This window comes from Drosophila montana, unplaced genomic scaffold (genome assembly GCF_035044405.1).
Source record: "Drosophila montana isolate Dmon_TW-CO22-7 unplaced genomic scaffold, ASM3504440v1 contig_1866_1, whole genome shotgun sequence".
NCBI lineage: Eukaryota > Metazoa > Arthropoda > Insecta > Diptera > Drosophilidae > Drosophila > Drosophila montana.
This window is the reverse complement of record NW_026996785.1, coordinates 147,265-291,443: the sequence shown is the minus strand read 5'-3', so window position 1 is coordinate 291,443 and position 144,179 is coordinate 147,265. Positions and strand designations below refer to the sequence as shown.

At 39.0% G+C, this 144,179-nt stretch overlaps 2 protein-coding genes and 2 long non-coding RNA genes across 16 annotated transcripts; 2 read left to right on the top strand and 2 right to left on the bottom strand.

The window, feature by feature from the left end:
• Positions 1–27,092: 27,092 nt before the first annotated feature.
• Positions 27,093–28,746, bottom strand: LOC135441209 (uncharacterized). Of its 5 annotated transcripts, none has more exons than XR_010438433.1 (8): positions 28,516–28,746; positions 28,293–28,458; positions 28,176–28,219; positions 28,050–28,088; positions 27,788–27,973; positions 27,683–27,732; positions 27,554–27,625; positions 27,093–27,481 (listed from the first exon to the last, which is right to left on the bottom strand). It is a non-coding gene; the product is annotated as an uncharacterized LOC135441209 (long non-coding RNA). The 5 variants fall into 5 exon arrangements; XR_010438432.1 differs by having other exon boundaries at positions 27,094–27,481; positions 27,817–27,973; positions 28,516–28,736; XR_010438431.1 differs by having other exon boundaries at positions 27,094–27,481; positions 27,683–27,973; positions 28,050–28,100; positions 28,516–28,741.
• A 5,232-nt stretch (positions 28,747–33,978) lies between these two features.
• LOC135441206 (uncharacterized) lies at positions 33,979–35,436 on the bottom strand. Of its 9 annotated transcripts, XR_010438425.1 has the most exons (8): positions 35,387–35,436; positions 35,164–35,329; positions 35,047–35,090; positions 34,926–34,964; positions 34,665–34,850; positions 34,561–34,609; positions 34,432–34,503; positions 33,980–34,359 (listed from the first exon to the last, which is right to left on the bottom strand). It is a non-coding gene; the product is annotated as an uncharacterized LOC135441206 (long non-coding RNA). The 9 variants fall into 9 exon arrangements; XR_010438422.1 differs by having other exon boundaries at positions 33,979–34,359; positions 34,557–34,850; XR_010438420.1 differs by having other exon boundaries at positions 33,979–34,359; positions 34,561–34,850.
• Positions 35,437–43,678: 8,242 nt separating this feature from the next.
• On the top strand, positions 43,679–114,425 carry Rat1 (5'-3' exoribonuclease 2 Rat1). Its single transcript, XM_064700726.1, has 9 exons — positions 43,679–43,840; positions 43,893–44,247; positions 62,508–63,787; positions 65,125–65,214; positions 69,641–69,797; positions 84,923–85,097; positions 106,795–106,973; positions 110,872–111,027; positions 114,062–114,425. Exons 1-9 carry the CDS (start codon positions 43,766–43,768, stop codon positions 114,211–114,213), a joined length of 2,619 nt encoding a protein of 872 aa, XP_064556796.1. The 5' UTR covers positions 43,679–43,765; the 3' UTR covers positions 114,214–114,425.
• An 18,863-nt stretch (positions 114,426–133,288) lies between these two features.
• Positions 133,289–133,985, top strand: LOC135441213 (uncharacterized). Its single transcript, XM_064700729.1, has 2 exons — positions 133,289–133,357; positions 133,575–133,985. The coding sequence occupies exons 1-2, from the start codon at positions 133,289–133,291 to the stop codon at positions 133,983–133,985; spliced, it is 480 nt and encodes a 159-aa protein (XP_064556799.1).
• The last annotated feature ends 10,194 nt before the right edge of the window (positions 133,986–144,179 follow it).

Below are 144,179 nucleotides of genomic sequence, written 5' to 3'. Positions count from 1 at the left end.
GAAAACGCCCACTACCAATTATGACTCTCACATTGATTGGGCTTTTTCAAATCTCTCCAGTGAGGAAGTTAGCGCTAGGACACTCGAGACAGTGTATAGTTACCACAGTGGTATCTCTCTAAGTGTTCAGGATAGGGTAAAGTAAGTTTCTATATATATGTCTAAATAATTCAAATATGTTTAATATTAACTTTGGAATTATTTTATGAATATAAATAAGTAAATATATACCCTATATTTATATTTAAAAGTATTTATAGGTTCAGGGTATTTTCTAATCGGGCACCCCCGACTAGAGCACTCATACTTGTTTTTGCTTATGTTTTTTAAATGCCTCTATGACCTCCTTGAATGGGTTCATCATGGAATGTAGACAATTTTGGTTCTTTTTCTTTATCTGTATTTATTTGGGTCCCCGGCCTGACTAGCGCTACTCTTAAGTTCTTTAAATATATACTGCTCATATTTTTGAAAGTATCTATTGAAGTGTTTTCAAAGATATTTTCGTTCGGTGCCACTTTAAGCAGTCTAATCTTATTTATACCAGCTTTTGTTTTAAGCCTTTGGCAGAATTGACTTTGGCCGAGAATTCCATTCTTCTTGCTATAATATTTTTTTTAAATGTTTTAGTAAACTGTGAGGTGGCTACTTGGATCAGCCACCCCACAGTTTAGATCCACGGCAAGGAGCTGTTATGTTTATGACCCAAGTCACGACAGGGAGCCGTTGGTGTTATAATTTAATAGTTTTGTTGGTTTGTAAGCATTAACTGTAGTAGAATAAGAGCTTATTTAAGTAAGAGGCAAGGAGCCGTTAATGTAATAGTTCATTTTGTTAGTTGTAAGCAGTATCAGATTAAGAGCATTACTAATTAAAGGCAAGGAGCAGTTAAGCGAATAGTTTACTTCGTTCGTTAGAATGAGCATATTGTTAAGGGCAAGGAACCCCGCATAATTTAAGTTAGAATTTAACCGCCGGCCACCGCAGCAACCCTGCGTTGCCGATCGGTTGCTCAACCCCGTCTTCGAGAGCAAAACTTCAATTCGGCGGTGAAGAGCGAAAGCTCCGAGGCAAAGTTGCGAAAGCTCGTGGCCGAGGCAAGCGCACGGCTCGCCTGCGAGCGTGCCGGCACTTTGTGATCGAGCGTCAGGGTGAGTACACGCGTATCAAGGTAGAGAAAGAAAAACGAGACTTAGAGTGTGCTGTGTGTCTGACTCGAGGCTTAGGCCGCCGACCGCGTGAGCAATCCCGGCCGTGTATGTATGAATCGAGGCTTAGCCCGCCGTCCGCGTGAGTAATCTCGGCCGTGTATGTGTGGTTCGGGACCTAGGAGGCGATTAGGGGCGCGGCATAGTTGTGGATTAAAGCCCCGCAAGTATGTCCAAATAAGTGTTTTCGAAAAATAAGGGACATATGAGATGATGAGGTGTATAAAGGGTTTTTTAGTCGGGCATACCCTAAAGTTTATGTACCCTAGCAGAGGAAAAGGGAAAAAAATAGTACATCATAAGGGCAAGATATAAATCTAGGGTATTAGGTAGTCGGACACACCCTAACAAAGGTATTTTCATAGCCTGTGTTAGGCAATAAAATGAACACCTGTATGATTTAGGCAACCAGAAATGTGTGCAAAATCGAGCACACAAAGCCGAGAACAGAAAGATAACGGTCGTTCGAAAAGTACAGCGCGCGCGCGCCAGACGGGCGACGTCGAGACCACGCTTGCACACATGTGCACAAACGCGCGCGCAGTCGACATCAGCGTCGAAGAGCCGTTAAGGCGACAGCGGCTGTACAGTGGGACGTATTCAACTCACGCGCGTTAAAAAGTTGAATTCGTAAGTACAGTTGGCGAAAGCAATGAGAACGGGTGCGTTTAATAATAAATAAAACGAACTGAACAATAAGAACAGACAATCACAAAACAAGTTAAATGGACGAAGATTAAATGTTAAAAGAACATCATGTGAATTATTTTGTTATGTTATTTTTTGTGGAGTGACCGTAAAAAACAAAAATAAAAATAATAATAGGAAAAGAAATATAATAAGAAACAAAGGCAAAGACAAAAGTGAAGGATGGTTACAATTTAAAAGAACATTAAGTGCGTTTCGTTTATTATTATTTTTTTGGGTTTCTTTTTTAAGTTTTGTTAAATAGACGGAAAAGAAAATAAAAAAAAAAACTACGACAAAGAAATAATAAAATAAATAAATTTAAAGAAGAATATGCCTATATATATGGTAATAAATAAATAATCATGCGGAAAGACTAAGATAAAAGTATGATAAATAAACCTACGGAACGAGAATTGCCCACCCACCAACACGAAATCGAGCTAGAGTCCACAAAAGAGAGAAGTCGAAGCGGGCACCTAGATTGAGTGATAAGAAATCAAAATGGATTCGGGTGAGTTCCAAAATCCGGGGGTAGGCGTGCGCTGGATCCACCAGCGGCGCAAGGTGGAACTGGTAGCGATCGCCCATGAGTTCGGGCTGGAAAAGGAAGGGGAGGCTCATGACTTCAGGAGAGATGAAGCCCGCCGAACAGCACTGATCGACGTAGAGGTCAGGCGGACCCCTGCCGAGCCGGGTAGTGTTCCCTACAATCCCAGGCCATATTCCCAGTCAAAGGTTAGGTCCTTCGCGAACGTGCCGGAAAAAGTCCGGAAGTCGGGTATGAGATACGCTGGCCACTCCGACGTCCTTGGGTTCCTAGGGACCTAGAGGAACGCGCCATTACGTATGGTATGGATCGGGCAATGAGTGAGGTGTTCTGCGACAGGGCCGCTCGTTTGTTCTTGAGTAGTGGACTAAGTGTTTAGAAGGGGTTTCTTGGAGTTCTTCCTGCCGCCGCGTTATTTCGAAAAGCTTGAGGACGAAATCCGGTCCCGCAGGCAACGCGTGGGGGGAGGAGTACTTAATAGAGTTGAGTGCTTTGATGCGTCATGCCAGATATGAGCCGGCTCAAGAGTTCCACCGGATATACGAGAACGCAAGACGGGGGGACACCTTAACCCATTCCGGTATACTCCCATCGGACCCAGAGCGACCGGTGTGGATAAACGGGTCTCCGCCCCGCCAGCAACGGCCCCTAAATAAGTATGTCGTAGGTGCGCACAGGAGGGGCACTTTGCCAGGGAATGTCCCAACGCACCCGACTTGTTCTGTGGGGTATGTGGGAACCAGGGCAGGAGTAGCCAAGATTGTTTTCGCCGCACGGAGGCGGGAAACGGGCAACGGCGTCGCCCAGGACAGGATCGGCGCCGATACAAACGGACACGACACCCACTGAACGTGGAAGGTGGCCGGATCGTCGCTACGGTGGAGATCGGCGGGCGAACGATGCCTGCTACCATCGATACCGGAGCCAATAGCAGCTTCATGAGTGAAGATTGCGCACACAAGTGGGTGATTCGGGGAAGAGCAGAGGACGTGCAGGCGCTCATTCGTCTGGTATTGAGGTCAGAGGTCGGACTAGCGGCGAAGGTTATCAGTATGTAGATGCTCATCATGCCCTCGATGCTAGACCACGTCAGCCAAGGGATGAATTTCTTGGGTGCAATGGGCACTACAATACGCTGCGACAAGGCAGAGCTGGTCCTTGAAACGGTGACGGCGCCGGTCGCGGGGCCTGAGGCAAGAGAAGAGCCAAACGAAGGTCTCACGCCTCGGGAAGCAGGAGTGCCTGCTTGACAACCAACGGAAAAGGATACGAGCGAGGAGCCGAATGAAGGCCGCCTAGGTCATGAAAAGGGAGCACCTATTCGGCAGCAGAGTAAAGAAAAGCCGAAAGAAGGCCTCACGCGTCAGGGACCGAAGGAAAATGTAAAGAAGAAGGAAGTGAGGGAGGGGCCTCACTGGGGATTGGACCGAGAGCTTGACGAGCCCAACAGGTGGCGCGTAGAGCTGCAGAGGCTGGTCATGGAGGCGGTACGGTGGAAAAGTGCCAGCGGACGGAGGGATTAGGAACAACGGCTAAGATCCACATGGACGCAGGGGATCAGGAGCAGTCGCCAGAGCGGAGCAATCATGGAGCTCCATCTGGAGTCGGAACGCTGCATGGAAGAGGCGAGACACAGGGTGAACCCAGTGCAGAGGGGGCAGAGTGGCCGGCAGATCTGGATCCAGAACTAAGGGAGTTCCTGGAGTTGGAACTGGCACTGCAAGGGTCTGCAAGGGGTCTCACACATCGCGAAGCACAGGATCCTACTGAAGGATGACAAGCCGCTGAAGCAAAGGTATTATCCGAAGAATCCAGCCATGCAGAGGGTGATTGACGAACAGGTGGATGAACTGATCCAAGCAGGTGCCATCGAGCCGTCGCGTAGTCAGCACAGTGCCCCAATCGCCTTAGTCAGGAAGAAGACTGGCGAGTGGCGCATGTACATCGACTACCGGCAACTCAATGCTCATTTCCATTCCGGATGATTTGCCTGTTCCCCGGACTAATTACATCCTTGAGCGGTTGCGCCACGCCCGATGCATATCAACTCTAGATTTGAAGCACAGGTACTGGCAGATACCGATGGCAGCCGATAGTAGGGAATGCACGGCATTCACAGTCCCAGAAAGAGGTCTTTTCCAATGGCGGGTGATGCCACTTGGTTTACATTCAGCGTGTTCGACCTTTCAGTACGTCTTGGACACGGTAATTGGGCCGGAAATGGAGCTTCATGCGTTCGGCTACCTTTACGATATCGTGGTAATAGGGGCAACGCAAGATCAGCATGTAGAGAATTTGAGGGAGGTATTCCGCCGGTTAACAGCGGCCAATCTCAGGCTGAATAGAAAGAAATGCTGATTCTTCCGGGAGAGGTTTGTCCACCTGGGGCATATTATATGTAGAGAAGAGATACGTACCGATCCGGAGAAGGTGTAAGGAGTTGCGACAGTGTCAGGAACAGGCATTTCGTTCCCAACTTCGCGACTCAGGTACAGCCGCTAACGGCGCTCTTAAAGAAGGTGCGGAAATGGGCTTGGGATGAAGCATCCTATCAAGGCATCCTGTAAAGAGCTGGCAGCAAGCAGTGGTGGCCGAGGCCCCCTGCAATTGGGTCGCGAGTATGCATGCCAGGATCGCCGAAGAGCCAGCCAAGACCCGGACTACACAGAAGAAAATAGACAGTTATATAGGCATTTGGGCCACCGGACGGACGACGAGGACTTCATCCCCTGGAAGCTATGCGTGGCCAGTGGTCACCGGCAGAGGGTATTGCGGGAATAGCACGATGCTCCCACGGCCGGGCATCAAGGCGTGAGGAAAACGGTATCATGGTTCCGCGATGCCGCCAAGTACGTGAAGTGCTGCCAAATTTGCCAGAAGTTCAAAAGCGAGAAATTAAAACCGGCTGGTCGCATGCTGACGAAACAGGTAGCAGAGCCAATAGCGGTACTCTGCGCGGATCTCGTCGGGCCCCTTCCACGATCGAGACATGGCAACACAATACTTCTGGTTTTCCATGATGCTTTCTCGACGTGGGTGGAACTGGTCACTCTCAGGAGGGCCACGGCGGCGCACTTGCAGACAGCGTTCTGAGGGAGGATTTTGAGTAAGTAAGGGGTGCCTAAGAAGTTCATGTGCGACAACGGGGTGTAGTTTACAAGCCGTAGTTTCAAGGCTTTTCTGGAGTCCCTGGGTGTAGAGGTCTAGCATACCGCCCCGAACTGCTCTCAAGAGATTCCCACCAAGAGGACTAATAGGACCGTGAAGACCACGATAGCGCAGTTTATCGAGGGCCGGAGATATCGCTGGCGGTAATGACCCAAGTCACGGCAGGGAGCTATTGGTACTATAATTTAATAGTTTTTTATAGTTTGTAAGCATAGTAGAGGCAAGGAGCCGTTAATGCAATAGTTGATTTTGTTAGTTGTAAGCAGTTTCAAAATAAGAGCATAGTTAAGTAAGAGGCAAGGAGCCGTTAATGTAATAGTTGATTTTGTTAGTTGTAAGCAGTATTAGAATAAGAGCTTTACTAATTAAAGGCAAGGAGCCGTTAAGCTAATAGCACTAGCTATACAATGCATAGATATGTCAAACACCAGAATAATCGGATCACGATGAATCGCAACGACAGAGCTCCATGGGTGCCCGCGACCATTTCATTGTGCCCAGATAAAATAAGACTGCTAAGAGTGGCAGCCGAACGCCGGCTTCGAAAGCCGAACGTTCAGTATGAAGCCGCATCTCGATCAGCGCACAACGTCGCTGCGGCTAATGCCTTTTCATAATATATGAACATATGTTAGTTTCAAATCCTTACAGCCCAAATACATATGTGTGTATGCATGTGCAGAGTATGCCTCGCTCCCACTCAATGCTTTGCGCAGTTGTGTGCATCTCTTTCTCACTGCATAGCTTCTCAAAAAACCCCGAGATCTACAAACATACATATATTTGTGTTGTGTGGATGTGCGAAGAAATAGATCACGGCGTTTGTCCTCGAGCCAGAGATATTTTCTTCAATTATGTGCCTTTTGTGCCTGTGGTAGCAGAAGGCACACACATTCAATAAAACATTTTTAAAGCAAAAATTGAACATTTTCAATATTTGGTCTTTTCTTAGCATTTTTCGACAAGCCAACGAAGAATTACCCTTGCAGAAATGTGACTTAGTATTTTTTTTGATTTTAAGCAAAACAGTAAACAAAAATATTAGAATATATAATACTAGCGGGTATAACCCGGCCTTGCCCGTGGAACGTATGTTAAAAATCAACGTTCCCAAAAAGCTTTGAAAATGATTTTGAAACTTATCGGACCGTAAAATTTACCAATGTTGCGAGTGGAATTTCCCAAATCGCTGCAACACGTAATCATTATATTCTTATGTAGAGCTTTGAAAATAAGTTTGAAGCAAATCGGACACAACTTGAAACTTCGCACAAAAAATCTTTGAGTCGCATTCCACCCGAAAAAGTTTGGATTCTGCGAAAAGTGTGAAACACGTCTCAAATGATTTTTCTTATAGATCTTTGGAAACGAATTTGAGCGCGAAACGTCACCCACCAAATCTTTGACCTCCATTTCCACCAAGGAGGAATGGATTTTCCTAAAAGTGTGATACACCCCTCAAATGAATTTGAACAAAGATCTTTGAAAATAAGTTTGAGGCCGATCCGATGGTAAACAAAAAAGTTACTTACAAACGTTTTTCGCAATTTTTCCACACTTGCGGGTGGAATTTCCCGAAACCCCGTCTTACCGTGCGTCTACATCACATAAGGTAGCTACAGTGAAAATTTCAGCTTCCTAGCTCTTACGGTTTGGGCTGTGCGTTGATCACCAATCAGTCAGGACAAACAGTTTTATATATAGAGATCAATATTTCATTTGGGTCATTTAAGTTTTTATTAAATATAAATAAATCAGATTTTTCTCATTATGCCGGACTGGACGAAGAAATATATGATAGAGCATTTGAAAGTGTGTACCACAGACACAAAGGGCACACAATTGAAGAAAAAATCTCCGGCTCGCGACAAACCCCGCGATCTACTTGTGCGCAAATCCACACAACACATACATATGTATGTTTGTAGATCTCGGGGTTTTTGAGAAGCTATGCAGGGAGAAGGAGATGAACACAAGGGCGCAAATCAATAAGTGAGAGCGAGGCACCCATGGAGCTCAGTCGTTGCGATTTATCGTGATCCAATTATTCTGGTGACATATCTATGCATTGTATAGTTAGTTCTAATAGATTAGAATTAGTTCGTTAGAATGAGCGTATAGTGAGGGAAAGGGAAAGTTTGAATTTAACCGCTAGCCGCCGCAGCAACCCTGCGTTGCCGATCGGTTGCTCAACCCCGTCTTCGAGAGCGCAAATTCAATTCGGCGGTGAAGAGGGAAAGCCCCGAGGCAAAGCTGCGAAAGCTCGCGGCGAAATTGAGCGGCCGATGCAAGCGATATTTGGACCGTTATTGGCAGCGATATTTGCAGAGATATTTGCAGCGATATTTGCAGTGATATTTACAGCGGCCGCCAAATGGTCTTCTACGGAAGCTAGTTTTGTCCGGTCCATTGATCGGTTGTTGGTCCTGCAATCCTCGGATTGTATGTCACGGTCGTCAAGTAGAAATGCCCTATACAACTGGTTCGCTTATCGCCAGTTTTATTATTGATTTTGATTGAAATGAAATGAGCTTATAGAAAATTCGACTTAGCACAATTATGTTTAAGCTCACATAGTCTGAGAGTTAGAGCGTACTCATGCATATAAAGTTGCATTGAAGTATTAGTGCGCGTGCAGTTATATACTTCTAGTACAAACTTAATAAATACCGAGAAGGGTTAAGATCTTAATAAACAAAAAAAAACAGGAAAGCGGATGAACGGACAGGCGGACATGGTTATGTGAACTCGCCCAATAGCCTGGAATATATAGGGTCCGCCATTTACCTTTTTTTTTTTCAACTAGTGCTTATTTCGTGAATGGTAACACTTAGCTTATGTCTGATTTGACAGATAATTAGTTTTATCCTTCCGCTGAACGAATATCGTTGTGTATACGCTTGAACAACGCTGGGAAATATTGCGACATTACTTTGAAAATCATGGTAATGTTGTAGAATGTGTGCGAAAATTGCCTACGGATTTTGGAAGAAGAGAAGCACCTTCAGTATGTTCGTTATCTTGTGAAAAAAGTGAAAGAAACTGGCATCCTCATCGATAAACCAAAGCGTAAAAAGCCAAAAACAGTGCGTATACCCGAGAATATTGCTGCTGTGGCAGAAAGTGTGCGTGAAGCGCCATCAACATCAATCAGCAGCAGAGCTGATGTCGTTTGGCCACCCCGGAGTTGCGATTTGACACCGTTGGACTATTATTTGTGGGGTGCCCTCAAAGATAAGTGTTACGCCGACAAGCCAGAGACAATTGACGCTTTAAAGGACAATATTCGTGAAACCATTGGTGAAATACAGCTGCACACAATCGATAATGTGCTTAAAAATTGGACCGATCGTGTAGGCTACTGCATGGCCAGCCTAGGCAGCCATTTGAATGAAATTATTTTCCACTATTAACCGGAAGGATTGTACTTTCAAATAAAAAAAGAAATTTGAGAAAATATTCAGTCGTTTTTTTTTTATAGCATTTTCAAAAAAAAAGTTATTTGGCGGACCTTATATACACTTTATAGGGTCGAAAATGTCTCCTTCATTGCGATATTATATTAGCATACACAGCAATTGTTATTTTTTCGAGTTCAAAAAAGCCCTGCCTATGTCCATATCGTGCCATAGACACAGTATAATATGCAATACAATTAAATTTTTTTATTCTATTTTCGATAAGAGCGATCATTTTTATTGAATTTGGGTCCGTTTAAACTAAAATGGATTGTGTAAACGTTATGATTGGCTAGATTATAATAAAAAAAAAAAAAAAAAACACATATAAAACTTGAAATTTGCTGCTGGAGTTGAACCGCTTGAACTCCTCAACCCTGTTTTAGTACCCATATTCCATACAAAAGAAAGCTTCAAAAAATGTCAGGCTCGTAGCTCTTATGGTTTGTGTTGTGGGTCAGTCAGTCAGGACAAGCAGTTTTATACATATATAGATATATATGTATATATATTGTGCCAAATCCACCGCTGCACCCAGGCGGTTGCACATAAGCATATAGACGATAAAATACAAAATAAATCAAATGTCATAAAGAAACTTGTAAGCAAAACTCAAAACTCACAGCCTGGGGACAACATAGAATTTGGCTAAGATCAAACAATACCCTCATGCAGAAATAACCATTGAGCCCCAGAGGGGCTTTGCATGATTAATTTTTTATTACCAAATTATTTTGTGCGACCATCTCACTCATTAATTTCTGAAACTGGGAAGCCAATCATACCATGTTCCCGGAAAAGTCTCGCTATAAAGCATTAGGCAGTTGATAATGTAATCTAAGTTCCTTAGCGAAAATAATTAATATTTTATAACAGTTACTAAGTTCACATTTTTAAATTGACACAGATGCTAGGATGGGTTGATGTACAATTTGGGACGAAATAAAAAAAACATTTTCTGAACATTTAAATTCTAAAATAAAACATATTAAAAATCAATCAAAATAAATTAAACTAAAAGCAAATCAACCAATGGTGCATGCTTAAAAACTTATTTTACCACACAACTGGCTTTCACAAAAAAAAACTACGCGACCGATCTTTCCGATGGTAGCTTTATAATGCTAATAAGTTTTGGTAAATATATGAAGAGCACAGTGAAACTTATAAATGCCGAGTTTGATTAAAATATCTTGATAAGCAAAACAGATCTTTCCTATTGCAGCTATTTGATATAGTGTTCCGAACCGGCTGGCCCTATGCAAAGATTAAAAAATAACAGACTAGTTCGGATAGAAACAGATAGACGGGCGGACGGACATGACTATATAAACTCGGCTGTTTATGCTGATATAGAATATATATACTTTATGTGGTCGGATGTCCTTCTATGCGTTACACATTTCATGATAAAATTAAAATGCCCTCTACAAGAGTATAACAAGTAAGAGTGCAAGGGTAAGAGTGACATGCCTTAGATTTGCTCCTATTTTATCTATTTATTTAAAAAAAAAATTGGTTTATTTATTTGATTTATAGCTAAGTGGTGGTAGCGGAGAGGTGGCGATAGCTATAAAATGGAAGATACTTGACGTATATTTATATATAATACTATTCAAGAAGATACATGTCAAGTTTGGTAACTCTAGCCGTTAAAAAACGGGATTTCGATATCGATTTTATCGATTACTTGAAAACCGGTAACGTCATCGATTATCGGCAACAAACTCGTACTGCGCAGGCAATTCTCAAAAAGATAATTCCACTAAAAATGTGGTTTAGGTTGGTGGGTAGTTCAAAATGGTTTATTTATTTGATTTGTAGCTATAGTGTGTGGCTATAAAATGAAGGATTATATATATATATATATATATATATATATATACTAGCGGGTATAACCCGGCCTTGCCCGTGGCACGTATGTTATAAAATCAATGTTTTCAAACAAATTTGAAATGATTTTGAAACTAATCGGACGGTAAACAAATAACTTTCATACAAATGTTTTCCGCCAATTTACCACTGTTGCGAGTGGAATTTCCCAAATCGCTGAAATACGTATTTATTAAGTTCTTATGTAGAGCTTTGAAAATAAGTTTGAAGCAAATCGGACACAACTTAAAACTTCGCCCAAAAAATCTTTAAATCGCATTCCCCCCGAAGAAGTTTGAATTCTGCGAAAAGTGTGAAACACGTATCAAATGATTTTTCTTATAGATCTCTGGAAATTAATTTGAGCGCGAAACGTCACCCACCAAATCTTTGACCTCCATTTCCACCAAGGAGGAACGTATTTTTCGAAAAGTGTGAAACACCCCTCAAATGAATTTGAGCAAAGATCTTTGAAAATAAGTTTGGGGCCGATCGGATGGTAAACAAAAAACTTTCATACAACCGTTTTCCGCCAATTTACCACTGTTGCGGGTGGAATTTCCCAAATCGCTGAAATACGTATTTATTAAGTTCTTATGTAGAGCTTTGAAAATAAGTTTGAAGCAAATCGGACACGACTTAAAACTTCGCCCAAAAAATGTTTAAATTGCATTCCCCCCGAAGAAGTTTGAATTCTGCGAAAAGTGTGAAACACGTATCAAATGATTTTTCTTATAGATCTCTGGAAATGAATTTGAGCGCGAAACGTCACCCACCAAATCTTTGACCTCCATTTCCACCAAGGAGGAACGGATTTTTCGAAAAGTGTGAAACACCCCTCAAATGAATTTGAACAAAGATCTTTGAAAATAAGTTTGAGGCTGATCGGATGGTAAACAAAAAAGTTACATACAAGCGTTTTTCGCGATTTTTCCACACTTGCGGGTGGAATTTCCCGAAACCCCGACTTAACGTGCACCTACATTACATAAGGTAACTACAGTGAAAATTTCAGCTTCCTAGCTCTTACGGTTTGGGCTGTGCGTTGATCACCAATCAGTCAGTCAGTCAGTCAGTCAGTCAGTCAGTCAGTCAGTCAGTCAGTCAGTCAGTCAGTCAGGACAAACAGTTTTATATATAGAGATATATATATATATATATATATATATATATATATATATATAAGTTATAAGAGGTAGAGCCACCAAATTTAACAGAGCATAACATATATATATAGCTCTCATAACTTACAAACTTGCTCAAAAAACAAGATTTCGATATCGATTTTTGCCAATTACTTGAAAACGGGGTAGGTTATCGAATATCGGAAATAAACTCGTACTGCGCGGGCAGTAGGAGGACCTACGTTCAAAATTGTAAGTCTCTAGCTCTTATAATTTCTTAGCTTCTTGCGTTCATATATACGGACGGACAGATGGATGGACGGACAGACGGACATGGCCTGATCGACTCAGCTGTTGGTGCTGATCATGAATATGTATACTTTATGGGGTAGGAAATGCTTTCACACAGATACACAGATACCCTTTTTGCCCATTTTTAATGAGTTCAGGGTATAAAAAGAGCACCGCTATTACTCTGGTGATGTGAGAATACCATCTCAACTAAGCCCCCAGCATGCATAGAAAACCTTAATGCGTCTATAAAGAGAATTGATTTCATACTAAAACTTTACCCAACTATAGACTTCAATCAACACAGCGTGTTGTAGAGGAATTCAAGACACAAAAACCTTTCCGAGACCTGTAAAGAAGACTATATAACACAAATTACCATAGAAATTTATAAGTGAGTTCATAGAGGAACTCGAAAGCAAATCATTTATAATTTCAAATAATAATAATAATTAACATTGAAAACAATACGAACCTTATTAATAATTCAATGTAAATCACAATCAAAGCTGTTATAACAAGTAAATTATAGAATAAGTTATTTATGATGTTGGCTACGTATGATATTACACCAGTACAAAAGTTAAAACATGTAGCACACAAAGAAGGCTTGTATGTGAATAGTTCGCCTGACAAACCAAGACCCAATAGTAAAAGTCAAAATAAACAAACAATTGTAATTGCAGAAATAAATGAAAGCCAGCGAACACATTTTGAGTTCAAAAAATACATAAATTATGGTAGAAACAAAAATCTAATGCACTACCTACAAGTATTCCACGCATTTTCGAATTTATGCACAGCCCATCGATTATACGTTAAATAAGCAGCGCAAGCAGAGGAAATTGGACTCGTTCGAAAATGTTCTCCAAGAAGTCTTAGATAAGAGAAGCAAGCAAAATCCCATTTATCAATTTAAACTTGAATGATAAGGTTTTAATGAATGTCATTGACACAAGATCTTCCATCAATCTGATGGAATTTAAACATTTAGATATTATTAAAGTGCGCACGACAAAGGGAATAATTGTATTAAAAGAAGGTATATCCCTAGGACCAGTAAAATCTGCCCATCCAATTAAAAATTGTACCAAAAGATCTCACGTGTTAATAGGACTGACTATGCAGGAGAAACGGTGATTAATGTGTGCCTTAATCCGCCCCCAACAGAGCACTGACCTTTAAGCTTCGCCCTAAATAACGAGTTAATGGAAAATAATGAGTTCAACTTAGTGTGTTTGGTGTAGTTCCCGGTTATCTCACGTCTCATGTATAAGAACGGAAAAGACCACACGTCTTATTTCCTTTAAAGGCATTTATTGAATTGTCTCTTCAATGGTTCTTAAATGTGAACTTAGCCTAAGGCTGCGTCGCAGCAGAGAAGTCGGCGACAGAGCAGCCTTATGTATGTATGCTATATATATAACATATAAAATTAATATGTATTAGAGAGAGAGAGAGAGTCATGCACATATATATCATGAGCGGTCAAGGCATGGGAATGCTGAATTTGATTGCTACATTCAAGTGCGATCAAATTACATTGCTTGTTCTTGAGATATGTTTACGTAACGACAAAGTGTCGTTGTTTGGGTTATGTTTATGTAGCAACAAAGTGTTGCTGTCCAATATATTTGACAGACACCTTGAGTTAGGTACCTTTATTTTTTACAACTGTTTCGGGTACACCAACCAAAGGCATTTGATGTAGATTAAAGAATGGCGCGAAACTTTAAGTACTTCGAAAAGTGCCTCAAAAGACCCAAAGCCCGATTGCGAACCGTAAAGACAATCTTTGCCGTGTTTATCCCCTAACGTTTTCAGGTCGTTATTGCAGAAAACCCGTTAGTACCATTACGCAGGGTCGCGCGCACCGGTGTCTCATAGGATCCCAAGTCACCCGCCGTCGCTACGCCGCTTTGCCGCTACACCGTAGGACAAAAAGGAAAAAATCCAAAGGACCAGCGTGGAAGATTCGCTGAATTTAGCTTATCGTGTAAGATAAGCTGTAGTAGTAATAAATCTCTACGCAACAGCCACACCAGCCAAAAAAAATAAAAAATAGTTTCCTCGGCAGGGTTCGAACTCGTAACTGACGTGCTACTTTCCGCCACCTCTATTCAATAGCCACACCAATAATTAAGTATTAATGAAAAAAAAACTAATTAATATAACAGCACAGAAAACAATACAATCGCAATTGCAATGATGTTGATAGAATTCATAGAAGACGCGCATAAATGTGCGTGTGTACATGTATACAGAAATTCTTGGAATTTGCGCTTGCTGCTGCACGTGTTTGCAGGCCAAAACACATTTTCTCTCGTGTTTCTTAACCGATCTTGATGAAATTTTCATATATGTATATATATATCTTATTGTACTATAAAATATTCGTGTATTCTCAAAAGGACTATTGCATTTAAATTGTGTCTTAATTAGATAGGCAATACAAGTTAGCTTACTAACATGATTTATAGCTTTTAGGTGGTAGCAGGGAGGTGGCGATAGCTATAAAATGAAAGATACTTGATATATATAGACTACTCTAGAAGCTACATGTCAAGTTTGGTGACTCTAGCTCTTATAATTTACCAAAATTAATAAAAAAAAAAAACAGTATTTCGATATCGATTTTTTCGATTACATGGAAACGGGGCAAAGCCTTGGACGACTGCTGGCTATTAAGAAGCCATGAGATCTGAGTCACGCCTTGCATCTGTGCAGCATAGTAGACAACCAAGAACACAGAAATTCTTTTATACCCAAAATTAGACAACAACCGCCACATTTACCACCTAGATATTTTTCAGTTAACCCTAATCCTAAATACCAACCACCAAAAATTATACAAAGTAATAGTTCTGGACGGTGGAGGAACTTTGATCCGAAACCGACCAATCGCGAATTATCAGATTACACAACCAACAATAGCCCAACCAGTCAAACAAAACAATACGCAATACAGCAACAGGTATGCCTTACCGCCACACCAACATTTGTATTCATACGGAAAAAAACTAAATAAAAGAGAAGCACACACAGCACAGCATAAAAAACAATCGCAATTGCAAAAAAAAACGTACGTGCACAAGTAGGGGTGAACAAAGAGTAGATTTGGTTTGGTTTTGTAGCTTGGTCGTATTGTTTATATTTCGCAAGTGGTCATAGCTTCGGACTATGGCTATTCGTTTTTATTATTTTTGTTTGCGCAAGCAACTTGCTGCATCCTACCTCCCGCACAACAGTTTAGTAGAAACACACAAGTACAGATTCAATTCTGCCTTGGTGCAGAATGCAATCTAGCTACATTTAAAAATAACCTCTCTGTTAAATACTTATACTTAAATACTTGTCGCTTCAAAGAGAAAATTGACCGTGACCAGCATTGACCTCGACCCGGACAATATCAATTTAGTATAAAACAATGTTACATTATTTAAATCAAATTATAAAAATGTTACATTATTTTATTCAAATTATTTTTATATTACATTATTCCTTAATTATTTAATATTTACATAAGCTTTCGCTACAACAGCCCAAAGTTGCCCGGGAAAAAAAATTTTTAAAAATTCATCCACGATATCAGTTTCAGATCAAATAATGACAAACACACATATACACAAATTTAATTAGCAATATGCTTACTAGAACTAAGCCCCTACTGCGAGTTTAGAATCACCGACACAATCGAATGAGGTGACCACATCCCAATGAGAAAAGATAACTTTAACCTTAATGGAAAACGGAACGTTATATACACCAAAAATTATTTTAAACAACACTATCGGGTGTCTCACAGAAATCTCTAGACACAACTTGGATAATTTTTAAAATCATATGAGAATTCATCCAAGCAACTTGCATCTCGCTCATTATAGTTGGCCACTAATTTTAAACTTTTAGGAGACTAAGCTTTTCGAAGAGCAATTGATATGAAGGAAATCCAAGAATAACTTTTAAAATAAATTTCAGTTATTTTATAGATGGCAGCCACATTAAAACAAGTAAAAGTACTCTAGCTGGGAGTGCTGATTGCCTAAGCTATGTGCGAGCTGCATTCACAAACATTCTAGCTCTCTTCTATACATACATACATACAATCTGTGACGTGAAATTTGTAGAACGATTTCAAAGTTGTAGAGGACTTTATTTTCCTAAAACCAGTCATAACAAATGACAAAAACATCATTCTGAAAACCCGAAACAGAGCAATGCAAACCCGTGTTACTTAATGAAAATTGGACATTGACAAAGAATTCCGGTGGTACATGAACACCGTACTGTATGAGCTTTATAAGAACACAAAGCAATTGTACAACACTGTACTGATTCCGTTGGCTAGGCCATATTTCCTAAATGGATACAGAAACTACAGGAAAAGAGGTTCAATAGAAAGCCGGACTTTTGGGTAAAATTACGGGGAGGTGACGGAATGACATTGACAAGCTTGGTGTAAAGAATTAGAAACACAGTGACTTGGACGCAGTCTTAGCACAAACCGGGACCGATAACCGGTTGTTAAAAAAGTTTAATTATCAAATAAATATGAACCAAGCCCTAAGTCAAAAAAATGGTTTATCTAATAAATCTAATAAAAGAAAAATTATTTTAAAAAATAGATTGGCTTAAATAAAAAATTATTAAGGGGACGCAGCCTCAAAGAAGAGCAAATTTGGGGCTCAACCCTTTGTCTAAATATACATAGATACATAGAATAATCTTGGATTCAACCTAAGCCTGTATTCAAGGATGAAAACCTGCTTGGAACAAATGTGGCAAGGTTAAAAGTTGCAAAGTTTGCGTATGTTGCTGAAGGAGTGCCAACTTAAGGGTAACAGAGAGTATCTAGAAGTTGGTGGCTCAAGGAAGATGAGAAGATCAGGTCTATAGATATTATTTGATAGAGTGGCAGACACTAAAGACGAATCATAAGTGTTATAGCTATGGCGAGACGAAGCTAAAAACGACAGACAGCCGAAAATTGTATTTTTGCAATAAAGGCCGAAAGTTGTGATTCAGGGCGTTCACTCACATATCACCCCTGACGAGTTCATGGGTGACTTGTATGAGATGAATCTAAAGGACAAAATGTCTCCTGAGGCCTTTAAGAAAGATGTCCGGCTGATAAGTAAGCCATGGACGGTGGGAGGAATCGCAGCAATTATTGTCGTCCTCGAGGGTGCTGGCGTGGCCATGCAAACCCTTTTATAAATCGGGCGCTGCTACGTCAAGTGGTTCTCATTTAGAGAGAGGAGTTTTGACCCGGTACCGCGATGGTTAGAGCGGTTAGAGCGGTTAGAGCGGTCACCTCGTGGCTCAGAGCTCCTTTTGATCCATTGCTCCTTTAAGGGCAAGCCGTCGGGACATCCGATGATGTCTCTAGCCTGCCCCATATATGGGGCGATTGTTGCGCGGGCGAATGCTAGACATTAAAATGTCTAGCTAATTTCTTCAGCTGAATTGTCAGAGGTCGTAAGCAGCTATGTGTCATGTGGAGCTATGATGTGTGCAAGGGGCAGCGTCGTTGACCTGCTGCAGAAACCCTACGCCACCTGAGGTTGTGTAAGGGGATTGCCCGCATGTATGCGGGTACTTCCTGACAGCAGGGCCAACTCCACTATCATTGTGAATGATGCCAGTATTGAATGCACTTTAGTGAGTTCAACTGACTGTGGTGTGTGTGAGCCTTATCCCCTTGAACTGTATATTGCTTATTTGGATGAGGTGCTACTACTGGATAGTAGCGTATCAGTCATCATTGATATTGATGCATCGCCCCCATGTGGCTTAATAGGTATCCAGACATTGGTCTGGGTATTCGAACCACACATGGGGTGAGATGCTAACCGAGTAGGCCGCTTCCCAGGATGTTCGGGTCGGTAACGAACCCAGTAAGTGGTGCACGTTTGGTATCACTCTTGTGAATGCGATAGCAATGAATGTGTATGCTTTCCATTGGTGTGAGTCAACACAATCCGATTGAGATTGTTGTCACATTAGGAATGAAAGTTTTGGGGATTATCGTTGGCGCGCTTGTAGCGTGAATTGGTCCCTTCGTGGACTCATTGTGCAGGGGGCAAGTTTCGCTTAATGCATTTAATGAATTGAATGTGGATGAGCAAGTCGTATGTGTGAATAGGTGGATACCCGGTGCGAATGATTGCATGTTTGAGAGGTGAAGTGGTGAACGAATAAGTTAAGCACTAAGTGGCGGATGATCCAATCTCTTCGGATGCGATTTCAAAGGGCCAGAGCTAGCAATGTGGATGGTAAAGCCTAACTCAGGATTGAATATAGTCGGTGTATTAATGAGTACAAGCAAATGCTTGTAAAGGTGATAGAGGATTAGTGGCGCTCTTTTCTGGAGCGCAATAAGCATGATCAATTGGGGCGTGCTTATAAAAAAAATTCGAGGTAGAGGCAGGGAAACGGATGTGAGTATGTGAGTACGTGTTGGTTACGTCTAGTTAACGAATGTGGATGTTCTGTTGAATGAGTTCTTCACCAGGGCGACTCACCAGTTAGTGTGGTTAATCCTGTTGACCCGCTTCTGGAAAGTAAGTTGGAGGTGGCTTTTTCGAATTTAAAGTCGAGGAAGTCGCCTGGTATGGATGGATTCACTGGGGAAATGTGTAAATTGTCTTAAAGACAATTCCAGAATATATGAAAGCGATGTATGCAAAGTGTCTGAATGAGGGTTATTTCCCCAATGAATGGAAGTATGCGAAAGTGATAGTGCTCCTGAAGTCGCCCGACAGAATTAGGAGCAACCCTAGATCTTTACGGTTCATAAGTCTTCTTCCGGTTCTTGGAAAAGTTCTGGAAAGGATTATGGTAGGAAGGATTCAGGAGAGAATGAGTGACCAAATGTCTGTCAACTTGGTTTTGGGAAGAGCAGATGTGTTGGGGATACGTAGAAGATAATGACTCTGTTGAGGCTAGCAACTCCACGTATGTCCTAGCCATCTTTTTTGATTTTAAAGGTGCATTCGACTACCTGAGTTGGGCGAGTGTATTGAGAAGCTTGGATGGATATGGGGGCAGACGTGCGTGTGTTGTAGGGCAGTGTGTCCTACCCTATTGCCCGTTGGGGTCTATTCATTTGGAACCTCATGATTGACCACTTGCTGGGCAGCTCGCGCAGATGTGTAAGATGTGTTGTCCGTATGCAGACGACCTGCTCGTCTTGTTTGAGGGTCAGTCGCGTGTTGAGATTGCGACGAAAGCGGGTATGTCCTTCGCACTGTATATGAGTGGGGTGAAAGAGTTAGGGTCAGCCTGGCAATGGACAAGACAGTGTCAATGCTGCTCAAGGGCAGATTGGCACCTAGTCGACCTCCCATTGTCAGACTGAATGGAGTGAATATGAGGTATGCGGCTGAGGTGAAATACCTCGGCATAATTTTCGGCGAGAGGATGTGTCTCACTCCTCATATCGCTAGGCTCAAGGCTAGGCTACTTGGTTTGGTGGAGCAACTGCGTCGTATTTTGAGGAGTGATTGCTTGTGCAGCCTATGGATTGTCTGTGTGGTGTAGGGCGATCACGACTGTGGTTGGCAGAAAGAAATTGCTGGCTTGCCTCTAAGGAGGCAATGCAGGTACTGTTGGGAGTAGCCTCTCTTGACTTGAACATCCGGCGTCGAGCCTTGATGTACAGAATCAAGAGGCGGCTGCCATTTCTGCAGAATGAGTGGGTAGCGGATAGGGATGTGGAGAGTGTAGAGCTTAGTGAGTGCAAGAGATTGGTGAAAGAGTGTGTTCTGTCTGACTGGCTAGTCAGGTGGGACATAAGTGAGAATGAGCGTCCAGAATGCCTTTGTGGCTCGGTTGCAGAGAAATGGAAGCATGTTCTCTGTGAGCGTTCAAGGTATGCAGTTTATCGAGATCTTCGGGGGATGGGCGTCTTTGAGGTTAGTGGCGGCCTTGACGTAAGTCAATCACTCTCCAATAGCGATAGGATTAGCAGAATGAGTGAGTTTGCTAAAGCTGCATTTGCTAGGCATGGGATGGCGCAGGAAGGAATTGTATGAATGATGATGGATGGTCGATGAACAAAGGTGGGGGTAAGAGTGAGGGGTACGAACGTGGGGGGTGTGTACGAATGGGCGCCTCGTTGAGCATTGTGCTTGTCCGGGGCTACCAGTCCCCAGCTTCATAGAGTTAAAACTCGAAGTAACCTTTTAGGGTACGAGTTCTGACCAGAGGACTGATTTGGTATCATGGGCCTCGTGCCAAACCAAGATAAAAGACACAGCCAAACAGCCATGACTTTAATTGGTACCTGCGGAATTGATGTTCCAAGGGGGCGCCGATTGACGCTTAAATTAATCCTATAATTGGTGATATGAAACCATCGTGGCAGGTGCTCACGTTAACCCCACTGACTTTAATGTCCTTCTGTCCATTCGTATGTATGAACGCAAAGTTCTCAGAGCCTATAAGACCAAGAGACTTGAATTTTTGAACGTATGTCCTCCGAGTGCCCGTGCTTAACGAGTTTGTTTCCGATTATAGATAGTTTGCCCTCATTCCATAAAATCGATAAAAGTCAGAAAAATTGCATAGAATAGAATCAAGGTGACTCACATTTTGGACAACTCAAATTTCTAAATCATTTCCTATTTATTTGGATGCTATATATATATGCAGTAATTTCATCAAGATCGGACAATAGGCACCGATATAAATAACGACAACGTTTCCCATAGAAGCATAAATATTTAAGATATGCAAGTATGCGTGAATGGCAAGTCCAAAAACTTTTAAATGCACACATGCCAACGCTTAGGTACCCTCTCCAATAATAACGAGCTAAAATGCAAGAATTTCGCATCGACGTGGCAAACCATTTCATATTTCATATTACTCGTCCCTTCAAAAGAGAAGAAATGCCTCCGACATTTGAGAAAAATTGAAATTGTGGGCATTTTTTATATAGACATGTATATCTTACTCTTTTTTTGGACCAGATGTCACCGATTTTTTAGTGCCCACATTTCTTCTGTCCCATCTATATGCTCTTTGGTTAGTGCTAGTATATATTCTCCTATACCTATCGATATCGAGTTCTATTTCCAAAACATCGATAAAAGCGACTGTTTTTTATCAACTCAAATAAGAAAAGAGCTGGATACGTCAAATTTGGTATTTAGGCTCTAGGAGTGTTCTATAACACCCCCATTCCATCTAATATTAAACAAAAAAACGCATTTCAAGGCTAGAACCTCTTTTTAGTTATAATTCGGAAGAGGCAGCGCTGCCGCTGCGAAAATGGCGAAGTTTTTCGCCGATAAATTTATGTGCTATACATAAATCCATCTATTAGAACCATGTACAGGCATTCTAGAATTAATTTCGGACTATGGGATACATTTTTTCTCACTTTTTTACGTGAATGCAACAATTTCCCTTTCTTATTAGATACTATTTTATTTTATAAGGAGGTTTGAGACTGTGTACAGTTACCATAATAGAATTTTAGTTTGTGTCAATAATAACAATGTATAAGATTAAATTTATTATAGAATCATAGGTAGGTTTAATAAATTTTAATTGTAATATTTTGAATAGATATACATTCAGACTAGCGGGTGTTACTCGGCCTTTCCCATGTCAAATATTAAGTTTCAAATTGTAGATAAAAAATTCACTCTAGCTATCTTCAACTGCACGTCTTAAGTTGTATTTTATTAATATGTTTACTAAAAAGTTAGAATCAACAACAAAATTAAATTTCTTAAATTCACCCTTTGCCCCGCATTTTACAAAAGCTCTTTGAAAAACATTTCCCGCCAAATGTCCAAAGTTGCGGATGGAATTTCTTAAATTGCTGATATATGTATTCGTTAAGTTTTAGACCTTTGAAAATAACTTTGAAGCTGATCGGAAGAATTTTTAAACTTCGCCCTTACAACATTTGACCCGCGTTTATCATCCAAGAAAGTCCGATTTTGCGAAAAGTGTAAAACACGTTTAAGTGAATTGGAGTGTTTGTTCGGGTCCGAGACTTGCTCACTTGTTCAGAGATAGAACGGCATCGCTGCTTTTAATTTCGCTTCCACAAAAGGAAACTGCTTTGGGTTACTCTCAGTGCCATTACTGCTCTCTAATTGTGTTTAGGGATCGTTTAAATGTATGTGTCCGCACAAGCAACATTGCGCACAAATTGAATTTTTCTCAAATTACGGACGCAAAGGGAAGAACTTTTCATGGAACGGGTAATATAAAAAAATTAAAGGGTTTGCCACGTCGATGCGAAATTGTTGCATTTAAGCTCGTTATTGTTGGAAAGGGTACCTAAGCGTTGGCATGTGTGCATGGAAACTTTTTGGGCCGCCCATTACACAATTTTGTAAATGGACAGAAGAATTTATGCGTTTGTTGCCTGCCTGTCCGATGCATATTTGACAAGATTTGAAGTTGTTAGAATTTTTGATTTTTAACTGATCATGAGCTTTAAAGAAATTTTATTTTTGGCACGCGTCTCACGCGCGCAACAAGTAAGAGTGCACTAGACCGGAGTGCCCTGAACCCCTAAGTAAACAACATATAGATTGGACAGTTAAAAGAAAAATTTGTAGCCATTCATTTTGTAGAGTTCTGGTCCAAAGTCGACTTCATTTTTGTTTGGGTCCGAGACTCGCTCACTTGCTCAGAGAGTAAAATTTCCATATGATTTGTGTGATAGAACGGCATCGCTCTTTTCATTTCGATCCCACTACAGGAAACTGCTCTGGCTTACTCCGAGTGCTCTCAATGCTCATTTATTATGTCAACTTGGCTGCCATGACTTGGAAGACATGACTTTGTGACTTTGCGAATTATAAGCATAGCAGTGCTAGAAACAACAACAATGAGTTAAAAGAGTGCAGAAGCTAAAATCATAGGGTGTAGCGTCAAACCAAAAAGGGATAGCAAGGACAGAAGCCGTGGTGTGCTTTTTTTATTGTCGAGTCGTTTGTTTTGATTATGATTGTTGTTGATTCTTATGGAAAATGTCCTGAAGTTGTCTTTGATTTTTTGGACAACGACAGTTTGTGCAATTTGTGTTTGCAACCTCGGTATCGCTCATGAAGTATTTTGCTTTTGCTAAGCAACTGAAGAAAAAGTCGAATTCGAGTTTGGACCAGAACTCTAAAATATGAATGGCAACAAATATTTCTTTTAGCTGTCCAACATATAGATTTGTTGAATGGTTAGTGGTTCAGGGCACTACGGACTAGAGCACTGTTTCTTGTTAAAGTAGGACTTTGCTCATATAACTCATTTAAATAATAACACACAATACATTCAAGTAGTTTTAAGTTCATAAAATAAATTATTTATTACATAAGATTTCTTAAGCTTCCCAATCGATATTTTGTATTAAACTTTTGACAATTAAGCAAGTCATCTGTCAAGTTGTTTTTATAAATGATCCATGTTTCATCGAAATTAAAAATTATTAATGTATGTATGTTGCTACTTAAAACTTACGTTAAATTGTGTGGCCATATTTATAAAAGAAATTAGCACTTGATATATTAAACAAAATATATAATAAACTAAGTTTAATATTGCTAAAACTATTGTTTCTGCATTCTCTATTTTAATTCCTATTATATTTTCTATTTGTTTGTTATTCAATGGTCAATACATGAAAAATATCTGACTTTAGAAACGAAGGTTTCATGAATTTACTCTTGACTATTCGGCTCGCACTTACTAAGCTGATATTAAGGCGCAACAAACTGGTTTCATGTATGGCATTTATTTACTTTTCATGAAGGTAATAATAATTTAAACTCCGATAACATTAAGTTTTGCATAAAAAATTGTATAACTGAAAATATCGTCTTTGAGAAGTACATATGTATGTATGTACATACATGTAGCAAGGTTTTATGAGGTCGTTTACGTTCCTATAAGTCTACATATTAATATATATACCTACGTATGTATATTTATATGTATATATATATGTATGTATGTACATAGGTATGTACATAGATAAACATGCTAATAAATTGTGACATACCCAATTTAATATTTATTAGAGTCACTAATATTCCAGTATTTTTAATTGCTTCTATAACATCATGAAGTTCGCCATCAGGATATGGTATTTCCACTGCTCGAAAGCCATGCTGATGCGCTAAATGTATTCTTTCTGATATAGTTAATGCGGTTTCAGTAAAAAGAAAGTTTAGGTTCGCAGAAAATTTCAATGCCATGTCGCTCACTTGACCTTTATTTAGAAACTGATTCTGAATAGCTGTGTAATATACCCTTATATAAAGTCAAAAGTAATTTAGTCTATGTGTATGTTTACATACATATGCATGTATGTGCATATGTATGGATATTTATGTATGTACACAAATGCAACTTCACACTTGTGTCATGTGCTCAGTTATCTGTGGATTGCCCAATAGAACTTGGTAGCTACGAAAAAGTACTTCTCACAGCTTGAAAATTTCCAACTTAGTTTCAAAGACATTCTCTTAAATTCGACCGACCCAATAAAGTTTATACATATGTGCATATGTATATGTGTGTATTACTTTATTGCATTATTAAAAGCAATATTTTTAGTTTAACGGAGGGAAGGTATTTATAACTATTTAGCATTATTTAACCGAAGTACATTATTTTATTGTAACAAATGTTGTTTTAATAAGAACAGTCACGACAAATGTATGTATAGAAAGAAACAGATTTTATACACGCGATAAAGATAAAAATTCTAAAAGTAGTTCTTGTAATGTTTACAATTGGTGCTAAAAAAGAAACCTTCGTAAAAGGATCCACATGGAAAGGGGCGGTCTCGCGGTAAAGTTGTAGGGCGAATGGTCTTAATATGTTTGGTTGCGAGAAAACAAACACCAGGGGGCCCATACATATCCACCCCAATCTTAAGTAATGTCTTTCCTGTAGACCTTAGGTGCACAGCGGAGGTCGGGACCCTTTGATACCCTAGCGCTTCTGGGTTTGGGGTGGGGTTGCTGTGTCCGAGACCGTCGTTGCATAAAACTAATTTTTATAGAGGGAAGCTAAACTTCCATTTAAACATATCAAAAGTGGACAAAAAGAATCCAAAAACTAACTTGCAGCGAATTAACTGTATGCATCAACATATTGGTGAGGCTCCTTACAACTAAACAACTGTTTGATTGTTTCAGGAGCTCAGATGTGTGATTTTGGCTTTCTTTTACACCCCCCACCATGAATATCTCATGCCAGGATTTAGAGAGACTCCCTAATGCAAACTAATCTATAACATTGGATCACTATGCCTCCCCCCATTAACGAAAACTTAAACTTTCATTTTGACTTACAACAATATATAAGCTTCATTTATTCTGCTTTCTTTTTTTTGTTAATTCTTTAAATTTTAACTTTCTTTGTAATTTTGAACATTCGTTATATACTAGCACTAACCAAATAACATATGTTATTTAATAACAATAAAATGTTATTAATAACATATGTTATTTGGTTAGTGATACTAGCTAGAATGTTATTAATAACATATGTTATTTGGTTAGTGATACTAGCTAGACGCGATTAGCGACCGAATTATTTTTTAAATAATTATTTATTTATCAACGAAAGGTATATACTTGATTTCCTTGTTTGTTTGTAAAACAACTACCATCTTTCCGTATAGTTCCTTAATTAAAGTTATTATTAATATTATTTTTTCATTTGTCGTGCCAGTTGTATAAATTCTTAAAAAAAATGTTAATCGGGCTCCGTATTTATATATTGACCAATCATCGTTATTAAAGTCCTAACATAATCAGTCAAAATAAACAAACTAGTGAGCGCATACTTTTAGTAAGAACGGTCACAAAGCAAATCAGCAGTTTTACTACGTTCCTCCGCGTTAAGCTTTCGAGCATAGAGTATTAATTATACTGAGGAGGCTTGTGGATCAAAAGCTCTTTTTCAAAAAATGTGAAGCAAGATTGCGAGGTTGGAAACACAAATTGCAAACACAACACCCGGCTGTCTGCAGCTATTTCTGCCGATGACCAAGATTCAATGACAGCTTCAAAACATTTTTAACATTTCCAACAACAAAAAGAATCAAAACAAACGACTCGACAATAAAAATAGCAAACCACAAATTCTGTCCCTGCTATCCCATTTTGGTGCGAGGCTACAGCTGTTGCATTTGACGTTATCGGCAGCACCGAGGGTTACTTAGTTGGTTGCGTGCGATATTATCGGCCACGCCGATATCTTTTTGTCATATGGTCAGAGTATGCGGGGTGAAGCTGGGCCCACGGCGGAGCCCAAATTTTTGAAGGGTGGCAACGCCAGACATGCGATCCACGGCGCCAAAAGCGACGATTGCTATTGGCCGCCCGGTTCGCTCTTAAAGAGACTATGAGGAGAGTGGATCGCATGCCCTTGGATATGCCCTTGGCCTTCATTTGGGCCATTGACCCAAAAAAATGCAGCTGTGCAGATGGGCAGCAACGGTGCCCGCCTCGCAAATGTATGCGTGTGCCGAAATTCGGCACCGATGGTGTGGCTGCCCAAATGTACGAGGAGTTCGATTTGATCAGCGGTTAACGGCGGGCGTGCCAGCTCGAAGTGAGCATAAAATTTTTATATTGCATATCTGCTCCAAAGTTTCGAATTTTTTCCCATCTGGCAAGTTAAGCCGGCGCGTACTATCAAAAATAACTTAACAGACAAATAAAATTTTTGGTTTTGTTTTTTTTTGCAATTTAATAAATATATATAAATTAAACCGCTCGAGTCACAAAATATAAAAAAATTAAAAGAGACTTAAAACTTAAGTGCGACGAGAGACGAACCAAATAAAAACAAAAATTAACGGCTCCGGCAACAAGGAGACCAGCTCGCGCACCAGAGAGGCCCACGAAACATACCAAAGGCCAGGATTCGGCTCAGCGGCGCACACCAGCCATATCCGCGACGCCGCCAGCCAAGCGTCGGCGCAACCCTGAAGGCGACGAGACGAGCCACCAACGACCGGGCTCCAACAACGAAGAAGCGGCCACAGGCAGACCACGCCCACATCCTCCGAGTGAGTCCGTTCCATTTTGCCCATCCTCGTTCGAGCCCTTGGCAGAGTCAGATGAAGACTCCTGATTGTACTCCCTGAAAAAGAGCAGATTTTTTTTTGTCGTTAAATTTAGTTTTTTTGTATTTATAAATTATAACTATACATACTTAGGCACTTACGCCGAGCTTCACTTTAGAGTGCGAACGGTGAGGGAAACTCCAAAGGTGATGCATCTGCGCCTGTAAAATATAAAAATTTAAAATTAACACTTGCGCGAACTATGCTCACATACTTACCTAATTGGAATTTACCCATTTATATCGCCCCTTACCACCCCCAGAGAGCTCTTTAGGTAGGGTAAGGTAGAATTAAGCGATTTAATACCGATCTATATCACCTACCTGTTGCACGACTGATTATCGTGACATACCCAGTTTTAAGTATTTGTGTGGGCCATTGTTCCTAAATCGGCGCAACGATTGCCTCTAAATTGCCTCCTTGCGTGTTTCTTTTGCGGCGACTAGCAATATCTTTGTAGTATTTCGTCGCCTGTTCCATTCAGTGCTGTTAAAATAAAAAAATGAATTCTATAAGATAAGAGAAAAATTTAGGAATTAATACACTTTGTCCATAAGTATAAATATATGCAACATTAATACGCACCCGGAGAAGAAATGTTCACGTGCATGAATACTAATTTATCTGAATGGAGACCTCGTGCAAATTAGAAAGAAATAAAAGAAATATTAATGCCAATAATTATAAGAATACACAAACCATTATACGCACCTGTGAAGTTAACGAAATATCCACTTGCATGAGATTCTAAATAGCTGCAAGATAAATGCCATAAGCGATGATTATAATTGTTATAAATTTTAAGAAAACGCAACCAATTATACGCACATATTGAAAGAAAGCATGTCCGGCTAAAGTAATATTGTTGGGGAGAGTGGGCATGATGGCCGACACGGGCTAATATAGGCCATTTAGTGGCCAAAATGAGGGAGACGAGTGTAGGTGATCGTCTCATGGTAGGGCGGGTACGCTGGGTCCGGAACCGGGGCCCGATCTGGAAGAGTAAGGTGGATAAATAGTGTTTTTTGTTAATTTATATTGAGTGTCTCACCTTTGTTGTTTACATTTTCATAGTTGTTACAGCTGTTTATTTTGTTCATGAGTTAGCAGTTCCGAATATTTGTTATCGATTATGTGGTTCATTTTGAGTAGTGTTGTGTGAGTCTGTTTTGCTACAGACGTGTAGCTTTGTTGTTATCGATTGTGCGGACTGCGGGCCAGGGATGGGACTGCACCCAGAGAATCCGATGAGCCAGCCGGCGCGGCCCACTGAGAAACAAGCAGTTCCGTAACAATATGGCGCCCAATTTGAAGAAGCACTCGGCTTCTTTGAAGTCGGTGTGTAATCAAAGAAAAATAAATACGATAAAAATGAAGGTACAGAGAAAAGGACTCCCTTGGCTTCAGGACCCACACCGCTGAAGTCTTATGTGGCACGAGTAGGTAGCTCATAATCGCGCAGCGTGTAGTGGAATCCGAGAAGCACGACGGAAGTAGAGGTTATCTGAATATCCATCCATAAGCATGAGGGGTTTTTCTTGTAGTGGTTGATGGCCGTTCGCATGTTGGCGAAACGTTTGCGACTGTCCATCATTCGCCTGGTGGTAGCCGCAACGACAAAGGCATCTCATGATTAAAAAAATGTGATATTAGGGTAGTTTAGTCAGATGTTATTTATTCAATTAGTAGTTTTTGTCTCATTTTGTGTCAATGTTGGATGTATGCTGGACGTAGTTATACGAGCTTCGGAGACAGGTGACCCAGGACGATATAGAATCGAGCCTGCGCCGCATCTGTCACACAGCATATCCCAAGAATGGCCAGAAGAGCGACGGAGACGGATCTTGCCATGGTGTCCATTGACATGGGGAGTTTTCTTGTCGCGGTTGATGACGGTAAGTCACGTTTGCTAGTTGGCGAACGTTCGCGACCGTCCATCGTAGCCTGGTGGTAGCCGCCATGACAAAATAACCTGTGATAAAATGTGATATTAGGGTAGGTCTGACTAGAGTTTGTTTAATGTTTTCTATTTGTTTTGTCCCACTCTGTGTTAACGTTTGGTGTGTGCTGGCCGTAGTTAAATGAGCTTCGGAGACAGGTGACCCAGGACGATATAGAGCCGATCCTGCGCCGCACCTGTCACACAGCATACCCTAAGGGTGCACAGAAGTGCGACAGAGTCAGTCAAACTGACGAACTGAGCATTTGACGAATGCTTAAGTGTTGTCCACTGTCCAGATTATGCGTAGATTATTTAGCCTGTGTTAGGATTTGTCTTCTCTCCCCCAAGTATTTGAAATTAATTAGAAAGAAAAAAATTTATTTTTGTGAGTGTTTTTGTGGTCGATGTGTATTAATTTATTATTCTTTATTAGTAAGATTTGTTAGTGGGTGTTTATTTATTTATTAATTTATTAGGAAAATTGGTAAACTTTTTATAAGGGTTGTAAGCCTTGTAGAAGAGAGGGGTACTGTTCTCAGAAGGGATAAGTATGGCTGAGGAACAGGTGTCTGATTGGGCTTCTGACGCTGATGGGGCGTCGGCTCTGCCACCGCCGCGCCCAGCTGGAGGGCTGGTGCGAACGCCAATGAATTTCCGGGGATTTCCAGAGAGACAGATCCCGGAAGAGGGTCACCTGGTAGACTTGGAGAAAGAATTGGCGCAACAGGATAAACCTCCACGGAACCTGGAGTTCCCAAAAGCCCCGAAAGACTCAGTGCTCAAATCGGCGGCAAACGCGGCGATCGCTCAGGCCCACCAAACATATCTGCATGCTCTGCCATCTGGCATCAGCGAGTCCATCCGCGAGGAGATGCGAGCTGGCTTCATGGAAATGATGAAGGGCATCATTGATGTGCTTAGGCCGCCAGGGAGCCAAACCGCCGAGACTAACACTGCGCCGAAGCCGCCGAGACATGTCGAGCCGGGACCACGAACAGGCGCCATCCCGAAAGAACGGGAAGTGTTCCAGCGCGAGGCATTTCCACCACCGGTGCCACCGAAGCCACATAGACAAGGCGCACGAGGGGCGGAGTATTCGTCCAGCAGCCCAGTTTACGTTGCAGATGCTCAGTCGAGGAACTGGCGTAACCCGAATAACCGCCATTTCCGAGTAGAGGACCGGAGAGCGGATGATTTTCAACCGGAGGAGGCGTACGCCAACGTACGAGAAACTGCGTACATGAAGCTCGAGCGGTGGAACGTCAAGTTTGACGGCGAGGACGCGATGAATTCGGTCGAGGACTTCGTGTTCCGCCTAGAGTTCCTGCAGAGGCAGTATCAATGCCCGTGGAAGGAGGTCCTGCGCGGTTTCCACCTGCTCCTGACCGGCCGCGCCCGCGAGTGGTATTGGATGCACGTGCGGCATTCTAGGGTCGACAGCTGGATGCAACTGCGGCATGCCCTCTTGGACAGGTTCCGGGGCTACCAGACGGAACACGATGTGATGCAGGAGCTACTACAACGAGAGCAACAGGCCAGCGAAGGGGTGGATGATTATATCCACCACATGCGTCAACTCGCCGCGCGATTCCAGAAGCCGCTGAGAGACCGCGAGCTGGTGAAGATTATAAAGCGTGGTTTAAAAGAAAGTCTGGCGAAATATATCTATGCCATGGACGTACTCACCGTGGATGAGCTGCGCCAAGAGTGCCTAGAAGTGGAGAGGCACATGGGTCGCAGAAGCCGGACTGGGTACCTTCAGCCGTCGCGTTGTCCACAAGGAACGAGGCCCGTAGTCCACGAGGTTGAAGTACCACCGCATCGTACAGAAACGCCACCGGGAGAGCTGGAGGAAGCATTCGTGCGAAGCAGAAACTCATCCCGAATTGTATGCTGGAACTGCAGACAGTTCGATCACGTCTTTAGAGACTGCCTGTCCAAGGAGCGGAAAATATTCTGCTATAGGTGTGGAAAGCCGGACACTTTCTGCTCGCAGTGTGAAAACTGTCCGGGAAACCCCAGAGGGAGCGCGGTGATGGCGGGACGGACGCGTTCCGGGACGGCGACCGCGGGGAAGCAGGAGAGGGGTACCTACCAGAGCCAATAATCATTGGAAAGGAGACGGAGATTTGGAATAAGGATCAGGATAAGGCTAATTATAATAATAGTATAAGCAAAGGAGGAACACTTAGGGGCTTACCATATGAAGAACGTGTTCGGGCATACATGTCGGCACGAAATAGGATTTTTGGTGAGCGACAGCTGGAGGGGATGACACTAGCCACCCGGAGAGTGGTGAAGGCATGTGCGCGCTTCCGCAGACGCAGGATTACCAGGCGCCAGGTCGTCGAAGCGGTGAGACGGGAGGATAGTATAGACCCACGAGTATTCGCCGAAGTGGAGGTCGCTGGGGCCAAGATGAAAGGGTTGCTGGACACGGGGGCCTCAGTCAGTCTGTTGGGACAAGCATGCCGGGAGTTAGTGGAGAAACTGGGATGGGAAGCGCGGCCATACGAATCGATGGTGAGGACAGCGGCGGGTGCCAATCGCCCAATTTTAGGTCGCATTGTTCTGCCTGTGAAATACGGGAATAGAAAGGAAGATATCGTATTTTACATGTGCCCGGACCTGCGACAAGAACTATACCTGGGAATCGACTTCTGGCGAGCCTTCGAGATTGCACCAGAGCTGCTCGGTCCGGCCAGAAAGTCCGAAACATCACCAGAGGCATCCGAGGTAGCGGTAGCGAACCCAGAGGTGGCTTATTACCGGGACGACGACGACTGCGTGACGGATCCGGAAATGTGGGACCTGGACAATGATCAGAGGAGTCAGTTGGAAAGCGTGAAGCGCAGATTTCTCCAATTTGAGAAGGATGGCCTAGGGAAAACCCACCTGCTGCAGCACCGAATTCAGCTGATCGAGGGAGCAGAACCCGTGAAGGACAGACATTATCCGCTGTCCCCGGCCAAACAGGAGATCGTGTGGGCCGAGGTGGATGAAATGCTAAAGATAGGCATCATCGAGGAGAGTGATAGCCCCTGGAGCAACCGGACGACGGTGGTGATGAGGCCTGGGAAGAACAGGTTTTGCTTAGACGCCAGGAAATTAAACAGTGTGACGGTAAAAGACGCTTACCCGCTTCCATGCATCGAGGGCATCCTATCGCAAATCGACGAGACTCATTTTATCTCTAGCGTCGACCTTAAGCGTTTACTGTACCAGGGAGGCCGCTGTACCAGTTCCGCCACATGCCATTCGGGCTCTGCAACGCCGCTCAACAACTTTGCAGGCTCATGGACAAGGTAATCCCGGCGAATCTGAGGTCCAACGTATTCGTATACCTAGACGATTTGCTGATAATATCGGCAGATTTTCCAACGCACCTAAAATACTTGGAATTGGTGGCCGAGTGTCTGAGGAACGCGAACCTCACCATAGGCATGGCGAAGTCAAAATTCTGCTTCCGCAACCTAAACTACCTGGGTTTCATCATAGGCGGCGGGACGCTGCGCATGGATCCGGGAAGAGTAGAAGCGATCCGGAACATCCCGAATCCGAGGACGGTCAAAGAACTACGAAGCTTCTTAGGTACGGCGGGGTGGTATCGCCGATTCATAAAATACTTCGCCGAGATCTCAGTACCGTTGACTGATGCCCTTAAGAAGAGAACGGGTAGATTTGTGTTGAGTGACGAGGCCATTGATGCATTACTCACCTGCGCACACCAGTGCATTCGCCTCAGAACAACGCCGCCGAACGCGTAAACCGCACAGTGCTGTCTGCAATCAGAACCTACCTGGGTCAGGATCATCGGGAATGGGACGCGTACCTACCAGAGGTGGAAGTGGCGATCCGGAATGCGGTCCACAGCGCTACGGGAGTGACTCCGTTCTTCGCGGTCTTTGGACAGCAGATGTACCTGAATGGTTCCAGTTACAAACTGGCCAGGAAGCTGAGATCATTGGCCGATCACAGTATTTCTGACCTTGACCACCTGCACACCGCATACGAGCGAAGTCGCCAACGATACGACCACCGCGCGCGCCAGCTCCATCTGGAACCGGGACAGGAAGTGTGGAGGCGCAACTTCGCACTAAGCAGCTTCGGCAAAGCCTTCAATGCCAAGTTCGCCCGGAAATTCTTGAAGAGCCGCGTCGTCCGAGCCGTGGGAACCAACGCCTACGAGTTGGAAGATCTCCAGGGACGCGTACTAGGCGTCTTCCACGCAAAAGATATACGAACATAATCGTAATTTGCTCAACTCCAAAAAAATGCAGCTGTGCAGATGGGCAGCAACGGTGCCCGCCTCGCAAATGTATGCGTGTGCCGAAATTCGGCACCGATGGTGTTGCTGCCCAAATGTACGAGGAGTTCGATTTGATCAGCGGTTAACGGCGGGCGTGCCAGCTCGAAGTGAGCATAAAATTTTTATATTGCATATCTGCGCCAAAGTTTCGAATTTTTTCCCATCTGGCAAGTTAAGCCGGCGCGTACTATCAAAAATAACTTAACAGACAAATAAAAATTTTGGTTTTGTTTTTTTTTGCAATTTAATAAATATATATAAATCAAACCGCTCGAGTCACAAAATATAAAAAAAAAATTAAAAGAGACTTAAAACTTAAGTGCGACGAGAGACGAACCAAATAAAAAGAAAATTAACGGCTCCGGCAACAAGGAGACCAGCTCGCGCACCAGAGAGGCCCACGAAACATACCAAAGGCCAGGATTCGGCTCAGTGGCGCACACCAGCCATATCCGCGACGCCGCCAGCCAAGCGTCGGCGCAACCCTGAAGGCGACGAGACGAGCCACCAACGACCGGGCTCCAACAACGAAGAAGCGGCCACAGGCGAGACCACGCCCACATCCTCCGAGTGAGTCCGTTCCATTTTGCCCATCCTCGTGCGAGCCCTTGGCAGAGTCAGATGAAGACTCCTGATTGTACTCCCTGAAAAAGAGCAGATTTTTTTTTGTCGTTAAATTTAGTTTTTTTGTATTTATAAATTATAACTATACATACTTAGGCACTTACGCCGAGCTTCACTTTAGTGTGCGAACGGTGAGGGAAACTCCAAAGGTGATGCATCTGCGCCTGTAAAATATAAAAATTTAAAATTAACACTTGCGTGAACTATGCTCACATACCTACCTAATTGGAATTTACCCATTTATATCGCCCCTTACCACCCCAGAGCGCTCTTTAGGTAGGGTAAGGTAGAATTAAGCGATTTAATACCGATCTATATCACCTACCTGTTGCACGACTGATTATCGTGACATACCCAGTTTTAAGTATTTGTGTGGGCCATTGTTCCTAATTCGGCGCAACGATTGCCTCTAAATTGCCTCCTTGCGTGTTCCTTTTGCGGCGACTAGCAATATCTTTGTAGTATTTCGTCGCCTGTTCCATTCAGTGCTGTTAAAATAAAAAAATGAATTCTATAAGATAAGAGAAAAATTTAGGAATTAATACACTTGTGAATAAGTATAAATATATTCAACATTAATACGCACCCGGAGAAGAAATGTTCACGTGCATGAATACTAATTTATCTGAGACCTCGTGCAAATTAGAAAGAAATAAAAGAAATATTAATACCAATAATTATAAGAATACACAAACCATTATACGCACCTGTGAAGTTAACGAAATATCCACTTGCTTGAGATTCTAAACAGCTGCAAGATAAATGCCATAAGCAATGATTATAATTGTTATAAATTTTAAGAAAACGCAACCAATTATACGCACATATTGAAAGAAAGCATGTCCGGCTAAAGTAATATTGTTGGGGAGAGTGGGCATAATGGCCGACACGGGCTAATATAGGCCATTTAGTGGCCAAAATGAGGGAGACGAGTGTAGGTGATCGTCTCATGGTAGGGCGGGTACGCTGGGTCCGGAACCGGGGCCCGATCTGGAAGAGTAAGGTGGATAAATAGTGTTTTTTGTTAATGTATATTGAGTGTCTCACCTTTGTTGTTTACATTTTTATAGTAGTTACAGCTGTTTATTTTGTTCATGTGGTTCATTTTGAGTAGTGTTGTGTGAGTCTGTTTTGCTACAGACGTGTAGCTTTGTTGTTATCGATTGTGCGGACTGCGGGCCAGGGATGGGACTGCACCCAGAGAATCCGATGAGCCAGCCGGCGCGGCCCACTGAGAAACAAGCAGTTCCGTAACACAGCCTATGATCTAAGCTTCTACACTCTTCTAACTCATTGTTGTGGTTTCTAAGCACTGCTATGCCTATAATTCGCAAAGTCCCAAATTCATGTTTTCTTCTTCTCCACTCGCTTTCAACTTTTCATTTGTCGGCCAGCAAAGCACCCTTGCTCTACATAGGGTATTTTGACTATTGATCATTGCTATAGCTAAATACCACAAACCTTCTCATATACAATTTTTGATGCAATGTCTGATTAATATATAATTTCGTATTGACTGTGGAATTATTGGTACAATCAATAATAATTATTTTCTTGAACCATTATACACTATACGCGCCTAATTGTTGTTGGCGTATGTGTCTCACCACACATATTTTGGTGCAAGTGTACATGTATGTGTGTCCGCCAAGCCATGGGAAGTATATGAATTTAAGAAGGTTGCAACATTCTGTTGCGCACGTGACGTCACTCGCTAGGGCATTTTGTGTGCGATCGTGGCATACCAAAAATTATATATGTATACCTGAATGCACAATTAAATCACAAACAGAAAACGTGGTCGAATGCCCTCTCGCTTGTAAGCATTGTCCAAGCTCAATCGGCACCTGCACACTCACGTAGCTGAAAGCTCTATTTATGTATGTAGGTATGTATCAGATACGACGACGCAACGAGAAAGCTTTCGCAACGCTGACACGCTCAAATACGTAAGAGAGGAAGAAGGAAGTGTGGTGATTTACATGCAACTGCGGTAAAAGGCCTTCCAACGCTGGGGACGGTGTTGTTCCCTTTAGTTTATAAGTTGTGGGTTGGTATGGTATAGATCTTCTTGCTATTATTTTTTTTTATTTAATCACTTAAGCACTAAAAGTTTGTTAATTAACTATGCATATTTTTTTTATAATTTTTCTTTGTAATAATTATATATACAAAAATTTTTTTTTATATTATTTTTGCTTTTATTTTGTTGCTGCGAGCTTTTCTTTCTCTGCGTTTTTGTGCAAATGTATGTAACAGGCAGAAGGAACCATCTCCGACCCCATAAAAAAAATATATTCTTGATCAGCATCAACAGCCGAGTCGATCTAGCCATGTCCATATGTCTGTCCGTCCGTCCGTCCGTATGTATGAGACTTGAAATTTTAGCTGTAGGTTTTCCTAGTGCTCGCGCAGACCGAGTTTGTTTCCGATATTCGATAACTTGCCCCGTTTCCAAGTAATCGATAAAAATCGATATAGAAATTATGTTTTTTTAGCAAATTGGGTATATAATAAGAGCTAGACTCACCAAACTTGATATGTTGCTTCTAGCATAGTATATATATATATATCAGTATCTTTCATTTTATCCCATCACCGCCTCCCCGCTACCACAAAGCTATAAATCAAGTAAATATACCAATGTACATATGCTGCTCAATAAGCCACAAATGAAATGCAATTGTGAGAATACACGAATATTTTAAAATACAATAAGATCTACTGATGAAAATTACATCAAGATCGGGTAAGAAACACAAAAGAAAATGTGTTTCGGCTGCCCACGTGTTTGCGGCAGCTAGCGCAAATTGCAAGCATTTTGGTATGCACACATTCAGGCGCGTCTTTTTTGAATTCTATCAACAGCATTTCAGTTGCGAGTGTATTGGTTTCTGTGCTGCTATTTTAATTTGTTTTTTTCTCATTAAGATTTAATAATTGGCGTGGTTGTTGGGTAGAGGCGGCGGAGGTAGTGCGGTCTGCTGCAAGTTCGAGACCTACCGAGGGCAATTTTTTTATTTTTTTGGCTGGTGTAGCTGTTGAATAGAGGCGGCGGCAAGTAGTGCGGTTAGTTGCTAGTTCGAACCCTGAAGAGAAAACTTTTTTATACCCTTGCAGAGAGTATTATAGTTTTGTCGTGAAATGTGTAACGCATAGAAGGAGACATCTCCGACCCCATAAAGTATATATATCCATGATCAGTATCAACAGCCGAGTCTTTACAGCCATGTCCATCTGTTTGTTTCTATGCGAACTTGTCTCTCAGTCCTAAAGCTATCTGTATGAAACTTTGCAACTGTGCCTCTTTCTGTTGCACGTAGAACATATGTCAAAACCAGCTGGTTCGGACCACTATATCATATAGCTGCCATAGAAACGATCGGTCGAAAATTAAGTTGTTGTATGGAAAACATTTTTGTTTATCAAGACATTGTGACCAACCTCGGCATTTATTAGTTTTACTATGCTCCATTTACTATGCTAAATCTTATTTACATCGGACAGTAGTCCGATAGTAGTAGTAGTCAGCTATCATATAGCTGCCATAGGAACGATCTGTCGAAAAATATGTTGTTGTATAGAAAACTTTTTTGTTTTTCAAGATATCTTAACCATACGCGGCATTAACTATTTTCCCTGTGCTTCTTAGATACGGGCAAATCACTATGAGCATTATGAAAAGTTTAGGTCTGCAAGGGTATAAAATCTTCGGCGTGCCTAAGATAGCCCTTTTTTCTCGTTGTTTTTATTTTATCTTTATTACTACAGCAAACGAGCGCGTAGCGCGAGCTGCAATTGGTGTTGGAAGAAAAGGGTTCAGGGTATCAGGGAACCTCTTACTTATTTTCTATTTTGCACTAGGTTTGCGATGGGGATCCAGATAGGGTTGGTGAGACCGCAGTCGATCCTCTAATGACACATCATTGCAGACTTGCGTGCGGTTCGATGATTCATTTTGCCTGTGGATGATAAAGAGTTGTTCGTAAATGGTTAATGCCGAGAAAGCGGGACAGCTCGTTGAAAAATTTTTAATTCAAATTGCTTGCCTTGTTCTGTGGAAATGCGTGCTGGAACTCCAAAACGAGAAATCTATGCTCCCTTAATATCCTCAATAGTAACTGCACCTGGCCATCTGGTATAGCGGACAATGATCGTGAGACAATATCTTAATTGACCAGAATGAAGTAATGGTCCAATGAGGTCTGAACTGATGTGTTGGAATCTATGTACAGACTGAGTGTATTGTTGAAGTGGTGAATGAACGTAGCCTTTGAATTTAGATTTTTGGTAAGGTATGTAGTGCTTGACGAACTCTGCTATATAGTTGTGCAAACATGGCCACGAAGCGCTATTTGATGAGCTTAATTGTTAAACCAACTCCTCCACCTTTCAAGGTAGTAATTTATTTGCGATATGGTTGTGGCAAAGACAATATAAACACTAATTTCACTCCACTTTGAGAAAAAACAAGTTAGAGACTGTAGTCGGTAGTTCTCGATCAGGGGATACCGTAAACCCTCGTCGACAAACACCAAATCACTAACCAAACAGCATATAGACTGGACAACCAATACTAATGCTGGGGACAAGCGTTTTTAGTCTGGTCCAAAGTCGCTTTCGTTTTTGTATGGGTTCGAGACATGCCCGCATGCTCTCACAGCAAGAGAGCAAGAAATATATAGCGAATAAAAATTCGCTCATTCTACAGAAAACTGCTTTGGCTTACTCTCACCCATATGATTTGTGCGATAGAACGGCACCCCTGTTTTTTATCTCGCTCCCACTACAGGAAACTGCTTTGGCTTACTCTCAGTGCTCTTTCAATTTGTCTATGTACCGTTTAAATGTTTGTTTGTGTATGTGTCCGCACAAGCAAAAATGTCCACAAATTCCATTTATATCAAATGTCGGAGGCATTTCTTCCCTTTTGAACGGACGAGTAATATGAAATAGTGAAAGGGTTTGCTATGTCGATGCGAACATCTTGCATTTTAGCACTTTATTGTTGGAAAGGGTACCTAAGCGTTGACATGTGTGCATTTAAAAGATTTTGGACTTGCTATTCACGCATACTTGCATATTTTGTATATGAATAGAAGCATTTATGCGTTTGTGTGCCGGTTCCCTGGCTGCCTGTCCGATGCAAATTTGACAATATTTTGGGATTTCTGAATTTCGAGCTCTACACACGCACATATGTGAGAATGGGCAGATCATGGTCGCAAAAGAAAATTTTTATTGTTGGCAGGCGTCTGACGCGCACTCTTGCTGTAAGAGCATGCGGGCATGTCTCGAACCCGAACAAAAACGAAGGCGACTTTGGACCAGCCGCAGTGAAAACGCTTGTCCCCAGTATTAGTACTAGTTGTCCAGTCTATATGCTGTTTGGTTAGTGACCAAACTCATTTGTTAGGAGTAATATAAAAAAAAAACTTCTTCAATTGGAGTCGAACCCCATAACCAACCACCTCTTCTATTCAACAGGCATAACCCATTGGTTTAAAAAACCCAATTGAAATAGCAAAACATACACACATCACAGAATAAAAAACAATCGGAATTCCAATGATGTTTATAGATTTCGATAAAGACGCGCATGTGTGTGTGCTTGTGTAGAAAGAAATTCTTGCGATTTGCGCTACAAGCACATGCTTTCTTTGATAACTCCTGTGTTTCTTAACCGATTTTGATGAAAATTTCAACAGCAGATCTTATTTTGCTATAGAATATTCGCTCATTCTCAAAATTGCAATGATGAGTAGTTCTAACTGTTTTGTTTATTTGATTTATATGGTGAGCTATGGTGTGGCTGCGGCGGGTGGCGATAGCTATAAAATTAAGATACTTGGCCTATATGTACTATTCTAGAAGCTGTATGACAATTTTGGTGGCTCTAGCCCTTTAAACCTTAGATAAAGAAAGAGAAAAAAACAGGATTACGAGATCGAGTTTGTTTCCGATACTCTATAGCTTTCCCCGTTTCCAAGTAATCGATACAAATCGACATCGAATTACTGTAATAATAATAACAAAAGCTAGATTCACCAAACTTGACATGTAGCTTCTAGAATAGTAAATATATATATCAAGTATATTAATTTTAAGCCTTTCACCACGCTTCTTTACCACCACAAAGCTATAAATCATGTTAGTAAACCAACTTTTATTGCTTTTAACAGGATATTTCATTGCAGTCATTAAAAAAATTGGTAAAATCAATTCCTGGATGCTTACAAAAGGTCATTGATGTCAAAGGAGGGTTTACTTTTTATTAATATTATTGTTACTATCACCAATATTAACTTTTTCGCTCATATTGTTAAACAACACCAAATTATCAAAATACTTTTGTCCACCGACAATTATGAAAAGTTGATTTTTTTTGAAAACTGTTATATTACAAATCATAATTATTTGAATTTAAGAAGCTTATTTATAAAATTAATAGTCGTTAAAATTTATAAACTCAATAAATCATATGTAATCGCTGCAACAAGCTTATTTTACTAATGTCAAAATACTTTAGCTCCAGAAGCCGAAAATGATCATATGTTGTAAGATGTGAAGGTAGATGCAAGTATGTTATAGCCGTTTTTGAAAATGTGGCATTTTTGAAAATTGTGTAAAATCACTAACCATACAATGCATAGACTTGTCAAATGTCGGAATAATCGGATACCGATAAATCGTCAACGACTGAGCCCCATGGGTGACCGCGACCATTTTAGTGTGCCCAGACAAAGTAAGACTGCTGAGAGTGGCAGCCGAACGCCGGCCTCGAAAGCCGAACGTTCAGTATGAAGCCGCATCCCGCTCAGCGCACAACGTTGCTGCGGCTGATGCTGTTTCGTAATATATGTATGTTAGTATTAAATCTTTTTAGCCCAAATACATACATATGTGTATATGCGTGTGCAGAGTGTGCCTCGCTTACACTTATTGCTTTACGCACTTGTCTGCATCTCCTTCTCCCTGCATAGCTTCTCAAAAACCCCGAGATCTACAAACACACGTATGTATGTGTTGTGTGGATGTGCGCACAAGTAGATCGCGGCGTTTGTCGCGAGCCAGAGATTTTTTCTTCAATTGTCTGCCCTTTGTGCCTGTGGCACACACATTCAAATGCTCTATCATGTATTTCTTCGTCCAGTCAGGCATAATGAGAAGAATCTGATATATTTATATTTATTAAAAACTTAAATGACCTAAATGATATATTTATATATTATATTTTATTTATTATGGATGCAGACGTATGCTAGACATTCTGATCGTTTAACCCCTTGTTGTTGCATTTTTTCCATATCAAAGTGCAAACGAGCGGCAAGTGCGGTTCACCTGTTTTCGTTGCCTGTTCACACATGTGTGCCTTACGCGGCCGCAAGCCCACCGTCGCCCAAATTTACGCACCCATTGATAAAAATATCTCTGTCTCACGACAAACCCTTGATCGGCTCATTCGCACACATATTTGTGTGTGTGTGTGTGTGTCTGTGTGTAGAGCTCGAAATTCAGAAATGCCAAAAACTTCAAATTTGGTCAAATTTGCATCGGGCAGGCAGGCAGGCAACCAACACGCACACAAGCGCATAAATGCTTTCATCCATATAGAAAAGTGTGTAAGTATGTGTGCTTGGCAGGCCCAAAAAGTTATTATGCACACATGCCAACGTTCAGGTACCCTTACCCTTACACCATGCATGGAAAATAGGAGTTTTCACATGAACAGGCAAAACCCTCTAATAATGTCACCCAACTGCTTACTCGAAAGTGTGCGTGTGCACAAGTAGCAAGTCGAAAAAATTGAACATTTTCAATGTTTGGTCTTTTCTTAAATAATTCGACAAGCCGACGAAAAATTACCCTTGCAGGAATACGACTTAGTTTTTTTTAATTTTAAGCAAAATTGGTCCCCACAGTAAACAACAAAATTAAAATATAATATATAAATATATCATTTAGGTCATTTAAGTTTTTAATAAATATAAATATATCAGATTCTTCTCATTATGCCTGACTGGACGAAGAAATACATGATAGAGCATTTGAATGTGTGTGCCTTTGGCCACCACAGGCACAAAGGGCACACAATTGAAGAAAAAATCTCTGGCTCGCGACAAACGCCGCGATCTACTTGTGCGCACATCCACACAACACAAACATATGTATGTTTGTAGATCTCGGGGTTTTTGAGAAGCTATGCAGGGAGAAGGAGATGCACACAAGTGCGCAAAGCAATTAGTGTGAGCGAGGCACACTCTGCACACGCATATACACATGTGTATGTATTTGGGCTGAAAAGATTTAATACTAACATACATATATTACGAAACAGCATCAGCCGCAGCAACGTTGTGCGCTGAGCGGGATACGGCTTCATACTGAACGTTCGGCTGACGAGGCCGGCGTTTGGGTGCCACTCTCAGCAGTCTTACTTTGTCTGGGCACTCTAAAATGGTCGCGGACACTCATGGGGCTCAGTCGTTGACGATTTATCGGTATCCGATTATTCCGACGTTTGACAAGTTTATGCATTGTATGGTTAGTGATCATATGTAATCGCTGCAGCAAGCTTATTTTACTAATGTCAAAATACTTTAGCTCCAGAAGCCGAAAATGATCATATGTTGTAAGATGTGAAGGTAGATGCAAGTATGTTATAGCCATTTTTGAAAATGTGGCATTTTTGAAAATTGTGTAAAATGCGACCCTACACAGTTTTCAAAAATATCACATTTTCCCATAAGACAGCACATTTTACACATTTTTCAATATCATCACATTTTTGAGAATTGTGTAAATTTACCCCGAGCAGTTCGTGTTTTTTGCGCTGATTTATTGAGTTTTCTATCGATGTTGTGAAAAATGTGAATGTATCATTACCATAAACAGCTGATATAGCAACGAAGGCAAGCGGTAACTTTAAACTATAATTTTAAATTTTAATAGTCCCACAGTTTTTAATATTTTAAGACGGCCAAATCCCGCAAAGAATGCATAAAATAGAACCCTACTTCGAGGTCGTATGTTTTTCCTTTTACACGGAAAACTTTGCGCTTATGTAAATCAAAGCAACTCGATCGGCTGTTTAGCGGTACTTTTCCCACTCACATGTTGCCAACAACCGACACTTGCCAATGGAACACAAATATATGAAATTTGAAAATGTGACATTTTTTAAGCATAATGGAAAAAGGTTATTAAACATCTCTTCCGAAATCGATACAAAATTGATGCGATATAAAAAGCTTTGCCGTGGAAACGAGTTTCATCGATACTATCGTAAAGAACATTATTTGACTCAAATATTTTCTGTGCATTTTTTATCCGACTTTTTCGCAGTTTATGGGCAATTTAACTTGGTTATTCTGAGTTTAATCGTCTGTAAACGGGATATAAAGTGCTACACTACTTTAAGTTAAAATGGGAGTGCCTGCTTTTTTTCGATGGCTAAGCAAAAAATATCCTTGCGTTATTATAGAATGTAATGAAAATAAGGTATAGTTGAAACAGAGCTTTATTATGATTTTTAATAACGAAAGAAATACAGAGAGTAGATGCGGAAACAGGCAAGACCATCTTCGAAGATTTAACTTTACCAAATCCTAATGGAGTGGAGTTTGATAACTTATATCTTGATATGAACGGCATAATACACCCTTGCACCCATCCTGAAGACAAACCAGCTCCTAAAAATGAAGAAGAAATGATGGTTGCTATATTTGACTGCATTGACAGACTTTTTGGTATTGTACGCCCAAGAAAATTATTATATATGGCCATCGATGGAGTTGCCCCCAGAGCAAAAATGAATCAACAGAGATCTCGAAGGTTCCGAGCTGCAAAAGAAACAATTGAAAAGAGATTGGAAATAGAACGTATTCGAAATGAACTGTTAACACGCGGTAAGCATTAAGTCGTACTATATCCATTTATTTTTTCGCATGGGGATATAACGGATTTATTAATATTAATGAAGACTCAGTCCAACGAGAAAACGTCGCTGTCGGCGTCGCCGTCTTGGTGTTGTGGCGTCTGTGAAACCAACGAACTTTATTGGTTCCGCTGATTCCATAATTATTAACATGTGCAATAATTATGCCGAATTTGCGATTCCACGGTTGGCTGCCCAACGAGCGCGTTGAGCTCGTATGCATATAAAGTTGAATACTCAACACCTTTGTGTCAGATTTGCCCAGCACGTTGACTGGCCACGTGCGGGAACCAAATGTAAGAATGCTGGTTAACCAAATGTTGGTAATTTGGGAAACTCCTCCTTTTGGAGGAGTTAACTCCTCCCTTTCGGATCTCGAACGTCCCGGTCGATTTAAAAGCCAGGTATATCTTGGATGGTTCTATGTTTTCTTAAATTTTTTTTTCGGGTGAGCTTCTGTTTCGTCAACCTTGTCTGAGAGCTGTTCGTTCTAGTTGGTGTGGCTGTTACCGCAGTAATAGTGCACAGCTTGAGTTTTATTGCATAGGCAACTAAGACCAAAAGTATTACGGAATTTACTCCAAGATTAGTGATAGTGTTTGCTTTAAATTGGCTCGTAACGCGCCTATCTTCTCAGTGTTCTTGGTATGGAGATCTCTCATTAGCTGCAGTGATAACACCTCTTCTATCGCCGTTATTGGTCTCTCCAGTTGGATCATGGCTGGTAGTGGTTTTAAGTTGGAGTTTTCATATGAAGAAAAAAATGCATTTTCTTTACCTAATGTACAGAAGAATTATGCCTGTGTCTATTGGCTCTATTGTTTGTACCCTGAACCCATTTAAAATGGGTAAAAAGGGTATAATGTATTTGTGCAAATGTATGTAACAGGGAGAAGGAAGCATATCCGACCCCATAAAGTACATACAGTAGGGAGCAAAAGTGTTTCCATAGTTGACACTTTGAACTTTGTGAGTCAATAATATCCAAACGAATGAAGCAAATCAAAAAACTTGTTTTTTAATTCTTAACAAATTGGCGTATATAACAAAAACACAAATAAATCAGCAAAATATTCAAACAAAAAAAACTAAAACAAAACGCATGTGTACAATTTTGCACCCTCCGTTATTTTTACTTTGGTTTGATTTCTTAATTCTCTTATCGGCAATAGACATGCAGTTTCCCCTTTATATGTTTTATTTTTTTTACTTTATTAAAGGCTTCTATTTGTTTGCATCTAAGTTAATAAGAATTCTTTTTGAAATTGTTTTATAGACTCTACCCGCCTCTCCTCTAAGTAGCGTAGTTAATGGTTTTATCATTTCTGCGTAATCTTTGATGAACCTGCGATAATATCCAGACATGCCAAAAAAGGAGCGAATGTCATGGATTGTTTTTGGTTTAGGAAAGTTGACTATTGCTTTTACCTTTTTTGGGTTGGTTTTTAAACCGTCTTTGCTGATTACGAATCCCAAAAATTCTAAATTATCTTTCATAAATTCGGATTTGTCTAATTGGGTTTTAAGATTAGCTCGTTCGAGCGTCACGAAAAATTAATCGTAAGTTGTTAAAATTTATATTTTTGAACACCGGATAACTATATGGGGAACGCGATGGTCGAATAATGCCGTCGGCAAATAGTTCTTTTATCTGGCTATTTATTTTCTATTTTAATGACATAGGGTAGGTGTACGCTTTGGAATAGACAGGGATTATCGCTTTAAGTTTTTATTTCCCCCCAACTTGACTGACGAAAGTCTTCTGTCCGGTTCGTCGAAGAGACCTGGGCATTTTTTAACTATTGAATTTATTATTTGGATAGTTTGGTCATCTAAGTGACAAAGTCTAAGTTCTACATTAGCTATAAGTCAAATTGAAAGTTCCTTTGTTTTGTATTTCAAATAGTTTTCATATGTATTTATTATAACCTTTAAATTTTTCATGTGTCGTGACCTATGATACCTTCAAAGGTACATAGTTCCGACAAAAGGAAAAATTGAATTTTGCCTATCCCGTTACCCAAAATACTTATAGACTTTTCTGCGAAGCATACTTCATTCGGTATGGGTGCCCGAATGAGTGAAGGCTGGAGCCGGTGTCTATTAAGAATATTATTTTTTCTCGTTCCTTATTTCAACCTCTAAGAAAGGTAATGAGGATGAACCTCGTCTAAAAAATTTACATCATCGACGATTTCATATTCGTACTCTTCTTGATTTTCGATTATAGCATACTCTTGCTCTTTATAATCTATTTCTTTTTCATAACCCGTTCGTCTTCATTGATGGCTTCTGTATTAAAAACTCTGTTGCTTGTTAGGTTGCTGTGTTACCTGAGAAAGAGTTCGTCTCATTTGCTGAGCGGCCTGATTACTCTTTCTAGTTGTGTGGTATTGGGACACTGACTTGCTATTTGAGGTCTATTTTGGTAGTTAACTTGACGCGTTTGTACGGAACTATCTACCTCAATCGGAGTGGGTGGAAGTTGACGCCTTGGCGTTAATGAGGGTGGGAATTGTTGTTGCTGTTGTACAAATCTAGGCTGACCCTGTCCAAAATATGCTAATGTTAGGAAAAAGTTTGGGTTACGTACTGGTCTTTGAGGTATTTCTCTGCCTCCATTGTTGTAATATGTTGGCTGCGGACCACGTCTAACGTTATGCGACAAGGTGTTATGCATAGTGTTAGCTTGATTCGCCCTATAATTTGGGTTGTCCATCTTAAACGATGTTCAAGGCTTCTGGCAAGCTTGTCGGTCTTCTAACTCTTAACAGACTTCGCAAGTTGCCGTTTAATCCTCTTATGAATATGTCTAATGTCTTGCGTCTATAAGAATTGGTCATTGCAAGCAATGCTTCCTCCTTATAATCTAGACAGTCGATCTTGTCCAGGATTACTGAGAGAATCTCGTAAATTTTTTTATAGCAAGTGTTTATATTATCTCTGCTTTGAATTAGCGTGTTTAACTGGTATTCTAAGGTACCAATATCTCGTTTGTCTGCGTATTGTTGCAGAAGGCAAAGTCTGATTTTGGTCCAGTTGAGAGGCGTACGATACGACTCTAGTGCGGCTTTATGTCTGTTTATCTGTTCTCCGTTTATCTTATGTCTGATAGTATGCAAAATGGCAAAGTATTTTGGTGAACATTTTTTGACTTTCGTACATTTTTAATATTTTGTCAACTGATTTTCTCCATGAGTTAAACTCACTTGCTTTTCCTGAAAATTCTCTGAGACATTTTACAATGTCTGGTACCTTCTCTAAATTCGACAGATTTCTGATAAAGTCTATTTGTGGCTCATAATCTTCTTTTATGACCGGATTCCTAACTACCTGTTTAATCGAATTGTTAGTATTTATTTTTTGGGATGTGGAAAAATGAGTTAGTGGAGAGGGACCTGAGGGGTTAGTAGTATTGGACAAATAACTTAGTGACATTGTTGATAAGTATTCTATTATTAGATCTTCCGCATTCATATAAATTGTATTCGTTAGGGTTTTGTCTTTCTTTGCTCTTATAAATAGTGTAGCTTATGTCTTTGAAGATTTTACGGTTTTACAACTCAAATGATAACGATGACTTACATAAATGTTATACCGATCCATGTGGGTGTTTTCGGATGTCTTCTTAGGGGGAATTATTTATGGAGTTGATCTTCTTGTAGTTTAGTTAATGTTTATATGTTGTTATTTGTTTGCCTTTCCTTTTTCTTGGTTTCGTATTATTATTTTTTTTTTTTTTACTTCTTTTGGTTTGTATTGTTTTTATTTTTGTTGCTCCTCTCAGGTTGTAAGAACTTTTTTTTTCCGTGAATTGAGTTTCTTTACTATGTGGATTTTATTTGTGATCCCTCTTGATCAGGAGATGATTTTATTTACTATGTGAATTTCCTTTTATTATTTTTAATCACAATTTTGATTAGATGCATTTTTTCACTATGTGAATTTTTTTTATTATTTGCGGTCACTCTTGGATAGATGATGATTTTATTCACTATGTGAACTTCTTTATTATTTGTAATCACTATGTGATTAGTTGTATTTTTCTTCATTATGTGAAATTTATTGTGTACTTTACACGAACGAATTTCTTATGGTCCTTTTTTTTAGTAGTTTCGCGTATCCCTGCTCGGGCGCCAATTAACCAATTCGGTTGATGTAAGTTATAAAAAAAACATTTATTTATTTATGTGCTTACAATGAGTCGATATTACAAACTACATTTTGTGTCTTAATAAATACCTAATGAAAACTCATTCCAACGAGAAAACGTCAATGTCGGCGTCGCCAGCTTGGTGTTGTTGCGTCTGTGAAATGCACCAACTCTGCATTTCGCAGGGGTTCGCATTTCATGATTCCATAATTATTGACATGTGTATCAGTTTGGATAAGCTAATTGACAAATTGACAAATATATGACTTACTAGTTAGCCCTACGCTACGTCGTATGTAATCCAAAATAATGCTGCGCTTGCACCTAGTGCAAGATTCAAATCAGCATTCGGCGACGATTGCAGAGACCAAAGACAGCAGCAAAGGTCAGCACTAATATATTGTGTTATAGTGAGCAGTGCCCAATTTAGTGGCTTATTATTTATTAATGATAACTACCCCCCTTTCAAAACAGGTCCGTCCTCAGCCATGTCCGCTCCTTGTTTGTAGATTACTAGGAAGATTATATCGGCCAACTACAACGGCCAAATACAAAGTCGACGGCGCCACTGTTCTCATGTTTAATTTTGATTGCAACTTCACGATGTGACGTAGATTTCTCCGCTTACCTTGCTTATAACTGGCCGGCTCAAAAGTGTCTGCGACTGGGAAAACTACTTTCTTCTTACATATATACTTAAGGTTTCGAAATTTTTATGATAAAGTGGATTATGTCATTGGTTGCTAAAACCCTATCGCTATTTAGATTAATTAACAGGGTAACATTAATACCTGTGAATTTCTTATCCAGTGTTCCTTTTAAATCACCGTCGGCAAATTATTTATATTGTATTGGCCTACGTGTTCACTACTATCGGATTCTCTGTGTCCAGTGGAATTATTATATTTCTTGCCAAAAATCTTATTGGTTGGAGCGTAGATCTGTTTTTTCATTTTTATTTTTAAACCTATTTGACTACTATTTTCCCTTAGCAGATCAACTTCTGTCAGGAGATGTAATCTGAGGGGGTGTATTTTTTTAATTTTGTATTAGATAGTGCAGCTCAAAAAAAAGGGATTAAAAGTATTTGAACGTGCCAATAAAAAGTAACACTACTAATTTATAAGAATATAAAAAAAAATATATGAAAAATCTTGTACTGGCCGTTTTTTATACTCTGAACCTTGGCTTGCTGCAAATATATGTAACATTCAGAAGTAATCATCCCCGTAACCATATATATATTGATCAGCATCAATAGTCGAGTCGATTAAGCCATGTCCGCATGTATGAACGATCTTAGAACCTATAAGAGCCAGAGACTTGGAATTTTGAAGGTAGGTCCTCCTAGTAGCGTGCAGTACGAGTTTATTTCCGATAATCCACGTGTGACCAATGACCACGTGTTTGAGGCAGCCAACACAAATTGCAAGAATTACAGTATGCACCTTATTCTCCTTTTACACGGTAGATACGTTCTCAATAAAATCGTGTAAGAAAGATTGTGGCTAAATGGGAAAAAAGTAGATTGGTTCCAGACCTAAAAAATAAACGTACAAGTACAATAAACCATTGCAGAAATTTCTTGTTAGAGTTCACTTGAGAATTTATTTTCCGTGCTATTACATTTGAATACACTAAATATTTTATAAAAAAAATTATGAATTGGATAAATGAAAATAATATCACAAATTTATTTAAATAACAAAAACTAAAACTAATAAATTCATAAAATTTTAATAATCGGTTTCTTGAGAATTTATTTTCCGTGCTTTTACATTTGAATGCATTAAATATATTAAAAAAAATTATGAACTGGATAAAGGAAAATAATATCAGAAATTGTTTTAAATAAAAAAAACAAAAACTAATAAATACATCAAATTTTAACCATCTGACAACAAATGCATACGTTTGCGTAGGACTGCAATATCACTGCTATCACTAGAATTATTCATCATTGAGGGAAATGATATCTCTAGTATCATTTCTATTTACCATTGTTGTTAATTCAGCAGTTCTTAGAACAAAAACACTTAGAATTGGTGTTGTACAAGATATTTCAAGATATCCCCTAGTACGGAACTTCCTGATATAGCCTCTCACCTATAGACTACATTCCTTCTTATGAGAAGAGTTTTCCCAAAACAGCTTCTATTTTTTCATTCAGGGTGAAGTTATTTCAAGTCTTTTATTGGCCTTTTCCACTACTCTTCCCCGACTTAGCCAATTGCAATTGTTGCGCTTTGTGGCGCTTTCTTATGTCTTCCACTATCTCGCATGGTGTGGTGAGTGTAGTCAATAGGCATTCTGCTCCCGACCGAGTGGTTCGAACGGATATATTCTATGGTGGCCTGTAGAATGATATCGACGGTATCTGATCCCTTTTTGCGTCTCAAAAGAAACACGTATTTCGCGGCCTTGTTAGCGCGATTGTGTTCTGTTTTCACAAATTCCCTTTGCTCATCATTTCTAAAAATATCGGTCATTCTTGTTTTGCAGTACCAAAACTTTGCCGAAGGGAACATCTTGGCAAGACCAATGTCAATGATAGAATCCCAATTTTCAAATCCCAAATTTCATCATTAGAACGAAAGTTTCCTTTAACGGCAAACGTGTCTCTTCCAGTACCATATGGCTTCTGAAGCCCTTCAATGGTTTCTCAGTAGCCTCGATCGCGTAACTCGAGGAAAGTTCACTGACCGCGCGTTTGGTTTTTTGATTGAGCTTCCGGAAATCTATGACTATGCACTTCTTACTGGGACCTGAGTCATCAAATCCTTTGTTACTCACTACCCAGATCAAATTGTACGGTGACCTGGTTGGGCGAATGATACCATTATTCAACATATCCTTTACCTCTTTGTTGACAAACCGGCCGCACCCATGGGAAACAGATATAATTTTGAATATACCGGTTCATCGTCCTCGGTTAGAATTGTTCCGACGACCAATGTAGTAAACGGCAGCAGCTCATTAGAGTCTGCGAATGTCCCTCACAACCGGAGGAACTTCTATTTCGTAAATTTTTGTAAGATTAACGTTTTGGCACTTGGGGTACTGGATTCGATCTGCCAATGAAGTGTATTTCTCAGCTTTTCAAAGGGATAGTGGCACCTGCCTTCGTTAGAAGGTCATGTCCAATTATACCATTGATGGTAGATTTCACGTCGAATGGATTTTCGACGGGGCCTGTGTTTTTCATTTCAAATATGGGTCGAATGTAGTTCTTTGATGCCCCAGTGTCTATTAAACATTTTAAAGTCGTCCCTCCTACTTCTCGTTCATTGAACGGGAGCAGGGAGACTCCACTAAAAAGTGAACTGAGTCACTGCTATAACCAGTCTCATTTTCATCTTCGATCTCTGTGACTGCTGCGGAGGCTGTGCGGTCATAGTCACAATCTTCCTGACGAGGATCCTTTTAAGCTACATGATTAACTATCTGATACCTCTGATCATTTAGCCCATCCGAACTGTTTGATCTCTTTAAATTACTTTGATAATTACTGGTTCGTGCAGTAGGCGCAGCTGAGACCCCTGATTGTAGCCTTGTTGGCGAAGTTTTGAAGATGTTGGATCTACATCAATTTTTTCTACCGGGTCGTGACCGCGGAAGCACCACTGCGACTGGCCCCCTTGGTTCTTTTTGAAGTGTGGGCTCTTGCCTAGCTCAATGTTGTACCCTTTGTTATTTGGGTCGCCTTGTTTCTGATGCTGGTAGCTTTGAGGTGACTTTTCATCTCTCTCCTCCAAGCTCTTTGCATAGTTTTCCGCAAAGGTGTATCTATCATGATTGGACTCGATTTCTTGTGCCGTTGCCAAGGCAGACGGCAAGTCTTTTGGCTGAGGTGAGAACAGAACATCGGTAAGGTTCCTTTTAAGTCCAGATATGAACACGCAAGGTGCGTCTGATCTGTGCTTATCATTCATGTGCTGTGCCAGAGAGACATCATACTCCATTATAGTTTTGTTTGTTAACAAGATGAGCCTTTTCCCAAACTCGTCGTAGAATGTGCCAAGCTCCTGCTCGCTTTTCGGCATACGTAAAGTCTAATCTAGCTATAATGGCATCAATGTTTAATGTTATGCCGAAAGATGCTAGCGGATTGTCAGCTGTGCCCCTTTTTTTATTTCTTATATTAGAGCCGCCTGATAATGGAGCTATAATGCTATAAAGTCTATATGCAGCCTTTGCCGCTTGACGCCAAACACATAGTGTTCTTGAGCTCCATTAAATGCTGAGAGAGACTTTATAGCGTCGAGAGTTTCGTCGCAAGGTACACCCGCTTCCAATGTCACATCTTCATACACTTCTATCTCAGGTTCCGCTACCGACACCTTTAGTATTCGGTTTGTGAGTTCCTGCATGTTACTATTAAACTCTTTCATATGGACCTTGAACGCAGTGCCCACTGCTGTTGCTATAACTGCCTGCAACTGCGCCGCGTCCATAACTTGTTTATTGTCAGAATTAATAGACTGGGAACTTTATGCCACCTTTAATTTTTGTAGGCTACAAAGCAAGTCGTTAATATCGTCCGTTACGCTGTCAGACCTGCTCATAGAGTCCTCACAGTTAATTTTCTTTCTGTTTTCAAAAAATATTTAATTAAACGAACGGCTTGAACTAGTCTGTTTTGTTGGTTGCCGGCACAGGCAAATAAATAAATTCAGACACAAAAAGCTGCAACGGATAAAATTTTGTTGTGCGCGTCGTTTTCTATAAATTCTTTAATGTTTGCATAATGGTGTTTTAAATTTTCAAATTTTTATTTTTAATCGCGGCGTAAGTATACTCTTTTTATTATGGATTTGTTTAGAATATTGATCCAGAACAGGCACAATATTATAAAATCGAATAGTTGACAGCGACACAAAACTATTCTTTTATATATTACTTTTTTCTTTTATCTTTATTTTTATTCATTTTTATTTTTTGACGGCACCTTGACCTCGTCGCTGATGGCCTAAGCCGTCCGCTTGGTGATAATGGAATTTTTAAGCCTGTATTTTGGCTCGTGGCTGCAAGGCTGGCTCGTCGACTTGTTTTAAGGATTTTTTTTTAACTTGCTTCTGCGCGATTTCCGCTTTTCTTTGTTTTTTTTTTTTTTGTTATACGCACAATATTCGCCTGCGTTTTAGTTTAGTTTTTCGAGTTGGGCGCTAGTTATCTCCAAACCTCTTGGCGAGTATTTGATTGGTTGGTTAATGGATTTAATAATTGATTAATTGTAGTCAGCTTGACTCGCCAAAATAATAATGCGCTGGTTATTTTACTGAGTTAACATTATTTGTTATTCTCGGCTGCACCTACTGTGCCAGCTCGAGGTATGTTAAAGAATAATTTTACAAATATATGAATATAACTAACTAGCCCTACTCTATGTCGCACTACCGGTTGGCGTCCAACATAATGCTGAGCTTGTTCCTCGTGCAAGTCTCATATTACGCCTCCTCGGCCCCGGAGTCAGTGGCCAAAGGCACCCTGGTCAGCACTATTACATTGCATTATAGTGCCCAGTGCCCAATTTGGTTATTTGTTGTTTACTTATGTTAACTACTCCCCCTTTCAAAACAGGGCCGTACTCGACCATGCCTAGATCCTTGAGCACAGTACGGAAAATTTACAAGGAAAATGATACCAGTCACCAGAGCACAGCGCCGCCACTGCCCTCGATGTAACATAGGTTTTCTCCGCTTAAGTTTAGTAGAAAGAGCAGGCTCAAAAGTGTGCAGCTGAAACGGGACATTTTTTAGGGGCACATGTTATTGGATCCGTTGCATGAGCTGACCGTGACAATTTTATAATCGCACTTCGCCACGATGCTTTCTGGTATTTGTAAAATTTCGCCGGCGTGTGCGACTGGGAAAACTACTATTCTTCATACAAACATACTAATGGCTACGGAAATTGGATCATTTTGTGAATTATGCTACATTCACCGTCGTAGTACATCGTTTGAGAGAAAGTCAGCTTGGGGATGAATTGACAAGGATAGTGGGCACCGTTATTGAGGAAAAGGGATATACAAATTTCTACATTCTAAACAGTCTTGTATATAGATCCGCATCGTGAGTCAAATAGAAATTGATATCATTTGTATGCAGCACAGGTTTTGATGAGGTACTAAATTGGTTAGGAAGACAATCTGTTGTAAAGAGGATTTAATTTGAAAATAAAAGTAGTATTCGAAGGTGCTACGAAAACGCTAACAGTGTCGGAGTATATGAAGATGTGGAGCTCCTTCGGGAGCGGATGTGGAGCTCCTTCGTTGATGAAGGAAATCGTTGCCATCAAAAAGAGTTTTGAAAGTTTTTTTAGTTGTAAGTTCAATCCCATAATACTTAAAAAAAAATGTTAATGAAACAATGTTATAACATTTTAGAAGTCAGAAAGTTATATGAAGTCTGAAAATTTTGTTAATTTAACGAATGAAATAGATTTTGAGCACTTGCAATTAAAGGTGTTATATTAAAATGAATTGTGCGAAATGAATATGCATGGTGCAAGTATCGCTGTATATGAGGAAAATAACTCACGCCTTTGGCATTTCCACGGCGATGGCTAGCCAAATACACCTCTCGAAGCTCAATTTTTTCTTCTCCCAATGTCAAAGAAGGATTAGACTGTTTTGAACAAAGTACTCTTTGACTGCACATTAAGATGCAGTAACCAGTTGAATTTTTTTTTACGCGCTATAAGATGGAGTGCAATAAAGTCCCCGTTCATTTCAAACCACAACGTCCTAACAGTCCATGCTGTTTTGAACCCAACTGATTAACATAAGTATCTGAGGTAATGGATTGTAGCACCACACCAACTTTATGTTGGTTTAAGAACGATTCCCCAAAATAAATACAAATTAAAAGAAAGATACTTGGATGTATGTACTATTTTAGAAATTAAATATAAAATTTGGTAAATGCTGTCTAAAAACCTTGGCCCTTGGAAACTGGGCCAGTTATCGACTATTAGAAACAAACTCGTACTGCGCGGGCAACAGGAGCTATGTTCAATTTCTTCTAGCTTTTATAGGTTCTGAGATTGACGCGTGCATACATACGGACAGATGGACATGGCTAGGTCGAACCGGCTGTTGATACTGACCAACAATGATATAGGGGTCGGATATTTCAAAGATTTGGCTTATATATAAGGAGCAGACGTTGCAATTAAAAATCAGGACAGAAAAAAATAAATAAAAAACCGATGGTGATTGGGCTTCGCTCTTCGTCGAACCCTTTATTTCTTTGCGTTTTTGTATTTTTTTTCGTGCTTCTGGTTGAAAATGTGTGAGGACAACGAAAGAAGCTGAAGCGAAGAGTGTCCTTTCATGTTGTTGTTGTGTGACGACATAAGCAATAACCCATTAATTAATTTAAATGTTTTGCACTTAATTTGTGACTTTAAACTTATTTTTATTATACCCTGAACCCATTAAAAATTGGGAAAAGAGGTATAAAGTATTTGTGCAAATGTATGTAACAGGCAGAAGGAAGCATCTCCGACCCCATAAAGTATATACATTCTTGATCAGCATCAATAGCCGAGTCGATCTAGCCATGTCCGTCTATTTGTCCGTCCGTCTGTCCGTCCGTATGTATGAACGCAAGGATCTCAAAACCTATAAGAGCTAGAGAAATTTTAGCTGTAGGTCCTCCTAGTGCCCGCGCAAATCGAGTTAGTTTCCGAAATTCGAAAACTTCCCCCGTTTCCAAGTAATCGATAAAAATTTATATCGAAATCCTGTTTTTTTTTTTTTTTTAGCAATTTTGGTGTATAATAAGTGCTAGTCACCAAACTTGATATGTAGCTTCTAGAATAGTATATATATCAAGTATCTATCATTTTATAACTGTCACCACCTCCCCGCTACTACCTCATAGCTATAAATCAAATAAAAACACCAATTTATGCTGCCCACCAATATAAGCCACAATTTAAATGAAATTGACTTTTTGAGAATACACAAATATTCTATATCACAATAAGATGTACTGTAGAAAAGTTCATCAAGATCGGTTATGAAACACAGTTATTAAAGAAAACGTGTTTTGACTTTCCTTGTATCAGGGGCAGCAAGCGCAAATTTCAAGCATTTCTGTATAAATGCACACACACATATTCATGCACATCTGCTTTGAACTCTATCAACAACATTGCAATTGCGATTGTATTGTTTTCTGTGCTACTATTTTAATTCATTTTTTTCTCGTTAAGAATCAATTACTAGTGTGGCGGTTGAGTAGAGGCGGCGGCAATTAGTGAGGTCTGTTGCGAGTTTGAACCCACTCTACCGTGGAAACTATTTTATTTTTTTGGCTGGTTTGACTGTTGCATAAAGGCTGCGAGTTGGAACCCTGCCAAGGAAACTTTTTTTTATTTATTTATCTTTATTAATACTAAAGTAAACCAGCACATAGTGCGAGATGCATTTGGTGTTGGAAGAAGAGGGTTCATGGTATCCCCTAGTCGGGAGCTTCTGACTAGAACCTTTTACTTGTTTTTTTTTTAAATTTGTTTGCCAACATTTTCTGTTGCTCGTTTAAGATTAAGTTAATCAGTGGGTCCATATAAATCGAAGATAACGACTTCGTTTAAAGTTACTTAATTTCCCGATTTAGAATTTGTGCTTATATTTTCATTGTACTTATAACATTAAAAGAAGAAGACCATTACAACTGTTGTGTTAGAGGCAATAAATTTATCTCTATATATAAAACTGTTTGTCCTGACTGACTGATTGGTAATCAACGCACAGCCCAAACCGTAAGAGCTAGGAAGCTGAAGATTTCACTGTAGTTACCTTATGTGATGTAGACGCACGGTAAGACGGGGTTTCGGGAAATTCCACCCGCAAGTGTGGAAAAATCGCGAAAAACGTTTGTAACTTTTTTTGTTTTACCATCCGATCGGCCTCAAACTTATTTTCAAAGATCTTTGTTCAAATTCATTTGAGGGGTGTTTCACACTTTTAGGAAAATTCCGTTCCTCCGTGGTGGAAATAGAGATCAAAAATTTGGTGGGTGACGTTTCGCGCTCAAATTCATTTCCAGAGATCTATATAATAAAAATCATTTGATACGTGTTTCGCACTTTTCGCAGAATTCAAACTTCTTCGGGGGGAATGCGATTTAAAGATTTTTTGGGCGAAGTTTTAAGTTGTGTCCGATCTGCTCTAAACTTATTTTCAAAACTCTACATAAGAATATAATGAATACGCGTTTCAGCGATTTGGGAAATTCCACTCGCAACATTGGTAAATTGGCGGAAAACGTTTCTATGAAAATTGTTTGTTTACCGTCCGATAAGTTTCATAATCATTTTCGAAGCTTTTTGAGAACGTTGATTTTTAGCATACGTTCCACGGGCAAGGCCGGGTTATACCCGCTAGTTCTTATATATTTAAAAAAAGAAGGCGTTCAACCCTCACCTTAAAATTTAAATATGGTCTTTGTAATCATTTATTTGATGTAGAACCCAGTGTGCGATTGAAACAGCTGTGTCATAACGAAGCCAAAGGATATTTAATAGGCCTTTTTGTGCATTATTTATGGTCCCACATCAATGAGTGAGGATACTTTTTAAGGGAAAGTGAGATTGTCTAAGGCTCCATAGACTCCTGGTGGATTTTGTAAGTTGTGCTAAATGCGACGGTATATCGCTTTCAATGTCGAAATACCAACGCATGTTATGCTCCGCAAAGACCTGGTAAGCTTTTAAAATGGCCCGCTTAAAGTGACCGCTGGTCCTGTTAACTTTCTTCCACGTAAGCCGTCTGTCAAGTGTCACATCAAGGTAGGCGATGCTGTCGGTATGCCTGATCGTCTGCCCGCCAGAAATGCAGTTTCGTATGCTAATGCCGTTGTCTGGGGCTATCTTGCCTTTCACAGCGACCACCCTGCCTACCAGAAACGACGCTAGCACCCTCCACAATCTAAGCCAGACCTAGATATTGTGGAACCCACTATCTGGCAAATGATGAAATCAAATGGCATAACTAATGTCTCAGTCAATATTATGCAGATTTGGCAACTTGCAGAAGTCTTCTGTGCTCTGCTATGGCAGTCTTCCATTCCCACCATAGAGAGCGTCCACGTCTTGCTGGAGCAGTCACCACTCAGAGCAGAACCAAGGTGGTAACTGGTCACGTTTTTGGCGAAAATGTCGCTTTCGTCAGGCTACTGTCCTTGAAGCTCTTGCCATCTAAACCACCGGGGAGGATTGTCGGCTTGCTTAAAATCTTGTAGGCTACTGGCTGGTGTCATTCGAAAAGTGTGTGGGCCCAACAGTGACCAGCACTTAAAGGCTACACACATATATAATAGACATCAGAGTCTCCCCTATAGCAAGACCGCCTGCAACCCCAAAGCGTGCGAATTGCCACATACTATAAAATAGGAACCCTCAGCACTAACGCTTAGAGTAGTCGCCAGCTGTCCATCAGAGTCGTTGACCGGGTGGGTAAAGGCGACAATAAATGCTGGTTGCGACGGACTTAGCAGTTACGGTAGCAGAGTATATATATATATATGTCCATGCGCGCAGCGGTTGACCTGCTATGTACATTAATTCATAAGGCTTCCCACTCAAACCGCCAAAGCTGGCTAGTGGACGAATTGTATGCGCTGCATATTTGAGTGACCTACGTTCTCTTGAACGCTGGTTGATAGTTTTTCAAGTGCACATTTTTATGTATATATTATACTACACTAAGCTTAATATAATCAACATTATCTTGTCAAAACGCGATAGCCCCTTTTCACTCATAGTTGCTTAAGTTGATGCGCTGGATTCCCGCTGTCTCCACAGCTCGTCGATATAACTAAGAGTCATGTCCTGGCCAAGCTGGCTATCCGGGAGTGAGGTCAAGAATCTAGGGGCGCCGGTTGTAAAGGCAACATCCACTAATATACTGGCTCCAAGAGCAACCTGACTTTTCTGCCATGCATTACGACTTCTCAAGGCATTATATCGTGGAAAGGGGCACAATTTTCACGACATGATAGACCAGATTTGCTGTAGTACATATTTGCATTGTTTACTTCTGGTTCAAATTCACCGTTTTCACCGGGAAGCTTATTAACAATGTGCAGATTGGCTCAAAAGTCACAAGCTCAGCCTTGATATCGAAAATTTCAGTTGCTACATGCAAGCCCTTGTCAACCAACCTGGAGAAACAGTTCTCCTTTAGCTGGAGATGTAGCCGGTCCCGGAGCCCAGGAAACCGACCCAGACCAATGCGAGTCAGCTATGTCAGTAGGCAAAGCTATGTCAGTAGCCGCCAGATTGACACAGTTGAAGCGTTCCAAGACAGAGCTAAGATGCGAGGAATTTTTTGAGGTGTCCTTGACAGATATCATGGCTCATCCAAATTCTTCGAGTTCCTAACAGAGGAGGAGTATCTGGAGACCAGGTAGATAGGTAGGGACAGGAAAGAATTCAAAGGCGAGCCCAAGTGCCCAATAGTCTAAAGATGTATCCAAAAGATGCATGCTCAACAGAAAAGATAATTGATCCTTTGGAAAGAAGAACACGTTCGGGATTGCGATCCATCCACCACATACAGTCTGGGCAATGCTTGCAACATTTTTTTTTTTGAGAAAATCGTCATATAATATATGATTGCTAGGGATATCATATAGAAAGTCCCTTGAATTCAAAGTTTACTTTCCCAGCAGAAAACCGGCTAGCTTGAGGAATTTCAATAGCTTGCGCATTGCTTCATCATCAGTAAGCTGCTGTAAGATCCGAATTGTCAAAAATGTTCGTACTTTCAGCATTGAAGACATATCTCGAAAGAAATGCATCGTCAAGACGTACTAATGAACGAGGCCTGTAAAAATAATTCATTTAGGGAGGCTTGTTTCATGTCATTTAAGTAAGGTGTGATCAGGAGAGTTAATGCATCGCTGGTACTGGAGCGAACCAAATTGTTTTCGCAAACGGAGTCGGACTCTTATATGCCTACAGGTTTATTTAAATTGTCTAATTGGGCATCTTGATTGATGAACACTTGGGTAAAAAAGAAAGAAAGGAAGGCCAGTGCATCCGATCAGTGGATCAGTGGATCACGGATATTGATAGTAGCCCAGAAAGTTGAGCTTCCCCTCTTACTTGGAAGGACAACTTGATCATATTGAATAATCGATCTGTTATCAAGTTACCTTCCGACCCATGAACGCACACGAACTCGATAATTGAAGCAAAACTTCTTGAAAGCTTGACGCAAAATATTGTATGCTGGGTGTCTTCATCGGCTCTAGGGTGGGATAGCGTTCTTCCAGGAAAAATATATCAAGCCAGTTCGGAATCTCAGCCTTGGTCAAGCGGGATTGCTCCCACATCGAAAGTGTAGGCTTAGGCACCTTTAACGAACATAAATAGCCGAGAAAGTAGTTCCACTTCTCAAAATTAACCTTGGATAATTGTACTTTAGATAACCTTTAGAACGGCCCCAGATTCTCCGGAGGCGGCCTGCAGTCTGAAGAGGATTTTAAATTGGCTATAGACTAACAACATTTTATTCATTGGTAAGACTCTGCAATGCGGACTCGGATACAATACAGTGTTGCCTTTACCTTCAATTGGCATGAAACGTAGCCTACGTAAGTAGTGATGACTCACAGACAGATAGACACTAGCTTTAAAAATGAAGAAAATAGCAGCAAGAAGAGATATGCCAAATGAAATTATGTGAAAGGCAGCATGTTGAATAATTTATACACAGTAATTGGTGAAAGCCACAAACAAAAAATTGACAGCGGAGCAAATAGAACAGAACTCTTGAAACCAAATCAGTAAGAGTGCTCTAGTCGGGAGTGTGCGACTATGGAAACCCCTGAACCTTCTTCTACCCACAGCAAATGCCGCGCGCTCTCCATAACATGATTGGCATGATTGAAAATAATTTTAAGTTCCCCCTTCGGGGGAACATAAGCCATAACATAAGCCTCCACAGCCATATGAATGATGCACTCGTATACAGAAAATCTTGCAATTTGCGCTAGCTGTCGCAACTATTTGGCTAGCCAATATGACAACACGTTTTGAAGTTTGGTGATTAGCTATTAAAGCCGAAGGGATTTGCTCAAAAACAGGATTTCGATATACCATAAGAGCTAGTGACTTAAAATTTTGAATGAAGGTCCTTGTGCCCACGCAGTACAAGTTTGTTTCCGATAATCGATAACTTCCCCCGAGAAATTAATACTGAAAACCTTTTAGTTAAGCAAATCTTTTATCTTTTAAGAGAATATCAAGTAACTTTCATTTTATAGCTGACGCCTTCCCCCCGCCTCCACCTAATTGCTATAAATAAAAAATAAACCAATAAAAAATAATCCACTATTTAAATGCAATTGGCCTTTTAAGAATATACGAATAATCTGCAACACAACAAAATCTACTGTGAAAAGTTTCGTCAAGATCGGTAAAGAAACAGAAGTTATAATAATGCTTATATTGACTATATACATGTACACACACATATACCTGCGCGTCTTTATTGAATTCTATCAACAGCATTGTAATTGCGATTGAATTGGTTTATGTGCTGCGTGTATGTGCTGATATTTTAATTCGTTTATTTCTCAACAAAACTGAATTGTACGGGTCGAGTTCGATTGGGATGCATTTTTTTTTATTACAAACAAGTTCGTAGAGCGAGCTGCATTTGGTGTTGGTAGAAGAGGGTGCAGGGTACTCCCGAATAGAGCGTCTTCCTTGTTTCTCGTTTAATTTGTCCCGGCAAATTTCATTTGTGAGATTTTTCTTACAATTTTAAGGGTTTGCTTATAGCGTCTTCTGACCGTTTGACAATGGTCGGTAGTCTCTTACTCAGACACCCGACGAGTAGACTGAAGCCAATTTGGTTAAAGTTAGTATTAGCAATCAGTGTGTCTTTGTTGGGCGGCTCAATATATTTCTTTCAAAAGAGAATAACGTGCATCTTATCGCCGTTCAAAGTATGTTCGTGGTCTGATACTCTTACAATGTTAGTATGTATGTAGTTTATTCATTTTATTGACTTTACTTTGATGTATTTTTAATGCTTAAATCATTGTTATTCTTAGGCTGCAAACTTCCTCCGGAAAAAGAAAAAGGAGAACATTTTGACTCAAACTGCATAACTCCAGGAACACCTTTTATGGATAGACTAAGTAAATGCTTACACTATTATATACATGATCGCCTTAATAACAATCCGGCATGGAAAGGAATACAAGTTATTTTATCCGATGCAAATGTACCTGGAGAAGGAGAACACAAAATCATGGACTATATACGAAAGCAACGTGCGCAGCCTGACCATAATCCTAATACACATCATGTTCTTTGCGGGGCTGATGCAGATCTGATAATGCTTGGACTCGCTACTCACGAGCCTAACTTTACTATAATTCGTGAAGAATTCCTGCCAAATAAGCCACGACCATGTGACATCTGTAATCAATTTGGTCACGAAATGGACAAATGTATGGGTCTAAGTGCAGCTGGCACAAGTAATAATCATTTTTCGCCAGATGTTCCAATTGGAGCAGAAGTGAAATTTATATTTGTCCGATTAAGTGTGTTGAGAGAATATCTTAAAAAAACTCTGCAAATGCCCAATTTACCTTTCATATATGATTTTGAGAGAGTCTTAGATGACTGGGTATTCATGTGTTTTTTTGTCGGAAATGATTTTTTACCTCATCTACCCAGTTTAGAAATCAGAGAAGGTGCAGTTGATCGTTTGGTTGAGTTGTACAAAAAATGTGTTTACAAGACCAAAGGATATTTAACGGATTCAGGTGACGTTAATTTAGATAGGGTTCAACTAATAATGACAGACTTAGGAAATGTTGAGGATCAAATATTCAAGGATAGGCAAAGGAGGGAGCAGCAATATAAGGCGAGACAACAAAGAGATAATAATAACTTTAAAGCCTTGGAAGAATCTATCTTCGGTCCGACGGCAGTTGGCCCAGGTAAAGATAAAAGTCAAACCATAACGAATTATAAACAGGCAGCATCTTCTGTAAGAACGGCGTCAAATGGGGCTACCAAACGTTCTAGTACAACAGCAAATTTAGATGATGCTGATGACGAGAACAATGATGAAGTCAGACTATGGGAAGACGGATTTAAAAACAGATATTACGAGTCTAAATTTGATGTACCCCCTGAAAATCTCCAATTTCGTTATGCTGTTGCACTTCAATATGTAAGGGGTCTATGCTGGGTTCTAAAATATTACTATCAAGGCTGTGCTTCTTGGAACTGGTATTTTCCCTACCATTATGCACCGTTTGCTTCGGACTTTGTAAATATACAAGGGCTTTCCACTATTTTCGAAAAAGGAACAAAACCGGTAAGATTATGGATTAAGCTTACATAAAATAAAGAATTGTACTCTTAAAGCGACATTTGAAAACTCTTACAAAATATAGTAAAAAAACTTATAGATGGTCCGTTTTCCGAGCTGATGACAAGAGTCTCCAAAAAATGCTAATGGAATAAATATGAGCTCCCAAAATCAAAAAATTATTGACTTTCCCCTTTCATACACATGCCACATACAAATGTTACATGCTTTTCACCATGAATTTATAATAAAATGTACCTTTGACCCTGGTATATTATTTAAGCACTGTTCCTCACTATCATTCTTATAACCCGAACCCACTGTAAACGGGTAAGAGTGTATAATATATTTGTGCAAATTTATGTAGCAGGCAGAAGGAAGCATCTGTTAGGTTTAAAAAGCTTAGTCACCAAATTTGACAAGTAGCTGCATGATTCAGATCAAGTATCTTCATTTTATAGCTGCCTCCACTATTTAGATATAAATCAATTAGAACTACCCACCAATTTTAATGCAATTGTCTTTTTTGAGAGTATACAAATATTCATTATATTAGCACAATAATATCTACTTGAAAATTGCATCAAGTTCGGTTAAGTAATACAAAAGTTTTTTAAGAAAACGTGTTTGCGCAAATTGCAAGAATTTTGTATATTTTGTTTTCTGTGCTGTGTTTATGTGTTGCTATTTTGATTCATTGATCATCTCCGACCCCATAAAGTATGTATATTCTTGATCAGCATCAAGTATCAAGTCTCTTTCATTTTATAAATCAAACAAATAAATTAATTTAAGCTACCCATCTGTTTAAACCACAATTTTCTTTTTGAGAATATACAAACCATATAAAAAAAGGTCTACTGCTAAAAATGTTATATAGATCGGTTAAGAAACACAGAAGTTGTTAAAAATAACGTGTGCCTTTATTGTCCACGTGTTTGCTGCAGCTAGCGCAAATTGCAAGAATTACTGTAAACATGTCCACACACACATACCTGCTCGTCTTAATTGCAGTCTATAAACAGCATTACAATTTCGATTGTAATCTGTGCTATGTGTATAGGCTGCTATTTGAATTCGTTTTTTCTTTGTCATTGATAATGAATTGGTGGCATGGCAGTCAAATAGAAAAGGTGACAAGAAGCTCTGTTGGGTTATGTGTTCCAGTCCAATTGAGGAAATTTTTATTTTTTTTAATTACTATTTATTTACATTTGGTGTTGGTAGAAGACGATTTGGGGTATCCCCTAGTCTGGAACTTCCGACTAGTGAACTTTACTTTTTTCTATGCAACCCCGCTTTATATACTAATAAACAAATTTCTATTATTTTCTGTATTTTAGTTTAATCCCTTAGAGCAACTGATGGGTGTTTTTCCAGCAGCTAGCAGTTCCCATGTTCCAGAGCCTTGGGCACAACTAATGTCCAGACCTGTAAGTAATAAACTTCGTTGTAAAATTATATATTTGTATATGTACTTTGCAAGTAAGAGTTTTCGAGTGGGCAATGTCCGATCAGGACATTTTACTTGCCCTTGATACGTGCATAAACAAATAAGATGTGTTAAGGAGGAGGTATCCAACGAGTGAATTATTACCTGAACCCATTGGAAATTGGTAAAGACGGTATAATGGTATTGTGCAAATAAGACAAAACAAGCATATTCGACCCCATAAAAGATATACATATGTTTTTGATCAGCATCAATAGAGTATATTAATATTGTGCACTGAAAGTAGGGATTTGAAAATTGAAAAATGAATGCTCGCTTATCGGATAACATCGATATTCCTTACAGATTCACTAATAATCTTCCATTTGGGATTAAACCATAATGAATCTCATTGCGTCCCATTCCTGTATTTCAGAACCATTGTTGCCATTATAGAGAAGGAACTTTTAACTTATTTTTAGCCATTTCGTTAATGTCTTATCTTGAAACCTGACGCCATAAGTATTGGATCTTTATGAAAAAATAAATAAACTAAAATATAAGCACAGATACACAGGTCAGCATACAATGCATTCTACTTCTAAAATTCAAAAAATACTCTCACTTAAATGTACGTGTGTCGAAGTTCTTGCGCTTTGCGGTTGCTACCAAGTGGCTGTTCAATGTTTTCTTTAATGACTTCTGTGTTTCTAAAATGATCTTAATGAAATTTTCGGGAGTATATCATAGTATTTTCGTATATTCGCTAACAGTATTTCAGCATTAAATTGATATCTGATTCCGATTCAGGCTTTTATTTATTTTATTTTGCGGTATAGGGACGGTATCCAAAAATCAAAATATATATATATGATGATACACAGAAGCTATGTCAAACTTTATGACTCTTACTCTTAAAACCGCTTAAAAAAATGATTCTGATACCGATTTTCAACGATTGCTTAGAAGCGGTGCAAGTTATCGGTGGCAGGAAACAAAATCTAACTGCACGGCCACTAGGACTCTTTACTCAATTCTCTAGCTCTCATAGGTTCTGGCATACATACGGACAGACAGACATCTAGAATGACTCCACTATTGTTGCTGACCAAGAATATATATGCTTAATGCCGACGGAGATGCTTTGTTTTGATTGTTACCATTCAACATGTATGGCGGGTACACCTGGGTCCGGATCCAGGGTCCTATCCGATTTTGTACGGGTCCAAAAATCTCTCACTTGCCCAAAGAGTTAGAGAGCCACAAGTTTTGTGGGATTGAACGGAATTGCTAACTTACTTCGCTCCCACTACGGGAAACTACTTTAGTTTTATCTCAGTGCTCTCAATGCTCTTTCATTATTATCTTTAAGGGGAGCAGTAATATGAAATAATGAAGAATTTGCCACGTCGATGTGAAAGAGTACGAGTAGAGAAAGAAAGAGTAAAAGTAAATGTTGAAATGAGGGGAAACTCTTTGGACCGGCCGTGCACGCACAATAACACAAATTTGTATATGTATATAAGCATTTTTGCGCTTGTGTGGCTATGGTTGCCTACCTATCCGATGCAAATTTGAAAAGATTTGAAGTTATTGGACCTCTAAATGCCCAAGCTTTACACACACATACTACATATGTGTTTGAATAAGTATATCAGGGCCAAATGGCTTTAATGGTTTACTGACCAGCAGAAATTTGTGGAAAAACTAGAATGTTAATAATATTCAATGCCCTAATCAAATTTAGTGGTCATATGGCAATAAAATAAAAAAGAAAAAAAAAGAAACCCCCGCTTGCCCGAATTTCAAGCAATCGCTGAAAATCGATATCGAAATCCTGCTGCTTTGAGCAAATCTGTTAGGTTTAAAAAGCTTAGTCACCAAATTTGACAAGTAGCTGCATGATTCAGATCAAGTATCTTTCATTTTATAGCTGTCGCCCCGCCTTCACTATTTAGCTATAAATCAATTAGAACTACCCACCAATTTTAATGCAATTGTCTTTTTTGAGAGTATACAAATATTCATTATATTAGCACAATAATATCTACTTGAAAATTGCATCGGTTGCAAGTTCGGTTAAGTAATACAAGAGTTTTTTAAGAAAACATGTTTGCGGTAGCTTGCGCAAATTGCAAGAATTTTGTACACAGGTACACACACACATTCAACAGCGTTACAATTGCGATTGTATTGTTTTCTGTGCTGTGTTTATGTGTTGCTATTTTGATTCGATTTTCTCTCGTGGAAAATGAATTATTGGTATGGCTGTCGAGTAGAGGCGGTGGCAAGTAGTGCGGTTGCTACGGATTCGAGTCCGGTTGGAGAAGCACTTAGCAAACGAGCTCGTAACAAGAGCTGCATTTGGTGTTGGTAGAAGAGGGTTTAGGGTACTAGGAACTCCCGATCAGAGTCTCTTGTTAATTGATCCTTATTTCTACCTCAAGTTGGGGGAAAGAGGATGGGCCAAGTTTAAAAAATTCACATCATCGGCTAACTTAAATTCCATTCCTTGTTAGCTTTATGAGTAGAATATATAATGGATATGGTATAGAGCCTGAGCATCATATATACTTGTTTATAATTCTGTTTAGTCATATATACTAGTGTATAATTCTGTTGAGTCATATTTCGATTCTAACCTATAACTTAAGTCCTATTTTGATAATTAGCTTGGCCAGTTAGCATAGAAGTATCTAACTCTATTGTGGAACTAATTCTGGGAAATAATTTTGTATGCGGACTGTTCTTTTTGAAGTATTTTATTCATTGTTTAATTTGCGCCTCCCTGCTCCGGCGCACATAAACCAATTGATTGGTTATTATTTATAGTAAACTGATTTCTTTATTTAAAAGGCAGGACTATGTGCTAGCAGTGATTTGGTTTTTCAAACTAATATAATAAGGGCTCGCCTTTCGTGGGAACCATTGGTGGCTATTGGTTCCTCTGATTTCACAATTATGCTCTATTACAACCGTTTTGCCAAATTTGCAAAACCATGTTAGCTTGCCAGCTAGCGCGATGACCCCTCTGCACCTGAATTAACTATCCGGGGTGCCCGACTAGGGGATAACCTAAAAATGCTTCCACCAAAAACAGCACGCATACCGGAAGAAAGCTATCTAGAAACAACTTTATAATATAATTTTTATAATTAAGATAGAAACTATATATTTTAGCCTAATGCATTGCATTTGGTTTGCTAGAGTTCCGATTTTTCCAACGTTTGACGGTGGATGCACTTCAGCTAGAGACATAATTTGCGATTATCTGGATACATAGTGCCTGTGACCTAAGACTTACGAATGATTGGACCTATTCAGCATTATATTAAAGTTTTAAAGAGTAACTTCCGATTTGTTGTGAAGCAACTTCTTTTTTAACTTCAAGATGCTATATGGACAAAGTTTACTTATCATGAGGATAATTATGCTTCCAACGTTAACCACAAAAATTTTAATCACTACAATTTTGTTATTTCTTGCGTCCCGCGAAAAGAGAGATGGTATTCGCTAGACTCCAATCCACAAACTCTTTCACTTATAGTCCTGGGTTCTTAGATGAGTTAATAACCAATTTCCACCTCGTCCATTTAGCGAAGCAGTTCCGCAAAGGGTTATCTAGACTGGGTGAAGCAGATAAATCTTCATCACCCTAAGCTTGAGCTGTGCGCCTGACATCATTACTATACATAAGCTTGACCTAGCCCAGCTTCTTTAGGAGCTGACAGATCTGTTCCAAAGAACCTTACCGTTTCCTTTATCTCGCCCTTCGCAGGATCCTCCAGTCCCCAGTTTCACATCTAGGTAATAACTAGGTAATAACTAGGTAATAACCTAGATGTGAAACTGGGGACTGGAGGATCCTGCGAAGGGCGAGATAAAGGAAACGGTAAGGTTCTTTGGAACAGATCTGTCAGCTCCTAAAGAAGCTGGGCTAGGTCAAGCTTATGTATACGTAATAACGTATATTTAGTATGATCCAGTCCTCTATACTTTTATGGAGCGGGCTCAGGGGCCTGGTCACTTTTGACCATATAGATTTTATATTTTATAGATTTGGAATGCACCTTGGACTCTATAATAGCCTTGAATGAGGAACTGGTTGCATTTTTGGCCAGTCCAGTCTCCGAAAGAGATTGACTGACGCCTTGTAGCCTGTCTACTGTTTTTGACGCGAATTAGCTCTATCGTCTGCATTATTGTTCATCACCGAGTAAGAACACGCGCGAGATTTGTCGGTTTTGGGATTTACTGTAAGTGCTGTTCAACTTGAATTCAAGATAATACTGAGTTCATTGCCATACCAGTATACTCTTGGAGGGCCAAGGTTGAAAATTCCTTGGTCGGCCTATGCTATTCTTAATGGAAATTTTTGTCATATGGAGGATTGTCACCTAATATTGAATTTTTCATTTCTTTTCTAGGACTCAACCATAATTGACTTTTATCCCGACGATTTTAAAATTGATCTAAATGGAAAAAAGTTCGCATGGCAAGGAGTTGCCTTGCTACCATTTGTTGATGAAAACAGGCTATTTAAGGCACTTATACCTCTTCATAGCCATTTAACGGACGAAGAAGGTAAGAATTTTTCTTGAATCTGATTTGAAAGTGTTTTACTAGAAAGCTAACACTTGATTTAAAAAGAAACGGCATCATTAAAAATGGCAAATTGGCATGGCCAACCCTACAAAGTATATATGTTCTTGACCAAGATGACGAACTGAGTCGATCTAGGCATGTCAGTAAACTTTAACTCATAGCTTAGCTCTCCGCCTATCTGTCCATTTGTATGAACGAGTCGATCTTTTAAATTACAAAAGGTATACAAATTCTCGTTTTCCATATGCAGAGCACATTTATCATTTTGGTGATACTTTATTTTGCCCTGATCCCATTAAAGTATAATGGTTTTGTGCAAATGTATGTAACTTGAGCGCCATGTGGTCGGAGATAACACAGAGCCGGTATTCTTCCAGGTAGCACCTCAAATATCGAATTGGCCAGATTGCTAGACACTATTTTTACGTGGCCGAATAGTTGATCTCTGCCTTCAAGAGTTTTCAACTTGCATATGCAATCTTCCGCCTCCTCCGCCTTAGCTCTGCGTCAGGACAGCGCCAACACGAATTTCCTGCTGAAGTCTGAGCCCGCGAGGATCGCAGCTGTTGGCAGCCGCTCCATTAGTTGCTCCCTACGACCGCTTCATCCCTTTCTAAAATAGAGCGGTCATTGACTGCACGACCGATGCAAAATTTGGCACGAACTGCCGGTACCATGATGCCAATCCCAGATCAGGTTACCCTCTCTTAGCCGTCGGAACACTTCCCTCAAATTGGCCACGTGCTGCTCCTTCGTTACGCCCATGACGATAATGTCGTCCAAGTAGGCAAATGCGTGAGGTTCCATTTCTGGCCCATTTACGGAGTCCAAGGCCCTCTGGAAAGTAGCGCACGCGGAGTGTAGACTGAAGAGCATCACTTTCCACTGGTATAGCCCCCTGGGACCGTAAACGCCATACAGCATGCTTGCTACTCTCCTCCATGGATATTTACCAGTATCCTTGCTTCAAATCCAGCGTCGAGATATAACGAACGTGTTATAGACGTTCCAATATGTAGTTTATCCGGGGTACTGCGTATGCATCTTGTACTGAACGCGCGTTGAGCTGCCTGTCCTCATTGCAAATCCGCCATTCCCCCGTCTTCTTCTTCACAAGCACGATCGGCGCGCTGTGCGGGCTTCTTGATGGCCCTCCGTTCGGAGTAGTTCTTCCACCTGTTCGTTGATGACTCGTTCGATCGCGGGGTTGCTCGGGTAGTACCTCTGTTTCATGGGTTATATGGGACACGCCCTCCAGCCCTTTGAATCGCACCAACTCTTCCGTCAGAAGTACCAGGTCTGCTGTGCCTATCGCACAGAGGAAGTCCATAGAATCACCTGACCTTGGAGCCAATACATTATCAGCTGGGGCATGCTAATCGTCCAAACTGCTAGACTGATCTTTGTTCGTTCCATTCGTGCGACATCTGACTCCGAGCCAACACCCGCATCTCCACCACGTACTGCACATTTCCACCACGTATCCTTCATCATCTCGTTGACGGCGGTCGCGAATTTCGTCCTCTACCCACCTGACCTCGAACTCGGCTAGCCGAGTCCATATTTTAGTTGAGTGCAGACCCCCGAAACGAAGTTTGCCAAACGACGGCACAGGTCTTCAATCCGCCCTCGCTCGTTTATCCCAGCGAGCGAGCTTTTCCAACTCTTCTTTCAGATGTTGGTAGATCCAACGCCCACCCCAGGATTTTTACACTCGCCCGTATCCATCCTTTATTATTTTTGCTTCCAAGGTACCTGGGCTCCGGCGCTCGTCTTACTCCTTGAATTTATTTCCTCGCTTTGTTTATTCTTTTTTCACCCCCTATCGTTTCAACCCTTTTTGTTCACTGTCTTTCACTTTTTTTATACCCTTGCAGAGGGTATTATAATTTTGTCGTGAAATGTGTAACGCATAGAAGGAGACATCTCCGACCCCATAAAGTATATATATTCTTGATCAGTATCAACAGCCGAGTTGATATAGCCATGTCCGCCTGTCCGTCTGTCTGTTTCTATGCGAACTAGTTTCTCAGTTTTAAAGCTATCTTTATGAAACTTTGCAGAATTCCCTCTTTCTGTTGCACGCAGTTCATATGTTAAAACCAGCTGGATCGGACCACTATATCATATAGCTGCCATAGGAACGATCGGTCGAAAAGTAGGTTCTTGTATGAAAAACATTTTTGTTTATAAAGTTCTCTTTACTAAACTTGGTATTTATTAGTTTTACTACGTTCCCCATATATATGCAAAATCCTATTAAGATCGGACAACTATATCATATAGCTGCCATAGGAACGATCGGTCGAAAATTAAGTTTTTGTATGGAAAATTTTGATGTTTTTTAAGATATCTTGACCAAACTCGGTGCTTATTAGTTTTACTAAGCTCCCCATATATATGCCAAATTCTATTAAGATCGGGCAACTATATCATATAGCTGCCATAGGAACGATCGGTCGAAAATTAAGTTTTTGTATGGCAAATTTTTATGTGTTTCAAGATATCTTGACCAAACTCGGTATTTTTTAGTTTTACTACGCTCCCCATATATATGCAAAATCCTATTAAGATCGGACAACTATATCATATAGCTGCCATAGGAAAGATCGGTCGAAAATTAAGTTTTTGTATGGAAAATTTTTATGTGTTTCAAGATATCTTGACCAAACTCGGTGTTTATTAGTTTTACTACGCTGCCCATATATATGCAAAATCCTATTAAGATCGGACAACTATATCATATAGCTGCCTTAGGAACGATCGGTCGAAAATTATGCTGTTGTATGGAATTTTTTTGTTTTTCAAGATATCTTGACCAAGCTCGGCATTTATTAGTTTTACTATGCTCCCTCCACTTATGCAAAATCTTATTCACATCGGGCTACTATATCATATAGCTGCCATAGGAACGATCGGTCGAAAATTAAGTTGTTGTATGGAAACCTGTTTTGTTTTTCATGATATCTTAACCATACTCGCCATTAACTATTTTCCCTGTGCTTCTTAGATACGGGCAAAGCACTATGAGCATTTTGAAAAGGTTGGGTCTGCAAGGGTATTAAATCTTCGGTGTGCCGAACATAGCACTTCTTTCTCGTTTTATATATATTTAAGTTATTTATTTTCTATTATCAAACCATTTACACCTTTCGTTTATTTTCATTTTATTAAATTATCTGCTATTATTATTTATTTCATATTATTAAACCATCTACGCTTATTGTTAATTCTCATGTTATGATAATTATTTTTTTTTTGTATTTTTAAAATTATCTTCTCTTTATTATTATTTCTTTTTTATATTATTTAATCATATACTTTCATCATTATTTTTTGTTATGAAATTGTTTTCTCTCTATTAGTCAAAATCGTTCCCAGTAACCATGCGCACGGAGTTTGTAGTTCTCTCAACCGAGCACAAAAAAAAATAAAGAAAATTGCGTATATTTTGTTCTTAATGGGTTATTAGAATTATTTGGTTCTGTTTTATTTTCCTTTTCTCTCCACTCGTACTTAACGACGATTCACTTTCTTTTTCCGTTCCATTTAATTGCTTCATTTAAATTTATTTCCAAATAAAATTATTTGTTTTTTACCATAATATTATTTAAAGGTTTATTACCCTTCTTTTATACCCTGAACCCATTTAAAATGGGTTAAAGAGGTATATTGTATTTGTGCAAATGTATGTAATAGGCAGAAGGAAGCATCTCCGACCCCATAAAGTTTATATATTCGTGATCAGCATCAATAGCCGCGTCGATTTAGCCATATCCGTCTGTCTGTCCGTCCGACTGTCCGTGTGTATGAACGTATGAAATTTCAGCTGTAGGTCCTCCTAGTGCCTGCGCAGATAGAGTTTATTTCTGATATTCGATAACTTGTCCCGTTTCCAAGTAGTCGATACAAATCGATATCGAAATCCTGTTTTTGAGCAAGTTTGGTGAATAAAAGGAGCTAGAGTCACCAAACTTTACATGTAGCTTCTAGAATAGAATATATGTATATGTGAAGTATCTTTCATTTATAGCTACCACCACCTCCCCGCTACTATCTCATAGCTATAAATTAAGTAAAAACACCAATTTATGCTGCACACCAATATAAGCCGCTATTAAATGCAATGGACTCTGATAATACACAAATATTCCATAACACAGTAAGATGTACTGTAAAAAATTTCATTAAGATCGGTTAAGAAACACAATTATTAAAGAAAACGTGTTTTGACTTTCCTTGTATCATTGTCTGCTTTGAATTCTATCAGCAGCATAGAAATTGCGATTGTATTGTTTTCTGTGCTGCTATATTAATTTGTTTTTTACTCATTAAGACTCAATGATTGGTGTGGCTGTTGGGTAGAGGGGGCGGCAAGTATAGCGGTCTGTTGCGAGTTTAAACCCTACCGAGGAAACAACTTTTATACCCTTGCAGAGGGTATTATAATTTTGTCGTATATTGTATTTGTGCAAATGTATGTAATAGGCAGAAGGGAGCATCTCCGACCCCATAAGGTATATATATTCGTGATCAGCATCAATAGCCGAGTCAATTTAGCCATATCCGTCTGTCTGTCCGTCCGACTGTCCGTGTGTATGAACGTATGAAATTTCAGCTGTAGGTCCTCCTAGTGCCTGCGCAGATAGAGTTTATTTCTGATATTCGATAACTTGTCCCGTTTCCAAGTAGTCGATAAAAATCGATATCGAAATCCTGTTTTTGAGCAAGTTTGGTGAATAATAAGAGCTAGAGTCACCAAACTTTACATGTAGCTTCTAGAATAGAATATATGTATATGTGAAGTATCTTTCATTTATAGCTACCACCACCTCCCCGCTACTACCTCATAGCTATAAATTAAGTAAAAACACCGATTTATGCTGCACACCAATATAAGCCGCTATTAAATGCAATGGACTCTTTGATAATACACAAATATTTTATAACACAATAAGATGTACTGTAAAAAATTTCATTAAGATCGGTTAAGAAACACAATTATTAATGAAAACGTGTTTTGTCTTTCCTTGTATCATTGTCTGCTTTGAATTCTATCAGCAGCATAGAAATTGCGATTGTATTGTTTTCTGTGCTGCTATATTAATTTGTTTTTTACTCATTAAGACTCAATGATTGGTGTGGCTGTTGGGTAGAGGGGCGGCAAGTATAGCGGTCTGTTGCGAGTTTACACCCTACTGAGGAAACAACTTTTATACCCTTGGAGAGGGTATTATAATTTTGTCGTGAAATGTGTAACGCATAGAAGGAGACATCTCCGACCCCATAAAGTATATATATTCTTGATCAGTATAAACAGCCGAGTTGATATAGTCTGTCCCTCTGTCTGTTTCTATATGAACTAGTCTCTTAGTTTTAAAGCTATCTTTATGAAACTTTGCAGAACTCCCTCTTTCTGTTGCACGAAGTTCATATGTCAAAACTAGCTGGATCGGACCACTATATCATATAGCTGCCATAGGAACGATTGGTCGAAAAGTAGGTTCTTGTATGAAAAACATTTTTGTTTATAAAGATATCTTGATCAAACTCTGCATTTATTAGCTGTACCATGCTCCTCATATATATGCAAATCCTATTAAGATCAGACCACTATATCATATAGCTGTCATAGGATCGATAGGTCGAAAATTAAGTTGTTGTTTGAACAAACTCGGCATTTATTAGTTTTACTATGCTCCCTATATATATGCAAAATCCTATTAAGATAGGACAACTATATCATATAGCTGCCATAGGAACGATCGATCGAAAATTAGGTTGTTGTATGGACAATTTTTTTGTTTTTCACGATATCTTGACCAAACTCGGCATTTATTAGTTTTACTATGCTCCCATATATATGCAAAATCCTATTAAGATCGGACCACTATATCATACAACTGCCATAAGAAAGATCGGTCGAAAATTAAGTTGTTGTATGGAAAACGTTTTTGTTTTTCAAGACATCTTAACCATAGTCGGTTAATTAACTGTCATTCACTATTTACCCTGGGCTTTTTAGATACGGGCAAAGCACTATGAGAATTATGAAAAGGTTGGGTCTGCAAGGGTATTAAATCTTCGGCGTGCCGAAGATAGCTCTTCCTTTTTTTTTTTATTTTGGCTGGAGTGCCTGTTGACTAAAGACGGCGGCAAGTAGTGCGGTTAGTTGAGAGTTCGAATCCAGTCAAGGAATTTTTTTTTATAAATTTATCTCTATTACTACTAAAGCAAACGAGCGCGTAGCGATCTGCATTTGGTGTTGGAATAAGAGGTTTCAGGGTATCCCCTAGTCGGGAGCCGACTAGAACCTCCTACATTTACTCACGATTTCATTTCGCCACAACCAAAAACGATTTGCCCCACGGTGAGCTTCGATATATGCATTCGCCGATATGCATGATTTTCGATTTTCGGCCAGTAGGACACTATCACTTCCCTTTTTGTATGCTGCGGCAGCTAGTTTTCAGCTACTGCTACCTTCTAACACTATTCCTACTATGGTGGTACTCCCTTGAGGGGTTGTAGAACTCAGTCTACCCGGATCCGATTTCCAAGAAATTTGTAATTACTGAGACGCGATGCGCCGCCACGAAAGTGGTTAAGTTACTGGACCAGAATTTTAAGATTAATAAACACTTTTCGGTTTCGCTTGCCGAACGATAAAACAAAGACAGTGATTGTTTAAATTATATTCAATCTGCATTTTTGTCGCAAATACCCTCGATGGACCCGCTGCACCGCCACTTCTTCAGCAAAAATCTTTACCTAATCTTGCGAACACCTAATTCTCGCTGTCTCCGTTGGCACGTCCGCTACCCTTGTTCCAAAGTGAAGCTGCTGTGCAGCTTCGCTATCTAACGAACCTCTCGCGTTCTTCACCGTGTGGTGAGAACTCTTTTCTTAAGCCTACTTACTCTACCGCTCCTCCTGTTAACATTCTGAAACTCAGAGTTGCTCTTAGTTAAACTTCAATTTTAATCGATCTCCTATATTCAAATTTATATTCATTTCCTCATTCATAGCTTTATACTTATTCTTAATATTAATGTATCATTGAAGTTCATAGTAATTTCTGTTTTATTGATCCGTTTGAATTGGTTTTGCTCTTAATGTTAATGTATCGTCCTATTTATCTCTATTTATTTTTATCTCTATTGCAACCACGCGACATTAGTTCTTGCGAATCTTTGAAGCGAAGAGACGTGTTTTTTTTTGTAAATATATAATTCCAAATAAATATTCACTTAATCACTTAACGGTAAACGACCTTAGCGTTTTTATTTATTTGAAATTAAATCTCAGAGTATTTGAGTAACAGAGCCTAAAAGGATATTTTTCGAAATTCATTTTCCAAATGTAATTGACTTCTTGACCCTGGCCCCTATTCTACTCTTTTCATAGTGACCTTCCCTCAATATAGTCTCACTCACGAGAACTAATGTATGATGATGATGTAAAATTGCTCCTGCATATAACGATATGGCCTCATGTAATCTATTACAAGTCGACATTGATAATTTTCAGCCTTGGTGTCAAGTTATCTTTCTAAATTTAAACTATTCTAATTGCAAGGTAATGCCCCCTATAGGAAGTATCTTTCCGCTCGAACGTGTTAACAGTGTGTCATTCTTGATCATAAACTTAACTTCGCTTCTTACGCTACGCCTGTGGTCAATAAGGCAGCAGGCCATGGGTGACGTCAACCTTTCGAAGGAAGGTCTTTAATTTGACCGACAGACAAGTCCAAAGAGGTTTTTGCTCTTTGTAAACTTCTAATTTGGTAGGAATATAAAGCTTTGGTTCTTTTAAATCGATGTATGATGTGTCCAGACATACAGGTTGATATAAAATGTAATACCCAGAAATTGGTTGAAAAGTTCTACGAATTTAATCGAGATTGAATTGATGCAGAGACTGTTTGATGGGCATGATGGCTTTGCCTAAAGTGATAATATTGTAGGAAGGGCCTGACGCAAATAAAATGCATCCGTTTCTTGTGCGCGACACTTTAAGAATGTCGTCGCCGATCTTTTTATTTCACCATCGCTCTCTGAGCGAAGCCTTCGATGTGATTACAGTTTTACCACAATTCGGTAGTCCTAACGTTACAATTTTACTTTGAAAGTTTTCTTTTCTTAACTTATTTTCGGTATTGTTTTGCTTGGATTCATTATTTACTCCTGCCATTTGCATTTATTACATTTATTACTTACATTTTTTACTTTAATATTTTCTTAATTTAGTTTTCCAGTATCAGTATCTGGACTGTTTTCTTATTGTGTGTCAACATAATCTCCTCTGGGAATATGCTGGATATGTGTTTGCATCTGTGTAACTTTTATTGTAATCTTGTATCTTTTGTTGGTTGACTTCTGCTTTCTTTCTAATTTCTCTTATGTCTCTTATTACTGTTTCTTGATTTTCTTTTATAACATTTTCGCTTAAGCTATCCAAATAACATAACGTGCGGTATTCATTGATAATTCGATTCTTCGTGTTATTCATCGAGTGTTCTACTTTGTTCTACCTTATGCCATAGTTTACTATTCTCTACACTTATTAGTTTTGCGATCATTGGGTCTAGATCTCTGTTCACTCTTTCCACTTGTTCATTGGCTTGTGGTTAGGCTGTGGCTACTTTTGTGTGGCAATGTTCCTCGATGAATTCATCAAATTCTGTGGACGTAAAACAACTTCCTCTATCAGATATAATATTTTTTGGCCTACTATATGCTTTGAAATAATCTTTTTATGCTTTAATTGCTTCCTTCAAACTAGTTGTTTGTTTAGCATATAACCTAACGAATTTATGGCATGCATCTATTATTACTAGTATTAGTTTTTTTTTCGTGTCTTGCTATTGACTGGGCCATAGTGATCTATGTGAATTACTTCAAAATGGTTGGTTCCCTTTGGTATGGAATGTAGGAAACCTTCAGTTTTACCGGACTTGTTAGAAAAGACTATACACTTACGACAGTTTTTTACATGAACTTCTACCTTTTTTCTTATATTATGAAACCAATAGCTTTTATTAATCAGATCAGTTACTTTGTTAACTCCTACATGACCCATTCCGTCATAGTATTTATATAAAACATTTTCTTTCATGGATTCGAGAACACAAAATACTAGTCTATCACTCTTCTTTTTATATATATCACCATTACGCAATTGATAGTATTCACTATCTTTGGGCTTTTTAATTTTTTCATCAATTCCTTGGCATACTATAAGATTTTCATTGAACGTATTAGTTTTAATTATGAGGATATTGTTGGTGCGACTTAATGCATCTGCATTCTCTTCCTTGATCTATGCTCGAGATCATAATCGTAGTTCTGCATCTTAAGAGCCCATTTGGCAATACGTGGATTCAATTTTTTTTTATTTAGTGTTAGTGTTAATGAATTGCAGTCGGTTAATATCTTAAATTTAATACCTTGTACATAAACTGGAAATCTTTTGAGTGCCTTTATGATCGCTGGGTCTCTTATTCGAAGCTATGGTATCTTGACTCTACTTCTGTTGTTCGTTTTGAAAAGTAGAAAATAGGATGAACCTTTTCATCCTTCTTCCCTTGTAATAGAATCGCCCCATAGCCTAGAGAACTTGCATCGCAGTGTAATTGCGTTTAATCTCTAGGGTCATATATTGCTAATATCGGTGCTTCTATTAACTTATATTTTGGTGCATTGAAAGCATCTAAATCTTCTTCTTTAAACTTAAGCTTTTTATATTTCCTTGTTAGCTCATACAATGGCTTTGCAATTAGTGAAAAATCTTGAATAAACTTCCCAAAGTATGAGCATAGGCCGATAAAACTTTGAACTTCATGGACTTTTGTAGGTATGGGAAAAGATCGAATTGCTTCTAACCCAGCGTCATTAGCTTTTACGCCATTTCAAGTGACAGTGTAACCGAAATAATCAATTGAAGACTGCAAAAATTCACACTTATCGAGTCAAAGTTCTAGTTTGTTGTCGACGACACGCTTAAAAACATCTGAAAATTTATAAATGCTCATTTAAATCTTTTGTAGCAATCATAATGTCATCGAGGTATATCACAACTTTCCTGTCCTCACCATTTGTGCAAATATTTTGTTAGTATATCTTTGAAACTTTGACGGTGCATTCGTTAATCAAAATGGCATTATAAGATATTCAAATTGTCCTAGCGGGGTAGTAAATAATGTGTACTTTACCGATTCTTTTTCCATAAAAACATGGTGAAAACAATTTTTTAAGTCTAACTTTGAAAACAATTTTTTATTCGCTAATCTTCCTAGTACATCATCTATCAGTGGAATTGGGTAGTTTTCAACCATAGTCTACACACATTCTGAGCTCTCCTGTTTTCTTTTTTACAGGGACAATTGGTGATACATACTCTGACTCACTTGGTCGTGTGTATCCTCGAGCTAAGTCTTCGTCTAGTATTTTCTGCACTTCTATCTTTTCTGCTTGTGATAACCTTCGTGGAGAACAGCGAAACTGTTTTTCGTTTTCAATAGTAATTTTCATTGGTTTTTTTTATTTTAGGCCCCGCAGGTTTGTCACGTTCTACATAATGTTTTTCGAATAACTTTTCAAACTATTTTGACATATTTCCTTTTTTACTTTGTACCTTTCTTTGTCTGCGCCTATTACGTTTATTGCCAACAATTGTTTTTCAAAATTTTCTGTCTCGTATCTTTCTCCTATTTGGTCGTTGTAACCTTGTTCTTTTTTATGTTAATTGTATTGCATTCTGCTTTATCCCCTCCTTTCTTCTCTACTTTTTCCACTACTTTATTCTCTACTTTTTCCACTACTTTGTTCTGTACTTTTTCCAATTCTTTGCTCTCTACTTTTTTATTATTCATATCTTCGTTTTTTGTATTTTCGGTGTACTTTTCTTTGTGCATTACCGATGGCACAACGTTTTTGCTCATAACTTCTTCGACTATTCTTCGATTATTTTAAAATCACTTAGAAATAGAGAATCTCTTCCTAATACCATTAGGTGCCTTGTAGATTCATCGTTCACAAGAGATTAAATTTTTTTTTAAGTTTTGATGACACAAAATAATTTTCCAATTATATTTAATTTACTTCCATTTATTCCATAACATAAATTTAAATATTCATTATTTGTTTTAACTCCTTTTGGAACAGTTGATTCTCTTAAAAAGGTGATTGTGCTACCAGAATCTACTAGGCACTCTATGGAGGATGTAACATTATTATTTTCATCAAGAAAACTTACATCTAAATATCTTACATAATCGTTCTTCTTGTATAGTGAGCACTCTCTAGCCAGGTGTCCAAGTTTGCCACAAGCAAAGCATGTTCCTTCAGCTCGTTTCGGCTTGCGACAGTCTGCCGCCAGATGTCCAAAGCTGTGAAAATTGAAACACTTGTTGACTTTCTGTTTCGGGGTTCCATGCGTTGACGTCAGCAAATTTTTATTTGGGGCTTGCCAAGTTGAGACCTCGGCTGATCAATGCTTGGAAGGCATCTTCGAAGTCTGCCGCCAGATGTCCAAAGCTGTGACAATTGAAACACTTGTTGACTTTCTGTTTCGGGGTTTCATGCGTTGACGTCAGCATGTTTTTATTTGGGGCTTGCCCAGTTGAGACCTCGGCTGATCAATGCTTGGAAGGCATCGAGGCTTCGGACGGCGCAGCAGATTTGTCAGCTGCGTACCGGATATTCCATCAATCAAGTATTGTACCATTTCGTCGTTTCCCATTTTCAGTTCGTTTGCCAGGGTCATTTTATCAAAATAATACACTGCAATTATTCATCAGGTTTCCACTTTCGGCTTTCGAATTTGCGGTGTATTTCAAGGACGTTCTCTTTGGTGCCAAAGAAGCTCTCTAACTGCATCAAAATGCTATCGATGTTTCCAGAGAGAAGTGTTGGACTACACAGCAGCCAAATGTTTGCTTTGTTCTTGAGGCGTACACATATTAGTGTACGCATGTCGTCATCACGCACTTTGAAAACTTCTCGAATATTTTTCACTAGCACAAAAACTATTCATTGATGTTGTTTTCACCATTACTCGGGGTTGCGCAGATCAATGTTTTCGCACTGTAAATTCCACATCATACGCTCCATGTCTTCGTAATTTTGTTAGAAAACATTTCTGTTAGGTTTATGTTTTCATTAACAGTGTTGCCACTATAAATGTTTGGCTCAGCATTGGCAACTTCAATGTTATGTTGAGCGTTGCCACCAAAATCGCAGATCATTACGTCATCGTTTTCCTCATTGCTGCTGTTCCTGACGTAATTGCCGCCAATTTCTGCCGAAATGGAAGAGCCGTTATTGCTGGCCACCGCTTCGTCGCTGTTGTAGTTGTTGCTTGTCTGAGCACCGCAAGAACCGTGGCTGTTGTTATTGGTGCTTGGTGTAAAATCGATCAGTTCTTTGTTGGAGTCTAGCATGTCCAAATGGAGGTTTGGAGCACTTTCTGACGGTAATGCAGCATTCAGCTGAGCCAATAAAGCAGCTTTGGTGCCTCTAATTGGCAAACCCAGTTTTTCGCACCACATTGTTAGGTTGTATAGACTTAGATTGCCTAAATTCACACGTGACTTCATAATCAAGTTATTTAATTACTAATATTGATAAGTTGTAATTTATTCGAACGATTTTGTAGGTTTAATTCTGTGACCACTTCTAAATTTGTAGGAAGGGCCTGACGCAAATAAAAAGCAACCGTTTCTTGTGCGCGTCACTTTAAGAATGCCGTCACCATCGTCCTCATTTTTCTAATGTTAGTGCCAGACCAAGAGTAAGAGGATCGAATGTTTCGCTCTCTTAGCGCAGCCTTCGATGTGATTACAGTTATATTTACATTGGGACACCTAATGCTATATCACAGTAGAATCTTACATGCTAATTATTACTACAATATTTAGATCACTATTTCCTCAATGCAATCTCAGCTGTTGTGCCAAGTTTTCCAACATGTAACTTTTTTGAGAGCCAGAATCTAAAGCAGCCCCATTTGAGGAAGGAAATAGCTAAATAATAAAAGAGCTTGAAATATACCTGATTTTCTTAAAGTGTTCACATCATAACTATGCAGCTATGAATGATGTCGTATTTAACGCACATGACATTTCGAACATTAAAAATAATAAAAATGAAGACGTCTCACCATTTCCAGTTTCTCTTGGTCCGTGTAGCCTCTTTGCAGCTACATACTGATAATGCCTTTTAAGTAAGTTAGTTAGTTAGTTAGTTAGTTAAGTTTATAAGGCAGTTTATGGTAATTTAGCTACACTTCGAAACGATACTTAGTGGTATGATGAACTTTAACCATGATTAGTTGAATAGGGATTGCATGAGTAATATTGTTATCATTGTCAAATGACAATAATGACGAGTTAGTTGCAGAAATATTGTCAAATATAGCTTCCACACTTACATCGGACAGCTTGTTTATTATATGTATCTCAAATAGTTGTAAAATAGTGTCCAAAAATATTTGGCATTTGTTGTCATGCACAGACTTAAGGCTACCAAGAGCTTATGAACAGTTTCAATCAGTCAACTTATATGCCTTAGCTACTCTTAACGAACGACTCATTGTATAAACAGCTAATTTGACCGAGTTTTAAAAAATACAAAAAAAATTCCTAGATCTAGAATGTTTCCTGTTGAGCTTAGGCCAACGTATCTTGCCATTTGGGACCTCTGTGGGTGGTCATGCGTACTTTATAGATCCGCATTTATGTCAATCACGTTCTACAAAAGAGCTTTGTAATCCCGCAAAGATCTTCGATCGACCCTCTACTGTCGTTTTTCGGACTTAGATTAACCAACCTAGCTTGTAGATTCATAGCCATTTTTGTGTTCTTTTCAACAGATCTTAATGACACTTTTTTTTTTATTTTATGAGTATGCGAGGAATCGGCCAGCAATATTGGCCATAACAAGGCAGGTAGGGTAAGTGTTGAGGCCACGCCTTGTCAAATGGACAAGGTTTTACTGCAAGTAAATTTTATCATATGAGATGGTTTGCTCTTAAAATGTGGTTCGCAAGCGAAGTTGGAAGTAATTTGATCAAGTTTCTGCAAAAATGATACCAACTTTATGCTGGGTTTCATAGTTTGTCGATGTATCTGTTACTTATCAAATTCCGACAAATTTCAGCTAAGTAAACTATAGGCTTAGACGCAAGAAATGGTTTTTAACACTAAACACAACGATATCGCTTAGGCAATGCTATTGATGCTAGCTAAACGCGATTGAAATTAGGTAGCAAAACTTTTGTGCACTATTATTGCAGTACTATGGCAGTTAGCATTAAGATAACTATTGGCGAATTCCATGGCTAAAGCAACGTGCTTTTTATCCATGCTTTTTATCGATTAAGCTTAACACATTTATGTGTATACCTATGTACAAATGATATGTATATATGCCGCTTTATATTTCAAGTGCAAATTATTAAAATATGGAAAATATATTTATGTGCACTGCATATTATATATTTTTAGGTATAAATGCAAATATTTGCAAAATTAAAACAAATGTACATTTGTGTACTTGTTTTATTTTCCTTCAAATGGTTTTATGTAAATGTATGTTTTATATTATGTAATGATGTATTTTTACTCATACATATGTTGTATGGACAAAAGATCGCATATCAATTTACTACGAAATACCCGTGCTTCTTCAGTTCCAAAATCAAAATTCAAAATCGACGTCGCGATTCACGCCGGAACACAAAATTTGCGTTTCAGACACATTCTATAATCACTTATTCTAATAATACCGAATTAAAAAATTTGCCAGGTAAATACTTCATGGGTTTTTTTTATATTGTGGGTTTTATTATGGCATTTGTGCTTGCAGTTTGATCTGTACAAACATTAAGCTGCGCTTCGCAGTCTAAATCCTGTCAAGAAAAGCCAGATGGTAAGCTGCTAGCGATGTTAGAAATTAAAATAGCTATTTAGGCTTACGGGAATTTATTTTGATAATTTTTTTAGTCTGTGTAATTATAACATTGAAACATAATCAAAATGTAGTTTCGAATATATTAATATTTTTTTAATGTTACATATTGTATTTTATTATATATATTTTCAGTTAAGCGTAACAAGAGAGGGGAAAATAATTTATATATTAGTAAATTTAGTCCCCATTTCAAGACTGTTCAAAAACTTTATCAACCAGTCTACAAATCCCAACTTGATTGTCCTATATCATTTAATGGAATGTGTGGGACAATTTCAATATCCGACCTCAACACAGCTATGAATGAGTAAGTACATAACAACATTCAAAATATGGTGCAATAATATTAGCACCTAATAACAATAGAGACATTAAATACGTGTCCAATAAGCTATGGAAAATCTATTGATAAACAACTAACTACTTTATTTAAGAAGCATTTACTTATTCGACGCGTATATAAAATGCCGTTTTAATAATGAAATAAAATATATAAATTGAAATATGTATAATGTCAATTTGTATTGTGAAGAAAAAAAAGTTTATGCATTGAATAATTTTAAAACTAGTTAGTGCACTAGTCGGGGATGCCCGACTAGGGATACCCTAGAATTTCTTTTCCATAAGGGATGATATCTAAGTTAAAAAAAAAAAAAGTTAGTTCCCTCTGTTGGTGTCGAATTCGCAACTACCTTCAGCCGACCGAATTACTTCCCATCGCCTCATACCTTACTCCCATAGGAAGAATTGAGTTTTAATAATAAACCCTTTCACTTGCAAACAAAAAAACCCAATTCAAATAGCAGCACATAAACACAGCACAGAAAACAATACAATCGCAATTGCGATTCTTCTTTTGGGCTCCAACGCTTGCACATTACAACAGGTTGATGGTCTACACATGAAGATATAAGTTGAATTGGCTTATTGTCAAACAACTTCAAACATACTACATATATTATAATTGATTTCACATTTCAAATCGAAAGATCCTCTTCCTCGCTTTTTGAGTTCTGGTAGCTGACAAACAGTACCTGTAGAAAATATGCCAATTTCCTTCAAAGAAATTAGAAGGCTTACTGACATAAACCAGTTATCGAAATATAGCCTAAAGTTTTTATGTTTGGGAAGGCCTTTTGCCAAATTAAAACTACATCTGACGATATTCCCAATCGATATGACGGGAGGTGTCTTCACCAGCAAACAGTGTGAAATCATATACTAATCCAGATGTTCCAGCACGCGTAAACATTTTTATACCCCATTTGTGGGCTTTAGCTGGGTTGTATTGTTTGTAAGTTGATCGACCTGTAACCAAGAGTTGTAGTAACAATTACCATAAGAATTTTTATGGATACATACCTTTGAACGCCATTATTTGTTCATCGACGCATTGATTGTTTGCTATTTATTTTTTTCAAATCTACTGCGTGGTATTGCATCTTTTATAGCCGTAAGCTTTCAATTGTTTAACAGAATTCCTATATAACAGTTTATATCCCCTCGAATACATTTAAGCTCTATGCCAATCTCTTGCAGCCCATATAAATCAGTTTGCTGTGTGATCAAATCAATATCTGGAGTGTCAAAAAAGGTGTAGAAATAGTCTTCTGGTGTCATCACCTTATCAACTTTCAAAGTACTACATTCTTCCCAAATACTCTCTGGAGCTTCAAATTACTTTGATCTCCACTTCAGTGTCTTCAAATCAATTTTTTGAAAGCAAGTGCAAGTGCATAGTTCTTGTTCACGTTCATCCGAAATTAAATTGTCAAGAAGGTTGATATCTATAGTTTCTCCTCTTTGCACGATTCCTTCCAAATTCATCTCCAACACAGCAGAAATGTCTTCAAGCCCATCTTCACTTTCTACGTCACTAGAGACATCCCAAATAACGTCTTAAATTCGCTCAATGTCGTCTTTTGACAAACCTTTCTCTTGCGGTCTCATATCTAAACACAAATAAATTTATAACCTCAATTGCCCACAAGCAACTTAATAAGTTTAAAAATTACTCACCTGATAATTATTTAATGAAAAACAAATCTTATTTTAACATTTCAAAGATTAATCTTTTCTGAAAACTATTGCATTTATACACTTTTAGTTTTTCTTATTATTATAATTACAAAATTACTCATATTAATACCTCTTCCGAATTCGACAAATATATTTTCGCCGACGCTAATTGGTCTTCTAAATGAGCTTTCTTTGCATTATATTTTGAGAAGACACATACAAGTTCCGTTATCATTACGGATAAGCAGAAAAGAATAAAGAAATAAAGAATATACCGTTAGCCGTTAAAACGCCGGAATTGCTCTCAAGCACCGTTGGGGTTGAATGGGTTAATAACTTTTTTGTTTCTAAACTGATCTTGATCAAAAAGGCAATTGCATTAAGATTGTGGTTTAAGTTGGTGGGCAATAAACATTTTTTTATTTACTTGATTTATAGCTATGTAATGGTAGCGGGGAGTTGGCGATAGTTATAAAATAAAATATACTTAATATATACATATATATATATATTCTGGAAGCTACATGTCAAGTTTGGTGACTTAAGCTCTGATATCTTATATCTTATATCTGATATCTTTGCTCAAAAAACAGGATTTCAATATCGATTTTTATAGATTGCTTGGAAACGGGGCAAGTCATCGATTAACGGAAACCAACTCGTACTCGTATTGCGTTCATACATGCGGACGGAAGGACTGACAGACGGACAGAATATATATACTTTATGGGGTCGGAGCTGCTTCGCTTTTCATTCTACATACATTTACACAAATACACTATACCCTTTTTACCCATTTTTAATGGGTTCAGGGTATAACAAATTATGAAAAAATAAAAAATAAGCATAAATAAGAAACTGTATGAGACAATTTTCCCTTGCCTCTAAAAGTAGATTGTATATCTTAGGTTGCCGTGTAGCCTTAAAAATGGCTCATCGGTAATTAGAGAATTCACTTTCAATGTGATAAAATATATATTAAAGGCCCGATACATTATGGTGTATACGGACGATATTAATTTGGTTGCTCGCACCATTAAGGAATACCATGATATTTAAATCTTTAAATTATTAAATTAACAGCAGCACACTGCACAAACGAATAAAATATTTCCGATACAATGCTCGATCAGAAGGAATTTTATCGAAAGATGAACACTTTAAGACTATTCAGGATTACCCAGAACCATTATTGAAGAGAATATTTGCTTTTAACACTGAGATCCATCTTGATACGCCACCAGTGCTATCCATATTTAATCCCAACTTTGAAACTGAGATAGATAGACTAATAATATATTATATCCCTTACTGCTCCCGGAAGGCATTGGTAGCCGAGTCTTGCTACCACAGCTTTTAGCTTGGTAGGCTAGCCATAATCTATGCTATACGTCGATTTGGTTGTACCTTGGAACACACACATTACCAATTGCAATTCCCAAGTTCAAACTTTGGGTAAAAATGAATGAAAAAGGCAGAATGAATTGGTAAGGAACTCTTACTAGAAGTTGCGTCGTCTTGCTGCCGGTAAGTGTGCTAATGATCTAAATAGAAAATACTGGTTACCCTTACCCTAGTCCTGTATTCTACATTCCCTTTGATACACTTTATATTGAACTTTTGGGCCCACTGACCATTTGAGCCCAATGTCCACTATTATTTGAAAACGGAAGCATTTATTATTAATCATCGATGCATTTACTATATTCGTTAAATTGTACTCGGTTTATTCTACTGATACTAGAGAAGTAAATGTCTCATTGGAGATATACTTTAAATATTATAGCCGCCCCGATCTGACAGAGTTCCGTGCTTTACAACGTATCAATTTGTTATCATTTTCTTGAAGCCGAAATATTGAGCTTGTTAAAGTGGCAGTTGCAACATCTTCAGAATATAAACAGTGTCTGTAACGCAAACTTTCAAAAGTCAGCAGCGTCAATATTAAAAATTTTAAAACAAGCTGTAAATAAGTAATTGGTAATTAAGTCAAGTTGGGCACTCTAATAACGAAGACAGCGCGAGGTGACGCCGACTTGTAAAGTATAGAAACAAGAAGAAATTACAATTAATTACAATTACAATTTTTAATTAATATTTATTGTATTGAATCAAAAATAGCATACATTTTTATTACAACACACAGTTGGTTTAGGTGATATTTCGCCAAGCATGGTTGTTTTTTCAGGCTTTATCGTGGACAAAAGTCAAAGGCAGCGTTTTTTGAATAAGGCTGCATCGTCACGTAGGTAGTCGGGGGACTCTCTTCTATGTCGTGGTTGGAGGAGGTCCTTGAATGATCTTCTCCTTAGCGTCCTGACTACACACCTCCCAGCGAGGTCTCTTGCTGCACGGTTGCAGTGTCGCTGCAAGAGTTCGTTGTACCAGTTGTCGAATGCTCCGACTTGGCTGTCTATGGTCTCCATTTTCAGGTCTCTTTGCAAGGTAGAATTGCTGACTGGTACAGCACCGGTCATTCGGCGTAAGGTTAAGTTTTGTAGTGTCTAAATCCGTCTTCGATTTGTCCGAGATGGAACCCCCAAAACCTGAATACCGTATCTCCAAGTTGGCGCCACCACGACATTGTACGCTGCCAATGGGCTGTTGGGGTTTAGTAGCCAGTTGGCCTTGGCCATCTTATAGAGGCACTGCTTGAGAAGGTCATCGATGTGCGCCCGACGGCTAAGCCTCTTATCCAGTACAATCTAAGATACATGGCGCTTCTGCCAGGGTGAAGGGGGCTGCCATCTATCCAGACTGCTGGAGCCTTGCCACGCCTCAGTGTGTAGTTGACCGCCTGGCACTTCGAGGCATTGAGCTTGATGTTCCACCTGCGTGCCCAGCTCTAAAGCAAGTGGATGTATTCCTGGGCCACGCAGTGGCTTCGTACTCGCAGTGGGTGGATTAAAATATTGCCACGTCATTGGCAAATGTGGCCATCAGGTGTTTGCCTGGGGTGGCTAACTTATGTTGGTCATCCGGAGTGGGGATGTCTGCCGTGTACAAATTGAAGAGAAATGGGCCCAGTACGCTGCCTTGAGGGACAACCCGCTTTTGTCATGCGAACAGGAGAGATTGCTGCCCTAACTTTGACTTCGAACTTTCGCTCCGTTAGATACGAGCGCAGAAGCAGAAAGAAGGGGCCGGGGCCATCAATCCAGACTCGGGCAAAGGCCTTCTTAACGTCTACAAAGACTCCATAGCAGTAGTCTTCGTTGTCGTAAGCCTTAAGAATATGGCTAATCACTCTGTGAACCTGTTCAACAGCGCCATGCCCTCCCCTGAACCCAAATTGGTGATCAGGAAGGATGCCCATGTGATCCATAGGCTTTGCAAGTCGGACGACAATCAGTCTTTCCCAGACCTTCGACAAAAAAGGCAGGGGACTGATCGGCCGATATGACTCAGGGTCATATTCCGGCTTGCCCGACTTATCGATCATAGGGATCCTCGCTAACTTCCACTGGGCAGGGAAGTGTTGCGTCCTTAATATGGTGTTGAAGATCAACTTTATAAAAAGGAGCTCGCGCATTGGTAGGGCCTTCAGAGTGGTGTGGCATATTCCATCATGGCCCGGTGTTTAAGCTCTGGGAAGGCTTTTGACGACGTTGATCACCCCCTCCACGCGGATGGGTCCGATTGGTGGTGACATCTGAAGCGGAGTCTCCAATGCTCGGGTAGTCTCATCGAGCTCTTCTTGGGAGGCCAGATCGAAAGGTGTAAACCGTTCCTCGAGATGGTTGGCGAAGGTATCAGCTTCTTCACCTGTAAGGCAGTATTTTCCATTGTGGCGAAGAAGGGGAACGGTTCTGCAGGGTTGGCTCTTTAGGTTTTTAGTTGCTCGGTGTCGTCTGGAACCTGCGTCTGCAGCGCCTCTTGATCCTGAGCAGGTTGGCTATGTCTGCAGGCAGCCCGTTGCCAGCACTACCCAACCGCCTGGATACTGGTGGGGAAGTGGCTTTGCGTTGAGCAGCTCAATGGCGTCCTCTACATCCCGCCCAGAGCAGATTTCGGTGTTGAGGTGAATACTTTCACTCATCTGTCTCTGGAAGACACCGAGATCTGCGATCAGCCTCGGTATTGCGCTTACCACCCTGGCCCAGCTCTCCAGGGTAACTATATCAGGGCCAGGTGGTCGCTCGGGAGATCCCAATCGTCAGCGATTGAAAGGAGCTGGTCAGGGATCCCCTGGTAGATGGCGAAGTCTATGCAAGACGGAGTGCCTCTGCTGCCCTACGAGGAGAACCTGTGGCATGTACCTCCGCTTGACGATGCGCTAGGCTGCAAGCTAGTTGAATTGCGTGCATTGGTATTATTTGCGCCCCACAGCCAGTGATGTGCATTCCAGTCGCCTCCCACCAAATATCTGCTTTTAGCCGAGTTGAGTATGACGTTGAAGTCATCAGTCGACGTCTGCTCATTTGGCCTGCAATAGACTGCTCCAAAGTCCACGTTACCAGCACCAGTAGAGACTTTCACAGTCGAATATTGGTATTGGAAGTAAACCAAGTTACTCCGGACGAGGACAGCGCAGCCGCCACTAGCTGAGCGATTTTGAGTCCAGTGACCCTGTACATGCCTCGAAGCCAAAGATTCTGGGGAAAGTAGGACCGTTGGTTCTAGTTTCTTACAGCAGAATTATTGCGATGGCTTGTTTTTGTACTGGGGCCTCCAGCTCTAGAACTTTACCTGAAATGGCAATGGCATTCAAGATAAGCATCTTCAGTGGTGTGTTCATTTGAGTAGCAACGCGTTAAAGGGTAAGGATTTGCTGTTGCATACCCAAAACCTGCTGTTGCATTTCTGCCATCCTCTCGATAGCTCGGCTCATGTCCTTGATGGCAGAGGAAAGTCCTTCCCCGTTTCCAGATGTCTGATGTTGCGCAGTCAGTTCATTATAAAACATGCATACAGCTTGTAAGGTCGCTGTTGCCTTATGAGCTATTTTGTATCTTTGGTTACATACAAGAACCGGGTTTGTACCTGACTAAATCCTGAAAAATGTCTCAGAGGAACCATCATCAATGTCATCAAAGATAAGCAGCGATTCAGAGCCTTTCCTCACAGAGGATAACCTGGAAATATGTGTAACACAACGCAAGAGCTGTCACCAGCAATTCTCGGCCTGTAACAGGGTACAACAAGTGCAGCACGGTGTCATCTTTGCCAACAAAGTAGCGTACGAGTTTGGAAGAGCCGTCTCAGCTTCCCCCGTAACCGGAACAGAGCCTTTGTGTGGCTTACCCTGTGCCTAATCCCTGTTGTTTTATTGTGCTATTGAATATTTGTATATTCAAACTCGAGTCCCATATAGTCTTATTGGACTAATATTGTGGCCTTCATTGGTGGGTATTTCCAATTGATTTATTTATATGATTTATAGATATGGGACGGAGGATACTTGATACAATATACTATTTTAGAAGCCACATGTAAAATTTGATGACTAGCTCTTAAAACCTAAGAGACGTGCTCAGAAAACAGGATTTCGATGACGACTTTTTTCGATTACGTGGAAACGGAGCAAATTATCGATAACTTGAAACAAACTCCTACTGCGTGGATTAGAATTTATACATTGAGGGGCCTGCATCTTACATTTAAAAAAGTTTCTTTATTCCCGATTTTAAGATTGAAATCTCTCGTCGACAGAACAAACTGCTTATTATCGGCTTAGACCGTACACTTACAGTAAAATTTAGATTATTAGGGAAAAAAACTGGATTGAAATAACAGAACCGACATACAATACAATAGCATTTGCAATTTAAGTAATATAAATAAATAAAAACGCACGCATATGAATGGGGGTGAGCGTTTTGATCTAACTGCCACCGATCTTAATGAAATGTGCCTATATTCGGAAAAAGGGAACATCCATCATATTCTGGCTATTGATACACTTACAAACCTGCGTATACTATGCTAAACAACTATATAAAAACGTTCTGTGCAGGCTATAGAAGGAGCTACGTTCAAATCCAGACTCTAGGTCTAATAGGTTCTGAGATCGACGCGTCCATATATATATATAGACAGATCGGATAGACGCAGATGGTGTTGATGCTGAGCAGGAATTTATGTACTTTATGGGGTCGGTGACGGCTACTTCTGTTCGTTACACCACGTATTTTGGGGGTAATCAGTCGTAGGTGCTTATGAAATCTGTAAGCCATATAGAGGTAGAGAAGCGCACTACTATCAAAAAAGGGGCGGCAAGTGCATTGTTTGTATCACATACTACGACACTTAGTTGTGACGCAATAATTACTAAGCTAGACTGCACCTATTCCGATAAAAACGACCTGGTAACGCAAGAAGAGCGGCATTAAACTTACGCGACAGCAGTATTAATTACGGGAACGTGTTAGAACCGCTGCGGTACCACATTTGTGACAACGTGAACTTATATCGATGATATATAAGTCCCCGATGTGGTAAGGGAGGAGTTTAATGAAATGATACGAAAGAGAATTAAGGCGTTTTTGACCTCTAACGAGGCGCTGCCCTTTAATACCTCAATCATCACAATACGTACCGAAGATAATAATCTGGTATACTCCAAATAACAACCGTATCCTATGGCCGTAGCAGATTTCGTAAACAACGAGATCAAACAATTGGTAAAGATGGCGAATCTGGGAAAGGCAAAGTTTTTTACTACATTGGACCTGAAATCTGGATATAACCAAAGTTATCTTCTAGAGCAAGCCCGTGAGAAAAAATCGTTTTCTGTAAATAACGGGAAGTACGAATTCAATCGGTTGCCTTTCGGTTTTGAAAAATGCGGGAAGCCCTTTCCAAAAGGCAATCGACGACGTCTTACGGGGACAAATAGGCAAAAAATTATATGTCTATGTTGATGACGTAATAATATTCTCTGAGAATGAAGCCGACCATGTCCTGGAACAGTAAGCCCTAGAAACCAATATATTTATTTATTTATTTTATTTATAAATTTGTTTATTTATTTATTTTTTAATGGTCGACAAATTAAGTTTCAACCTAAGTATATAATACATTAGATAGCAGAATTTAAAACTAAAAATGTTTTAATACAAGAACCTACTTTTCGACCGATTGTTCCTATGACAGCTCTATGATATTGTGGTCCGATCCAGCTGGTTTTGACATATGCGTGCAACAGAGAAAGGGACTTCTGCAAAGTTTTATAAAGATAGCTTTAAAACTGAGAGACTAGTTCGCTTAGAAATAGACGGACAGACGAACATGGCTATAGCGGCTTGGCTATTGATACTGATCAAGAATATATATACCTTATGGGGTCGGAGATGCCCCTTCTATGCGTTACACATTTCACGACAAAATTATAATACCCTTTGCAAGGGTATAACCCTTTGCAAGGGTATATAGCTCAACACTAATAGGACTTAAAATTAAAAAACCAAAATAATATACAAAAAACAGTACTAATCACCCACTGTATGAAAAGTAACCGCATACCAAATTCGGATGCGAAAATAATTCTACGACAATCACAACACTACAACAAAAGACTTACATTAGAAATGTTACACATAATAAACACACCAAGCAACAAACGACTAAACTACAAAACGGACACCGAAAATTGAGCTCACCTGTATTGAACGGACAAAAGTTTTTTATTTTTGTGTTAGTGCCCTGAAGACGGTTGCCGATGTGCAGCCGAAATATATCGTTAGAAATACATTAAAACAAAATTGATTTATCTAAATTTTTTATTTTAAAAAATTGCACTCAGGCCCTACAGCCAGTCAACTAAATATTTATATTGTGTTAGAATGTATATAAGTTAGTAAGGAGGGAGAAACAAAGGTATGAAAAAAGAAAAAACTTTGAAATAGGCTATAGAATGTAAAGTTGATGGGAAATCACCGTATAGCTATAAATGGTCAGGGAGTTTCCGAAGATATCTTGACAGCAACAATATTATTTTAGGAGTAGAGAGAAATCTATGGAGAAAACGTGGCATAATCTATTGTAATCATTACATAACGCACAGGAACAGAGAATTGAAGACGCTCTAACAGAAAAGGAGAATCAATGTCACCCACAATTACTTTTTGTAGGATGACAACGCCGAGGATTGTCCTACGGTTGGCTTACGAGGAAAGCTGTATAATAATTTGTCTTACGAAAGAATCGTTAAACTCTGTAGACCTGCGTTAAATGAAACAACGGACACCTTTGGCCTCATAACCAATGGTAACGACTTGGAGATTGAAGCAGAGCTTAGAATTAAAAAGAGTCCCTAGGGCCTTAACTGTTAATACATGTTACAAAGGATTATTATCGAATGTATGGCTAACACGATAAGTCCTAGTAGGATTAAAGATCCTTAACATACACTTTGAATAATTTAGATGAAATTGATTGGCCGAACAACAAATTTGCAAAGAATTTAAATCATCTTGTAGATAAGAATAATGTAAAGATTAAGTGTACGTAAGCATAAGTTTCACTTAATTTGCGTACATTGTGAAAATACATCATCATGTGATATCACAGATGGGAGATCATATATAAAGATTACGGTGTAAAGGTCCAAGATAACTACCTTGAGGTACACCTGAAATAACATGAACCTGCTTCGAGCTAGTCAACCTCAGCATGTGTCTTTGGGTCACTTCATATAAAAAGAGATCCAAAGCAAAATAGAAGTAGGGAAACCTTAACGGTCAAGTTTTAACATGAAAAGGTTTTGATGCACTGAGTCAAATGCCATACTGAAGTCGGTGTATATGATATCAATTTGGTTCTGGAAAGGAAAGCATCATTTATGAATGAAATAAATTCATGAAGATATGGGAAAGTGGAGACATCCGCTTTGCAGAAATATAATAGCAATAATTCTGTAATTTGTCATATCAGACAAAAGATACAACACAGAAGATTCAAGGATAGATTAAAAAGATTTAGCAATAGTTGAAGAAGGGAAGCACTACAACTCTTGTGTACATCAGCCGCCCGAGAATAAGAAGATTTTAAAGTGTTTATAGCTGAGAGGAATGGGAAATAATAGGATCAATTGTAGAACTAGAGGAAGTAATAGTATAAGGGTAAAACATGTTATTAGGGTGACGAGTTCCTCTTCTCTTGATTGAAAAAAAAACTGCAGAGGTTATCCATCCCGGGAGAAAAAAAATAAAAAAAAATTGCAGAGTTGAAATTGCTATTTGCAACGATCTAGATAATTTCCGTAGCCTTGAGAATTCATAAAAAATAAGTTTGACTTGGTTATGGAGTATTTAGCCAAGTCAGCAGTCAACCAAGACTTATTGAACTTTATAATAGTAATCTCTGGATTACTTAGAAGAAGCAGAAGATGGGATTGAATTGGGAATACATTCATCTAAAATTAAGGGTATTAAAAAAAATAAATTTAGAGCAGTATTCATTTCAACCGCATTATATAAGACAAACCAATCAGTTGCACGAACAAGTTGTTTAGCAAGGAATAGTTTCCTTCGCGAAAGCAACATCGAGGCTTGTTGGTCTCTTATCAGTAATAGAATTACAATTGACCATTGCAACCTGCAAGGTAGGATTATATGCATCCACAGGAAATCATTTCTATGCTCAATGAAATTTTTCGGAACCTCATAATCAGATACGGTTGAATTTGTACGCTTTGAAATAAAGCCTGCGACATTCTGATAAAGAATAGTGACTAGGTCGGAAAGCGAATCTAGTTTTTTGTTTCTGTAATAATAGGACCTTGTATCGAAGGGAACTGAAGGGTGAAGGAAAGGCTGGTTTCGTTATTTTTAAACACGTGAACAATCATATAAGGGTCCAAAATTTAGGATGATTGGAAAATGATGCTATTTCACAAGGAGTGGAGAAATTAAACTTAGTTATAGACACGCTAGCAGAAGGTTTGCTAGCAATATAAGTAGCCAATGAATCTCAAGTAGTGTCTGAAGAATGCCAGGTCACAAAAACTTGTTAACGAGGGTCAACAACAGTCATAAAAGCTGCTGATGGGTCTGAAAATAAAACAAGAATGTGTAGAGCTAAAGAGGCACCGTGATTGCTGGTTAGATTGCGCGCAGGTCTTCCTGCCAGAAACGGACAGTGCTGGAGCAGTTTAAGGTAGGGTCTGCAGGGATTACTCCAGGGGATACCATAAGGGGTGATATTCATACAATCGTTTGGAGAAGGCGATAACGGCAACATTGAAAATAAATTCAAGTTGCTAAACAAAAGTGGCGAGAGTGTTTGGGGAGATATGGAGGCCAAATTCGAAAATAACCGGTGATTAGTCAAAGTTACTCGCGATCTGCTTAGCTACATTGCTTAATTTGGAAAAAATGATTTCTCACAGAATTATACATTCTGGACAAATTAACTTGCTTGTCGATGCATACTGGGTATGACCAAGATAAGCCGCCGCAGCCCTTCTTGGCAATGCCACACTAAGAAGAACCCGGGACTGATTCCGCGGTTGATAAATGCATTAATTAATAATCTTACGCTGCCTAGCAGGTAGCACTTCGCACAAGTAATACATTAAAAAAACACAAAAGATGCAGAATTTACAAATAAAGCGCGTTAGAAGCGCAAAAATATATAATTCTATCAACTGTGATTTGGATATTATCAACGATATCAATGCCGTGCCCAGGAAATCCAGGCTTCTGGATACAAACGATTTCAAACGTGTTCTACATTTTCGTCTAATAGCTTTCGCATATGCGATTGGGGAAATAGTTTGCTAGGCTAAATGCCTGAGAACACAATTTTCTATTAGCATCACCGACCGATGGAGGTGTGACGCTATTAGAGACTACATCTAAGAAGAAAGGTGTAAGTAGGAAAAAAGTGTTCTTAAGTCAAATTAAAAATAATCTTAATTTGCTATATTATTAAAGAAAATACCATAAATAGGAGAAAAGAAAGTAAGAAGATTGTTAATAAAGTAAAGAATTGTATGCTAGATATATAGAGTGTTAAGTAGATAAGATAAAGAGATAGTATTGGGGAAGTAATGGGAAAATGGGGGAAAATTTACAGCCTGTCCAGCAAGCTATGCCCCTGCTCATAGCTGGGAATGGTCAGTGACTTCCCGAAGGTATCCTGAAAGCAGCGATTTTATTAGGGGTAGAGAAAGTTCGGTAGAGAAAACGTGATGCAAACTATTGTAATTTTTACATAGCACGCGAAAAGGATTGTGCATAGCGTAGTCTGTTGTGCACGTCGATAGGAATAAGGGGCGATAAGTTCTGGTTGGTCTAGCCGGAACAGAGAGTTGACGACGCCCTAGCAGAAAAGGAGAATCTATATCGCCAACAACCAACTTATGTAGGAAGACAACACCGAGAATTTTCCAACGGTTGGTTAACGACGGAAGATTAAGAAGAAGCAGCCTGCTGGAATAGGATGGCAACCGAAGATTAGGGTCCCAATTTAAACCTCGTAAGGCAAAAAGCAGAAATTGCTTCTGAACAGATTCAATACGATTCTGGCTATTGTTATACTGCGGAGACCAGATGAAAGAGCAATATTAAAGGATAGGGCGAACAAGAGGGATGTTCAGAAGTCTCGTTATAAAAGGATCGTTAAACTTTTTAGACCATCGTTTAATGAATCCAAGTACACCTTTTGCCTCATTAACGATGGTATGTATGTGAAGATTGAAGCAGAGTAGAATCAAAAAGAACGCCTAGATCCTCAACTGTTAGTATACGTTGCAATGGATTATTGTCGATTGTATAACTGACAAGATAAGGTGTAGTACGATTACACTTTGAACAATTCAGATGCAATTGATTGGCCAAACACCAAAGTTGCATAGCGTTCAAATCGTCTTGAAGACGTGAATGATGTAGGGGATTAGTGTATGATAAAATAAGTTTCACGTCGTCCGCGGGCATGTGATATAACTGAGGGGAGATCATTTTTAAAAAGACTAAAGAGTAAAGGTCCAAGATGACTACCTTGAGGAACACCAGAAGTAACGTGAACCTGTTTAGAGGAAGTCATCCTCAGCATTACTCTTTGGGTCCTACCATTAAAATAGAACTAATCCAAAGCAAAAGAGACGGATGGAAACCTATTCGGTCAAGTTTAAAAAGTTGACCGATTTTTTACGAGTCCATGTCGAACAGGGGAAACAGCTGATTTGCAGAAATGCTGCAAATTCGAAGTGATTATTATAGGAGGTGGTATAAATCTAGAGGAAGTAATAGGATAAGGGTAAGAATTATTATTAGGACGGACTGAAGAGTAAGCTGATTGGAAAAAATTAGCAAAGAGGTTAGCAGAATCAGAGTCTTTGCTAGCTTTATCCATCCCGAGAGAAAAAGAAGATGGCAAACTTGAAGATTTACGCTTCAAGTTTACAAAATTGTAAAACTGTCTCGGATTTAGGAAAAAATTTCCTTTTTCAACGAGTTAGATAGTTCTCATAGCATTGAGAATTCAGAAGAAAGAAATTCGACTTGGCTATGGAATATTTAGCCAAGTCTGTACACGAACCAGACTTATTAAACTTTTCAAAATATTTAGATTTTATATTTGTATACCCTTGCAGAGGGTATTATAATTTTGTCGTGAAATGTGTAACGCATAGAAGGAGACATCTCCGACCCCATAAAGTATATATATTCTTGATCAGTATCAACAGCCGAGTTGATATAGCCATGTCCGTCTGTCCGTCTGTCTGTTTCTATGCGAACTAGTCTCTCAGTTTTAAAGCTATCTTTATGAAACTTTGCGGAATTCCCTCTTTCTGTTGCACGCAGTTCATATGTCAAAACCAGCTCGATCGGACCACTATATCATATAGCTGCCATAGGAACGTTTGGTCGAAAAGTAGGTTCTTGTATGAAAAACATTTTTGTTTATAAAGTTATCTTTACTAAACTTGGTAGTTATTAGTTTTACTAAGCTACCCCATATATATGCAAAATTCTATTAAGATCGGGCAACTATATCATATAGCTGCCATAGGAACGATCGGTCGAAAATTAAGTTTTTGTTTGGAAAATTTTTATGTGTTTCAAGATATCTTGACCAAACTCGGTATTTATTAGTTTTACTACGCTTCCCATATATATGCAAAATCCTATTAAGATCGGACAACTATATCATATAGCTGCCATAGAAACGATCGGTCGAAAATTATGCTGTTGTATGGAATTTTTTTTGTTTTTCAAGATATCTTGACCAAACTCGGCATTTATTAGTTTTACTATGCTCCCTCCACTTATGCAAAATCTTATTCACATCGGGCTACTATATCATATAGCTGCCATAGGAACGATCGGTCGAAAATTAAGTTGTTGTATGGAAACCTGTTTTGTTTTTCAAGATATCTTAACCATACTCGCCATTAACTATTTTCCCTGTGCTTCTTAGATACGGGCAAAGCACTATGAGCATTTTGAAAAGGTTGGGTCTGCAAGGGTATTAAATCTTCGGCGTGCCGAAGATAGCACTTCTTTCTCGTTTATATTTGGTAATCTGTAAGTAAACCAAGGTGGCTTTGAAGAAGTAGTGGAAGAAATTGACTTGGGAATACACATATCTAAGAGGGAGTTTAGGGTGTTATAAATAATTTAATAGCAGTATTCATGTCAACCGAGTCATATAAGAAAGACCAATCGGTTGCATAAATAAGCTGATTCAGCAATGAATAATTTCCTTTGCGAAAGCAACGGCGGGGCTTATTGGCTGATGAGCACGAAATGAGAGGATTACAACTGAACATTGCAACCTCTAAAGTAGGATGATATACATCCTCAGGAACAGATAAAGGAGGGGACCTAGACACATTAGAAATAAGGTAGTCGTTAACAAATACAAGATCAAGTGTTCTATTCAAATGATTAGAAATTGAATTGATTTGAAACAACGAAAGGTCAAGCATGCAATCTATAAAGTCTTGCTGTGCTCAGGGCCCTAGATAATTTTCGGCAGTGAAAAGTGACCAAGAGATGTTCGGCAAATTAAAATCACCCAACACAATTAATATGTCATTATCACGCACGTGTGAAGAAACTTCTTTAATACAAGAAATATGTTTCATATTAACTTGAATATCAGAAGAAGGAGGAACATAAGAGCATGTAATATAAATATTCTGTGTAGGAAAAGACGCCTTGACTGAGACAATCTCAGCGTCAGTAGGCGTACTAAAACAGAAAAGTTCTGACTGGAGAGTGGCTTTAACGGCAATTAATACCCCACCACCTCGAGTCGGGCGATCATTTCTATGCAAGATAAAATTATTCGAAAAATCCTCAATATCAGATATGGTTGAATTTTACAATGTTTCTGAAAATGCGATTATATCCGAATCGAAGGAAGTGCTGGCCATGAAAATATTTTTATGTTTGGAAATGAGACCTCTGACATTCTAATAATGAATAGAGACTTGGTCAGAAGAAGAAGTTAGTTTTTTGGGGCAGAAATGGTACCCTGTATCGAAGGGACTGGAAGGGTGACAGGCTGGTTACGCTTTTTTGGCTTGAACTCGTGAACAATCATGTGTGGTGGCCAAAATTTGTGATCACAAATTATTGGGAACATATCATGTGAAACATTTATTTTGAATGATGATATTTCATGAGGAGTGGAGAAATTAAATTTGGTAATTGACACGCTAGCAGAAGATTTGCTAGCAATATAGGTTGCCAATGACTCACAAGTGGTGTCAGACGAAAGTCGAGAACACACGAAAACTTGTCTACGAGGGGCAACAACAGTTAAAGTAGGAGCTGATGGGGCTGCAGGAAAAACAGGATTTGGTGGGGCCAAAGAGGCACCATGATCGTTTTTAACAATCTGGGCAAGATTACGCGCTGAAACAGCATATCCTTACCCTTTTAACAGCGTTAACCGCTATCCAAATGAACACACCACTAAAGGTGCTAATCTGGAATGTCAATGGCATTTCAGGTAAAGTTCTAGATCTAGAGGCCCTAGTACGTGTTTACTAATATTCTACTGTGATAGTCTCCATTGATGCTGGTAACGTAGACTTTGAATCAGTCTATTGCAGGCCAAATGAGGAGACGTCGACTGATGACTTCAACTTCATACTCAACTCAGAATAATACCTTCTACTATATATTGGGAAGGTGCCCTATATCTTAAATCATTTTGGGTTTTATTACGTTCTTGCGATTTTTGCATTTTTGCACTTGCTTCATTTTTAATGTTATTTAATTTAAGAAGTTCGTCGAAACTATTTTCACGCTGATGAAAGTTGCTAAGCTACAGTAAAAGCATATAAGATGTAAATAAAAGTTTTTAATCCCAAAAAAAAAGAAACAATCTCCAAGGTATTTTTTCAGCTCGTCTACTAAAGGCCCACGCTGATCACAGCCGAATAGGAATAGTTTCGAATTATGAATGCAAACTCAACATGGTTTGTCAACTTATATCAGTCAGATTAATTCAGTGGTTCAGATAAGTCAGAACGCACTCAGAACCCAGTCAGTAACACGGTAAACACGTTCAACCTGCTCGTACGTTGTAAAACAATGCGTTCGCGCGGCTAGTTTATTGAAGGTATTTCTCCAATGAGACATTTACTTCTTTAGTACCAGTAGAATAAACCGTGTATAATTTAACGAATATAGTAAACGCATCGATAATCTCTATATATAAAACTGTTTGTCCTGACTGACTGATTGGTGATCAACGCACAGCACAAGCCGTAAGAGCTAGGAAACTGAAATTTTCACTGTAGTTACTTTATGTGGTGTAGGTGCACGTTAAGCGGGGTTTCGGGATTTTCCACCCGCAAAAATCGGAAAATTGGAAAAATCGGGAAAAACGAACTTATTTTCAAAGATCTTTGTTCAAATTCATTTGAGGGGTGTTTTACACTTTTAGGAAAATCAATTCCTCCTTGGAGGAAATGGAGGTCAAAGATTTGGTGGGTGACGTTTCGCGCTCAAATTCGTTTCCAAAGATCTATAAGAAAAATCATTTGAGACGTGTTTCACACTTTTCACAGAAACCAGGGAAATTTCACCCGTAACAGTGTAAATTGGCGGAAAACGTTTGTATGAAAGTTGTTTGGTAACCGATCAGTTTCAAAGCTTTTTGAGAACAGTTCTTTTATAGCATACGTGCCACGAGCAAGGCCTGGTTGTACCCGCTAGTTAATAATCAATACTTTCGTTTTGAAATAATAGTGGACATTGGGCCTAAATGGTCAGTGGACCCAAAAGTTCAATATGAAGTGTATCAAAGGGAATTTAGGGTAAGGGTAACCAGTATTTTCTTTTTAGATCATTAGCACACCTTTCGGCAGCAAGACGACCCAACTCCTAGTAAGAATTACTTACCAAATTATTCTGCATACGATCGGGTGCATACTGACACAACTTTTCCTCACCGGGAGGTGAGGTAATATTATATTTCTCTAATTTCTCATGCATTATAGATACATCCGAATCGTTCATTTGTTCGGTCTGTAATAATACGTCGATATCTTGTGGAGTAGCTCCCACTATTCCAACCACAGTTTCTTTTGTTCTTTTATTATTTTATTACGGGCTATAATATCAGCATTGTTCAAGTCTACCAGATTAGAAGGACTCTGCTCGGAATAATTCAGCACCTTACTTCTCGAAAGGACATAACACAGGCTCACAGGTTTAGGTTCTCCGTTTAATGAGCATGGGGTATTACATACTAGTCGATGGTGCCCTTAGTGTCCTTTCTCAGTTTGCCTACTTAGTTAAAGATTTTTTACTCAAGGTTTAAACTGGGGAATTGCAATCGGTAATGTGTGTGTCTTCTGGATGCCCACCAAATCGAGGTATAGCATAGATTATGGCTAGCGTATCAAGCAAAAATCTGTGGTAACGAGACTCGGCTACCTTCCGGGAGCAGTAAGGGATATAATATATTATTAGTCTACCTAACTCAGTTTCAAAGTTTCAAAGCTCATCGCTCGATAAAATTTCTTCTGCTGCAAAGTGCCGTTGTTTTAGAAGATAATATAAAAATGTAAATATCATGGTATTCCTTAATGGTGTGAGCAGCCAAATTAATATCATCCGTATAGACCATATGGATCGGGACCACCCTACCATATATATTTTAACACATTAAAAGTGAATTCTCTAATTAACGATGGGCCGTTTTTAAGGCTACACAGCAACCTAAGATATACAATCCTCTATTAGAGGCAAGGGAAAATTGTCTCATATAGTTTCTTATTTTTCCATCCATTAATGCATATTTTTTTATACCCTGAACCCATTACAAATGGATAAAAAGGGTATAATGTATTTGTACTAATGTATGTTACATGCAGAGAGAAGCATCTCCGACCCCATAAAGTCTGTATATTCTGCCCGTCTGTCAGTCCGTCCGTCCGCATGTAGGAACGCAATACGAGTGCGAGTTGGCTTCCCTTAATCGATGACTTGCCCCGTTTCCAAGCAATCGATAAAAATTGATATCGAAATTCTTGATCAGCATCAACAGCCGAGTCGATCCAGCCTTGTCCGTCTGTCTGTCTGTCCGTCCGTCCGTCCGTCTGTCTGTATGTATGAACGCAAGGATCTCAGAACTTATAAGAGCTAGAGACTTGAAATTTTAGCTGTAGGTTCTCCTAGTCCCCGCGCAGATCGAATTTATTTCCGATATTCGATAACTTGCCCTGTTTCCAAGTAATCGATAAAAATCGATATAGGATTCCTGTTTTTTCTCAGCAATTTTTGTAAATAAGAGCTAGAGTCACCAAACTTGACATGTAGCTTCTAGAATAGTATATATATATATATATCAAGTATATTAATTTTAAGCCTATCACCACCTCCCCGCTACTACCTCATAGCAATAAATCGAGTAAATAAACCAATTTATGCCCAAAATGTAGGCCACAATTTAAATAAAATTTACTCTTTGATAATACTCGAATATTCTCTAGTACAATATGTACTGTAGAATATTTCATCAAGATAGGCTAAGAAGCACGAAAGAAAAAATGTTTTGGCAGCCTACGTGTTTACGGCAGCAAGCGCAAATTGCAAGAATTTCTGTATACATGTACACACACGCATTCATGCGCATTCATTCTTGAAATTTTATCAAAAGCATTGCAATTATCGTTTTCTGTATGTTATTTTAGATGGTTCTGTTCTCATTAAGAGTTAAGTATTGGTGTGGCTGTTGGATAGAGGCGGCGGCGAGTAGTGTGGTCTGTAGCGAGTTCGTACCTTACCGAGGGAACTATTTTTTTTTTTGTTTGGTGTGACTGTTGGTCGGAGGCGGCGGAAAGTTAGTTGCGAGTTCGAACCCTGCCAAGGAAACTTTTTTTTTTAATGTATCTTTATTACTACTAAAGCAAACGAGCGCGTAGCGCGAGCTGTATTTGGTGTTGTTACATTCTTGTTATATTCTAGAACCTTGGCAAACAGGGATGCATTACACGATTTCTGTACTAATGCTGCAATATCATTATATTTGTACTTTCTTCAACATTTTTGTTTATAACAAGCTTAAGTTTAAATATATTGAATACATCTCTCGCGAGCATCAACGGTGTTGGTAAAGTAAAGTCTTGAATAGCAAAAACTTCAGTTTCATAATATTTTTCTTGAAATAAACCTAAGCACTTTACCTTTCCATAAGTCATAATTGGGTTACTGCTCAGTCATTATTTGGGTATTTATTGCTAGATGTGATTTGGTCGCAAAGCTTACTGGGCTTCCGATGTCTAACCATTCAAAAATATTGTTATTTTCTGTGCTTCCTCCTTGACAAAGTAGTCATAGACTTACTTATTGGATGAATGATTTATCGCTTCCTTCATGAATGATTGGTACCCATGGCAGCGATTTTGCCAATTCAAAATAACTGAACCAGACAATCCTTGCTCAGATGCTCTATTTGAACTACGAAAGATGCCCGAAATATAAAAATTTTTTGCATTTGCATTTCGTTCAACGAGGTGCAATAACACAACGGAACGGCGCATCTGGAACGGTCTCAAAGTTCGTCAACTATGTACTTGACAACGTCTGCTTTCTCAAATTTTCTTGCTGAGCAATTTTTCGCATGACAATGAAATATCTTAAAAGTTATCCTCCTTTTCCAATCAAGCGACTTTGCAATCGTTTTCCAACCTCGTGAATGGTCATTGCAGGGCCTAATATATTGACTAGATCGCTTAGCTCCTTTTAGTTTGTCGCATTTTCGTGAACAGCATTGGAAATCGGTGGCCTTGAAATAAATGATATCCACACGGCAACGTGGATCGGGTGCCACAACTCCGTTTTTAATTTCGACAACACATGCCCTCAGCTCAACAAGATTTTTACGAGCAGTGTTCAATGTGATCTCATTCATTACTGTCGCTAATTCATCTAAATAAGGGACACTCGGCCAGAGGGCTCACTTTTCCAAAATGCAGCTTTGCAGGCTGCTCGTCGAATTGTCCTGCCTCGAAATTTTTAGCATTCAGATCCGCAACTCCTGACGTACTGGGCCACTCCCGATTTTACCAGAAAACGCAACTGGTATATCGACGCTTCGTTGCTCACAGGGACTTCTTACTATGCAAGCAGCCGCACAAGCTCTAATTTTGATGACTTGATATTGGCGTATAGCATTAATCAGCGAACTTTTGGGTAAACCCCACACCTGATCTTCTATATTTAAACTTTTTTTTCTTCTTTTTCTTATATGTCGCTGTCACCTCGTGCTCTCTTCCATTTTTAGAGTGCCCAACTTGATTTTATTACAAAATGCTTATTATATAGCTCATATTACTATTACGTTACAACACTAGATGTTGTGGCTGTTGGCTTTTGAAAGTTAATATTCGTTAATATTCATTGCTCACTTAATATATAAATACACATCGCTCATTTAATTGAAGACTATTATAAGTCAAAAAACGTTTTGATTTTAATGGTGCCATTCGTTGTAACATGATATTGTGTAAAAATTTCATACTCATATATTGTATACTTTTAAACATTTTCAATTTTTTCTTTTTTTCATTCTAGTCATTTGAAATCTCCAATACCTGGCTTACCTGATATTATAAAAAATGAAGTTGTAACAGCTGTGTTTAAGGACCCGAAGTATGATGAAAACTTCACCTTCCTAGCTAAAAGGCTTCCAAACGCTGTGGACCCTCCCCAAGTTATACACTCGGAAAATAACAAAAATGGACCAATTATCGGTATCGTCTGCATAATATAATATGTATTTTTATACCCTCATATAGGGTATTCTAATTGTGTGTAAAGGAAACATCTCGGACCCTATAAAGTGTATATATAAAACAGTTTGTTTTAACTGACTGATGGGTGATAAACGCACAGCCAACCCGTAAGAGTTAGGAAGCTGTAATTTTCAATTTAGTTACTTAATATGATGAAGGTACACACTAAGAAAAAATCGCGCAAAAAAAGTTCTATGAATTTTTTTTTCTGTCCGATCGTCTTCGAGATAAGTTTCAAAGATCTTCGTGAAAATTCATCTGATACGTTTTAAGTGATAATATTTGTTTTGATTATTTGCGTGGCTTGAATGCTGGTCAGCGAAGCAAATAGTGTATGCTTTGATATATTTACAGTTAGTTGTGAGGTGTGCGATAGATTTTCAAAAGTTTGACTGTCGATTCTGCTTATATTGACGACTTAGGTTTCGCTATTGATTAGTTTATTACAAGAAATAGAGTCCTTTTATATCTGAGCTTTGCAGCTGGCTGAGCTCACCCGTATTTACTCCTCAAAGATAAGAATTGTATAAATTATGTAAAATATTACTGAAAATATAGAAATATTTTAAGTGTTTTTTTGCTACGGCTTTTTGGTTTACAATACACACAGTTCGTGGATTGAATAAATTCACCTACAAGGTGTAAAATTAGTTAAAAGCTTACGTAATTAATTTTTTAATTAATGTTGTATACCTTTCAAAATTATATGGAACCAGCTAAAAATCCCAGAATGTACCCAAAAACCTGGTTTGTCTGTTCGCTTTTTAATAAATCGACGCGGTAAAAAATTTTATATTCAAGACCCAAGCAGGGCTAGGTAAAAGACAATATAAACACTCAGATGAGTAACGCCCTACAACAACATACTTTATTTGATTTTTTCAAAGTTATGAACTAAAACGCTACCCTTGAGCGAAAACGCTAAAAATAGCTTCGAATCTATGGGGGCCGTGCAAGAAATAATGTTTGCATGTGTGTTAATATACAAACATCAAAGTATATTCGAATGTGTCGTTATTCACTGCAGTGGCCTTTTCTACTGATGCTATATGTTTTAGGTTTCTTGCGCCATGATCCATGATCCATCTCAAATTTGTATTCACTTATCTATGTTGTATACTGAGGTTGGCATGGTAGAATGTTTTTAAGTCGATGCTAATATTTATGTGATTTCATTAAATAGTTAGCACCGACTGGCAGCAGCCAAAGCGCAAAACCATCATTATTTAAATATAAATTGAAGTGTATTTCTATATATTTTATCTTATTCCTTTTTTGTTTTTAAATCTGGTTCTGTTATTTGCAAAATAATAATAATACTAACTTCTCTGCAGCAAAGAAAAATACAGAAAAATACAAATAAAACCAATTTACATGGGATATTTCATAACGATTGTTATTGCAATATGTGCATAATATTTTAAATTATTGTTATTTTCAATCTGTCTTTAAAATTGTTATTATTATTATTTTGATTCACTGCTCTGGCTTGGTCTCAACTCTATTAAAGCTATTTGCTGATCTGTCGCCCATTAAAAATACTTTTAAGCTATGCTTAGCTTAACTTTCGGCGCATCAAAGATAGCTGGTGTTTCTTATTTTTTACATGCTACCATACTACCAAATTATTATGAATGTATAAAGAAAGCGATTTTTTTATTGAACTCCCATCATTACTCAGCGTAGTGGATTTTCCACAATCGCTTTTTTTATGTGGGTTTTCTACTATCGGTGAAGCACATTTTCACCTTTTATTATGTACAGCTCTTATAACAAAACATTAGCGGATTATCGAGATTTGTTTCAAAAACAAAGGAAGAAATGCAAAAGCAACTATTTCAAAAATATAAAAACAAATACAAATACATTTGACAAAGACACAAGCATTAGCATAGCGATAAATATAAAAAAATAATTTTAAGGCCAGTAGTGTGATGGATAACTGAATTAGAATCAGATCGGATGATCGCTTTTAAATCTTGACCACCACTTTCCACCTAGGGAAGTGGATTTAATATATTTAAAAATGAGTTTTAGCCGATCAGTTGGTGGGGATAAAACCCGAACTCAACGGTTTACGGTTTACTGCCAATTTACCTCAGTTGCAGGTAGAATTTCAAAACACGACAGATCTTATGAAAAACAAATGTTAAAATCAGTTTTTTTTGTGCATTTGCTGAATTAACAATTTGACACGAATCAGTCAGTTATTTTATTAGTCAGTTTAAACAGTCTTATGTGTAAAATAGTTTGTGAACCTTTTCCGCCAAAAGGTTTTATCGCGAAGTGTTGTTTATGCCTGCCTAGATGGCATTATAGTAAATATATGTGCGGACGACACTAAAGGATCTTTCACAATACCGAAGACCCACATCTATTTATTCAGAGTTGTTTAAAGCATTTAAATTTTTCATCCGGTCAGCCTAAGTTTGAAAAATGTATTTATTAAAATCTTGATAAATCACTGATCTAAAATATGTTTGGTGAAAATTAGAATATACCTAAGCTAAATTAAATTAAACAAATCATGAGGCTAGTCTATACGCGGCAGTCAGAAAACATCTCTTTACGAAGAAAGTAAGAATTACAAAACCAGATGAACAAAAATATTAACACAAAAAGATCAAGGTGTTATATGATTTTGAATCCCAATTAAACTTTAAACACGTTTACATATTTGTATCAAAACGGAGTCTAACTCTAATTGGGTGGTTTAGGGAGGGTCATCACCATCTTAGCCATGACAAATTTAATTTGCTTATTTACATTGTTTCTTGTTATCTAGATTTCTTATTATTTGTAATTAATTTTCATAATATCCAACTCTGTTGGATGGAAGATACGGCTCAAAGGTTGTATATGCCAAATATTTTTATACCCTGAACCCATTGAAAATGGGTAAAAAGGGTATAATGTTTTTGTGCAAATGTATGTAACTGGCAGAAGAAAGCATCTCCCACACCATAAAGTAAATATATTCAACAGCCGAGTCGATCTAGCCATGTCCGTCTGTCTGTCTGTCCGTCCGTCTGTCCGTATGTATAAACGCAAGGATCTTAGAACCAAGAGCTAGAGACTTTAAATTTTAGCTGTATGTCCTCCTAGTGCCTGCGCTTCTAGAATAGTATATGCATATATATATATCAATTATCTGTCATTTTATAGCTATCACCACCTCCCTGCTACAACCACAAAGCTAAAAGTCAAGTGAAAACATCAATTTATGCTGCCCACTAATAAAAGCCAAAATTTAAATGCAATTGTCATATTGAGAATACACGAATATTTTATAGTACAATAAGATCTGTGAAAATTTCATTAAGATTCGTTTTTTTCTCATCTAGACTCAATAACTGGTGTGGCACTTGGGTAGAAGCGGCGGCAAGTAGTCCAGACTGTTGCGAGTCTGAAACCTACCAGGGAAATTGGTTTTCTTTTTGGCTGGTGTGGCTGTAGAGTAGAGGCGAGTTCGAACCCTGCCTAGGGAATTTTTTTTTTTTTAATCTTTATTACGACTAAAGCAAACGAGCGCGTAGCGCGAGCTGCAGTTGGTGTTCGAATAAGAGGGTTCAGGGTTTTCCCTAGTCGGGAGGTCCCGACTAGAACCTCTTACTTGTTTTTTTTTTGTTTTTGAGATGCTCTCCACGGAAATCAAATAATCAGAAAACAGTGAAAACTTTTGGTAATTCGATAGATTTCAAATTAATTTAATTATGTTTATGCGAAATATGTCTTGATAGATAGTACGGGTGGATTTAAATTTATTACTGGTGGGAAACGCGATAATTTGGGATAAGCAACTAACTTGGCCGGGCATATAATATAATACTGTTTATTTATGATTTCTATGTTTTAGGTTTTGGAGGCCATTCTCAAAGGGCTTACATTCCTCCCGGCGCTCAAAGACTTGTATCCTCCAGCATTAGAACACAACGTATCGACAACGGACAAAGGTTTGCATATCAAAATAATGGAAGAAATTGCGTAAATTATAACAATCATCCAATGCAAGGTAAATTAAAAAATCAATTAGGTTTAAAAAGTAAAATTAAGAACATTTTGACTCGTTTTCGGTTTGCAAGTCTTGATTTTGATTTAATTCGAAATGGTTATGGCATTGCACGAAAGTTTGATTGAGAGTTTATTGCGTTGGTGTATAGAAAATTTGGAAAGCAGCATGTGTATAGAGTATATTCATTCAAATTTGACAACATTAACGGTTTTTTTTGTACAATATTTGACACTCAAAAGTAATACTCATTTCATAATATCAACAATCCTCTGAATTTCATTATACCCTGACCCCATTAAAAATAGTTAAAAGTAGGGTATAATTTTTTTTTGCAAATGTATGTAACATGCACATGGAAGCATCTCTGGCTGCATAAAGTAAATATATTCGTGTTCAGCATCAATAGCCGATTCGATCTAGCCATGTCCGTCTGTCTGTCCGTCCGTCTGTCCGTCCGTCCGTATGTATGAATGCAAGGATCTCAGAACTTATAAGAGCTAGAGACTTGAAATTTTAGCTGTAGGTTCTCCTAGTCCCCGCGCAGATCGAGTTTGTTTCCGGTATTCGATAACTTGCCCCGTTTCGAAGCATTTGATTTAAATCGAAATTGTGTTTTTTTAGCAAATCTCTTAGGTTTTGAAGGCTAGAGTAACCAAACTGGATATGTAGCTTATAAAATAATATATACGGATCAAGAATCTTTCATTTTAGCGCAAATTGCAAGAATACATATACACACACATTCATGCGCGTCTTTATTGAATTCTATAATCAGCATTGAAATTGTGATTATATTTTGTTCTGTGCTGTGCGCATGTGATAATATATTAATTCGTTTTTGCTCAGCAAAAGTGAATTGCTGTTATGGCTTTCGAGTAAAGGCGGTGGCATATAGTGCGGTCTGTAACAAGTTCGAGTCCTATTGCATGAACTATTTTTTTTTCATATAACTGCCAAAGCAAATAAGCTCGTAGTGCGAGCCTTTCATATAACTGCTAAAGCAAATTAGCATCTAGCGCGAGCTGGGTTGGAGGCTTCAGAGTATCCCGTAGTCGGTTCTTGTTTTGGGCTATTTCCATCAAGTCAGTAAAGGTTTTTTGTAGGACGATCGTTAACTATGTTTTGTAAATCATTGGTTGGGTTAATTATTAGAATTTCAAGTTCTTAAATAAATATCTTATTTCTTGAAAGCAATGTTTCGTAAAGTGTTTATATTTATTTGGATAGTTTTTAATTTTGTATTGGCTAAAATTAGTAGTCACATAATCTTTAGTTAAGACTACGATCCCCAAGTCCGCATCGACTACGTTTATTTCCCTGTCTTTTATTTGATTTTACAAGGACCTTATCTCCTGTTTAGAAATTTATATTTTGTGCTATTCAACCTTTGCATTATTGAGAAATTTATGACGTGTCGAGTTATTTGCCAACTGTGATTGTTCGATCCGAGAAAGTTCTGCTTTCTTTCTATTATTTTTTTTCGAAAGCAGTTGAGCGGCTTTTCTGTTGATTCAACAGTGTATATAAGTGATAACTTTATTGTGGCAATTTCGAACTGAGCATCTTCCAAAGCGTGAATGTTTTTTTTTTCTTTCCCTGGCTTCTAAAATCATTGTGTTCGTCAGAGATAGATAGAGGAAGTTGTGTCTAAACAATTAACGTGATCGTGCGAGGTCATCGTTAAGTCTGTCAAATGGCGCGTCGTCCAGTGTCAGATAATTCATTCTTCGGTGTGAAGAATGTAAAAAATGTAAAAATGTAAACCTTCCAGTGCCACTTGAACTTTTGTCTATTAGTCCCTGACTATTGAAGGTATTACCAAAGACAATATAAACACTAAAATGAGTAACGCCCATACATTTGAATGCGACGCACAATTTCTAGCCTGGCCTTACATCTGGCCTTTGAGGCTTCACACGACATGCATGCCGACGGCTGTTCGTTCAAAAAAGTTTTGAACTTAAGATCGACGCAAAGTACATTTGCTTTATCCATGAAATGCATGCTTTATTCAAATTACCGGAAATATTAAGAATAAAATAATTTATTCACAAAGAGCATCTTGTGCACTATGTTAGAAAAATAGCACACAAAGATTGATTTCACTTTAGTTTTTGTACAGTGTATGCTCGAGAGAAGTTCTTGTCTCAGCCAAAGGCGTGCAAGCTCCTATGTTTGTATGTGTGAATTATGCATGTGTGAATTATGTATATAGGTGTTGTTATTCAATGCTTAGGCTTTGGTTGGCAAAGAAATAAATTTTCTTAGTTTTCTAGCGCTGATCATGCATGACGTATCTCAAATTTGTTGACATATGAATATGAATCTGGAATGATCTTTAGTAATATCCATTTTGATTTGAATGTAAAATCAAGTTTATAATAATTAAATCTTCGATAAGTATTTCAAGTACAATCTGTTGCAAATTACAAACTAAAAAACAAATCGATCGATCCGTTCTCAAGTTATGATTGATCGTAAAATGCGGCAAATGATTCTTATACCCGGAAATTATAAATTGGTAAGGGTGTAATTATAATATGGCAAAATGTCTGCTTAAAATTTTGAAAGAGACCTTATTAGCTGCACAGTTTATTTGAAATCCTCCATAATTCACGTTGTTTTCATGGAAACGATTATAATCGATTTTCAGATTAGGTTTCTTGACCATATATTATATCTTGAAGAAGCTATAAACAAAAAATGATATAGGTTCTAAAGCTAAAAACATATTTTTAGAAGTAAGTCTGGGCTTTGGGTATACACATACTAGTATGCCACATTTAAGCAATTAAAATTTCATTGAAATCGGACTACAAAACACCAATATTATTTGTGAACGATTTTTGTGCATGCATATAAAAGAAAGCTCGAATGATTGAGTTGCAGTTCGGCGCTGGGTTTAGGGTATGTCCTAGTCTGGATTCCCCGAGTAGAGTGAGAATTATTACTTGTTATAAATATGCATATATAGATTTCAACAATTATGCTTATTTACAATTTCTTATTTGAATTCTTTTTATATATATTGCAGGTTACTATCCACATCAAAGTGCATCATACCATCAAAGAAATACCGATTCAAACTATCAACAACGTAATAATTATAATGGATCGAGGAATCCTCAAAACCGGCAGTCAAATAGAGGCAACTATCATCAAAACTCAAATTATAGACGATTTTAAAATACGTTTTTAAGCTATCAACCGTTTTTTATGAATTACAAGAAGATATAACTTGAGTCATACCAATGTTTGATTTTCTGGATATTAATTCAGTTATATTTAACTAATCTTAAAAATAGGTTTGACAGATATTTTTTATATAAATGGTAATAAACAAACAATAAAGCTAACTATACTTGTACATAAGTGAAGTTGTGGCAATCAAACTTAAATACATACAATATATACTTTATTGGGTTAGAGATGCTCCCTTCTGTCTGTTACATACATTTGCAAAATACATAATACCCTTTTTACCCATTTTAATGGGTTCAGGGTATAAAAATGAATATATAATTTTTTTTCTTTGCATGACATTACAGCTTTACTGTTTTCTTACCCTTAACCCATTTAAATTTTGTTCAATGGATTTGTTCAGATTACAAGAAACATTAGGTATCTTGGACCCTATAGACGCATCAACATTGCGTCAATTGTGTATTTTTGTCTGTCGTGGTTTTCGACCTTTTGTCGCTCTCTGCTCGTTGCAGTTCATTGTTATGTGTGTTGCGGTTTGCACTGTGGGTCCACTGTGGTAATTACTGTCGCGGCCTTCTCTTCAATATAAAAACAAGTAAGAACGATGTGGTTGAGTGTGCTCAACTGCAAAATTATCTTTAATCCTCAGTCAATATAATATTTTTGCTTATAGACCTTGCTTTAAACTTTTTACATCATAAAATATTGTCCAATATGAATTCCAAATTATCTTCGGTGTCCAACCCAAATTGAAAAAACGCCTTTTTGAATATATAGTATAACAAATATTTAATTATTTAAAGGCAGCACTATGTGCTTACGTTGAGTTGTTATTTCCAACTTAAATTAATGTCTAAATTAAAAGCTAATTAATGATAGACATCATTGATAGACATCGAATTTTGTGCAACTGTCTAAATTTTGTCTGAATTTCCACTCGATCATTTTCATCTGAATTCGTTTATTTGAAAGTAGCCATGGTTGGTACCGATGTTATTTATTTGAATGTGTTGTGTGTGGCCTATGGTGATTAACAGAAGCAACATCATTATTGTACTCCAGAAAACTGTGGGATTGGGATTTGATTGCATTTCTTTCGTTTCTTAAACTGTGTTTTGAAGTAGTGGATGGATTTGTTCTTCGTTTTTGTTTCTTTTAAAAGGGTTTTTCTTTAACAGTTTGGGCTTACATAACTGATAAATATACGCATAAGTGCCTTTTTACACTATATCCAGTCCTTTGTTTTTATTTGTTCACGGGTGGCAAGTTTTGAATATTAGTCTATGCAACTGACGTAGTTTTAAGGTTTGGGTGTAATTTTAAAAGGCATAATTGTGTCTATGTGCTTTGTTTTGGATTAACAGTTGGCTATTTAGAAAATAATGATTTTTTAAAATAACGGTCACCTATTGGATGCCAGGAAATTTTTCATGTGGTTGGATTATAATTTCTTTGAATTCGGCATATGAGCTTACGTTTTTTAATAGGATAAGACTACGGATCACTTTAGTGTAAGAGGTATTAATGATTTCTTTGTGAGGTGTTTGGATGACTTAAAAAACTGCATCAGTCACAATGATATTTTTAGTAATGAAATAATCAAGCAAGAACAGTTTAACCTTTTCAGGGGTCATTTTATCGTAATGGATTGTAATTATTTAATTGCCGAAAATAGTCGATTGTTCTATCTTTTTTTTATCGGATTTAATGAAAATTATTTGTTTTTTTGATAAATTGGTTGGCTTTCTGTTAATTGAATGGTCACCACTGTCTTCGTCTGCGCTATGTTGAGTGGCTTCACCGAAATGATTTTTTTCAGTTTAATTTTGGACAATGCATTAGCAATTGAATATGGTTTGCCTTTAATATAAATCAACCAATTCGGTTGTTATAAGTTATAAAAAATATTTATTTATTTATAGGCAGCACTAAGTGCTTACATTGGGTTGTTATTCCAAACTAAAATTAACGTTTAAATTAGAAGCTAATGTTGTTGCGTATGTGGAAATGCAGAATTGGTGCATTTCGCAGGGGTGCGCATTTCTTTCGCGTTGACCTCGTGTGCACTTAAAGTTGCATACGCAACACCTTTATGTCAGCTTTTCCCACCACGTTGACTAGCTATGTGCGGGAACCAAATTTAGAAAAGCTGCTTGCCCAAATGTTGGTATTTTGGGTAACTTAGATGTTAACTCCTCTCACTGTGATCTCGAACGTCCCGGTCGATTGTTAGGAAAAACAAGTAGATCGTGGATTTTTCTATGTTTGTTTAAGTGGTTTTCTGGGAAGCTTCAGTTTCGTCTGGGCGCTATTCGTTGCTAGTGGGCGTGGCTGTTTCCTCAATAACAGTGGTTTGCCTGCACAGCTTAAGTTTTATTGCATAGGCAACGAAAATCAATGGTATCCCGGATGTTACTCCAAGATTAGTGATGCTGTTTGCTTTGAAATTGGCTCGTAAAACACCTATCCTCTCAGTGTTCTTGGTATTAAGATCTCTCATCAGCTGCAGTGACAACACCTCTTCTATCGACGTTAACGGTCTCTCCAGTTGGATCACGGCTGCTAGTGGTTTAAAGTTGAAGGTTTTATATAAAGGAAAAAAATCATTTCCTATGCCTAATGTACAGTTAATTTAATTACAAATGATCGTTAAATTAGTTGTAATTCATAACGTAATTCATTCATAGCAATGTTGCCGTTAAAGTCGTAAGATGTATAATGCCTGTATCTATTGGTTCTATTGATTTTATATATTTTAATAATATTTTTACATTGATTGTTAATAGCAAAAACGGCACTTTTACATTTTATTACATTTTCATATCGTATTTTAATTACATTTTCAATTTCCTTAAGGGTTTTAAAAGTAAATGTTCATAAATTCAGTTATCTGATTTTTTGAGGTCGATTACGTAGATGAGTTTTTCGTCTTTAAATGCGATTTTCATATTAGCAAAATTTATGTAAACCACGAAGGGCAAACAACAAGAATTGTTTCTGTATAGATTCAATTCTGTCTTGATAAATAGAATTTTGTGGTGACCAGATACCTGAGGCATACTCAAGTATAGGTCGTACCAATGATATATAAAGGGTGTTTGGCGTGTACGGATCGTCAAACTCCTTCGTCCATCGCTTGATGAAACCCAAAATAATTCTGGCCTTATTGACCACGGTCTTAGCATGAAAATCGAATTTAAGTTTAGGATCATGGATGACACCTAGATCATTAACTTCATTAGAAGTACTGTAAACACGCTCGAGCGGTAAGGATGTAAGAAACCAATTGAAGAGGGCTTCTATAGAAAGTAATTACCTTACATTTAAAGCACTATTAATTTAAGAGTTTGCTTCGACACCGAGACTGAAACGCATCAATGTCGGCTTGTAAAAGATAACATGATGCCATATCTTTTTATGCAAATGTATGCATCGGCATACATTAATACTCGAGAGTTACACAGTATCGAGGGACGGTCACTGATGAAAAGAGTAAAGAGTAGCGGGACAAGATGACTACTTTGAGGAATACCGGAAGGCATCAGATTACGTTTAGACAACGGATTTCTGAAAAGAATCTTTTGGGTTCTGTAACGCAAATAGTCTAAAATCCAGTTCAAGAGATTGACTGGGAAGGCGAAAAGTCATAATTTATGAAGCAGAAAAGAGTGGTTAACGGACTCGAAAGCCCTACTGAAATCAGTATTCGCGCTCTCATCTCCAAACTTGCAGAATGTATGTCTTACACTTAGGGTTGATAAAGTTAAAAAATTGCTTCCGGCAAAGGTAATCCTTATAGCATTTGGAATTTTGAGTAGAAAAATTTGCTCGGGCAATTGCATAACGGGAAAAATTAGACTGATTTCCCGATTTCTTAAACTTTTTATAAGACATTTTTTAATCTCTCTCGTTAGTTCCCTTGTGAACCAGGGAGGCCTATAAGTCTTCGCTGGGGGATCAAGAGGAACGCAGACATCAAAGAGCGAGAACAAGGTATCATAAAATAGTTTAATGGCAACATCAATGTCTGCACAATTGTAATGGTCCCAAACCAGTCGACTTGCGGAATAAGATCATTTAGTTTATGAGAATCAGCTTTTCAGAAATAATGGACACGATCAGCTAATTCCAATTCCTTGATAGGCACTAGGGCTGGTAGATCAAAGACCATATCCTGAGTTGGATGAAAAGGGTCTTGAGGAAGTGTAAGCGGGATAATCCTGTGCACAACACTGTCGAACGAATCCAACCCGAAAGTCAGGTCAGATCTATTTCTTGAATTGCGCACCCAATTAACCTGCCGTAAGGACATTTCATGTAAACCATCAATAAATTAATTTTATGAAGAGCGCAACAGAAAGTTTGAGTCTAATATCGATGACCAATCGACATCTGGGTGATTAAAGTCCCTAAGAACAACTAAAAAGTCCCTATCAGAAAGTAGGGATGAGATAGATTTAATAGTGTTAAGTTGGCTTTGGTAAATAGATATGTTAGATAGTGGGGGTATATAGGAACATGAAATAAAGATACAGAAACTTCCAAATACAACTCTTACAGCCACCAACTCGATATCTGAGATGGGCAGTTCAATGCGTTCGGACGAAAGAGTAGACTCGACAGCTATGAGTACTCCACCTCCGATACGGGAAGCTCGATCACATCTGAAAGTGGTGAATTTTGAGGTAAAAATTGAGAATTCTGAGATATCCGGCTTGAGCTAGATGATCTTACAGTGGGTGGCTGAAGGGTATTTAGCAACGGCAAATCCCTAGGAGTGGCCTTTTTCGGCCCTGGAGACTCATACAACAGATTTAGGCTATTGAATTGGGTATCCAGGGCTGTGAGTTGATCGTTTAGTTTGCGAAAACCAACAATCAGACCTCTAAAGCCATTGTTGGTCTGACGCACAAACGCCCGCATTTCACCATCAATCTCCCTACACGGGACGCAACTATAGTGCAAGCCATTACGTTGGGCAATAGCATCCCCCACTAGGCCAGTGTAACCCGCACATTTAGAATGCACGACATTATCACATAGCTAGCACGGTATGCTCGATTGGTTTGCCGTTATTTGCTTTTGGCAAGTTTTTTTTAAGGAAGACAACAAAAATCTACTGTAACAACGCAGCCAAACGTAAAAAGAGAGTTAGTTAGATTAATAGCGTACACAACACCAACAACCGGTGGAAAATAGAAATAGATCAAAGCACAAGTTGAAAGAAAGGCGCGAGAGCGTGAGAGTGCGAGAGTGTAATCTATTTATAGATTGCTTGCATGCTCACGAGTTCTTGTACACAAAGGGAGGCGATGTGCAGTTAAACATAAAGCATAACAACAAGCAGCTTACCCACAGAGCTAATAGCGCAAGCGCACAAAACAAAAATGCAGAAGGACAAGTTTAAAACTATCAATGTTAATATGTTTAAAAGAAACAAGCATGCACTCGCGATAAAAGAAAAAAATAGACCGAGAAGGCAAGCAGAATAACAAAATTGTTTGAATAGAGATAATAAAACGCCGGTGTTTTATTAGAATAAAAAAAAAGCAAAATGTAGAGAACAAAAAAGCACGTTTTTTCGCTTCAAAAAGAAGAACAAGCCAAAAAAAAAATTTTTTTAAGATTCTATATTATTAAATGGAATCTTTTCTTCTGTAAATTGAACCGCGTAAACGATCCTAACAGCTTGCTCTTGTGTAATGAAGGTATATCGATAAGCTTTTGTCTGTCAGTTGCGACAGATTCTGCCAAAGCGCCTGCATGCACGTTGGCAGCGCAGCTATCTTCTGAGACCTTATATAAGCCCTATAGGGCCCGGATATAACCCTCTTTGAAAAATTATTTTATAACCGAAGGGTTGGCTACGGTGGTTCGGACATAGCCCCACCAAACATTGAATTAAATTAAAAAAAACATTCGGGCATCAGTCGTATAAATGTAAATTACAATTAAACTGAATACAAAATACTTAAAGTAAATACAAATCTTTTCGCCATAAACTTTCGTTACGCCACGAGGCCCAGGAGCACCTGACCGGCATACATAATTTTGTGTCGCGATCTGGTCGCAGCTCTAAACAGTTCTGGTCTGCATGACAAATTCAACTCTGACTGCAAACCCCCTAATTTTCAAGGCAAATTGGAGGGGACGGCTGTGTAATTTCTGCCTTCCATTGAATAGATATATATATATAGGGAGAAAAAAAGACAGAGTAAATCTTAATACAAGTATGTACCCCGTTGTTGTGGGGGTAGAGTCCAAAATAATTTGTGAATTTTTTTAATATATTTGTCTGAGGATTTTGTGTTCCCAATTAGTGTGTCGGAGAGTATCCTATTAAGTACTCACCATTTAAAACCTACAAGAATGAATACTGTGCCAATATAAATAATCAAAACAATTCCAAAACTCACAGAATATAAAAGAAAACCAATAATAAATAAGTAAGATGTTCTAGTCGGGAGCTCCCGACTAGAGGATACCCTGAACCCTCTTCTTTCAACACCAAATGCAGCTCGCGATAAATTAAAAAAAAAGTTCCCTTGGCAGGGATCGATCTGGTAACTGACCGCATTACTTGCTGCCGACTCTACTCAACAGCCACACCAGCCAAAAACAAAAAAAAAATTCCTAAGCACGGTTCGAACCTCTACTCAATAGCCACACCAATAATTAAGTCTTCATGAGAAAAAAATCAATTAAAATAGCAGCACAGAAAACAATACAATCGCAATTGCAATGCTGTTGATAGAATTCAAAGAAGACGCGCATGAATGTGTGTGTGTACATGTATACAGAAATTCATGGAATTTGCGCTAGCTGCTGCTAACACGTGCGCACATAAACTTTGTGTTTATTAACTGATCTTAATGAAATTTTCGACAGTTCATCTTATTGTGCCATAGAATATTTGTGTATTCTCAATAAGTCAATATATGCATATAAATTGTGGCTTAAATTGATGTGCTATACAAGTTGGATTATCACCTTGATTTATAGCTATGTGGCGGTAGCGCGGAGGTGGCGATAGGTATAAAATGAAAGATACTTGATATATATTTATTATTCTAGAAGCTACATGTCAAGTTTAGTGACTCTAGCTCATATTATTTGCCGAAATTGCTCAAAAACAGGATTGCGATATCGATTTTTATCGATTACTTGGAAACGGGACAAGTTATCGAATATCGGAAACAAACTCGATCTGCGCGGGCCCTAGGAGGACCTACAGCTAATTTCAAGTCTCTAGCTCTTATAGGTTCTGAGATCCTTGCGATCATACATACGGACGGACGGACAGACAGACATGGCTAGATCGACTCGGCTATTGATGCTGATCAAGAATATAGGCAGGCAACCTACACGCACACAAACGCATAAATGCTTTCATCCATATAGAAAAGTGTGTAAGTGTGTGTGCTTGGCAGGCCCAAAGAGTTATTATGCACACATGCCAACGTTCAGGTACCCTTACCCTTACACAATCCATGGAAAATAGGAGTTTTGCACATGAACAGGCCAAACCCTTTAATAATGTCACACAACTGCTTACTTGAAAGAGTGCGCGTGTGCACAAGTAGCAAGTCGAAAAAATTGAACATTTTCAATGTTTGGTCTTTTCTTAAATTATTCGACAAGCCGACGAAGAATTACCCTTGCAGAAATACGACTTAGTTTTTTTTTAATTTTAAGCAAAATTGGTCCCCACAGTAAACAAAAAAATTAAAATATAATATATAAATATATCATTTGGGTCATTTAAGTTTTTAATAAATATAAATATATCAGATTCTTCTCATTATGCCTGACTGGACGAAGAAATACATGATAGAGCATTTGAATGTGTGTGCCTTTGGTCACCACAGGCACAAAGGGCACACAATTGAAGAAAAAATCTCTGGCTCGCGACAAACGCCGCGATCTGCTTGTGCGCACATCCACACAACACATACATATGTGTGTTTGTAGATCTCGGGGTTTTTGAGAAGCTATGCAGGAAGAAGGAGATGCACACAAGTGCGCAAAGCAATAAGTGTAAGCGAGGCACACTCTGCACACGCATATACACATATGTATGTATTTGGGCTGAAAAGATACATATATTACAAAACAGCATCAGCCGCAGCAACGTTGTGCGCTGAGCGGAATGCGGCTTCATACTGAACGTTCGGCTTTCGAGGCCGGCGTTCGGCTGCCACTCTCAGCAGTCTTACTTTGTCTGGGCACACTAAAATGGTCGCGGTCACCCATGGGGCTCAGTCGTTGACGATTTATCGGTATCCGATTATTCCGACATTTGACAAGTCTATGCATTGTATGGTTAGTGCTGTAGGTCCTCCTAGTGCCCGCGCAGATCGAGTTTGTCTCTGATATTCGATAAGTTGTCCCGTTCCCAAGTAATCGATAAAAACCGATATCGAAATTCTGATTTTTGACCACCAATATAAGCTACAATTTAAATGCAATTGACTTTTTTATAATACACAAATATTCTATAGCACAATTAGATGTAGAAAATTTCATCACAATCGGTTAAAAAACACAGAAGTAATTAAATAAAGCATGTTATTGCTGGCCTCGAGTTTGGGGCAACAAGCGCAAATTCCAAGAATTTCTGTATACATGTACACACACACATTCACACGCGTCTTCTTTGAATTCCATCAACAGCATTGCAATTGCGATTGTATTGTTTTCTGTGCTGCTATTTTAGTTTGTTTTTTCTCACCGAAATTCAATTATTGGTGTGGCAGTTGAGTAGAGGCGGCAGCAAGTAATGCGGTCAGTTGCGAGTTCGAACCCTGCCAAGGGAATGTTTTTTTTTCAGGGTATCCCCTAGTCGGGAGCTCCCCAATAGAACCTTTTACTTGTTTTTGTATATGGTTTGTGGTAACGATATAATTGTTAATGTTAATATGGCTGTAGAATTTTAAATTTCCTGACTATTTTACTATCTCCGAGTTCGATGATAGCTTGCTCAGACTTGAAGAAATCCAAAATTTCGTGAAGGGCATTGCAACATGAGATGAACCCGGTAAGCTGGGGAAAATAGAGCAATTTTGTTTTTTTTATATGATTTTTGTCGACAATTTTTCCGGATTGTGTAGTCACGGTTGAATGTTGGCTTTCTTTTACTTTTTCTTCTTGAAAACGTTTAGACATCTTAGTCCCTACTTTGTTATAATGTTGTACGAAAATCTAAGTCCTGTTGTTTTTTAAATGAGTTTTTATAATTGTTGTTTCTAGTTTTTTCGTAGTCCTATGTACCAAAGTAAGTAGGTCTCCAAAAAAATAAATCAACTGGTTTTTTGCCTGTGGTAGAGTGAATAGTATGATTGTATTCGCAAACTGTCAATTCTAGTAGTTCGCCGAAGTTCTCTATGCATTTTTCTTGTTTTATGCACCTTACTATCGCCATTAGAATCTTTCCATTGGAATCTTTCGACCTGGCCATTTACTGTACTCTTGTGCGGTGGTGTGATAAAAACTTCAATTCCTAATTCATTTTTTAGCATGAACTCTATTGACTGTCAATTAAGGGAGTTTTCATTATCGGTGATAACCGATTTCGGTAGTCCAAAATAAAACAAAATTTCTCTTAATGGTTTTCTGATGGCCTCAATGCTCCTGTTTTCTTGTGGTTTAGCTATTGCTAATTTTAGTACCAGTTAGTACCAGTTCTCTGATTGTTGAAAAAATGTCTATGTGAAATATTTGACCTGGATACTTGGGTAAAGGGGTTTCTCCTTGTTTATTATTATTTGGGTGTCGTTCATATTTATTTTCTTGCAATTTTTAATTTCTTGAAAATTTTAGAGTTGAGGTAATTTTTTGCATCTAAGATTGGAAGTCAAATGTTTCTAAAATTTGAGGTATATTTTCTTTTTCATTCCTGTGTGGTTTATTGTGTGTTTTTATTTGATAACTTGCTGCTCCTGCTCGTTCGTTATGTCTTCTACTACAATGTGGGTTAAGCGTACTTCATAGTTCGAAAAATGTAATGGGTAAATGCTTTTTATGCAATTTATAACTTTAACCCTTCGTTTAGATATCGCTTGAGTAGTTGTTTTAAATTTTCATTAGAGTTTTATTTCTCTTTAATTATGTGTCGGTGGTAGGTTGAAAATACTATTTGGAAATGGCATGACGAACTTTCGTTAATGTCAAGGAATATTTGATTTTTAAAAGCATTAATTTGAATTTCTACTGAATGTTTTTATTAATATTGTTATTACTGAATAGTTTTCGCTACTGTGCATAGTTGGAGTTAACGAACTTAGGCTGGCTTGAGGGGGTCTAGATAAAAGATCTTCAACTACGTTGGTGTTGCCTGGCTTATAAAGGAGTTCATAGTTATATTCCTCTACCTTGGCCTTCCATCTTTGCATTTAAGCGTTAGTGTTTTTGTTGCTAAGCGCAAGGGTTAGCGGCTGGTGATCTGGGATAATTTTGAGCTGCTGACACCTTAGAGAAAACAGCTCACTCAACGTGGGAAAATGCAATATTACTTCTTCGGAAATGAGACCATTTTTTACATTATAAGAGTTCTTTTTAAGATATTTTAGGGAATCTACCCGCCTATCCGCCTATTATCTTTCATAAATTCGCATTTGTCTAATTGGACATTGAGTTTGGCTCTTTCGAGCTTCTCGAAAACTAATCGTAAGTTAGTAAAATGTTATTCTTTTGTTTTTCCGATTATTACGAAGACATCTAAGTAAACATATCATCGTTTTCCTATTTGTTCTCTTAATTTGTCATCAAGAGATCTATGAAAAATAGCTGGTGCGTGGCGTGGCGTAGCCCGAATGGGAGTCTTAAAAATTCGAACTTACCATTATTAATTGTGTTGCATGGGGAGTCCCTGGGGGTATCGATGTATCAGTGAGGGTCCTAAGCACCTAAGAGCGCCCCAAATTTCGCAGGGGTGGCGACTCGTAGCTCAGAATCTGCCTTGAGCGAAAAAAGGTCGGAGAGCATAGGCGGGTGTTCGCCCGATTCGCTTCCAGGGTAATCAGCGTAAATATGCCCTTCATGATGCCCTTGGCCTACACGGTCGATAACTTATTCTTGCCGATCGTTCCTATGGGTAGCAATGCACCGAAGATATGAGTGTATGGGTAGGCAAATTTAGGCATAAGTTTCGTTGCTGCCCATAGCAACAGTAGAGTCAATTTTGAAAGGCGGTACAAGACAGTCGGGCTCTGCGCAAACGCACCAGTGGCAGTTTTCTTTTTTTCATTCCAGCCAACCAATAACTTAAATATCCCGAAAAATCGCATTTGGCAAAACACGCTTAAAACGTTTATTATTGCGACACGAAACGAATAAATAAAAGATAAGATAATAATTAAAAGAAAACGACAAACGGTTCCGGCAATGAAAGGATCCACGCTGAAGAAATCAGGCCGTCCAAGCAGCTCTCGAACCAGAGAGGTCAGCAGGTTACCACCCAGGCCAGGTTCCGGCTCAGCGGCGCACTTCAGCCATACCCTCGGCGCACTTTTCACCGGCGCTATCCCGAAGGATGGGCTAAGAAGCAGCCACGGGCGAGAGCACGCCCACATCATCCGAGTGAGTCTCTCCGAGTGAGCAACATTCAGAGTCAGACACAGACTTATATTATAATGCAAAGAATAATACCACTAACCATTCAATGCATAGATATACCAAACAGCCGAATAATCGAAACACGATAAATCGCAACGAGGGAACCTCAAGGGTGCCTGCGACCATTTTGTTATGCCCTGGGAGAGTAAGACTTCTGAGAGTGGCAGCCGAACGCCGGCCTCGAAAGCCGAACGATGAGTATGAAGCCGCATCTCGCTAAGCGCACAACGTCGGTGCGGCTGATGCTTTTTCTTAATATATGTATGTATGTTAGTTTTAAATCCTTACAGCCCAAATACATATGTGTGTATGAATGTGCAGAGTGTGCCTCGCTCTCACTCATTGCGCACTTGTGTGCATCTCTTTCTGCCTTGATATTTTTTTTTTTTTTGTGTTAAAATTCTTTTATTTATAGCTAATCTTCTGTTACTCTTGCTAAGCAACTTTTATTAGCGTGAGTTTTGGTTAATAATAGCTTAATTTAAATATTTACATTGTGTATGTTTATGTATGTGTATGTTTACTTCATTAAAGGCGGCGTTTGGCCAGGTCTATAGGAAATGAATTTTTAAGCCTCCTTCTTCTTCTCCTCTTTAGCTGGTTCCTTGCCAGGACGTTAGGGAGGTTGTGGAGCTTAAATAGGTAGCTTGTTGCTTGATTGTTGATAACGTCTGCTACCATAGGAACCTTAAGGTCCTTTGCGATGTCTCGTGTGCGAATATACCATTCGGCTCCAAAGATTTTTCGCAAGGTCTTAGCCTGGATGATGCAAAGTTTGTCTAGGTGCGTCTTCGCGGCAATTCCGTAAACCTGGAGCCCATATAGCCACGCAGGGGCAAGGATTACCTTATAGATAAGGACTTTGTTTCGGAGCGAGAGTTTGTTATTTGGGTTTAGCAGCTACCTCAGACGCCTAATTTTGCTTTTCAAGTTGTTGGTAACCTCGGTGACATGTTTTTTGACCGTAAGTCGGGTGTCGAGTGTGACTCCTTGGTATTTGTGTTGGCGATTTTGCTTTAAAATGTTACCATGGAGAAAAAGTCCGGGCAAGAGTCCTTGCGTAGAGTATGGGTAACCATGGCGCATTTTCCAGGGTTCACTGCGATGTTCCATCTACGAGGCTAGTTTTCAAATCGCATGAGGTACTCCTGCAGGAGGTCAGTTGTCACTCACACACATTTGTTCTTTGCAAGGATTGCCATGTCGTCAGCAAACGTGGCCACCAGAAGGTCCTGCCGATCATTCCGTGTGCGCGCATTTGTAGTGGGCATGTCATGTGTAAACAGGCGGTATAACGTGGGCCCTAGACGCTGCCTTGTGGAACGCCCGCTTTTATGCGTTTGGTTTGAGAGGCTACGCTATCCTGCACCACTTGAAAGGTTCTCCCAGTTAGGAAGCTTGCAATGATGTTAAATAGCTGCGGATTTAATTTATCCTTAATTTTGGAGAGAAGACCTGCGGGCCACACTCGGTCTAAAGCTTGCTGGATATCGAGATATGCCGCATACTCTCTTCAGTGGAAACCGTCTAGTACCCGATGTAGTTGCTAAGGTGTACCGTGCCTGAGTTGGAATCCAAACTGGAATTTCGGGATCGCATGTCTTATGTCCGTACTTTCCAGGATCCTTCTAAGGATGCATCTCTCCAAAATGTTCCCAAAGGCAGGCAGGAGGTTGATGGGGCGATAGGAATCCAGCTGGTTGGGAGGTTTTCCGCTCTTGTACAGCATAACGATTTGCGCCTGCTTCCAGGCCGCTGGAAAGTGGTCGAAGAGCTACATTAAAAATGGAGACAAGAAAAATCAACGATTTGTTAGGTAATAGCTTAATTGACTGGTTATCAAAGCAGTCTTCGCCGGCCATTACGGTTTTTAAGACTCTTGATCTCCTGCTTCACTTCGTGTACTGTGATTGGTGCCACAGGGAGGGACATTTGAAAAGGTTCCTCCAGGGTTTGCGCGACTCTTTGTAGCCTGTCATGTGATGCGGTCTCGAACGATGTGAAGTGCTCCTCCAGATTGCTGGCGAAGGCTTCTGCTCTGTCCTTTGGTGATCTGCAGGGTTTGGACTGCAGCGTCGACGTCCTCGGCTGACAGAATCTGCATGTTTAGGTTGATCAAGCTATTTAGATCGGCCTTAAATCGTTGGATGTCCGACCCAGGGAGGACAAGCCTGCGCTATTTCGTAAAGAGTGTAAAGAGTTGGCTGGTGGCTGGAAGATAAATCGTACTCTTCGCGAACCGATCGTACGCTGTTGGGGATGCCCTTGTAAATAAAAAAGTCAATACAAGAAGGCGTACTTTGCCGGTTGTACGGAAAGTGGGTAGGTCTCCCAGTGGCCAAGACCTGGGCTGAGCAGCTGGTGAGCGCTTCAAGCAGCAGAATGCCTCTGTTGTCAGCTCTGTAGCTTCCCCACAGCCTGTGTTTGGCATTGAAGTCGCTTCCAACGATAAATTTATGACCAAGCTGATCTAGGAGAGAATCGAATCCAGCTCGGCTCCAGGCTCCCCCCTCCATTATAGCAGTCATCTGTGTGGTGCTGGAGGTCATCTGATGTAGTTGGTAGTGCACCAAGTCCTGCTTGAAAAGCACCGCAGCACCTCCTTTGGCTCGACCTGCTGGGTGATCCGCACGGTGGCAAACATATCCCTCCATGGCGAAGTACATGCCAGCGTGTAGGTGCGTTTCTGAGACAAGCATGATGTCTATTTCATGTTTTCTCAGAAATAGTTTAAGCTCGTTTGCGTTTTGTATGATGCTGCGAGCGGTGAGTGGGAAGACCGAGCTGTGGAGGACCTTGCGCGTCCTTCAGCTCCTTTATGCTGACTAGGATAGTTGCAACCGCGACATTAAGTGCTGCGATCGACTGCTGGAGTCCTTCGAGGATACTTCCGAGGGACGTGTCTTGCCCCTGAGATCCATGCTGTGGGTATTGGGGCTGCATTGTTGTAGCGGTGGGCTAGTTGGTGCACACGGGGTGTTGGCACGCTTGTGCAGGTTGCTGCTAAGTGTTGCGTCCTGGCCGCAACGCATCAAACATACATATGTTTGTGTTGTGTGGATGCGCGCACAAGTAGATCACGGCGTTTGTCGCGAGCCAGAGATTTTTTCTTCAATTGTGTGTTTCTTGTGCCTGTGGTAGCAAATTAATAATTAGCACCTCAGGATGGGCGGGAGCACCATGGCGAAAACAGCGAAGACGAATTGACGTCCGATTTGTTGTTATTGATCTTTTTATAGTTTTGTTACCTTTGCTTAGGGTAAATCTGCCTCTGGCCTTTGATTACGGAATCAACTTTTTTGGAATCAGCTGTTTTAGTTATGTGTAGATTTGGTGTAGTGTAGTGTGTATATGCCTTACATGAACACCCTGTATTCAAAAAAATAGTATGCGGCAGTTTGTTGCATACAATAACAATTATACTCTAAACAGCCCAGAGCCACTTGTGTATTGTGTATGAATGTATTGGCCCTGGCTCATATTACGCAGCGCGGTTCACTAGCCCTCTAGCTGACCGTTTATGCTTACGCTGCATATCCCACACTCCGTCTGGAGCGCATTCCATGAGCAACATATATATGCTCACTAACACAGGCATATGCAAGCTACACACTCTCTCTCTCTTTGTAGCTGTTAACCGATAACAGCATAAGTACATACATGTATCCATAGGCTAAACACATGCCTTTAACTTGGAATAAATTCATTCTAAATATAAATACCCAACACCACTGACGTGCTCGAGTTTTTAAAAACCAAAAAGAAATCGTAGTGGTATTCAGCTACGCATAAAGAAACCGAAAGCGGAAGAATGCAAACTATTATATAATAGCAGCAAGCCACCAAGTTTGAAAGATGCCAAGAAGCTAGCAGATGAGCTAGACTTTCTTGAAGAGCAATCTAAGACTTACAAAACAGAAACGATAACGCCTTACACTCAACCTATAAAGAACTTGTCTAATACAACTTATATTCAAAATACAGAGAAGAAGCTGCTGCTAAATAAGCGGCACCTAAAAGGTGCGCAGAAGACTGCGAGGGACCACTATTCACTATTCAGCCCGGCGACCTGCACCGGCAACGCTGACCGTTTCAAGGCAGCCAACTAGACGAGAAGAAGCAGCCAACAGTAGCAGAAGAAGACACCATACTATTTAACTTTGCTATACTTAATATTTTATATTTTGTAATGACACCCACTGTGTTGTGTGAGTCAAGAGAAGTATGACCTATAAGTCATACGACAAAATAGACAGGAAAAGAACAAGAAATTTAGCCAAAGCAAAACCGTGATAAAGCCTAACGTATACGACGTCATTAAAAACGACGATATACGAAAAATAGTGACCTTGCATATAACAAATACGCTATGCATTTTAAAACATGGTAAAAATATTATTGCAAGAATTGAGATTAGCGACCTTTATACCAATGGAATATTAGACTTAGGTCAATTTTTCCAAAGGCTTGAAAAAGAAGCCGGTATATTAGGAATCAGCCATCTCACCGAGCGAAAAGATCTTTGAATTTATTTCAATCGATAGTTTTAAGCAAATGAGCAATAAAAACCTTAAAAATCTCAGAGTAGCGCTACTCAAGCCAATGACCCTAATAGAAAACGAAAAAGAAAAATAAGCTATAATGTCTACATTTCACGTCGATTCCGTACAAGGACACAATGGCAAAATAAAGACTTCAAATAAAATCAAAAGACACTACTATTGGAGAAATATGACACGTCATATAAATGAGTACATACGTAGATGTCCTAAATGCTAAAAGTCAAAAACAACGACCCACACAAAAACACCTCTGACCATTACAGAAACCCCGATAAATGCGTTCGACAGAGTATTAGAGCCATTTGAATGTATTGGCCCTGGCTCATAACAGCATAAGTATATTAAGTAAAGTGAAGTGTGCTGGTACAACAATGTGGAAGTTGCTTCGTCTCTCGGTCCAGCGATGGTAACGTAACTTTTGTTGATACGGGTACGTCTTCTTACGATGATTATGGTGAAAGGCTTGACTTCGCCCGCTAATTTCTGGCCTTGTGGTTCAGCAATGTGATTGTAATATAAATCAAATGGCATTTTCGGCAGCGTGCCGGAGTAATGCAAGTTAATTCTTAAACGTCAAATATAAAACTGAACTGTAGTATAAAATTGAATTAAAATTAAACCTTAAAGCTGGACCCATAAGCTACAAAGCTACAGCTGGCAAGCCGACTCAGCATAAGCGATAACGCAGACACTTGCAGCATAGTCAAGTATCAGGTGGTCGGGTGGCTGAACTCATGCGTCAGCGGAATATGTTTGGATCAAATGGGTAAAGATAAGGGCTATGCAAGTTTCTTATGCAAAGTTATTCGTGTGCCATTCTTATATGTTAACTATTCCCCTCTCAAGTTTATGACCGTCCTCGGTTATTTTATAGCTGTTTATGACACTTCGTACTTCCCGCGAAGCTTGTCTTCCCTTCAAGATTTGGCATATGGTGGCAAGGCCACTTAGGATGACGCTGAGAGTAACGACGACAACAATCCTCGTATTGAATGAGTCGGTGGACGCCAACTCGTTTTTGACGTCACGAAGGTTGACGTCACGAAGGTTGTCATTGTTCATCCAATGGAGTTGAGGTATACTCAAAACTGGTTCGTGACTAATGATGTTAGGTAGCGGTGACCCCGCTATGCCTGGCGTCTTATTTAATATCTCACTCTGGTTCACATATTTTGTGCCATTGATGATTGCGGAGAAACGGAAGGTGACGAGGTGTGTTCAGTTTGTAGTGATCTCTGGGCCATCGTCTGTACTGACCCTTGCTGTGCTCTCGTTGATAATTATGATTCCATCATCTGCGTGCGGCAGGAGGCCGCACCACCTGCGTGCAGTGCTCGTGCACAGGTCTCTTGTGCTGTTAACTTACAAACGAATGCGAATGTTGTTGCTACGCACTCGCTAGTACGTCATTGTTACATTCGGCTAAGGTGTCATCTTATAGCTGCAGTGTGACATGTTGATGTGATACCGGGAAGATGGTGACTCTGGTACAGATGAATTTAATTCTAGGGTAAGCTATGAGTATATCAATTATATTCTCGGACTGTAGGACTTTAATTTTCGTTGCTTCAGTAATGCTAACTATATGGATCTCTACGGGGTGTTCCCTTAAAATTGTCTGCAAATCTTCATGATCAAAAATAGTGGGATTTATTATATCAGCTTTAGCTAATGTAATTGTGAGTATCAAGTTTGAAATTTGGTTTATTAACATTCTATTTCTCGCTAATAATATTTCATATAAATGCGGTGTGTCAACTAGCTCATTCTGTTTTGCTTTAATAATTTCATTTATCGTATCTGTGAGTTTATTAATTTGCTTCTGTGTTTCTGAATTAATCACTATTTGCCTATTGGTTGCATCAATTAACTTTGATTCGGGCCACCGAACTTTTTCAAAATCGGCCGCATCTGGCGTGCCAGCAATTACCTTGAGTGCTGAGCCTAGGAAGTCTGGACTTCTTGCCATTCTATGGTGCACTTTTACCACGGACAGCAAACTTCTAATATGCTCTATATACACATCTAACAGCTTTCGCATATGCTATTGGGGAAATAATTTTGCTAATTTTGCGGTCTCATCTGTCACACTAGCAAAGTCTGTCAGGTTGCTCGAATGCCCTAAATAGTCCCTTTGTTCCCATCTCAATACTTTCCAGTCTATCAACGGAATGTAGTTGGAGTGGGAGTAGTCGACAATCCGACAGTGTACTACCCCTAACAATAGAAGGACTGCATGTTTAATCCGGCAATAGATAGGAAAAGAGGGAATAAAGATTGTTGTGCGCTTAAATATCAATCTTAGCCTGTACGTGTAAGTAAATGCTACTTAAGGTTGTCCTTATGGGCCACCCTCCCTTTAATAAGAACAGACGTTCCTAGGTCTGCTTGAATCGTTTCCTCTGTGCAAAGTGGTGTTAACTCATTTCCTAACCTTCTATTGTTTTTTGCGAACACTTTTACGCCTACTTCAAAAACTCTATTTTGACTGCTCGGGTTAGATCTTCCAATATTATCATGTTGGGCATTTGCGATTTTATTTTTAATGGTCTGCCTGAGTTCGCTAGACGCTGCGTGAATTACATCGATCGGGGTTTGGCCTGTGACCGATTGTGTGGATCTATTGTAGGCTATTGTTGCCCTCAATATGAACTCGTCTGTCTTCAGACATTTTTTCAAGTTTAAAAGATCTAGCAATATCCGCAAGAGTGCCATGAAAGCGTTCTACTTGTCCATTTGAACAACTGTGAAGAGGTGGTGCATTCACAATGTCTATGTCATATCCGTTCTTTAAAAGTGATCTAATTGTCTCCGAATTGAAAGCGGCTTCATTGTCGCAATAAATCGTGTTTGTTTGGGGAAACAAATTTAGAAGTTGAATAATGGCCATTTTTACATCCATTATTGTGCGAGACGCGAGCGGTTGTACAACGACCAATTTCGAGATGCAAGTAAGGAACGATTTTTTGTCCGTTGAAAAAAGTTCAATGTGGATCATTTCTCCAGCAACAACAACATTATTAGAAATTAGCTGCCGGAAAACTTAACACCAAATCATGTTGTATACTGGCTAACGTTGGCAGATCACAGTAAATCGCGTTTATTGAGTTGTTATTATAGGAAACTTACCAGCAGATCGACTCCGCCCATTTTCTATCTGTGGCTTAGATTTTTGTGGCGCAATTAGGAGTCCCGCAGACCGTCCATAGCAACATCGCGACGAACTTCGTCGGAGCAAGTCGCCAGTTTCGGGAGTTGCGAACTCGAATCAAGGATGAGTCGCAACTGAGAAGCAATTCATCAAAAATCGGATGCGAATTTGCGTTCATACTGCCAAGAGTTTTGCACTTCGGGGGTCTGTGGGAGGCAGGTGTGACATCTGCAAAACACCTACTCCTTCGGACAGTGAGCAGCCTGCCGCTAACGCCCAAAGAACTACAGACGACTCTTGTCGCAGTGGAAGCCGTGCTCAATTCTAGGCCCTTAGGAGCGCTAAGCATGGACTCAAGCGACGGCGAGGCTCTAACGCCAGGCCACCACTGGTGCGAGGCCCATTGGGCAGAGAGGACCCCGGACTAGCAGGGTCTCACCTGCTTCAATCGATGGCGAGCTGTCTCGTCGCTCAAGCAACAGTTCTGGCAGCTATGGTTAAAGGAGTATGTTCTTAGACTCCAAGCGCGAATCCAGTGGCACCATCGCTTGCCAAACATCGTCGTGAGAGAGCTGGTGGTCGTCGCCGAAGACAAACTGCAGCCCCAGAAGTGGTTGATCAGCAGAGGGACGGCGGTGCGCGCAGGAGAAGACGGCGTCGTTAGGGTGGCAGAACTGAGCACGGCCAGTGGTGGACATTTAAAAGTCCGATCCACAAATTGGCACGGCTACCTGCCAAATGAATCCCCAAGAGCTTCATGGTGGCCGGTGTTGGCGCAGATCTGCGCATTAAATAATATAATTGATTAAAAAGTTGAAGTCTGGTGTAAGTTAGGTTAAGGGCAGAGCGAGAGCGCAATAAAGCTTTGTCACCTGCTCTGGGAGCAAATTCGCCTCGCTTCGCTGTCGCAGCTTAATTTAGCCTTAAGAAGTTCATAGTTGTCAATAAAAAACGAGAAAGAAGGGCTATCTTCGGCACGCCGAAGATTTAATACCCTTGCAGACCCAACCTTTTAATAATGTTCATAGTGATTTGCCCGTATCTAAGTTAATGCCGAGTATGGTTAAAATATCTTGAAGAACAAAAAAGTTTTCCATACAACAACTTAATTTTCGACCGATCGTTCCTATGGCAGCTATTTGATATAGTAGTCCGATGTTGATAGGATTTTGCATATATATAAGGAGTAAAACTAATAAATGCCGAGTTTAGCAAGATAGCTGGTTTTGACATATGTACTGCGTGCAACAGAAAGAGGCTCTTCTTTCTCATAAAGATAGCTTTAAAACTGCTAGTTCGCATAGAAACAGACAGACGGACAGACGGACTATAGCCATGTCCGGTTGTTGATACTGATCATGGATATATATACTTTATGGGGTCGGAGATGTCACCTTCTATGCGTTACACAATTCACGACAAAATTATAATGCCCTCTGCAAGGGTATAACAACGTTTCCTTGGCAGGGTTCGAACTCGCGACTAACCGCACTACTTGCCGCCGCCTCTACTCAACAGCCAAAAAAATAAAATATTTCCCTCGGTATGTCTCGAACTTGCAGCAGACCGCACTACCTACCGCCGCCTCCACTAGAATTCAAAGAAGTCGCTCATAAATGAAATTTGCGTTAGCTGCCGCAAACACGTGGGCAGCCGAAACACATTTTTTTTGGTGTTTCTTACCCGATCTTGATGGAATTTTCATCAGTAGATCTTATTGTACTTTAAAATTTTCATGTATTCTCACAATTGCATTTAAATTGGTTTATTAACTTGATTTATAGGTTTGCGGTGGTAGCGGGGAGCTGGTGATGGGTATAAAATGAAAGATGATATATATATACTATTCTAGAATCAACATATCAAGTTTTTGTGACTCTAGCTCATATTATTTACCCAATTTGCTCAAAAAACAGTATTTCGATATCGATATTTTTATCGATTACTTGGAATTCTGATATCCTTGCTTTCATACATACAGACGGACAGACAGACGGACATGGTTAGATCAACTCGGTTGTTGATGCTGAACAAGAATATATATACTTAATGGGGTCGGAGATGCTTCCTTCTGCTTGTTACATACATTTGCACAAATACACTATACCCTTTTTACCCATTTTCAATGGGTTCAGGGTGTAAAAATAGCTCGCCGCTCAGAGCGACTGGCAGCGGGCGTCAATGCAGAAGGCAAAGGGCCCACGAATGAGAGTGAACAGCAGAGTACAAGAGCGCTCAAACATTATTTGCTCTTAGGCTGTAATTTTGATTGTCGTATTCTGCTGTTGGCTACTGCACGCAGCCGGCAGTTGTCTCAATTGGTTACTTAACCAAATAGTATGTATGATTGATACTTTCCAAAGATGACTAAAATCGATAACGAGGTGGCACCAAATTGTAATATTTGTTCACAAGCAAAGTAAGACGGGCACCCAAAAAAGGAATAGCTTCACCAAACGCGAATACCTTCATTATCCGGGGAAATGTTACACATTGACGTTTTTTTTACCGTCAATCAATTTTTCTTGACACTCGTTGACAAATTCTCGCATACTATTGAGGACATGAGTGCGCTATTTATTGCATTGTTGAATTTCTTTCCGTACGCTAAGCACTGTGATACTGTGTACTGTGATAATGAGCCCGAATTTAACCCGAGACCCTAACAGATTTACTTTTGAGGTCATCCACAGCCCCCTCTGCAAAGCACATCGCACGGCCAAGTTGAGAGGTTACAGAGCACTCTTCTAGAAATAGCGAGATGCATCAGGCTCTAGAGAGAGATTGAACAAATGACTGACCTTATTCTCCAGGCAACGGCGGAGTACAGTAAATCGGTGCAGCCCGTAACAAACAGAAAACCCGTCTCCATGCCCCAACTCGTAGAACATGGCAAGAAGTAGCTTCCAAAATCCACAACCAATGGATTAACCGGGACAGGCAGAACTGAGTTTTTGAGGTAGGGTAAAAGGTACTACTAAAATCCAACAGGAGGCTAGGAAACAAGATCATCCCATTATGTTCAGAAGAAAAGGTTAAAGCTGATTTATGAACATTGGTCCTTATTAAAGGGAGGCTTTTAAACGCCTCTTTGACAATTTGCTTACATAAGATTTACATTTTATAGTTCCAGATCTTTATATTTTTCATTCTCTTTCTGACTTCCTCGATAGCACGCCAATTCTAATTATAGACGTGAATCTACTGGTATGGGATGAACGTAACTATTGAAAGCATAATACGAACCTTACCGACTACAACCTGATAGCTAGACTACAAATCTGACAAGCATGTTTCCAGAGTCCCACATGCGGTAACTGCTGGAAGAACACACCAGACACTTAATAGACCTATTGACCAAACTACAGAATGGCAAAAAGACTAAATTTCAGCCTTAAAGTTGATCGCCGGCACTCCCAACATGAGCGACTTAGAGAACATCACGATCACAGAGACGAAGTTTGTCAAGGAAAACGATACGCAAGTGATAAGAAACACAAGAACACATCTACAGATAAACCAATTAAAAGACACCGCCAGCCATTTATTAAATGTTGTTAAAATGGAACAGGTTGACACGGGTCATCTACATAATTTTATCATTGAGTATCCTGGAGTTTATGATCGAAGTTTATATTGAAGAAGGTTACAATCTTCAATAGCACCACACCCTGCATGTCCCGGACAACGGGGATGCGGAGTGCGAGTACTGGCCCTGAAAATCGCAACAACGTCCAAAGCCAATTCCCAGTGTCGCATAATCCCCCTGCTGAACATTGACGGTCATAACATGGTACTTAGCTTCTCATTTCTGCAATATTTAAGCGAGGAGAATTCATTCATTCCTGACGCAGTAATTCAGGAAACGACAAGACACCCGCCAAATCAAGGAATTTGAACTTTTTTAGCTTTTTATTCCTTGTACTTTTTTACTCTTCTCTTTTATTTAATGCGCCGATCGGATACCTATATTAACTAATTCCAAACGAATTGGAATAATTTATATACTTTAAAGGGTCGGAGATGGTTTCTTCTAAGCATTTCATAAGAAAGTTATAATAAAAATTATATTTTTCAAGGCAGTTAAATTAAGAACTAACAGCTCTCTGTAAACAGTCCAGTGATATTTTCGGCCTTCAAAACATAAGTCATCACGACAGACAATTTTTATGAGCAATGTTAAGACTACATGATAAAACGACGGTCTATGCTTTATCCCGAATAACAATCAAGGAATTCAAAGAAATGAATAGGAAGATATGCCATCTTTAAATCTTAAGTTCAAAAGTTCGTGAAATTAAAAATCGACAAATATAAGTGTTTGTTCAAACGAGGAAAACGTGTAATTTTGCGTTTCCCGGTCATCTGTATTAAAATGGATACTTCGACACAGGTCAGTTCATACTAATGCTTGAATCAGAAGCCATGCCATTCAACAGTAGCAAATGTCACCAGGTGAACAGATCTTGGAATTTGTGTCACTTAACTAATTTAAAAGATTAGGTAATAATTACCTAAAAAAGTAAGAGTACCGCTACTCCGAAAATGGGCCGTAGTGGAAAGAGATGACGAGACTCAGTGAGTAAGTATTTAAAATCTTTTTTAAATGTCAACAAGCTAAAAGAACGTTGCACGTCAAAGCCCCAATGATGACAACACCTACAGTTCAAATTGGTTAAGAAACACAAAAATTGTTAAAGAAAATGTGTGCTAATATTTACAAAGTCACGTGTTTGTGGCAACTAACGCAAATATCAAGAATTTCAGTTTTCCTCCACAAACATACATTAATGCGCGTCAGCATTGCAATGGCGATGAATTCTCAGCTGTGTGTATATTCTGCTATTTTAATTGATTTTTCTTCGGTAAAAATAAATTGTTGGCATGGCTGTCGAGTAGAGGAGCTACCTTTTTCTTATTAATTGTTAATACTGTTAGAGAGAGAAGCCTTAGTGTATTCTCTAGTCGGAAACTCCCGGCTAGAGCCTCTTACTTGTTAAGTACGGCTGGCGACTATTGAGAAGTGAGCGAGTTGCAAAATATCAGATAGTCAAGAATGTTTCATAAGCCATTGCTTCGTTGTCCAAGAGTTCATTTATATTGGAACGACAGATTAAGTCATGCCATTTTTTTTAATGAAATTTACAGATGACTTCAACGACAGCGGTTCCTCTACAGATGGAGAACGGAGGTGAACTACCAAAAATACATAAGGAAGGAACGAATGAGCAGGCTTAATAAATATTAAATAATATTTAAGCTTTTTATGTTCATATTTTACAATTACTAACAAGTAAAAGGTTCTAGTCGAGAGCTCCCGACTAGGGGATTCCCTGAACCCTCTTCTTCCAAATGCAGATCGCGCTCGTTTGATTTAGTAGTAATAAATAAAAATTAAAATAAAAAAAAGTTGTTCGCTTGGCAGGGTTCGAACTCGCAACTAACCGCACCACTTGCCGCTGCCTCTACTCAAGGGCCACACTAATTATTAATCCTTAATGAGAAAAAAACCAATTAAAATAACAGCACAGAAAACAATACAATCGCAATTGCAATGCTGTTGATAGAATTCAAAGCAAACACGCATGAATGTGTGTGTGGGTACATGTATATAGAAATTCTTGGAATTTGCGCAGCAGCTATGCTGCTAACACGTGCGCACATAACTTTTGTGTTTCTTAACCGATCTTAATGAAATTTTCGACAGTACATCATATTGTAGAATAGAATAAAGAATATTTGTGTATTCTCAAAAATGCAATTGCATATAAATCGTGGCTTAAATTGATGGGCAATAGGAGTTGGATAATTAACTTGATTTATAGCTTTGCGGGGTAGCGGGGAGGTGGCGATAGGTATAAAAAGAAAGATACTTGATATATATATACTATTCTAGAAGCTACATGTCAAATTTTGTGACTCTAGCTCATTTTATTTGCCGAAATTGCTCAAATAACAAGATTTTGGATATAGATTTTTATCGGTTACTTGGAATCGGGACAAGTTATCGAATATCGGAAACAAACTCGATCTGCGCGGGCACTAGGAGGACCTACAGCTTTCAAGTCTCACGTCTGTAATGATTTTTCTTATAGATCTTTGGAAAAAAATTTGAGCACAAAACGTCATCCACCAAATCTTCGACCCCAATTTGCACCAAGGAGGGATGGATTTTTCAAAAAGTGTGAAACACCCCTCAAATGAATTTGAATATAGATCTTTGAAAATGAGTTTGGGGCCGATCGAATGGTAAACAAAAAACTTTCATACAACCGTTTTCCGCCAATTTACCACTGTTGCGGGCGGAATTTTCCAAATCGCTGAAATACGTACTTATTAAGTTCTTATGAAGAGCTTTAAAAATAAGTTTGAAGCAAATCGGACACAACTTAAAACGCCGCCCAAAAAATTTTTAAATCGCATTCCCACCGAAGAAGTTTGAATTCTGCGAAAAGTGTGAAACACGTCTCAAATGATTTTTCATATAGATCTTTGGGAACGAATTTGAGCGCGAAACGTCACCCACCAAATCTTTGACCTCCAATTCCACCAAGGAGGAATGGATTTTCCTTAAAGTGTGAAACACCCCTCAAATGAATTTGAACAAAGATCTTTGAAAATAAGTTTGAGGCCGATCGGATGGTAAACAAAAAAGTTACATACAAACGCTTTTCGCGATTTTTCCACACTTGCGGTGTGGAAAAGTTCCCGAAACCCCGTCTTAACGTGCACCTACTTTACATAAGGTAACTACAGTGAAAATTTCAGCTTCCTAGCTGTTACGGTTTGGGCTGTGCGTTGATCACCAATCAGTCAGTCAGTCAGTCAGTCCATCAGGACAAACAGTTTTATATTTAGAGAGATATATATATAAGTATGTATACATATATATATATACATATTTTTCCTTTTACCTTATGGGTAAAAAGTGTATAATGTTTTTGTGCAAATGTATGTATGTAACAGGCGGAAGGAACCATCTCCGACCCCATAAAGTTTATATATTCTTGATCAGCATCAACAGCCGAGTCGATCTAGCCAAAGACAATATTAACACGAAGATGAGTAACGCCCATACATTTGAATGCGACGCAAAATTTCTAGCCTGGCCTTTCATCTGGCCTTTGAGGCTTCGCACTACATGCCTGCCGACGGCTGTTTGTTTAGACGAACGAATGTCAAAGTCGCGGCTAGCTGTTGCTGACACGAGCAACGAAGTTTGTCGCCAGCCTGCCTTCGGCAAAGCTGGTCGGTGGTGCTTTGCGTCGCTTCCTTCGTCGAAAGTCGAAGTACATTGAGCGAAAAAGTTTTAAACTTACGATCAGCGCATAGTACTTTTTGTTTTTCCATACATGCTTTATTACACACACACACACAGACACAAATGTGTGTGAATGGGCAGATCATGGGCGCAAAAGAAAATATCATTATTGGCACGCATCTGACGCGCGCCTTTCTTTTTTATGATTTCGAGTTTGCATTGATGAATGAATTTTGCTCGTTGGGCCGAAAGAGTAAACTTTTGGCAAGCACCTGCACCTGCATATGTAGGTCAAGTGACTGATCACTTAACTAATTTTATGACCGGCGGAAATTTGTGCAAAAAATAAAATATTCAAATATGTATATCAAATACAAAATAGGAGCGATTGTATATTTATAGTATTTTTAATTTTATTGTCTTAATATATTTAGTTTTTTCATATGTATATGATTTTGATCTGCATGTAATATGGGGCCAAAATTCATCATTTGTGTCTGTGTGTGTGTGTGTAGAGCTCGAAATTCAGAAATCCCAAAATATCGTCAAATTTGCATCGGACAGGCAAGCAGGGAATAACAGGCAAACTAGCGCATAAATGCTTCTAGTCATATACAAAATATGCAAGTATGCGTGAATAGCAAGTCCAAAAACTTTTAAATGCAAGTTATCACCCAGCCCGCAAGGCAATTCTTATTGCAATCATAAACAACATTTCAGTATAAGTCGCTATCCCAATTACTTAGCCCTTTCAGACTTATTAGACCCGTTTCAATCACTACGTCCACTTAACGCGCAGCTGCGGCTCTGCTAACATAAATATCCAGATTCCCGGCTCTAACATAAACATAACAGCGCAACCACTTAACATAAAGATTCATATTCTCATGCGCAATTCATAACGTAAACTAAAGATTCATATTCTCATGCGCAATTCATAACGTAAACTAAAGACCCAGTCTCTAGAGCGCAATTGCTAACGTAAACATGACTCAAAGCGTCTAGCTTACGCAAGCCGCCCCCGCGAGCTTTTAAACTTTAAGGAAAGAAGCTTTAGCATAAACACAGCTGATTCGCAGCATAAGATCACCGCGAGCTTTTGAGCTTTAAGAGAATAAGCTTTATCATAACCATAGCTGACTTGCAGCATAAGTTCACAATTGTACTTTAGTTCTAATCTTGGATTCAAATAAATCGGAAGCCTTCAGCCTCCCACTTAAAAAAATATTTTTTCCAATTAGTAGCCACTAATCGGTTAATTGGCGCCCAACGTGGGGCTCGCGATTATAAACACAAAAAAAGGATAATTAAAAGAAACAAAATCCTTAGTGATTCGCGAGTGAGCAAAAGTGCCGATTTACCAGTCCAAGATTGTCTCAAAAGAGCATTAAAAATTTTCTAAGAACGAAATATCGTGCTCTGAAACATTAAAAATTTCCGACGAACGGAAATACCCTGTTTCTGACTTGAAGAGTAGTGAAAATACCCTGAGCTGGAATATTGATTGTTCACAAGACTTAAAAGTGAAACCAAATTTTCCCATTCAAGTTAAATGAAAACATTCCAAAAAATTAATCGATCAAAGAAGCGAAACAAATATTTTCGCCAACAAAAATTTTTTCACCAATCAAAAACTTTTAACCAAATAAAAAATATCACGTCAACCTGAGACCCCCATAAAAGAAGACCCTAAAACCCAGAAGGAAGGAAGGAAGGAGGAAGCTTGAACGACTTGATAATCACCCATAAAGAAAGACCTTTTACGTGAGCCATCATCATTTACTTTAAAAAGAAATTTTTTTTTACTTAAGTAATGAGAGTTTAAATTTGTGTAAGCATTTGTTAGAATAATAAGTGTTATAAACTGGATAACCATATAGAAAGTTTAATTGAAGATTTTCAAAATTTAAAAATGGCTAATAATAATAACTTGACAGCTGATTTGGTAGCTCAGTTGATTGCAACTCAGACCAGAGCGCTTCAAGAGCAAATTGCAGAATTGAAGTTACAAATCACTCTCTCATCTAATAATGAACAAGAATATAAGATTACTGAAATAAATGACCTAAGTTCGTTGCGATGAATCTTTTGATGTTATCAAGTCCATACCAGAATTCTCAGGCAGCTATAATGCATATGTTAGTTGGCGCGAAGCCGCTTGCTGTGCCATGCGAATGTATAAAGAAGGAAGTAGAAAGTACGTAGGTGCTTTAACAATATTAAGAAATAAAATAACAGGTAAAGCTAATGACACCTTGACTAATCACGGTACCGTTCTTAATTTTGAAGCTATACTTGCAAGGTTGGATTTCGCCTACAGTGATAGACGACCAATCTATATAATAGAACAGGAGTTAAGTATTTTACGACAGGGTAACTTATCCGTTCTCGAATACTACAATTTAGTTAATAAAAAACTAACCCTTTTGATAAACAAAACTATTATGACGTATGGTGACAAAGCCCACATCATTACAGAAATGAATAAGAAAAACAGAGACAACGCTTTAAGAATTTTCATCACAGGTCTTAACGGTTCTTTATCAGAAGTTTTGTTCTCCCTTAAACCTGAAAATTTGCCTAATGCTTTGGCAAAAGCTCAGGAACTGGAAGCGAATTACCAAAGGGCTAACTTCGCTTACCACCATTTCGCAAATACCCATCAACGTAACAATCTAAACCCAGGGCATAACAATCAGCAAAAGAAAGCTGAATCCCCAAAACAACCTAATAAAAGATATGACAATCACTTAAGGTTCAATCAGGTTCCACAAAATCAAATTTTTGCGCAAAGCAACAAGACTCCTCAACCTCCACCGGAGCCCATGGATGTAGACAAATCCATACAACTACAGAATACACCTTATCCGTATCCCCAAAATCGAAATTCGGCTCAACCAAAGAAACGGGAATACGCTCCCCCTTCGGTTCAGCAACCTAACAAACTCATGCGTATCAATAACCTCGAGGAAGACCATTTTTTAGAAGAAGAGGGGGAGAACTCCCCTACATTTTCAGAATAGACAAAAAAATAAATAAAATTTTAAAAATATTAATTGACACCGGTGCCACCGCTTGTTATATAAAAGAGGGTATATACGATAACGCAGAAGAATTAGTTATAAAAAAAAGAATTAAAACTGTAAATGGCTACAGTATCATAACTCATTTTCATAACATAAACATATTTGGCAAACGCCACAGATTTTATGAAATTAATAATCTAGACGCAGATCTATTAGTCGGTTATAATCTACTGAAGGAGATTAAGGCAGTAATCGACTTGTCAAAGGGAACTTTGTTTTATAATAACAAAAAGGAAAATATTAATTTTACAAAACATGTCCAAGAAACGGTTGGC

Coding starts and splice junctions, on each gene's coding strand:
- Rat1 (XM_064700726.1), top strand. CDS start 43,766: ATGGGAGTGCCTGCTTTTTTTCGATGGCTAAGCAAAAAATATCCTTGC. Junction 43,841..43,892: donor TAGAATGTAATGAAAATAAG/GTATAGTTGAAA, acceptor AAAGAAATACAG/AGAGTAGATGCGGAAACAGG. Junction 65,215..69,640: donor CACAACTAATGTCCAGACCT/GTAAGTAATAAA, acceptor TTTCTTTTCTAG/GACTCAACCATAATTGACTT.
- LOC135441213 (XM_064700729.1), top strand. CDS start 133,289: ATGGCCATTTTTACATCCATTATTGTGCGAGACGCGAGCGGTTGTACA. Junction 133,358..133,574: donor CGACCAATTTCGAGATGCAA/GTAAGGAACGAT, acceptor TCTGTGGCTTAG/ATTTTTGTGGCGCAATTAGG.